General features: G+C 42.9%; 2 protein-coding genes across 14 annotated transcripts; both read left to right on the top strand.

Annotated features, from left to right (window-relative positions):
• The first annotated feature begins 15,473 nt into the window (after nt 1-15,473).
• On the top strand, nt 15,474-36,939 carry FAM221A (family with sequence similarity 221 member A). Its single transcript, XM_038393199.2, is given in 9 exon segments — nt 15,474-15,611; nt 19,760-19,821; nt 19,824-19,874; nt 19,877-19,931; nt 20,611-20,801; nt 24,934-25,140; nt 27,319-27,432; nt 28,152-28,240; nt 36,682-36,939. Coding segments are annotated over 9 exon segments (897 nt in total). The 5' UTR covers nt 15,474-15,546; the 3' UTR covers nt 36,745-36,939.
• Nucleotides 36,940-39,081: 2,142 nt separating this feature from the next.
• STK31 (serine/threonine kinase 31) lies at nt 39,082-121,970 on the top strand. Of its 13 annotated transcripts, none has more exons than XM_038391311.2 (24): nt 39,082-39,188; nt 41,057-41,095; nt 41,175-41,227; nt 43,041-43,139; nt 43,945-44,019; nt 47,129-47,287; nt 48,798-49,156; nt 52,071-52,266; nt 56,327-56,442; nt 57,634-57,793; nt 70,955-71,077; nt 77,404-77,583; nt 82,267-82,383; nt 83,496-83,615; nt 84,070-84,201; nt 93,596-93,697; nt 98,463-98,576; nt 99,404-99,529; nt 100,575-100,700; nt 100,975-101,061; nt 101,789-101,938; nt 103,533-103,658; nt 115,745-115,813; nt 120,151-121,969. In XM_038391311.2, exons 2-24 carry the CDS (start codon nt 41,068-41,070, stop codon nt 120,376-120,378), a joined length of 3,045 nt encoding a protein of 1,014 aa, XP_038247239.1. In that variant the 5' UTR covers nt 39,082-39,188; nt 41,057-41,067; the 3' UTR covers nt 120,379-121,969. The 13 variants fall into 13 exon arrangements, with proteins under 13 accessions (XP_038247239.1, XP_043365108.1, XP_038247240.1 ...); XM_038391312.2 differs by lacking the exon at nt 39,082-39,188 and adding an exon at nt 39,476-39,574; XM_043509170.1 differs by lacking the exon at nt 39,082-39,188 and adding an exon at nt 39,489-39,574 and having other exon boundaries at nt 98,463-98,543; nt 120,151-121,968.
• The last annotated feature ends 22,209 nt before the right edge of the window (nt 121,971-144,179 follow it).

The following is a 144,179-nucleotide window of genomic DNA, read 5'->3' as shown; positions in this document are numbered from 1 at the left end:
TATTTGGTGGCCCCTAGTTCTTGTGTTATGAAAAGGAGTAAATAACACTTCCTAATTTACTTTTTCCATGCCAGTCATGATTTTATAGACCTCTATCGTATCCCCCCCTTAGTCGTCTCTATTCCAACCTGAAAAGTCCCAATCTCATTAATCTCTCCTAATACGGCAGCTGTTCCATACCCCTAAAAATTTTTGTTGCCCTCTTCTGAACCTTTTGCAAGTCCAATATATCTTTTTTGAGATGGGGCACCCACGTCTGGACGCAGTATTCAAGATATGGGTGTACCATGGATTTATATAGAGGCAATGTGATATTTTCTGTCTTATTATCTATCCCTTAATGATTCCAAATGTTCTGTTCCCTTTTTTGACTGCCGCTGCACATTAAGTGGATGTTTTCAGAGAATTATCCACAATGACTCCGTCTGTTTCTTGAATGGTAACAGCTAATTTAGACCCCATCATTTTATATGTATAGTTGGAATTATGTTTTCCAATGTGCATTACTTTTCATTTACCAACATTGAATTTCATTTGCCATTTTGTTGCCCAGTCACCCAGTTTTGAGAGATCCTTTGTAGTTCTTCGCAGTCTGCCTGGGACTTAACCATCTTGAGTAGTTTTGTATCCTCTGCAAATTTTGCCACCTCACTGTTTACCCCTTTTTCCAGATCATTTATGAATATACTAAATAGGACTGGGCCCAGTACAGACCCCTGGGGACACTACTTACCTCATTCCATTCTGAAAACTGACCATTTATTCCTACCCTTTGTTTCCTATCTTTTAACCAGTTACCAATCCATGAGAGGACCTTCCCTCTTATCCCATGACAGCTTACTTTGCTTAAGAGCCTTTGGTGAGGGACCTTTGTCAAAGGCTTTCTGAAAATCTAAATATACTTATATATATATATAAAATCTCCATCCATCCACTGGATCCCCTTTGTCTACATGCTTGTTGAGCCCCTCAAAGAATTCTATTAGATTGGTGAGATATGATTTCCTTTTACAAAAACCATGTTGACTATTCCCCAACAAATTATGTTCATTTATGGGTCTGACAATTTTGTTCTTTACTATAGTTTCAACCAGTTTGCCTGGTACTGAAGTCAGGCTTACTGTCCTGTAATTGCCAGGGTTTCCTCTGGAGCCCTTTTTAAAGATTGGCATCACATTAGCTATCCTCCAGTCATTTGGTACAGATGACAGTTAGTAGTCCTGCAATTTCACATTTGAGTTCTTTCAGAAATCTTGGGTGAATACTATCTGGTCCTGGTTACTTATTACTGTTTTTAGTTTATCAGTTTGTTCCAAAACCACCTCTAATGACAGCTTGATCTGGGACAGTTCCTCAGATTTCTCATCTAAAAAGAATGGTTCAGGTTTGGGAATCTCCCTCACATCCTCAGCTGTGAAGACTCAGGCAAAGAATTCATTTAGTTTCTCTGCAATAGCCTTATCCTCCTTTAAGTGCTCCTTTATCATCTTGATTGTTCAGTGGCCCCACTGGTTGTTAGCAGGCTTCCTGCTTCTGATGTACTTAAAAAATGTGTTTGCTATTATTTTTTGAGACTTTGACAAGAAGCAGTCATTTAAGGTGCCAAGAAACTTTATCTCTGCATACCTTCATAAGGTAATAGGTACCCAGTCAATATGGGGATAGTTGAAATCCCACATTATTATTGAGTTTTTTATTGTAATAGCCTCTCTAATCTTCTTGAGCATTTCAGTCACTATCACCATCCTGGTCACGTGGTCTGTAATATATCCCTATGGTTATATTCTTATTATTCAAGCATGGAATTACTATCCATAGAGATTCTATGGTGCTGTGTGGTTCATTTAAGATTTTTACTTCATTTGATTCTACGCTTTCTTTCACATATAGTGCCACTCCCCCACCAGCATGACCTGTTCTGTCCTTCCCATATATTTTTGTACCCTAGTATTACTGTCTCCCATTGATTATCCTCATTCCACCAAGTTTCTGTGATGCCTATTATATCAATATCCTCATTTAATACGAGGCACTCTAATTCACCCATCTTATTGTTTAGACATCTAGCCCTGGTATATAAGCACTTTAAAAACTGTTTAGCTGCCTGCCATTACATGATGTAATTGAATGGGACTTTTTTTCATTTGACTGTTTCTCCTCAGATCCTACCTGTATTTTATCATCTTCCATCCTCTCCTCCTTTATTAGGACATAGAGAATCTCAGTGTGTAGATCCTCCCCTAAGGGATTTCTGAACCATGTGCTCCCCTGCACCTGTCAGCTTTTCCCCAGCCCTTAGTTTAAAAACTGCTCTATGACCTTTTTAATTATAAGTGCCAGCAATCTGGTTCCATTTTGGTTTAGGTGGAGCCCATCCTTCCTGTATAGGCTCCCCCTTTCCAAAAGTTTCCCCAGTTCCTAATAAATCTAAACCCCTCCTCCCTACACCATCATCTCATCCATGCATTGAGGTTCTGCTTGTCTAACTGGGCCCTAAGCATGGAACTGGACGCATTTCAGAAAATGCTACCATGAGGTCCTGAACTTAAATCTCTTACCTAGCAGCCTAAATTTGGCTTCCAGGACCTCTCCCCTATATCATTGGTACCTACATGTACCATGACCACTGGCTCCTCCCCCGCACTACACATAAGCCTATCTAGATGTCTCGAGAAATCTGCAATCTTCGCACAGCATAGGCAAGTCACCATGCAGTTCTCCCGGTCATCGCAAACCCATCTATTTATGTTTCTAATGATCAAATCGCCCATAACTAATACTTGTCTCTTTCTAACAACTGGAGTTCCCTCCCCTGGAGAGGTATCCTCAGTGTGACAGGATACCACAACATCATCTGGAAGTAGAGTCTCAACTATGGGATCACTTCCCTCTGCTCCAGTTGGATATTCTCCTTCTCTGAGATTTTTATCCTCCTCAACAGCACTGAGGTTGTCAGACTGGGGGTGGGACCATTCCAGTGTCCTGCAAAGTCTCATCTATGTACCTCTTTGTCTTTCTTAACTCCTCCAGCTCAGTCACCCTGCTTACAAAGCCCGTACACTGTCTCTGAGGGCTAGGAGTTCTTTGCACTAAATGCACACGTCACAGCAGCACCGGGCGATGCTCTGGAACTACTCCCTATGAAGCCAGTCAGGACTCTGGGGGCACCTCCTCTCTGTGAGCATGCTGTCTCTAGGGCAAGAAGCTTCTAGAACTTTGGCTTTCCTGGTGCTGACCTCGGAGCATTCAGCATCCCCTTTTCACACCGTGCACTTCACACAGCGAGTCTGCACGGCAGGGCTCCTGGGGAAGCCAGAGGGCCCTGCACCCCAGCTCCACAGTCAGACATGACTCTCAGCCAACCAGTAAAACAGAAGGTTTATTAGACGCCAGGAACATCGTCTAAAACAGAGCTTGTAGGTACAGAGAACAGGACCCCTCAGTCAGGTCTGTCTTGCGGGGCAGGGAGCCCAGAGCCCCCTCTTGGCATCCCTCCATTTCCCCAGCCAGCTCTAAACTGAAACTTCCCGCCCCTCCTCTGGCCTTTGTCTCTTTCCTGGGCCAGGAGGCCACCTGGTCTTTGTTCTCCAACACCTTCTGTTGGCACCTTTGCAGAGAAAGGGCCCAGGCCATCAGTTGCCAGGAGACAGAGTGTCGGCCATTCTCTGTGCAGACCGCATCACACTGGCACTCTAGGGCTCTGCAACAATCACACTTCCTTATCCCGCCACCTAGATACTTAAAAAATGCCCAGGGGAAATGGAGGCACCCACACAGTATTCAGAGAAAATATTAAGAACATTCCCACTTTGTCGCATCTCTCCCCCCTTTGAGACCGAACTGAGCGGGGTCACTTTAGCCGGTGACTGGGGGAAGTTCGAACCCACCAACGTTCCCATGGATGCCCCAGCATCTTTCCCATTCCTTGGTGGGAGTTACACCAGGCCCTTCCAGTTTCACTCCCTCCCGTAGGTTGGGTGTGCTTGATGGCACTTGGCGGCCACATGTGGGAAGGTTTATGCAGCCTGTGCCCTTTTGCCACCCTAAAACCCCTGGGGTTCAAACTGGGATCAGGTCTTCTCCCAGCGCTCCAGTCTGGAGGGCTGTGATTCAGGCTCTCTTGGTTAAGAGCCCCCATCTTGACCATGGCCACCCTCTGACCAGGTGTCTCTGTCACCGCAACTCGGCATCAGCCATGTTGGGGCAGAACGGTCAGTATACACAGTAAAGGGCCGCCCAAATAGATATGGCTGCAGCTTTTTAAGATCCTGCACCATGGCCAGGCATTTCTTCTCTATGACAGCATAGTTCTGCTCCTGTGGCAGCCGCTTCTTGCTCAGGTACCTGGTGGGGTCTCTCCCTGCCTTAGCATTGGCTTGCATCAGCACCGCGCCCAGCCCTGCGTCTGAGGCATCGATGAATACTGTAAAGGGCTTGGCAAAGTCTGGGTTTACCAGATTTACCGGGCCCTGGATTAAAGCCTCTTTCAGTGTACAGAGAGCCCTCTAGCACTGCTTGGGCCAGATCACCTCGTCTGGCTTACCCTTCTTACATAGCACAGTGATGGGGGCAGCTAGGGAGCTCAAGAGGGGTACAAACCTCCAGTAGTACCCCACCATCCCGATAAAGGCCTGGACCTGTTTCTTGGTCTGGGGAACAGGCCAATCTCTGATTGTCTCCACTTTGGCCAGCTCTGGGCTTGGGTGGCCGCTCCCCACCTTGTGGCCCAGGTACGACTTCTCTGCCATCCCCACCTTACACTTTTCAGCTTTTGCCATCAGTCCTGCCTCCCTGGGGCAGCCCAGCACTCTTTTCACCTGGAACACATGTTCCTCCCAAGTCTGGCTAAAAACACAGATGTCATCAATGGACGCCAGGGCCAAGTTCTCCATCCCTCTCACTAACCAATCCATCTGATGCTGGGAGGTGGCCGATGCCTCCTTGAGGTCAAAAGGCAGAACCAGGAACTCAGAGAGCCCCCAAGGGGTGGTCAAGGCAGATTTCAACTTGGCATCTGGGTCCAAAGACACCTGCCAGTCGCCTTTGGGGAGATCCGTAGTAGAGAGGTAATGAGCCCCCCCCCCCCCCCAGCTTATATAGAATCTTACCAGGCCTAGGGTAGGCATCAGACACAGTGATGGCATTAAGCTTCCGATAGTCCCCACAGAATCGGATCGACTTGTCTTTCTTGGGGACCAACTGCACGGGTGAGGCCCATGGGCTGTTGAACGACTGGATCACCTCTAAAGCCTCTCTCTCCAGGTTCAGGGCTGTTTTCCCAGTGACTCTGAATGGGGAACACCTGATGGGAGGATTGGCTCCCATCTCAGGGAAGATATCCACCAGAACATCTTCCCCCTTCTCCTCCCAATTGTCCCTTCCCAGGTCCAGGGGTCCCCTCACTCTCCTCCCATATAGCAGCTCGAAAGGGAAGAACCTGTGGATTCCTGGGGCATCTCCCTGTACTGCAGATGGTGCAGGTACTTGTCCCAGTCCTGCGGATGCTGATTCATAAAAGTCCTCAGCATCATCCTCAGGGTCCCATAAAGTCTTTCCACCAGCCCGTTGGACTGAGGGTGATATGCAGAAGTCCAGGTGGGCCAGACCCCACATTTCTCCCACAAGCCCTGGAGCAGGGCTGACATGACATTGGACCCCTGGTTTGTAAGGACTTCACTGGGGACTCCCTCTCTGCTGAAGATGGTCAGCAGTGTGTCTGCCACGGTGTCTGCCTCGGTGGAGGACAGAGCCACCACCTCTGAGTAGCGGGTGGCGAAATCCATCACCACCAGGATGTATTTCTTCCCCAACCGGGTCACCTTGCTGAGGGGCCCCACTATATCCATAGCCACCTTCTGGAAAGGTTCCTCTATGATGGGCAGGGGTCTCAAGAGAGCTTTACTCTTATCCCAGGACTTCCCCACCCTCTGACAGGGGTCACAGGACCTGCAGTACTGCTGGACTGCATCACAGACTCCGGGCCAGTAAAAGTTCTGTTGCAGCTGCTGCCTGGGGTGCTGGATCCCCTGGTGTCCTGAGAGAGGGACAATGTGGGCCAGGTACAGTAGCCTGCGGCGATACTTCTGGGGCACCACCAGCTGCCTCCTGATCCCCCACAGTTTTACTTCCCCTTGCAGAGCCCTTTCCCAGTACAGGAATCCCTTCTCCACAGGAATCTTTCCCTGCAGCCTTCCCCCATGGGGTTTGCAACGCTGTGGCCAGCAAGTTCCCTCAGCTTCTCCAAGGAAGGATCCTTCTGCAGCTCAGTCTGGAATTCAGCTGCTGGGGGAGGGAGTGGGACCTGTACTCTCTTGCTGGCTGGGCCTGGGGTCACAGCCCCGCTGAGCCCTGACCCTGGTAGCTCCCTCCCTGCCATGGGATCACTTCCCAGCAGCACCTCTGGACAAGGCAAACCTGGTTGGCAGCTGACCTGCCCTGCCTGTGTGTCCTCCCACTCAGCTGGGGTCTCAGCCCCCACCATGCGCAGACCTCCCCTGGCTGTCCCAATGAGGGCAGGCAGTGAGCTCGCTACTTTGGTCACAGCATCAGAGCCAGCTTGAACCCCTGCTCTGGTGTGCAGGGGGGCGGGGAGCATCTCTCCATCCCACTCGGCCCCAGGGGGCTGGTTACATGCAGGCAGGTAGTATCCTGAGCCTAGCAGCTCCTCCCCCTGCCAGCCAGGTCATTTGCATTTTCACTGACCATTTCCGTCTTAGCCAATTGCTTCCCTGGATTCGAATTCAAATCCTCGGCTGTTACAGGAGCAGGGCCTGGATCCTGTCCCAAAGTCACACAGTCATCCCCCAACTGGACCTCAGCCGATACCCTGGAGAACCCCAACTACCAGCCAGCTCGACCCCTCCTGTGTCTGCAGAGGGATCCGGGCCATAGGCAGGGTGAGGAGCTTCATCCCTGGGACCTTAACCCATGTCACACAGCCCCTCAGCATCTGGTGAGGCTGCATCACCTGGGGCCTGACAACATTTCTCTCTGTCCCAGGATCTCACCACCCCAAGAATGTCTCCCCATTGACCACCACCTTCTGCTCCCACTGGCGGTCTGAGGGGCCTGAGCCCAGGAGAATCCATGCAGACACATAGGCCGGGGCCAGGAGTGGAAGCTTGTCCACCACACCACCCATCTGGCTGACAGAGTCTATGGCCTTGGGAACCAGTAAGGGAGCTAGATACCAGGGCTTTTCCGCAGGGTCACCCTGGTTCAAATCGCCAGCCTGCTCAAAGGCAGTGAGGTGGGCATCCACATCCCCCTGCTCCTTAACCAGGGACAGCAATTTAGTATCCAGGTTCCCCGCAGAGCTTACACCCCAGGGTCTATCCCTACTCACCCCTGGGAAGTCCCCTATGCCTCTCCGCTCCACCACCACTAGTTCATGCTGTTGCTCCTGCAGCTCTTTCTCAGGCTCTCGCTGTCTCTCACGATCCTCTCACTCCTTCGGACTCAGCTCCAATCCCATCTGTCTCCGATCCCCTGATGGGGAACCCGATCATGAAGACCCCTGTCTGGTCGGGGACAGGAGTCTTGGGGATGCCTGGCTATTGCTCCAGCTGCTCCCAGATCCTCTTGTAGCCGCATCTGAGTCAGGAATCTGCTCCTTAGAGCGATCATCGTCCTCCAGCTGCACGAATAACTGTGCTTTGGTGAACTTTCCAATGCGTAACCCTCTCTTTTTGCACAGGTTTACAATGCCTTTCTTAAGGAGATGGTGATAGGCCATCACTTTCCTGTTCCCAAGTTGTTGTGGACTCGCAGGCCTGTGTGCTCTCAGCTCCCCACAGTTTCTAGGAAGAACCTCTAGTGTGCCAACCCTTCTCCAGGTCACCACCTCTCTCCCAGGGTCAAGCCACAGACTCCTCCGCCCGACACTGCTCACCGCAGTCCACAGTGGGACCCCATTACTGCAACAGTCCTTCTTGCTGGTCACACACTCCCAGGGATTAAGTGTAGCTCCTTCACCCCCTGAAATTGCCCCTCTCTGAGCCTTCAGCATGCCTGGTCCTCGTTAATCCCTCTTCCTTTTACTGCTCCCCAGTCACTTACTGCAGGAAGCGCCATTCACGGGGTGCAGTACATCCCACCACTGCCACCAGCTGTCACAGACTCACCAGGCGATGCTCTGGAACTACTCCATACGAAGCCAGTCAGGACTCTGGGGGCGCCTCCTCTCTGTGAGCATACTCTCTCCAGGGCAAGAAGCTTACACAACTTCAGCTTTCCTGGGGCTGACCTCGGAGCATTCAGCATCCCCGTTTCACACTGTGCACTTCACACAGCAAATCCGCATGGCAGGGCTCCTGGGGAAGCCAGAGGGCCCTGCACCCGAGCTCCGGAGTCAGACGAGACTCTCAGCCAGCCAGTGAAACAGAAGGTTTATTAGACGACAGGAATATGGTCTAAAACAGAGCTTGTAGTTACAGAGACCAGGACCCTTCAGTCAGGTCCGTCTTGGGGCGCAGGGAGCCCAGAGCCCCCTCTGGGCATCCCTCCATTTCCCCAGCCAGCTCCAAACTGAAACCCTCCCGCCCCTCCTCTGGCCTTTGTCTCTTTCTCAGGCCAAGAGGCCATCTGATTTCTTTGTTCTCCAGCACCTTCAGTTGGCACCTTTGCAGAGGAGGGGCCCAGGCCATCAGTTGCCAGGAGACAGGGTGTCAGCCAATCTCTGTGCAGACCGCATCACACTGGCACTCTAGGGCTCTGCAACAATCACACACCCTAGATAATTAAGAAATGCTTAGGGGAAACAGAGGCATCCACACAGTATTCAGAGAAAACATTAAGAACATTCCCACTTCAGCACAGCATACATAGGGCAGGTAATCATACATGCTGTATTGGGTGCAATAAACTGGGTAGCCCCACTCTGTTGCTGGACTTCTGCCTGCATTCTCTTTTTACTCCTGTTTGGTTCCTTTGTTGTTGTTTTGTTTTTAACGGGATGTTTTTTAGCTTAAGTTTAAAGAAGTTTAGGGAATGTGAAGTGTATGTAGCCACCCACCCCACACTCCCCATGTAAACTCCCTTGCAAAACTCCCGTTAACCACTCCTGTTCACTGGATCCTTGGGGCCAGGTGTGGCCAACCTGTGTCTGAGAAGGAGCCAGAATTTGCCAAAAAGTAAATCTAGCAGAACATCAGTCTCCTGGGCATCCAGTCATGGGCTTTAGCACTACTTTCTCCCAATTTAATTGGCTCATTATTTCTTGGGTACAATCTTCTTTTTTCTACAGCTGTTGTTTGCCAGAATCTTTCAGTAAGGGAAAGTTAACAGAGAAAAATATATTAGTTCACCCTGAAAGTACTTGCTAATGGAGAAAACTATGATTTTTTTTAATAAATGAGAGGCTTAAATTCTATTGCATAACCAAAAAACCCCCCAAAATCAGAATACTCCATTCTACAAGATGGAGATGACTGAATAAATGAGGTCATTAATAAATGAAGTCATTTCAACTGCTCTTTAAATAAGCAGATATGACCTTAGTGCAGTTTTCAGTCTGCATCTTTAGGTGCCTAAATACCTTTGAAAAATCTGGCCCTGTGTCCTTCATCAGTCTCATGCTTTTCCTCCTGGGTTGTATTCATTTTCTGCTTTATCAACTTCCAGTCGGTTTCTCATCTTTGAACTAGTTCAAATTAAGAAAATATTGTTTCTGAACCAAGGAGAAAGTCTGGGATATACACTAAAGCTATACACTATAGCTAAATTGAAACTAAAAGCTTTGGGCAAGAACTTTTCCACACAACAGAACTAAGAAAGTACTTACATTTGCAAAAATGTAAATACCATAATTTGCTCCATTGTACAGACTGAAAATATAGATACTTAATGTAGTACATGATATTGTGACATTTATAAAACTTGAGTTGACCTCAAAAGTTAAACATGTTTTCTCCCTGACCTATGCAGAAAGGCTAAAAGAAATTGGGCTTGTTTAATTCTGAGAAGAGTGGGTGGAACCTGAAACTAGTCTTCAGATATATTAAGGGCTGTTAGTAAGAGGATGTTCTATGTCCACTGAAGGGAGGACAAGAAGTAATCTGCTTACTCTGCAACAAGGGAGATATAGGTTTATATTTTAGGAAAAACTTTCTAACTATCACAATAGTGAAGTACTGGAATAGGCTTTCAGAGTTCCAGGGGAGGTTGTGAAATTCCTGATGCTGGAAGTTTTAAGAACATGTTGGGTTCTCAGAACATTTTTGCATTTTTTGTCTCAAAATGCAGCCACCAACCCTTGCTGGTGGCAGCTCTGAAAATTTTTCCAAGCCCAAACCTTGCTGGCCAGGGCTGAAGCCCAAAGCCCATTGAGCACATACATTGGCCCCATGTGTCTGGAGAGGCACTGCAGAGAGCCACCACGAGGCTGCATTGTGCAGTGTGCTGATCCGCTGCTGGCGGTTCCAGCAAACAAGGCAGCCAGGAGCAACAGCTGGGTGCTGCAGGGAGGGACTGCTGCTTTTCCCCTCCCCCCATTTCTGCCCAGGAGGCTGATGTGGCCACAGAAAAATCTTCTGGTGGCCACAGTTGAGAAATGCTGGGATTGACAAACACCTGTCAGCAATAGTCTAGGTATACTTGGTTCTGCCTCAGCCCTGGGGGATGGACTTGATGTCCTTTCCTGCCCTACATTTTTATGATTCTGTGAAGCAGGGGATGCTGACTATTGAAAAGACTACACACAAAGCAAGCACACCGTAAAAAGTATTTTTCCCCTTGAAACTTGATTATAGTAATCTTAGGGTTATTTGTAAGTGCACTCAAAAATAAAATAACTTCACACAGAACTATGCAGTTTTGTAGCCATGGTGGTCCCAGGATATTAGAGAGACAACAATCATAAGTATTAGGATGACTCCCAAGTATGCCAACCTGTTCATGGGCCACCTTGAAGAAGAATTTCTGGACAAATGCACCATGAAACTAACGGAATACCTGAGATACATCAATGATATTTTCATCCTCTAGTCTAGACAGATGACCTAAATTCCCTCATAGATTTCCACTACAACTTCAACCGCCACTATCACCCATCTATTAAACTTTCTCTGGAACATTCCCACAACAGCATCAACTTCCTGGACACCATGATCAGCTTCAACAATGGAACCCTACAGACAATTATATACAAGAAATCCATGTATCATCACACCTACCTTCTTGATCCAGTAACCACCCCAAACACACCAAGAAATCTGTTCTCTACAGCCAGGGACACACGATACCATAGAATATACTCCAAGGAGAAGGTCTGGGATATACACCTTAACACACTCAAAACCACCTTCACCAAACAAGGACACTCCACCAGAGAAGTAAATCACACCATGGAATGGGCTACCCAAATACCTCAAAAGAATCTTCTTCAGCACAGAAATAAAACCACCTCCTAACATATGCCCCTAGTTGTCACCTACCACTCCACACTGGAATCCATATGGGGCATTATCAAACTACAACCCATGCTCACTTGGGACACCATCCTGAAATAAATCTTTCATGAGCCCTTACTTTTGGCCTTCAAACAACCCCCCCAGTTTCTCCAAGCTCATCATCAGAAGCAAGCTGCCCACTGACCAGGACGCACCAACTCAAAGTGGCACCAGACCCTGTCAGAAAAACAGATGCAAAACCCGCAGATGTAACTCCATTGCTACAATGGTCAACATCCCCCACAACGCATCTTTCAAAATCCATGGGTCCTACACGTGCCTATCACAACATGTGGGGTACCTCATCCAGTGCACTAAATGCCCCAGTAGCAACTATGTGGGTGAAACAAGACCATCACTACACTCTCAAATGAACTCACACAGAATAATGATAAAAGACAAAACCACCACATCATCTTTATATCTGACCTATTAGTCCCCATCCTCAAAGGAAACCTGCACAATACTTTCAACAGACAAGTCTGGAAGCTTAAATTCATAACTTTGCTAGACACTAAAAATCATGGACTGAAACATGACCCTGGATTTATGGTTTATTACAATAATCTGCAACCCACTAACAATTCTCCCTCCTCCAGCTGCTTTTCTCCCCTCTTTACTTTCCTCCCTATGACTGCAGAGGCATTTATGGAACACTTCACCTTGAATAGTCTCTTGAAATATGTGTTAACTCCTTAACCTAAACAATCTGTTCCATCTTGTAGTTAGCTGTGAGACTCTGAGTTGGTTTCTCAAACCTGAAGAAGAGCTCTGTGTAAGCTCGAAAGCTTGTCCCTCTTAAAAACAGAAGTTTTTATATTCCTCACCAACTTCATTTCACATAGAAATGACATTTAAGTTGATGGTACTGGGTCTCTTTAATACACATTGTGACCTGTCATAAGCAAAAAAGGAGAAAAAAGCCTTATCTCTTGGTTAGAGTAGCACTAATAACACCTACAGTTATTCAACAAAGTTAGAAACCATGGCTCTTCTCCTCCAACCCTTAATCAATAAAAAAGCCCTACTGACTTTAATAGGACTGTTTGCACTGTGAATGTCAGCTGCAATTTTATATTGTTTCTTTCCCTGGCACACAGCAGGGCAGGCACCGTGGATTCCAGTTCAGATTCACAGCTCATGAAATACTGGAGGATCAGCTGCACAGAGCAGCTGCATGGCAGACCATTGCTTTTCGGCTCGGCCCATTAAAATTCGCTCCTGGCTCTCTTTCCTATTTTATAATTTTAATTTATAGTCCCTCTCCACGCCCTGTGTTCTTGTTTTTCAGCATCTGAGGATTGGAGCACCTCTCGGAAACAAGTCCTCTTTGCCCCTTCTTGGTCACTTCCTTATCTAATGGAGGTGCTCTGCCAGTGTATAGATGTTCCCCTGAGGCAGGGTGGATAAAAATCAATGATTTTTTTAAAAAAAATTAAAAAATCAGATTTTTTTTAAATTTAAATTGGATTTTTTGATAAAATGCTTTTTGAGGGAAAAAAAAACAACCTATCTAAAGATAGATTTAATTAAGATACATTAGAGCTCAAAGATATCTCATCATGAAATAGGGATTATACATTTTAATTCTATAGTATCAGACAATATATTCATGTAATGTTTAAGGAAAGTTTTGTAAACGAGTTCCAATAGTTCATGGATTAGGGACCCAATCTTATGGGGTTCCACAGGCTTCTGTATAGATTATTATTTAGGTTAATCTTTCTATCTACCCAATGGGACTCAGTGCTCAGCCTAGAACAGTGGTCTCCAAAGTAGGGGGAGTGCAAGACCATCCCTGGGGGTGCACGGCAGGAGGAGCACCGCTGAAGGAGTGTTGCCGGCATGGTGGCAGCAGCGCTCCTGGACCTTTGATTCTTTGGTGGCACACCGGCGGCAGCTCAGCTCTCCCCACTCCTTCTTCGGTGTCATGCCAGCGGCAGCTCTTCTTCTTTTTTTTTTTTTTTTGTGCTTCCCTAGAGTTGGCCCTGGGGGTGCGCAATCCAAAAAGTTTGGAGACCCCTGGTCTAGAAGATACCATCAGAGATGCTTAGTTTTGCAGTTCTCAAATTGTGGATTTGTGTCTCCAGAGGTAACATGGTTGTTAACAAAGGCCACATCTGCAGAAGCACAAGAAACAACAAACAGAAGCATGATTGTTAGTGCACTGCCTGCATCAAATCATTATAGTGAAATACATCTCTTTCTACAGCTCCCCCTTGGCAAGCACACAGCTTGGCAAACACCCTAAACATGGTGAGTTTGGCCCAGGGACGGGGATGGGCTCAAGATGAGGCAAAAGGTCTAGGTGATTTTTTTAATGGGATCACTGCAATCAACTAGGGACAAAATTGTAAATTCTGCCACCATTTTCCATGGGCAGGGGTCATTGAAGACAATATCTCACTCCTGAGGGTAGCCAAGGATGCAAGGGTGCATCTCCTGCATGCAGGCAGTTTCAGACCCAGTCCCTATGCTGCTTGCTTATGTGCTGTTTTGGTCCCTGCACAAGTGATTGCCGATTGGCACAGGAAAGTTTCCTACAATGGGGAAAGGAAAAAAGTAGCTCTGCCAAGGAACCTTTGGCAGAGGATTAGCAAGTACCTTCAGGAAAGCTTTCTAGAGATCTCTCTGGGGGAGTCCCATGAAATCTCAGTGTGTACTAACACACTGTTCCATCGCACTGCATACTTGCACAGGGGAATGACAAGCACATGCAAACACAACAAGTCTTGTACATTTCTATCCCTTAACCCACTTCTAGCATATAACAAAGCAAAGGACAGTTCTATTTCATATAACCCAGCAGGATCAATTCAAAAAGATCACTTACCTCCTCTCTGCATCATACACAACAGAGACAGACTGACTTGAACCTGGTCAAGAAGGGGTCCTGGCTTGCCATGGTATTCAATGACTCTGTTGCCTGTCCCATCTTGTCCTCCAACTCAACCTCCTTGTCCACCACTTTGTCCTTGGGGTTGAGTCTGCTCTCTCCCCTTCCCTCCCAAAGTATCCACAGAGCTCTTCGCAGTGGAGATGGGATCGCTGCCAAGGATGGTGTCCAGCTCCTTATAGAAGCAGCAGGTCTTCAGCACAGCACCAGAGCAACAGTTTGACTCCCTTGCCTTCTGGTATGCCTACCTCTGCTGCTTTATCTTTGTATAGCACTGATGCATGTCCCGTTTGTAGCCCTTATCCAACAGGCCATGAGAAATCTGCCCATAAGTATCCAAGTTCCTACTGGAGTGGAGCTGGGACTGCACAGCTTCCTCTCCCCACAGAGCCAGCAGATCCAACAATTCAGGTGTGCTCCAAGCAGGAGAGCATTCGCTGCATGGTTGGCTGGGAAGATGTGATGTGAGCTGTCCACAGGGAGCAAACAGAAAGTGGAATTTCAAAAATTCCTGGGCCTTTAAAGGAGGGAGGGGCAGAAGCCTGTGTACCTGGGTGCAGGGGAGTGGAGTTCAGAGGGGTTAGGATGGACACCTCCTAGAGACCAATTACAGGGACATAACCAAGTGCAGTGTCTACCCCTGACGCTTCGTCAATGTAACTTTGCTGCAAAAAGCTCTACCCCGCTGACGAAGGTGGCTCTGTTCTGTCGGCATAGCCGGGGGGTTCCATGGGCGGGAGGAGCGTTTCCGTGTGTACACCTCCACCGTTTCCTTTGTCGACAAAACTCTGTAAGGTAGCTAAGCCCCTAGCGCGGACCTGGCCGTACACCAGCATAAAGGCAATGAAAGCCTTGCCGACACCAGAAGCCTCTTGCTGGCAAAGCTACACAGCCCTGTGGCTACATCACCAGCCCCCCCGACCCCGGCGATTCCTCTCCCCCGCAGACAGACCAGGGGGATAAACTGTCCCCGAGGGGGGGGGGGCACCGGCCGCGCTGGGGGGAGACTGCGGGGGCGGGGCGGGAAGCTCTGGGAGGCGCAGTTGGCCAGTCCCCGCTGGAAACCCGTTGAGCCGGCGCCAGCCGCGCGAAGGGCGGGGGTAACCGCTCGTCTCCCGCCGGAGCCGCCTCCCCCCTGGCCTGGGAGGGCGGCGCTTCCGCGCGGGCAGCCGGCGCTGCGAGGGGCCTGGGCGGCCGGCGCGGATGGAGCGGCTGCGGGTGCAGGCCGGCGGCGCGCGGCGGCGGAACGAGTACCTGGAGTACCGGAGGTGAGGGGCCGCCTGCACGGGACCGCACTGAGTGTCCGAGGGCTGCGGATAATGTTAAGGCCCTGACTGGTGCGTCACGGTCTCCCCCGGCCGCGGGGTCGGGCCCCGGGTCACCGCACTCTCCGGTCCTGGGGCTGGGGGCGCAGGGTGCCTGCGGTGTAGTTCGCAGGCTCTTTCTCCTGCCCGTCTAGACTGTTAGACGCGCTCTGCCAGTGCATAGCGAGAGGTTCCCCTGAAGGCAGGGGGGATAAAAATCAATGATTACAAAAAACAAAACAAAACAGATTTATTTTATTTAAATTGGATTTTTTGATAAAATGCTTTTTGAGGGGAAAAAAAAAACAACCTATCTAAAGATTAATGTATCTTAATTAAATCTGAGCTCAAAGATATCTCATCATGAAATAGGGATTATACATTTTAATTCTATAGTATCAGACAATATATTCATGTAATGTTTAAGGAAAGTTTTGTAAACGAGTTCCAATAGTTCATGGATTAGGGACCAATCTTATGGGGTTCCACGGGCTTCTGTAGAGATTCTTATTTAGGTTAATCTTTCTATCTACCCACTGGGACCCAGTGCGCAGTCTAGAACAGCGGTTCTCCAAAGTGGAGTGTGCGCACCCCAGGGCCTTTAATTCTTCGGAGGCACGCCAGTGGCAGCTCGGTTCTCCCGCTCGTCTTCGGCGACATGCCAGCAGCAGCTCTTTTTTTTTTTTTGATTCCCTAGAGCTGGCCCTGGGATGCTGTGCCTCCAAAAAGTTTGGAGACCACTGATCTAGAAGATACCATCAGAAATGCTTAGTTTTGCTGTTCTCAAACTGTGGATTCGTGTCTCCAAAGGTAACATGCTTGTTAACAAAGGCCACATCTGCAGAACCTGATGCCACATGGCAAAATTATACCAGTATATGTTATCTGACAAGGTTCTCTGCTCATGCAAATCTGTCCCCATCCAAATATCGTTAGGAACCTGGAATCTTTTTTTGTTTTGTTTTTTGAGACACGGGAAGAACGCTTTTTTCCTCCATGGAAACACCAAGCAACAAAGCTTCTTGCTTAGTAACGGGAAGGAGTGCTTTAAAATAAAAATATTATTTAATACTCCACCTGAGGTTATAATCCTGGTGTTATCTACCTTTTGCTGGTTTCAGAGTAGCAGCCGTGTTAGTCTGTATTCGCAAAAAGAAAAGGAGTACTGGTGGCACCTTAGAGACTAACAAATTTATTAGAGCATAAGCTTTCGTGAGCGATAGGTCACTTAGTGTAGCTAAGCTTAGCTACTAGTACTTAGCTGTAGCTCACGAAAGCTTATGCTCTAATAAATTTGTTAGTCTCTAAGGTGCCACCAGTACTCCTTTTCTTTCTACCTTTTGCTGGTAGACTTCTTTCTTTTCTTGTTGTGCGATATGCTACGGCTGATTTTTAAGTGATCATTGATTGAAATTCTGGATAGGAGAGCTCACAAAATTTAGGGTTCACCAGGACTCTAGAATGTTTTAATGAGTTCTGTGGATACATCAGAACACTTCAGAACTTTAAAAAAATGTTTCTTTTTCAAAGGCAGGAGGAGAGAAATCTTCCAACTACCCCCTGCAATGCCTTTATCTCTGGTATTATGGCTCTATTAATATTTGTCTCTTTGAGCTTTGTCTGTGAATATTTTGACATGCAAGTACCTTTCCTGTTGACATGTATAAACTCATCTTTTAGATATATCTCAGTTGAAATATGAAAGTTGAAATTACCTTTCTGTTCCCCATGCCCAGGCATGCTTGTATGCTTACCATCTGCCCATGAGTAAACTTTTGTGAAATAGTTTGGGAGGACACTAAGCCAGTTCTACTATTTTTTTCAGGAAATACAAGTTGACACACATTTTATTTTGACAATTATAAAATGTCCCATTTGTAAGGATCTCTAGGTGCATCTTATTAAAATAATAACTTCAAAAAAACCCCCCAAAAGTGAATTAGCTCCTATTTTACTTCACCTACATGATGCAATACCTTGCACACTACTTGTAGCTTAAGAAAACATTCAGTAAAATATGAAAGATGCAGGTAATCATACTTTTTATCCATATATGTTCAAAATGCTTTAAAAAGGAGGGTAAATTTCAATAAATTGTTATATCAGGTGTTGATGAAATATATTAGTGCACATTACTTTGATATTGTACGTTACTGATATATTGTGAATTTGCATTTGTATAGCCACACTGTAGCTTACTGAAAAACAGGCCCATGTTATATCTATTTGTAGAAAATCTTAACACATGCAACTTATAATACTACTATAAATTTTATAGCATTTTATAGCATTATATCATTGATCTTTAAATATTCAGGGTAAATAGGCCAAATCCCCTGAGATGGGATATTAGATGGATGGGATCTGAGTTACTATAGAAAATTCTTTCCTGGGTATCTGGCTGGTGAATCTTGCCCATATGCTCAGGGTTTAGCTGATTGCCATATTTGGGGTCGGGAAGGAATTTTCCTCAGGGCAGATTGGAGAGGCCCTGGAGGTTTTTCGCCTTCCTCTGTAGCATGGGGCATGGTTGACTTGAGGGAGGCTTCTCTGCTCCTTGAAGTCTTTGAACCATGATTTAAGGACTTCAATAGCTCAGACATGGGTGAGGTTTTCATAGGAGTGGGGGTGGGTGAGATTCTGTGGCCTGCGCTGTGCAGGAGGTCGGACTAGATGATCAGAATGGTCCCTTCTGACCTTAGTATCTATGAATCTATGAATTAATTAAGTTTAACAACTCCATGAGGCAGGTAAGTATTATTCCTGTTTTACAAATGAGGAAACCGAAGGCCTTTTAGGGCTTGTCCTCACTGCAGAGTTAACTAGAATTATAACTTGAGTGTTGCCCCTTGAGTCCTGTCCCACATACACAAATCTCAAGCATAGTTAATTCAAGCTAGCTGGCCTGTTGGGATGTAGGTTACTGCTCTGGTTAGCATGGCTCATGAGCTGCTTATAGCAGTAATTCTCAACTGGGATTTGGGGACCCCTGGGGGTACATCAACTCATCTTGATATTTGCCTAGTTTTACAACAGGCTGCATAAAAGCACTGTCAAAGTCAGTACAAACCTAAAATTTAATATAGTCAAAATGAGAAAGTAAGCAATTTTTCAGCCATAGTATGCTGTGACACTTTTCCTATTTTATGTCTGATTTTGTACGCAAGTAGTTTTTAAGTGAGGTGAAACTTGCGGTACGCAAGGGCAATCAAGACTTCTGAAGGGGGTACAGTAATTTGGAAATGTTGAAACCTACTGGCTTACACAATCACTTTGCGCTGCTAATATACCAGTCCAATACAACCTGAGTGTTATTTCATGGTGTGGCAGCTCTGATTCAAGCTGGGTTAACTTCAGAAGAGTTAACTCAAGAATAGATAACTCTGGAGTAAAGACTAGCCATACAGCAGTGGCCCCTGAACTTTTTAGGGTCATGCCCCCCTTACCTCTGTCTGCACCTGCCCCCAAGCCAGTGCCAGGAGTGGGGTCAAAGCTCCTGGGGCAGGTGGGGGGACATGGATAGGGGTAAGGGAGCAAGACTTAGAGTGGGTCTGGGGTTGGGAGCAGGGCCAAGGCCAGGGCGAGGAACAAAGTTGTGGCCAGGCGCCCAGGCTGGGATGGAGCCGCAGCTGAGCTGCAGTGAGACTGCGGCTGAGGCCAGGGTTAGGGCCAGAACAGAGTTGGGAGCGGGGACTGGGTAGCGCTTCCTCTCCACTCCTTCTGGGGGCTGGCCTGGGCATCACCACACCCCATCAAACATTCCACCATACCCCCCTAGGGGGTCGTGCCCCACAGTTTGGGGACCTCTGCTAAAGAGAGATGACGTGGCTTGTTAGTGATCATGCAGGAAGTTTGAGTCAGAGCTAGGAAGACCCCAAAACTTCTGACTTGCAGTCCGTTTTCTTCAACGTAAAAAGGAATTTGGTAGCTTGCCTCTCCACTCCATCCTTCCCTAACCCTTCTTGAGACTATTATGGAAGATAAAATAATGTTCAGTGTTGTTTACTGGTGCATCATTATATGTTTTCAGAATTGCAATCTACCTTTGCCTCCCTTGATTTTACTGAAAGTTAAATGTAATTAAAATATTATGAAACAATTATATGTTGCAGAATTGTAGGTGATGACGATAGAGGGAAACTCTTTAGCCCTGAGCAATATGAAGAATACAAAGAAAAATGCTACCACTACGATTACAGAACAGATTGTATGTGAGCTGGAGATCACCCACGGGATGGACTGTAAACTTGTGGGCCCGGAGACGCTCTGTTTTTGTACCCATAGGTGAGGGTTTTTGTTTTTTTTTTCTTGCTGCTGAACTTTATTTTTACTTAGAAAATGTAAAATGTTTATAAAATGCACTGTCATAGCAGTAGTTAACTTGAGAATCTGGGGTGTAAAGATTGATGTAATTTAAGGAAGCATTTTTGAGACAAAAATAAATCATTCCATTGTGATCTATAAAGCAGTTTATGCTTGGAACTGTGAGTCTACCAGCGATTGAAGTAGTCAGAGATAAATTCAAGAGTTTAGAGCTTTGAATCTACTGCTATATTTATACTTATTGTGTGACTCTATGACCATATGTTTCCATCACCACATACTGCTTTGAAAATATATACTTGAAATGGTGCCAAATCAAATTTAAAGGTCTGCCATATTTTTTCACTAGAGTATGGCTCAAAAAGCACTTGAAACCCCACACAGCAATGAAAACTACCTTTTGTGAGAATGAGCACATTTTTTGTTTGTAGAAGAACTAAATTTATCTCTGCATTAAACTTGAAATTATAAAATCCTTAAAGAAATTTTTAATGGTAAATGCTGAATGATTTTGAGCTATAATTGTTTGCAGTGTTGTTGCAGCCATGTTGGTACCTCAGTGACCTGGTCTCTTTGAACTATAAAGGGTATTGTTATAGCCCATATGCATATGTACTAACTTTTTTTTTTCTGTTTTTAGGTATAAACAACACAAAACAGATTATGAAGAGATTCCAAAAAATCGTCTTATTTGTGTACCCTGTCAAGTGAGCTGTTGCCAGTGCAGATCCTATCACTATGTCCCTCTTAATGGCACTCAGCCCATTCGTTGTAGATGCAAGCACTTTGCTGATCAGCACAGTGCAGCACCTGGATTTTCCTGTAACTCCTGTAAGTTAGTTTCCTATAAATACACATGCAGTATTCGTTACTACTAATTTAAGAAGCATAGGCTTTAAATACAGGTATATTTTCTAAACTTAGCAGGAAATAGCACTTCATGCCCATGCAAGATTATTGGTAACACTAATTTAATATACTAATGGTTAAATTCTGGTATCACTCAGTTCAGTTGAAGTTTTGCTATTGACTTTAGTGGGACTAGGACTAATTCCTAAAACAGGAATTAGTATCAACAGTTAAACTATGTACTCAAGTATCAGAGAGGTAGCCATGTTAGTCTCTAGCCACAAAAACAAGGAGTCCAGTGGCACCTTAAAGACTAACATTTATTAAGGCATAAGCTTTCATGAGTAAAAAAACCCCACTTCTTCAGATTCAACTATGTACTGATTTTCTGTCTTTTAGATCTCTTCAAATGATATATGATGGATATTTTTAGCTAGATTTCTAGATTTAGTAATTACTTGCATGAAGTATGTGAAATAATTTGTAGAGGAAGGATCTCAAACTAGTTTTGCTTGCAGAATGGGGAATAATATCTAACAGAATAATATACAACATTGATATAGCAGCCTTTCAAGAATTAACTCTAAATCATGTGTAGCAAATTTGTTTAAGTGTAACTGGATTGTTTCATACTGAAACTACAAACGAATAATATTTTTGAATGACAGGTCATATTATGCTTAATAAATTTTCTAATGCTTCAAGTATATGACAGTTAAGAGGCCTGATTGCGTTTGAAAATTCTGTAGAAGACATCAGGCATGACTCCTCTCTGAAAATTGTACCTTTTTATTATACTGGTGTTAGTTTACACCAACCTTGGCTCTCAGTCTTGTTTGCCTTGTGACTAGAATATCTGGAACCCTAGCTTTTGTTTTTATACAAATCAGGTACTTCCTTTGTTTAAGCAATAAAAAAACCATCCTGGTTGCAAGCAATGGCTGTGGTCGGTGAGGAACAGGATCAACACAGGAATAGTATTATTGGATTTTTTGTTTTCTGTAGGAGTATATATCTGCTGGGTTTATCCTATATACTCTTATAACCTGTAGTATATATGTGTATAGCAATATAGAGAAGTGATTTCTGTGCTCCCAAAGATGGGACTAAGTAATCAGAGTGCTCTTGATTCAATCATAAAGAAGTAACTGAGGTAGTAGTTTTGCAGATATTTCATTCTGTGGTCTACTTTGTAATAGAGACTCTTTGTAGCCTCTCTCCTGTTCCCAGCTTTACAGTCCCCATTTCTTGCATCACAAGTGTTCCATTTTGTAGAGCACTAAGAAGAATTTTGGGAGTCTTGAATCACAGTTTGAGAACCACGCTGGAGGTCCAAAACGTAGCTGTGTTCTAATAAAATTTGTGGATGACAAAGTTTGGAGATACTGCCAAAACAGGGAAGGACTGGAATATCACACAAGAAAATCTGGAGGACCTTAAAAATTGGAATAGAAATGGGATGAAATTTAATAGTTCAAGGTCATGCGTTTAAGGATTAATAAAATTTTTGCTAGAACCTGTGGATGAATCTTGAAAGGAACGGAGGAGGAGAAAGACCTAGGTGTGTTGATGACAGGATGACTGAGCTGCTAATGTGATACAGTGTGAAAAAGGCTAAATGCAATCCTAGGATGCATCAGGTGAAGTATTTCCAGTAGAGATAGGGAAGGTTATTACCATTATACAAGGCACTGGTGAGACATTCATCTGGAATAGTGTGTGCAGTTCTGGTCTCCATGTTTAAGAAAGATAAATTCAAACTGGAACAGGTGCAGAGAAGGGTTACTATAATGATCAAAGGAATGGAAAACTATCTTATGAGAGGAGACTCAAGAGTTTGGCTTGTTTACCTTAACCAATGAAGCCTGAAGGGAGGTGCATGTTGTGTGTTCTCTCTCTCTCACACACACACACACACACACACACCCCCAAGAGATGAAATGGAGTTATTTAAGTTAAGCACCAATGTTGAAACAAGAACAAATGGATATAAACTAGCCATAAATAGGTTTAGGTTTGAAATTAGATGAAGGTTTCTAACCATTAGAGGAGTCAAGGTCTGGCACAGCCTTCCAAGGGCAGCAGTGGGGCAAAACACTTAACTAATTTTAGTTTATGGAGGGGATGGTATAATGAGGCTGCCTAAAATGGCATGAGACCCATCAGTAACTGCTAGTACAAATATTCCTAATGGCTAGAGTTGGGCATCAGAGTGGGAGGCTGAGTTGCTACAGACACTTTTTTCTTAGGTGGCTGGGGGGGTCTTGCTGACATGCTCAGCATCCAACTGTGCCAATGGGGGGGGGGGCTAGGAAAAAATTTCACCCCAGGGGTTTACTTTTTTCTACAGTATGGGCACAGGACACTTGCAGGTTTAAAGTAGAGTAAATGGTGGATTCTCTCTAATTGGAAGCCTTTAAATCATGATTTGAAGACTTCAGTATCTCAGCCAGAGGTTATAGGTCTACTACACGAGTGGGTGAATGAGGTTCTGTGGCCTGCAGTGTGCAGGAGGTCAGACTAGGTGACAATGGTCTCTTCTGGCTTTAAAGTCTATGCCTGTAAATAACTTTCCCAAGGTCACACAGAGTTCATGGTAGATCTGGGAAGTGAACCCAGGTTGCTAGAATCCCAGACTTGTGGGCTGATCAGTTGGACCATTCTGTACCCTTATTTAGGTACATGAATCCTTCTTGGCTGGGCATATGTTGGGCTGCTGCTGCTTCTGGGTGTAACTGTGCTCATTCTACAGAACAGCTAGAACCAATTGGAAAGGGAGGTGAAAAAGTCAGAACTATTGCTGCTATTCAGTGGCATAGCCTGGTGGAGAAAACCAGAGGAGCGGAGATAAAAAAGGTTCCACCCACTAATACTTACCCAGTGGTGCTCGGGGTCTTCCGCGGCGGGTCCTTCACTCGCTCCGGGTCTTTGGCAGCATTTTGATGGTGGGGTCCTTCGGTGCCGCCGAAGACCCGGAGCGAGTGAAGGACTCGATACTGAAAGACCTGGATCGCCACCAGGTGAGTAAAAATTAAAGGTGCCAAAAAAATTAAAAAAAGGTACCACTTCTGCTCAGTGGGAGTGCGGCCATTGCCCGCTCCCCCACTAGCTATGCTACTGCTGCCATCTGGGGGAGCATAACAGTGGATCTCACTCACTAGTTGTTACCTTAGCTCAGGGGTGTGCAACTTTGACTTGAGGGCCACATCGGGGTATGGAAATTGTGTGGTGGGCTATGAATGCTCATGCAATTGCAGGTTGGGGTGCAGGGGAGGTGAAGGCTCCAGCTGTGGGAGGGGGTACAGGTTCCAGGGTGGGAGCTGGGGTAGGGGCCCAGGAGAAGATCAGGGTGCAGGATCTGGGTAGCGCTTACCTCAAGCAGCTCCTGGAAGCAGCAGCATGTCCCCCCTCTGGGTCTGGCTCCTATGCAGAGGCGCAGCCAGGTGGGTCTGCGACCTGCCCCATCTGCAGGCGCTGCCTCTGCAGCTCTCAGAAGCAGCAGCATGTCCCCTCTCTGGCTCGTACAGAGAGGCACGGCCCCAGCCAGGCAGCTCTGTGTTCTGCCCTGTCCGCAGGCACCCATTCCAGCCAGTGGGAGCTGCAGAGCCAGTGCTTGGGGCAGGGGTAGTGTGTGGAGCCCCCTAGCTGCTCCTACATAGGAGCTGGAGGGGGGGCGGGGACAACATGCCATTGCTTCCAGGAGCAACGTGGAGATATGGCACAAGCAGGGCAAGCCCCTGATCCTGCTCCCTGGTAAGAGATCGAGGGCTGGATTAAAAGGTCTGATGGTCTGGATGCAGCTTGCAGGCTGTAGTTTGCCCACCCCTGCCTTAGCTGAAGCTGCTTCCACCTTGTTTAAATTGTTGGACAAATTGTGGGAGCACATGCACAATCCTTGATTTGCCTGGGACTGATTTCAGGAATATAACTCAGATTCCCATGATTTAAGCACATGTTCACCTTTTTCTTGTAGAGCATCCAAATGGGAAGTGTAGTTGGGTACTTATGCATGGAAGGAAATCAGCAGTGCTTGGGAAAGCAACAATTTAGGGAAAACTAGTGTGGAGAGAATAAATGAATAGACTCCATATCTCATTCAATACTTTTTATTTAGGTTCCAAATGTTCAGGATTTCACAGCTGCTTTACCTGTGGGTGTGGTCAACCAACATATGCTCATGAAACGGTTGTGGAAACTAAACAAGAGCGCTTAGCCCAAGGAAAACCTGTAGGGCAGGATGTTCCTTATGCTGCAATGGGAGGATTAACTGGCTTTAGTTCACTGGCTGAAGGCTACAGGAGACTGGATGACAGCGGAGTAGGTAAGTGCAGGAGACTTGAGATAATTTTTGATCCTTTGTCTACTTAATTTTCATATTGAAAGTCTTGAAATATTAAAGTTTCAGGGCAAGTTAGACCTTCCCATAGGATGGGGACTCCCAATTAAAACTACTAAAAAAAATCATCATCATAAAGGTCAGAAGACATCATCTTCTGACTTCTTGTAGAAAAGAAGCTATAGAAATTAGAAGATGACATAGTTGGCATCATGGAGACTTGGTGGAATAATATGCATGACTGGAATATTGGTATAGAAGGATACAGCTTGCTCAGAAAGGATGGCATGGAAAAAAGGGAGGAGGTATTGCCTTATACAGGGCCAGCTCCAGGCACCAGCATTCCAAGCAGGTGCCTGGGGCAGCAGTCTTAAAGGGGCAGCAGTCCATGCATCGTTAGGGCTGCATGGGTTTTTTTGCCACCGCGGCAATTTGGCGTCAGCTTGTATCTTCAGTCCATGGTGGCAATTCGGCGGCAGCTCCCTTCTTCTGGCAGCAATTTGGCATGCTGCTTGGGGCGGCAAAAACTGTACAGCCAGCCCTGGCCTCATATTAAAAACGTATACAGTTGGACTGAGGTTGAGATAGAAATAAGAAACAGACTTGTTAAAAGTCTTTGGGTAAGGACAAAAAGGGATAAACAACAAAAGGTGATGTCGTGGTAGGGGTCTACTACCGATCACCAAACCAGGAAGAGGTGGATGAGGCTTTTTTAAACTAACAAAACCATCCAAAGCATAGGACATGGTGGTGATAGGGGACTTCAGCTACCCAGATGTGTTGGGAAAACACAGGAGGGCATAGATTATCCAACAAGTTCTTGTGTATTGGAAACAATTTTTTATTTCAGAAAGTGGAGAAAACTACTATGGGGGAGGCTGTTCTAGATTTGATTTTGACAAATAGGAACTGGTTGAGAATTTGAAAGTGGAAGGCAACTTGGGTAAAAGTGATCATGAAATGGTAGAGTTCATGATTCTAAGGAATGGTAGGAGGGAGAATAGCACAATAAAGACCATGGAGTTCAAGAAGGCAGACTTTAGGAAACTCAGGGACTTGGTAGGTAAAATCCCATGGGAAGCAAATCTAAGGGGAAAAACAATTGACGACTGTTGGCAGTTTTTCAAAGAGACATTATTAAGGGCACAAGAACAAACTATCCCACTGTGTAGCAAAGAGTCAGTATGGCAAGAGACCACTCTGGCTTAACCAGGAGATCTTCAATGATAAAAAAATCCTGCAAAAAGTGGAAATTTTATTTAAAGACAGTCCCCATCCCGCATGGGTGATCTAATTCTTTGTTCTTTAGATAAGATTTTGCATTTGGCCATACTGAAATGCATGTTATTTGAATGAGCCCAGTTTACCAAATGATTCAGATCACTCTGCGTAACTGACTTCTTATCACTGTTTACCATTCCACCAATTTGTGTCATCTGCAAACTTTACTAGCTATGATTTTATATTTTTTTCCAGTTCACTTGTACAGATGTTGAACAACATTGGGCTAAGAATAGATGCCCATTAGAAACACTCCCATTCATTGATGATTCCCCATTAACAGTTACATGTTGGGGTATCTTTGTTTTCTCTTATTATTCATTTTAAGTTTGCAGCTTGACTCGTACAGATAAATGATTTTTTTCCCTCCCATTGTAAGGCACAATTCATAGTGGAATTTCAAGCTGATTTGTATACTGAGTATTAATTGTAGACTTGTAACAAAAATTGGGCATATGTAGAACTGGGTTATCATCTTACACCCCTGGTTCTTGGAGAACTTCTACATTCAAACTACATTACAGGGGAGTAAAGAGAATTAGGAGTCTTTATTTTGAAATACTGTTGGTATTTAATTATATTTTAAAGTCTGGGTCTGGTCTCCATGATCTTTCTGCAATGTAGTTACTGTATAGTACAGTCACAGCAACAGGAAGAGAAGAGCTCAGTCATTTAATTTCTTTTCAAGCCATACTTTAGAACAAAATAGGTGTGGTAAAAGAACCAGTGTTCTGGATGATAGATAATGTACAATTTTTTCATGCTGTTTACTAAGTATCAGCATTATTTCTTTTAACTGGTAGGTATGTTTGGTTTCCCTCATGTATGATTAAGTCTTCTTGTGAAGCTAATTTTCCCCCCTCCCCATATGTTTTCTATTAGGGGCACCCTCTGCTGAATTTCTAGAGTCACCTAAGAGTGGTATGGACCATCCATTTCTTAAAACATTCCAAGGCCCATCCAGTTCTGCACAAGCCAGCTCACAATTAACAAGTGGTAATGAAATGAACTGACCATGCTTTTTTTTTTTTTTTTAAATTGTGGTGTATTAACGTCAGATTGCCTTTATACTGAGTACACTGTATAATGTTGACTTTGATGGTAAGGAAAGCTTAAAGGTGTACATTAGAGTTCAAAACTAAAGCAAATATTTAAGATGATTTCTAAGAGGGGTGTATAATTAATATACAAACTTTTCTGTAATCAAGATTTTCAAAACAAGGTTTTCTTCATTGTTTTAGAGAATCTGTTTCTATAAAATTATAGCAGTAAACTAAATTAGTTTAATAACTAGATTTTCTTGCTTTTGATGCCCTCCCCTGCACCTGTTTCCTTTAATAATGGAATCCTCTATTCATTGGAGTACTGTCTCTCCATTTTTGTTTCCAGTAAGAGAACACACTATGTGTTTACTCACTGTAATACTGGGCTATGGCTTTCTCTCTATGTCAACATAGCTGTAAGGTCACTTCTGTCCCATGGCTAATAAGATGGTAATCACAATGTAGCTCCTCTGAGGCCTCTCAGAGACTACCGGTCTTTTCATTCCAGACCTAGTTAACAGTGCTGCTTACTTGGCTGAAGGTATTGCTTTTAAGTAAAATAGGGCACTTCTCCCTTGTGCAGACAAATTTTCGTTTGAAAATTTTTCCAAATATAAAGCATATTGAAACAAACAAGTATTTTTAATAGACATTTGTTTTGGGTTTTTTCAGGTGGCTCTAGTGCAGCAAAGCAAGTTTCTAATTTAAGGAGTTCTGAAGAAGATGACATGACTTACTTTGAAAAACAGTACCAGGAACGGGCAAGTCATTGTATTTAGGTTTAATACAAACATGTTCCTTAAAAATAAAGGGGCTCAATTTAAGGTGGATAAACTTAAAATTGAACTTGCCTACAATGGTGCACATTGCTTTAACTGCTATTCTGATCCTGAAAAATGTATCAGCATTTCAAAATGAGGGTTACAACTTAAAGAATGAGGAGTATTAGTGGTACCTTAGAGACTAACAAATTTGGGCATAAACTTTCGTGGGCTAAAACTCACTTCATCAGATGCATGGAGTGGAAAATACAGTAGAAAGACATAAAACACACACACACACCCACCCCCCAACATGAAAAGATTGCCATACCAACTCTAACGAAACAAGTCAGTTAATGCCCCTCTGACATGTACATTGGCCAAACCGGACAGTCTCTACGCAGAAGCATCAATGGACACAAATCAGACATCAAGAATTACAACACTTCAACCTCCCTGGACACTCAGTTACAGACCTAAAAGTTGCAATTTAACCAAAAACCTTCAAAACCAGACTCCAAACAAGAAACTGCAGAACTGGAATTAATTTGCAAACTGGACACCATTAAATTAGGCTTGAATAAAGACTAATGACCCATCCACTCCCAATCTAAAAAACTATTTCCGCATGCTATTTTTCCCCCCTACTGTTACTCACACCTTCTTGTCAACTCTTTGAAATGGGCCGTCCTGATTATCACTACAAAAGTTTCTTCCTACTGATAATAGCCCACCTTAATTGATCTCTCTCATATATCTACTGTATTTTCCACTCCATGCCTCTGATGAAGTGGGTTTTAGTCCACAAAAGCTTATGCCCAAATACATTTGTTAGTCTGAAGTGCCACTAGTACCCTTGTTCTTTTTCCTGATACAGACTAAACACAGCTACCACTCTGAAACTGGTTACAACATAGTGACCTAATAGCTTAGGTCCATAGGCCAATCATATCTGGAACGGTTCAGTGACCTTCTCACAGAGATCAGGCAGATTTTTAATTAAAAAAAACAAAAAACAAAAAACCCAAACAAAAAAAAACACCTTAACTTGCTTTGGCCAGAGGAAAGCCAAAGTATAACGACACCAAAATACCAAACAATCACAGAAACAAAAATATCAGTAATGATTTTGGACAACTAGGAGAAACTGTAAAAACAAAATAAACCCACAAACCTCCTTCGGATACCCAGGAAAGCATGGACCGCTACTCTCAGGCAAAAAACTGCTTAATGCCTCTAATATAGTCATTCAGATTCTGGTTTAACTCAGTTTAAACTAACTCCACCATCTTAGCCGGAAGTAAAGTCTACCCATTTACCCATTCCTCTATAAAGTAATACTCCACTTAACTAGTTTTGATAAAGCCTAATGTTATGCTTGTTTCCTGCATCAGGTAGTGTTTGTTTCTGTGAGAACTGGTCTTTGAAACCAAATCTTTTCTTGAAAAAATTACAAAAATAAAGAAATGTGCTACAGATTTTGCCAATGTAATAGTTGATAGATATAGCATTACTACGAAGTCTCAAGACATTTTCAAGTATTTTTCTTTTCCTTGGTGAAGAGGTAAGAATTTCAGATATTTGATCCAATCCTGCAAAGACTGAGGCATTTGCTTTTTCTCGAGCATATGAATAGTCCCACAACAGGACTACTTACCCGTGTGCATAATTTTAAGCATGTATGTCAAAGAAGTGAGTAAGGCCCTGACCCTGCAACCAATCTTCCCAATGGGGACCTAGCACCAGTGGCGGCAGCAGTGTCCATCTCTAGCTGGCCCCACACACAACCAGCACCCGCAGAGGAGTACCTTTTGTCACTTACTACTTTTCAGAAAAGTACCTTTAATTTTCAAAAGTTTAAAGTGGGGCTGTGACTCCTCTGCCAGTCCCTCCCTCAGCTCAGGAACCATCCCCAGGAATGAGGCAGCCTAAGGGCTTTGTTCTTTTAAAAGGAAGGAGACCCAGCCCTGCTCCTCTAGATACCTCTCCACTTGCTGGCAGGCTACTTCTCAGCTCTTACTCAGACAAGACTAAAAGGCAAGTGCTATTTCTCACCCTTTACATCTCCCTCCCAAAGCAGGTAAGAGCAACAGGGGTGTCATGATGACAGTTTATTTCAAGGAAATGGATGTCTGATGCCATTGACACTTCCTCTTGCTGGACTCAGCCCTATTATTGTCATTTATTACAGTTTCCATTCCTGTTATACCACCATGCTTCCAGCATACTCATCACTGTTCCAGGGAAACACTGCTCTGCCCCTTCCTAGGACTCAGGCAAGTTACAGATCCAAAATGTATCCAACAGAGCTGTCTTTCCTATGGCAACTGGTGAACCAGACAACTGTTGCTTCACTTGGAACATCCCATGGCAACATTTACTTCATTACCTATCACAGTTCAAATTGGGAGGACCGGTCCAAGAAAACAGGAAAGCAAAAAGAAGCTAGATGCCAGACATAACACCTGTATGCTGCACAGGTCCACTACATAGTCCACAGGTCAAACAGACAGCACAAGGCATCACAAACTGAAGCCGATGTTGATCAATGCAAGACCTACTGTAACACACAATACACGACCACATCAGTGTTGAGGTTCCTGATATAGCCTGCATCACCAAGACCTGGCTGGATGACAGAGCAAGTTCTGTAGTAGCCAACCGCATTCTCCCAGGGTACTTGGTACGCCTCTGACCTAGAAACGACAAAGCCAGTTGGTACTCCATTTTCTTTGAAACGTCAAATGCAAGAGAGGCGCCTCAGATAAGAACTTCATTTGACAGTCAAAACCAGAGCAAAGCGCACACATGCTTATATGTATGTGTATGTGTATACACACACACACACACACACACACACAGATTGATTTTATGCTTCTTTACAGATCACCACGGAAGAGGATTCATGAGGAGCTCACTCTTATACGGTTGGCAATGGTGATAAAATACCCCAGTTGTCCTGGGATTTCTATTTGATACGAACAAGACCGCAGATACAACTCCCACAAAACCTATCTCCCAGGACTTTCACAGATCATGTCTGGCCCTTTTGTTTTGAGTTTTTAAACCAAAACATTCCTGGGTTTTTAAAAGCAATTATTTTTTCCCCACCCAAATATTGGAAGGGCCAAAATCTCTGGAAGGTGAGATGGTAGCTCAGTAACCTGTGCAGCCCTGGTTTCTGAGCCACCATCTCTTTTTCCAGAGTGGGGGTGGGGATGGATCAGAAGTACTGGAATGACTTGAGCACAGATGCGTACTGCTGTCAATTGCACGCCTATCACATACATATTACCTGTTCTACCAATAGAATGGATGTTTATAGCATTCAAAGCAAATAAGTTAGTAAACTACTTTTCATGCCAAATTAGTCAAAAAGGAAAAATTGTATTTGACTGTTTCAAAACATGGCTGTTTGGAAGTTAAAAAACAAAAACAGGAAAGAGGAGAGTGAAATTTACACAGAAAACTGCAAAGTTCATTTTTTGCACTGATTTTTCACTCCTTTTTATTTTTTGTAACAAACATTGATAAATTTCCAGGAATTTAAACAAAAACAGAAAATGCAGGACCTTACCCACATAGCTGAGTACACCAACAAATTCCAAAGCCTGCTAAAGGAGAACAGCACCCCGCCATGGGTGAGGAATCAAGGACCTGGTGGATCATTCTACACTGGCCTCTGCCATTGACATGTTTGCCCCCAAATAACTCCTTCTCCCCATTCCCACACAGATTATCTTGATTTTCCGACACCCTGTGCTGGATGAAGGGAGGGTAGAAATACAAAGACTGATTCCGACAGGATGAACAAATTCCTCAAGCCTATACTAAGGCTGTATTTCAAGCCATCAGCTTTCTTTGAGGCTGCCAATCCCACCTCAAGGATAGCCAGAGTGGTAAATTCCTTCAATCCTGAATGCCTACAACCTGTATGAGAGCCAAGAACACCAAGCACCACAAAAAGCTATCCTACTTCACTAAAACAATCACACACATTCAGGAAGTCTTCTCAAACAGCACGGATCTGCTCTGCCTGCACTCCCAAGACCAACTGCATTCTCAGAATTCAGTACATTGTCTCATCGAGAAGTTTTGGACACCCTAAAGGAGTCCTGATCCAAGACTAGTTCATGATTCTTTCACAAGCCAGGAAGGGCATAGGTCAGATTCACAACTAGTGCCATTCCTGAGTGAAATAGCCAATGCTTTGGTCATGCTGTTTAGAGTGGTTCACATCTGAGTGCTAGTCTCAGGCAGACAAACTGATAAAAGCGGGCAGATATCCCAAACTAGAGGTATGTATTATATTAGATTTTACCAACCCAGTAACAAATGTGAACTTCTGGATCACTAAGTCTTACTATGGAGTCACAGACCATCCCCTTGGGCTCGCCAATCTATCTTGCCACCCAGGCAAGCTGGATTTAGTGATAAATGGTCACTTACAACCAGAAATCATAAAACATTTAGGTTGCGACCAGTCACTTACCTCAGATCAATTTGTACCTTAGATCTCACACCAAGACAATGCTGGTAGCCAATCCCATAGTAAGTTAACAGAGGATTTATTAACTAGGAAAAAGAAATGAGATAATTTACAGGTTAAAGCAGGTTAAATGAGTTCAGCCTATAGTTCCATGTCAACTACCTTTATTTCCCTCTTGCAGCATTCCAACTCATGGGATGAAGCCTTCTGCATGTACTGCCCCATCCACCCATGGAGAAATTAAAGCTTTTGTCCTACAATGGCTCACAACTTTGATAGCCCTCCTGGATGAGCTGGGGGAGCCATTCTTCCCTTTCCAGTTCACAAGTTTTGGAGCAGGCATTTTTAACTTCTATTTTATCTTGTAGCATGGTCATACAGACATTAAAATTGTAATGTTAATGCATGCAGCAACTTAGTCTTTTTATAGCACCTAAACACATCCTTACCAAGTCTAACACTTATTTAGAACAATATTAACATATAGGTGAGCTGGTTTGGTTCCAGCTATGAATTTCACAGTATTCAGCTGACATCTACAGACACTGCAAGAGTTGGCACTTGGTTTACCAGCATCACAGCCTCATTCAGAGAAGGAATCTTCTCTTCCTCCTTCAAACACAGAATAGTCTGACTAACATTGAAGAAACCCGTGCTGGCTAACTCAGTACTAGCCAACTATCACAGTGTGTCAAACCTCCATTCCTGAGCAAACTCAGAGAACTAGTAAAGGGCCCAACTACAAATTCATCTAACAGAAGCTAACACTAAACCTGGCACAATCTGGATTCAGGCCAGGACACAACTGAAACTGCATTAGTAGCACTGATAGATGATCTCTTGCTGTCAGTGATAGAAAACAGACATCCATTCCAGCATTCAACACGGTTGACTATGAGGTACTGCTGTCTCACCTAAGAGAAACAGGAGTCCAGGGCAATGCACTAAAATGGTTTGGGTTCCACAAGGATCAGTTCTCTCTTGACCTTTTTCCAACATCTCATGCAACCACTAGGTGAACTGGCCAGATGACATGGACTCAAGTGCCAGCAATATGCAGGTGACACACAGCTCAACATATCCTTCATCACATGCAACCACACCACTCCCTCAAGAAGGTCTAGTGGTTAGACGAGATCAGTTATAGCGTTTCCCAAACTTGGGACACCGCTCGTTCAGGGAAAGCCCCTGGTGGGCCAGGCTGGTTGTTTACCTGCCGCATTCACAGGTTTGGCCGATCCCTGCTCCCTTTGGCTGCGGTTCACCGCTGCAGACCAATGGGGCTGCAGGAAGGGCAGCCAAAACGTCCCTCGGTCCGTGCCACTTCCCACAGCCCCCATTGGCCTGCGGCAGCGAACCACAGCCAGTGGAAGCAGGGATCGGCCAAACTTATGGACACAGCAGGTAAACAAACCGGCCCGGCTCGCCAGGGGCATTCCCTGAACAAGCAGCGTCCCAAGTTTGGGAAACACCGAGTTAATAGATGAAGAACAGCTGGCTGAAGCCAAGCAAAACAGAGATGCTTGTGGGCAGAGGGAAGTATTCTGAGGTGTTTGCAGCTACTATGCCATGTCTTTTGACTGAAGGTTCATAGCCACAATTAGTCAATTCTGTCTATAGTCTAGGAGTACTCTTGGATTCTTTGCCAACACCGAGCCCTCATCACAACAGTCACCACATGTAACACTTTCAGCTGTGTCTGGTTGTGTCATGGGGTCCACTCACTGCATGTGGCACCTCCTGCTGGCAGCTCCAGGGATTGGTTCTTGCCAGGCACTGCTCTCTTCTACTCTCTGGCCCATCTTGCTCTCAGAGCTGCAGCTTCCTGTTCATGGCCAGACCTCTAAGGTCCTCCCCTTCCAGAGAAATCAAAGACCTTCCAGACCAGCTGTCTGTCTGGCATCTCCAATGCCCTCTGCCACTTCCCAGTGGCTGGAAGGGGAGCCCAGGCCCACTCTCTACTCTAGATGCCAGCCCAGAGACCCTATAACAGTGGCTCTCAACCTTTCCAGACTACTGTAACCCTTTCAGGTGGCTTTTGTCTTGCATACCCCTGAGTTTCACCTCACTTAAAACTACTTGCTTACAAAAATTAGACCTAAAAAGACAAATGTGTCCCAGCACACTATTACTGAAAATTGCTTACTTTCTTATTTATACATAAATTAATTGAAATATAAACATTACTTACATTTCAATGTATAGTATATAAAGCAGTATAAACAAGATATTGTCTGTATGAAATTTTAGTTTGTACTGACTTCACTAGGGCTTTTTTTTTTGTAGCCTGCTGTAAAACTAGGCAAATATCTAGATGAGTTCCTCCTCGCAGGAAGACCTCTGTATATCTTCCCCCAGCTGAGAACCATTGCCCTATAACAAGCAGCCAAGGTCTGTATGGTCCAACTCCTTGCTGCTATTTCCATGGACTTTTTCCTACTTATCAGGTTTCCCCCTTTTTCTTGGTTGCCAGCCCATGCACCTTCCTTTCCCCCCCCCGGGAGTGACTATAGACTACTTCCTTGAAGCCTCCTGTTGCTTATAGCTTCTGGGCTTTATATAGGCTCCTCCTGTTCCTGCCCAGCTGAGCCCATTTCCAATTAATGACCAGCTCCCTGTCTCCTTCTCCAGGTGCAGCCTGGGCAGTAAATTGGTCTGCTTAGCCACTTTAACTCCTCCAGGTCTTGTGTGGGTTGGATCCCCAACACAGGTTGTTTAGGAGAATCTTTCCCATCCCAGTGGAGGAAGACTTGGCTGGACTACAGTAATGTAATATACCTGAACATGAAACCTTCGCACTTAGAAAACTCCCAACTAGAACAAAATGCTGCAGCTAGTCTCCTCAGCAACACAGGCTACTGTGAGCATATCACACTTGTCCATTGCTCTCTACACTGGCTTCCCATAGAATTTTGAGTTGAGTTCAAGGTCTCAGTTCTTATCTTCAAAGCGCTCCATGACCTCAGCCCAGGATACCTAAAAAACTGTCAAATGTTCTAGGATGAAGACAATGGTAGACAATTTCACTTCTCTGGCACAATGGAACTTTCAACAATAAGAGTAAAGCTCATCTATGCGGGAGACATAACTTTCTTCAGAAGTGGTCTGAGTCTGGAATGAACTCCGCCAGGGGCTAAAGACCATCACAAATCTCATCACTTTCCATTCCAATTGCAAGGTGTATTTCTTTGACCTTGTCTTGCCTAATGTAAACACATAGTAACAGGTGTATTTATTTAACAAATATTAAAAGAACCCTACCAAAACAAGATACTTCACTTCAAGAATACAATACAATTACAAAAGGGACACAGGTTAAATATGTTGCTTTAAATCTCCCCAACCCCTCTTTGATATCTTTCCCCCCTCTCTCTCAAGGCAGTGCAGTGAACACTTGTACATCAAAGATCCACACACCTTCTCAATACAGTTATTCAAAATAATGTTTAATGTACCCATGCATCACACTCCAGTGAGTGCTGTAGACCAATTACTGGCTTCCAAAGCTATGGTATGTACATGCAAAATTGAAGGAGTTGCCATATTGAAATTGCAGTGGGATGAATATAAATCCACAGTAAAAAATGGTAGTCAGGTACATATTTTGGCAAATCAAGCATGCAATAGTGAAGGGAAAATCAATTGGGAGGAAGAATGATCTTGTGGTTAAAGCACCAACCAAGAACTCAGGAGACCTGCCTAGACTTCCCTTGTGACCTTGAGTATGCTAGTTAGTCTTTTGGTCTGTGTTCCACATCTGTAAAATGGTGTTAATAGAATTTCTTTTCATCTAATGCGTGTGAGGATAAACTTATATTTGTGAGGTATTGTGGTGTTGGGGGCCAGGTAAGTACCTAGATTTCTATTATAAAGTAGTAGCTTAATTAGTACTGCATGGTTGATTTGTTGACACACTATTGCTTGGACCATTGCTGTTTTTCTTTTATTGCAGCTGAAAAAGGAGAAGGCTGCTAAACAGAAAGTTAAAGGTCTACCGCTGTCAAAGAATCCATGAAGATTAATGAAACAAAGGAGTTTTTGTAATACAGAATCGTTTATCATTATATTTAAGTGTATTTCATGGTGTTTATTGCACACACGTATTTTCTAGTTTCTCAATATTAACACTGCTATATTAAAGTATTGATTAAATTCATTTAAAAATACTTGGTGATTCTGGTTCTTTCAAATAAAATTGTTACTTTTTATCAAAGTAGCTTGACATACTATCTAAGCTCTCAAATATTGCTGCATGGATCTCGCCTTTGAGTCATATGTAGTAGAAAATGATGATTTTTAGAGACTTCTAGAATTTTTCATTTAGGCTTTGATCCAGCAAACACACACTTAAGTGTTTTGCTGAATCAGAGCCTTAGGACATCAGGTAAAATATACATTACACACCACATCATGTCATCAGACTTCCATTACATACTTGCTTCTTTATATGTGGACTTAGAGTTATTCTTGTTCAGTTTTCAAATTAATTCCAATTCAGCAGTCTCTCGCTGGAGTCTGTTTTTGAAGTTTTTTTGTTCAAGAATTGTGACTTTTAGGTCTGTAATCGAGTGACCAGAGAGGTTGAAGTGTTCTCCGACTGGTTTTTGAATGTTATAATTCTTGATGTCTGATTTGTGTCCATTCATTCTTTTACGTAGAGACTGTCCAGTTTGGCCAATGTACATGGCAGAGGGGCATTGCTGGCACATGATGGCATATATCACATTGGTAGATGCGCAGGTGAACGAGCCTCTGATAGTGTGGCTGATGTGATTAGGCCCTATGATGGTATCCCCTGAATAGATATGTGGACAGAGTTGGCAACGGGCTTTGTTGCAAGGATAGGTTAGTGGTTCTGTTGTGTGGTGTGTGGTTGCTGGTGAGTATTTGCTTCAGGTTGGGGGGTGTCTGTAAGCAAGGACTGGCCTGTCTCCCAAGATCTGTGAGAGTGATAGGTCGTCCTTCAGGATAGGTTGTAGATCCTTGATGATGCGTTGGAGAGGTTTTAGTTGGGGGCTGAAGGTGATGGCTAGTGACGTTCTGTTATTTTCTTTGTTGGGCCTGTCCTGTAGTAGGCGACTTCTGGGTACTCTTCTGGCTCTGTCAATCTATTTCTTCACTTCAGCAGGTGGGTATTGTAGTTGTAGGAATGCATGATAGAGATCTTGTAGGTGTTTGTCTCTGTCTGAGGGGTTGGAGCAAATGCGGTTATATCGTAGAGCTTGGCTGTAGACAATGGATCGAGTGGTATGATCTGGATGAAAGCTAGAGGCATGTAGGTAGGAATAGCGGTCAGTAGGTTTCCGATATAGGGTGGTGTTTATGTGACCATCGCTTATTAGCACCGTAGTGTCCAGGAAGTGGATCTCTTGTGTGGACTGGTCCAGGCTGAGGTTGATGGTGGGATGGAAATTGTTGAAATCCTGTTGGAATTCCTCAAGGGCTTCTTTTCCATGGGTCCAGATGATGAAGATGTCATCAGTGTAGCGCAAGTAGAGTAGGGGCATTAGGGGACGAGAGCTGAGGAAGCGTTGTTCTAAGTCAGCCATAAAAATGTTGGCATACTGTGGGGCCATGCGGGTACCCATTGCAGTGCCGCTGATTTGAAGGTTACATTGTCCCCAAATGTGAAATAGTTATGGGTGAGGACAAAGTCACAAAGTTCAGCCACCAGGTTAGCCGTGACAGTATCGGGGATACTGTTCCTGATTATCCGGGGTTCTTTTCCTGTATGCAATCAGGATGAGACATGTTAAGATAGTGATGAGTTTCTGAGGTGTGAGTCTTAATATTTTTCTTTTAAAAGAAAAGATTAATTGTATGAGAACATACCGGTGGTGGGAACTTTTAACAGGGTAGTTGCAGTTAATATTTATGTTACGGCAGTGCTCTCTTGGGCTGGGTGCTGTACAAAGAGAGAAAAGAAAAAGCCTGTTGTCCCCCGAAGAGGAGATAACCTTTCTGTCTACTAGTAGCGGTTGTTCTTCTGGTCCAGAAAAAAAAAAGGCTCTATTTTTCACAGAAACATCCACAACATAAACATGGCAATTACATTTGATCTCTTGTGATCGTGAGCATAAGGCAGGGTGTCTGCCACGGTGCCTTCTGTGTCACACCCAGGGTTAAGTATTAGGGTTGCCAATTTTGGTTGGAAGTTTTCCTGGACGTCTCATCACCACATAATCTTTGCTTGAAGATTTAATTATGCACACTTCAATTCCTGGAGACGCCAGGACAATGTCAGAGGGTTGGCTACCCTACATTAAGCACGGCTGTAACACCACGTTGAAGCGAAGACTTTCAAACCGGAAGAAGCATCTTCTGTAAGGGATACGCCAGGGAAGGGCTCAGAAGACAGACCCAGGCGCCTGCCGAAGGGTGGGCGAGGGAGCGGGTGCTGGGAAGTGACACTGCAGGAGGGAGACTTGGAAGGGAGGCTGCCAGGCGCTGGCGAACCAGGTGGGCCGAAGCCGTGGCCATGCGGGGCAGCCGTGTGGGGCAGGAGATACCACCCGGCATGGCCTCGTGCCGGGGTGGGGGGGGGGTGCGAAGCCCGTTGTTGGTGTGGGCGGGGAAGAGGATTTTTTCAAAATCCAACTATTTGCTCTGTTTCTGAACTAAATCCCTGTGCTGACAGGGGCGCGAAGCCGCCCCCTGGTCTCCACCCCTCGCCCCTGCTAGCGCAGCGCCCGCGGAGGCAGAGGCGCCGAGCCGCTGAGGGCAGCGAGCCGAGCGCCCCGCCCGCCTCGCGGCCGCACGAGGCCTCTCAACCTCTCCCCCCCGGCGCGCGCGCCGCTTGACGCGTCTCGTGAGAGCGGGCACCGGCGTGGCGTGGGCGGGTTTCCGTGCGTATGCGCAGGGCGGGAAGCGGCGCGGTCCCTCGCTGGGTCGTTAGGGTAGGCGGGCGCGCGGGCGCGCGTCTCCCGGCCCTGCTGCCTCTGGAGGCCTAAGCTGCACGCACGCGCGCGCGGGGAGGGGGGCTCGCTGCACGGGCAGCACGCGCTGCGGGTAACCTTCCCCCGTCCCCGCATCCGAGACGTGCAGCCACGGGCTGGCTCCTCGGTGTCGGGAGCGGTGCAGCGCTCCTGGGGTTAATCCTGGCCGCTGTCGCCGGGGAACGGGTGCAATATGTGCTGGGGCCGGGGTTTTGTAAGACCATGGCACGCTTCCTCCCGTTGGCCTGCGCCACTGGGGTTGGTGTGAAGGGCAGCAGCGGGGGCGGCATGTGTTCTGGGAGCCAGGCCCCCGGCAAGAGGCCACGGATTTCCAGGATCCACTCCCACTAAATGCTCACAGCAGCCTGGGGTTCAGTGCTTAAAAACCAGGCTGCAAGGGCCCTTTCCAGTAAGGCCAGCTAGAGGAATTCCATGTAAAAACCAGTTGGTTTCAAATCACGGTAAACTGCATTGCTGTAAACCGTGCTAGGTCAGCTTGGAGCTTGTACTGGTGGAGCTGCCATAGTCAGATGAAGGCCCAACTGGAAAAAGTTGAAATGCGGATTAATGATCAGACACTTGTATGTATTTTCTGGAAGTTGGCAGTTGAGTCAGTGGTTTAGGACTATTAAGATGAACAGACAATTCTTTATTGATGGGATCTCTTGATGACCATTAGACTTTTTCCATGCTACAGTTGTACCTATACTAGCAACAGTTTAGGTAAAGCAGGATTGTCTCTTGGGGAAGCTGGTATTTTGCCATCTAGATCAGAAGTACCGTACAAAGCTGTTGTTTCCATAGGGCCCTGCTTAAAATATGCTCCCTTTACACACAGTTGTAGATTTGATGGTAACATTTAGATGCTGTTAGGTTTCAGAGTAGCAGCCGTGTTAGTCTGTATTCGCAAAAAGAAAAGGAGGACTTGTGGCACCTTAGAGACTAACAAATTTATTTGAGCATAAGCTTTCGTGAGCTACAGCTCACTTCATCGGATGCATGCTATTAGGCGATCCTAAACCGTATTCATACAATTCTAATCGGAAAAATCGTCCAGGTTATTAAATACAGTTCTTAGAACAAAGCCCTCTGCTCTCCCATATATATTGGGGGAGGGGAGGAGAATGGCACCGCTATTAGTTTTGATGTCTTTAGGAAAAATGTCCTCTCCTTCCATTGTTGGTTCTGATCACACTATTTAGGGGACAGATTCTATTTCCAGATCTACAATGTAATTAAATTGCATTTAAAGCCTGAAAAGAGACTGGAAAATGTCATTGTGTGGCTCCATGCATGTCTCCATGAATTCCATATTGATTTTACTAGTAAAGTGGTTATTTGTTCCTGAATTTCTACTATTAAGTCAACTCTAGATGTTTTGTATTGTTTCAGGATTTGTCGTAATGGATGAAGACACAGGATACAATAAAGGTACTGAAGGAAAATAGATTGTTTCCTTTGTTAACAACTGAAATTCAGAATTGATTTAAAATATTTTTTCCCCTCCCAGTTGGAGATGTGGTTGGTTGTCATGTTGAAGATGCTGTGACATTTTGGGCGCAGGTGATGTAAAAAAAACTTATTCTTGAATTAGCTATTCTAGTAAGGTGTGTGTTCTTGTCATTTTTGTTTCACACAAAAATGACAGGGATGTACTTACACAAAATTTGAAATGCCTGATGGATATATGAATGGGACTTGGGGTAAAAAAGAAACTCCTTAGGCTCCAAAGTTGAACATCCAACAAAGTGGTTAAAATATTCCATCCAGCTGTTCAGTTGCTTAATACTGACATAAACAGGAGTCACATATTGCCTTCTGAATTGGATTAGAAAACTACTGACCATCAGCCAACTCAGATTTTGCATGGACTTACTCTATTCAATGTACAGTAGGTCCTACATAAAAGCTTGAATATTAGAACTATCAATGTTGGATCAGGAATAGTAAGGAAAGTTGACCTTGGGACCTTTAAACTTTTAACATGACTAACTTTAACATTCTGAGAAAACAAAAATAATGGAAAAATCTATTGTGACTCTCAAGTTAGAATGGGAACAGCACACCAGGTTGGAGGTTTCTGTAACTTTTTTGTGGCTTTTAATGAGAACTTGGTCTGTGTTGCTCATCCTCGGGTACATAACTTTAAAGAATGGACATGCTATCTTTTGGGGGTATAAGTAATGCGTGTGTTTTGTCAGGTGTGTGGTGTTACAAGTAACACTTAAGATTGTCTTGTTTTTTACTTTGTGAATTTGACAGGACTTTGTTTATAGTTGGTTTCACTTTCCTGTATATAGCCAATATCCCTAATTCTTTATGTGGGCACACAGTGTCAGGAAAAGCAACACTTAAAATAGAGTAAATGATTGTAAAATCCAAAACTGGTAGGGGGACTCAGTGGCAGATACACTACCTGAAACTGCTTTTAACTTTTTTTTTTTTAATTCACTAGATATCATGTTGATGGTGTCCTTTTTAATTACAGTATTCTTAATTACTTGGAAGTCTTTTCAAGTATTGGCTTAACTGTATGTGTACTCACAGACTCATTATGATACATGAGTTTATTTAAACTACTTATAAATTTATGCATTGACTGTTTTCTTCTAAGGAGATCATTAGAGCTATCACTAGTAATAATTTCCTTCTTTAGAATTTGAATTTATTCATTCTGCACTTAATCCTAGAATTTTTCTAGTGTTCTCCTACTTTTTTTTAGTGGATAAGCAAAAGTCATTTTTATTACACTAATTTTTTCTTTCCCTCTCCACACTCTGGATTGTCTATAATTTGAACTTAAAATAAAATATAATAGATGTCTCATCATCTGTAGTTGATACAGGTTTTTACAACTTGATAGACCAAAATACAATTAAAAGGACTTGTTCACATCAGTCAAACCAAACAATTATTCCTACAAGTAGGAAAACAAGATATAAAAAAGTTGTTGCCTTTTCCCATAATGTTGGAAGAGGAGTGCTACATACATAGTCTCAAAAACACATGAATGCTCACATTATATGAGTTTTTAAATCACATTTTTGCAAGGTCTTACGACTGTCATTTTCACAAAATCTCTCTCAAAAAAAGTTAAGCTGTTAAAGTAAATATTTTTTTCAGACCAGTTTTCTGCTAGAATGACATCTCACCATTGTATGTTCCCTAACCCCTTAAAGTCGCTTTCCAGTGTTGGAAATAAATTGCAAACAAGCTTGTATATACAGTTCAAAATTTAGAAGGTGAAACTTGTCAGGGCAGTGCAGTGGTGTCAGGATTAGTAGATGTTTTGACTTATTTATTGGCTTTTGCAACAGATGTTTAAAGGCTTTCAAATGATAGCTAACACTTTTTACTCTCCCCTCCTACTTCTTAGAACATCAGTAGAAATAATGACATCTTGAAATTAAGTCGTGCACTGGCTGAAGTTTGTCCTCAGGCCAACTCAGTTTTTGGCAATCCTGATTTTACTAAGGTAAAGGAGTGTGTGTGTGTGTGTGTGTGTCTGTGTGTCTGTGTGTGAAATTTTTTTAATTTTTTTTTACACATGTAAAAATCTTTGTTCTACACAACTGATTTCTTAGATTTTTTTTTTTAATTCTTTTTAGTAATATGACTTTTTTTATTCTCTCAACTAAAAGATAAAGCCCAGATATTCAGGGGGAAAAAAAAAATGCAAAATAGAGTAATGGTGAAAATTTTCTAGGGTGTGTGTGTACGTATATGTTTATATACGTACATAAAAAAAAATTTATGCTACTTAAGTTTACCTATAACTTGCTTCATAGAAGACTACGTCATCTCCTGAACTGCATATGTGTGAGGGTAAATTAGATTTTTCTTATGATCACCTTTTTGATTTTATTAAAAAAATAAAATCCAGAAATCTCTAGGATATTGTGGTTGGCATTTACCTTCTTCATATCTATTATTGTTGTTGTTTATTATTTATTTAGTATTGTCTGTAAAACTGTGTAGCATGGCACATAGCAAAAGCTCTATGAATCCAATACATAACATGTTTTGCAGCATGATAAAACATTTCTTCAAAGTATCGTATTGTGTAACAAGATGTATTGAAGATTATATATTTTTAAGCATTCAGCGTATGCTAGCATAGGAGACAGGATACTGAGTTAGGTGAACTGCCACTCTGTTTCAATACTGTGCAAATATCCAGATTGCAAACTTTTGAAAAATAAATGTTGTAATGGACTGTGGTATATAATTTTGAGGTGCACTTATGCTTACAGAATGCCACTTTCTCTTCTGATTTACAGATCTACGGTGGATGTTTTTCTGAAGATAAATGCTGGTATAGATGCAAAATACAGCAAGTGATCAGTGATGAAAAGGCAGGAAATACACTTAAGGATATTATTGTTCTTTACTGCTGAATCACTTTTAAAAGCAAATATATGGAAACAAAAAATGATATACTTCTGAGGCTTATCGTTGCCTAAAAAAAATCTAAATCTATGGTTACTTGCCTGGGGCATACGTTAAAGCAGGGGTGGGCAAACTACGGCCCGTGGGCTGCATCTGGCCCGTCAGACCTTTTAATCTGGTCCTCGAGCTCCCGTCAGGGAGTGGGATCAGGGGGTTGCTCTGCTCTGCGCAGCTCCTGGAAGCAACAGCATGTCCCACCTCCGGCTCCTACATGTAGGGACAGCCAGAGGGCTCCGCACGCTGCTGCCACTCCAAGCGCCAGCTCTGCAGCTCCCATTGGCTGGGAACCGTGGCCAATGGGAGCTGCAGTGGTGGCGACTGTAGAGGGGGCAGCACGCAAAGTCGCCTGGCTGTGCCTCCGTGTAGGAGCCGGAGGCGGGACATGCCACTGCTTCCAGGAGCTGCTTGAGGTAAACAGTGCCTGGAGCCTGCACCCCTGATCCCCTCCCATGCCCCAACCTCATGCCCCAGCACTGATCCTGCTCCTGCCCTCTGAACCCCTCAGTCTCAGCCTGGAGCACCCTCCTTTACCCCAAACCTCCCAGCCCCACCCCAGAGCCCGCACCCCCAGCCGGAGCCCTCACCCCTCTGGCCCAGACTTGATGCTGTTCCCTCCAGCCAAACCCCTCAATCCCAGTATGGGGCACCCTCCTGCACCCCAAGCCCCTCATCCCCAGCTCCAGCCCAGAGCACCCAAATCCCTGCCCCAGTCCGGAGCCCCCTTCCACACTCTGAATTCCTTGTTTCTGGCTCTACCCAAGAGCCCGCACCCTCAGCCGGTGCCCTCACCCCCTCGCGCACTGCAACTCCCAATTTCGTGAGCATTCATGCCCCGCCATACAGTTTCCATACCCAGATGTGACCCTCAGGCCAAAAAGTTTGCCCACCTGTGTGTTAAAGTGATAAGTTCTTTTGGAAGCTTTAAGGTGATGGGAAGATTGGTACAGTTTGTGTATACCTTTGAAGTCATACACGCACACTTGCCAGGGTATCAAGCAGCACCATTTCACTTCAAAATTTATGAGAAGAGAAAATGGGAGTTGGGATCTGACTGATAACATTCACTGAAATAATATTAGAGCTGATACTGATGGCTTTCAGGTGCCCTTTTTTTTTAAGCTCCCAGGCTAGTGGTGTTTGGTAATTTTGATATCCAAACATAAGAGATTTATTACCCTCACTTGAAATGGTGATGTCCACATGATTTGGGAGCTTCCTGTAATTTCACCTCTGCACTCGAAGACAGTCTGATTTCACAACTTTTCCTATGTCATTTCATAGCCAGATTTAAAACTGGAAAAATTATCAGTGAAAAGCTGTTTTTTTTCTTAAAAATAAAGTTAGAGTGAGGTGCTAAATTTGGGATTTTTCCCTAACTCAGTGTTTTTCAAAGTTTGACTTGCGACCCAGTACTGGGTTGCGGCATGTAAGGCACTGGGTCGCTCTGCTCAGTACCGCTGACTGGGATGTTAAAGTCCCGTTGGCGGTGCTGCCCAGCTAAGACAGGCTAGTGCCTACCTCTTCCGACACCGTGCTGCGTCCTGGAAGCGGCCAGCAGCGGGTCTGGCTTCCAGGCGGGGGCCACGGGGCTCCGAGTGCTACCCCCACGCCGAGGCTTGCGTGCCTCTGCCTAGAAGCCAGCCTGCTGCTGGCCACTTCAGGGTCATAGTGCAGTTCACGGCACCAGGACAGGTGGGAAGCCTGCCTCTGCACCCAGGCTGTGCTGCTGACCGGGAGCTGCCGGAGGTAACCTGTGCCCCAATCCCCTGCTCCAGCACTGAGACCCCCCAAACCTGGAACACCTTCCCGCACCCCAAACCCTCATCCTTGACCCCACCCCAGAGCCTTCACCCCCAGCCCAGAGCCCCCCCCAAATTCAGAGCCTGTCCTGCATCCCAGACTCCAAATGTAATATGAGTACATATACCAATACATATATTTACTTCCCAAAAACTCAAGCTGCTAGCAAGCCAACTTTAATTATTAGAAGAAAACTAAAACTGAATGTGGTTTTTCATTTAAAAAACATTGGTACATGAGCTGTTGAATTAACATAAGAAATTGTAAAAACACCATACAACTTGCTTAACCTTTGAAATGTCCTGCTTTCAGACCTACTTTTAATCATCAAATATATCTCCTTGGAAATACCGCAAAAACTGTAGCCTGCACTGTGAGACTCGAATGGGCTGAAGTGGACTCATGAAACAATGAATGGATATTTATAAAGATTGTTAAGAATTTTTTTAAATTGTTTACATACTTAGTAAATATTTAGCTGTTTATGCAAAGTATTAGAATAAAACTGCCAAAGATTTCCTTTGAGAACCCATTGTAATTTCAGACACACTTACTGCCTTTTGTATCTCCATCTTACTGTTTTTTTTGTTTTGTTTTGTTTTTTTAATATCTGATACCATTTTTTTTCTTCATATATTGAAACTGTAAGATACTTCTTAGTTGTTTGTCAAGGTCTTTTGACATCTGTCAATTGGGAGCTTGTTGCACTGAAATTGATAGTTTTGTACTTGAGGAGAGATGGCAGTTGCTTCCTCTAAATGACATCATTGTTCCCAGCTTAAGGTAAGGGGTGCTAATGATTATTCTGTATAGAGAATAGATTTACCCTGGAAGAGTTGAGGATAATAAATGTTCAGGATTTTTAAACAGAAAATGGAAGAGCTTTGACCTTGAAAATGCATTATGCTCACCATAAAAATGGCACAGTAACTTAGGACAACAAATTTTATAGTTGTAAATCAAGATTTTATTTTAATTTTCAGTTTTGATGGGAAAGTTTGAGCTGTGACTTCTCCTACCTAGTAGGTTTGCTTCTATAAGGACATAGCTATCTTTTCTGTATATTGCCCTTGATCAGATGTAGAACTCCCTTTAGGACTCACACACTAGCATCACAAGTGATGTATAGTCCTCTAAGTACTGTATACTTTAATACATACTACTTAGTAGACTTGTAGCAGCTATGCTTATTTATATTTTATATTATCGCCACAGTGTCAAGTATTATACATTGATTATGGAAATTCTGAGATTCTAAATCGATCAGAAATAGTTGAGATTCCAAAGAACTTGCAGTTTCCCAGCATTGCTAAAAAGTATAGACTCTGGGGACTACAGATTCCTCCTGACCAAGATTTAAATCAATTTGACCAGGTAAGTGATAGACTTCTAAATGAGTGGATGATGAACTGTGTAACAAATAAAACCAACTATCTACAAATTTTCATGCTTAGGAATCCATAAAAGATGAATGGTGAGAATGTCTTTACTCATCAAGCTGAGATATAAAACATGGGGGATATCTGTAAGATAGTCACATCTCTCACTGTTAATGAATTTTAAAAGCCAGAATGGCCATCTTAAAAAAATCCGTGAAGATGCTATCTAGCCAGTAGTAGATGAAGGATGGTCTTAGGAGCTCTAGGTTCTGTTCCTGGCTCTGTCACAAACTCTCTGACCTTGACTAAGTGATATGGCTCTCTCTCTGTTTCAGTGTCTATCTTTAACAGAAAATAATACTTCCCTAAATCAACAGGGAAGTATTCCCTGTTGGAATGGATCATAAATCCATTGATGTTTGTGAGTTGCTCAGGAATGATGATGATGAGTGCCACAGAAAATATTTTAATAAATTAAATTCAGAGGAAAGAATGCTGGGTTGATGGATGGAAATACCTGCCCTCTTGCCATCAGTGAGTGTGAATTTGCTTCCTCTTTGGCACTTCTGCATTCAACTGGTGGCTTAGAGGAGAATCTGGAGATCGTTGTTAATCTTATAGTTGGAGGTAGTAACAATGCCTCTAGTAAAGGCTGCCTAACAAATTCCATTGTAATCCACTGTTTCCAATTACTTATAACTGTGCCAAACTTTAACTTTTAGGGCTAAATTTTTCCATATCTGCTTCTGCCTCAGGCTGAACTTGTTTTCCCCCCCCTTCCCTCCTCCAAAAAAAATCAGCAAAAACAGCTTATTCAAAGAAATGGCTGAGTTAAGGGTAGTTTTTTCTCTTAAGTTGTTTTCAGCCACTTTTTGAAGGGCTGTACCACATTCCATTCCTCTCAACCTTCAAAGCTGCCAGTGTCTGACACTAGCAATCAAACTATCATTTCTAGTTTGATTGGCATTTCCTAACTTTTGAATGCTTGATTTTTCAGTCTTGACATTTCAATTTTGATATTCACAATGTAGATTTTTATATGTAATAATGTAATTACATTTGCATTCCATTTCCAGTGGTGGATATGTAGCTGATCATGCATTTTTATATAATTTGCTCTGTAGTAGTGAGGACTTATTTAAATGGGACATATTTAGTGCTGTGGTTAAGCTTTAGCCATTTCATTTAAGTGACTATGACCAATGTGGATGAAATGTTGATGGGGGAAGGAGTTAGAGGAATGGCACAAATCACATTATTATTTCTAATAAAATCTTTTCCTGTATTACTGAAAGGTTAACCTTTTTATAATGCTGTTCAATATTTGGCCTGGGATTTTCAAAGTGGCCTAATGTAGTTTGGTGCCCAACTTCCATTGAAAGTCTAACTCCTCTAGGCTCCACTGAAGTCTTTAACAGTCTTGCTGATGGAAAGTTAGTTGAATTAAGCAAAAATAAACTATTCACTATGAGCAGTTTTATAACTTCTGTACGTTTATTTTACAGGGGAGAAAGTTCTTATGCAGTTTAATTTTTGAAAAAGAAATAAAAATGCGACACAAAGCCACATACCAGGATGGTACCATTGTTGCCCAGGCAGAGTATGGAAAAGTGGATATTGGGGAAGAGGTGGCTAAGAAGGGGTTTGCTGAAAAATGCAAATCCTCTATAAATGCTAACAATTGCGAAGAGAAAAAAATAGATGTCGCTCAGTACAAACCCTGGAATGCAAAAGTTTCAGCTCCAGCATGGGAGAACAGACCCAACCCTTCAATATCCAACCGACTGAAAGGGCGTTCTGGTGACCAGATAGGTACCAATATGAGGAATGAAAATCATACTGGGAACCATATCCCTTTTGCGAAGTAAGACAGCGTGGAGTCTAATAGTGAATGTGTCACTGTTTTGATATAGACTCATTAGTGAGCAGTGTGTATGTAGGAGAGGAAAGTGGGGAAAAAGCAAAAAGTGAGCAACTAAAGACAATAAATTTCAGCCCTTGCTAAGTGGAAGTTTTGTCTCCTAAAAGCTCCCTTTACTAAAGAGAATATTTTGGAATTTTTTTGTGGATTATATGTCCAATGGTTAGTTAAGGGATAACTTTTATTATTTTATATTGCACAAAACAATAAATCGCTGCAGAGATTAAGCCATTTATATGCCTTGTCTTTGCTTAATCCCAAAAACCATATGTTCTGCATATACTAGAAAGCAAGAGATATTACTGCCATCATACAACAAACTATAATTGGTACAAAAATATTATTAGTTTTAAAAATGCTGCACTTCTTTTGGGCTTTCTAGCAACATTATGAGTTATAAAGATAGCCTGTTCTAAATGATTAATAAATTGGAGTTTGCATTCAAAGGGCTGGCTTTTTGAAACTGGGCTGTTTTTTATGTACACATGGTGTCTCTTTCTCCCACTGTATATTACTGCTGCCGTGAATTGCAAGGGAGATTTATGAATGACCTGTGGGCGTGGGTACAAAACTGACCCTGCAAAAAAAGGAAGCTTGGTATGAAAATCAGGCCAAAAGTCTTTACACAATTCCCAAGAGAGGTCTGTACAGAATCAGATTGGGAAACAGAAATTTTTTGGCATCCAATAGAACCAAATATAGAAGGCATGGTAAATTGTTTTCTTCCATCTCCTAATTCACTCCTCTTTCGTGTCTTCATTTTCTTTCCTTCTTTACTTTTATGTATTTTAAAAAAAAGAAAGACTCCATCCTTCTTGAGAAAGTGCTTAGTGTAGGAAAGTGCACAGTGTAGGAAACTCCAACCCCTTTAAGGGCTTTCAAGTTGGTCATCCAGAGTCACTGGACACATTTCAGATCTTTGCCTGATGCTGTTAATTATTGTTTTTTTTTTCTCTAGCTGAAACTTGTCTGTCTTATTAAAGTTTCTGCTCTGTGACTCATTTCATTTGAGCTTTTATTCTCTTCAGTGTTATTACTCTTATCTTTACTATTTTATTAATCTTCACACTTGTGTAGCAGAGAGAGAGAGGTCATGCTGTGAGAGCACAGCTAATTCTCTATATATTAACTATCTGAAGAATGTCCGTCCCTTCTTCCCCCTTCCTCCCTGCTCTTGGAAGAGCTTGGGGCCTGGCTGTTAAGAAACATTGATGAAAGTTGGGATGGTGGTTCCAAGGTAAGGAAGAAGATGATGTGGGAAGGTTTAGTTGAGGATTGAAGTTGCAAGGCATAGGTCCCTGCCACAGTTTTGCAAAAGAGACAACACAGTTATACATTATATAAATATGCACTCACACATGTTGTTTTCAGCTTATGATAGAGCATATTGGTTACTTGCGCTGGAGCTTACCTGATTCAGTCAGCCCATGTAAATTTACCTGAATATTAAAAAAAAATTCACTGTCCAAAAATAGAGTATAAAAGTATATCTTTTGTCTGTTGGGGAAGGGAGTACAAGAGCTATACTCAGATGAAATAAAGCCAAATTTATAACTGGAAGTAAGTATGTGTCTGTACCTCTTGTGCTTACATTGACAAGAGGTGGTGGTGTTGGTCATAAATCTTTAAAAAGACACTTGTGGGTAACTAGAGTTTCCAGGGCTACAATTTGCTGAAGAAGGGGAATGTGGGTGGGAAAGGTGCTGTTCAGCGACCGGAAACGTTAGGCAGCAGAATAAGCTAACGTCTTCTAAAAATATATATATTTGAATTTCACTGGCTGTTCATATTTTCTTGATCTCCTCTGTCTATTTAGGAATTTTATAGAGAGCCCATCACTGAAGCATCTAAGGGCATGACTTCCCCCATGTTATGTGTTGCAAGATCACATTCTGGAACACCAGGATGTTTGTGCACATTGATGTTTGTTGGGACCATAATTTGGAATGCAGCTCAGTTAGCTTGATAGTAAACTGCCTCATCCCTGAATTGCTTTGAAGTAGCCAAGACTGTTCCCTGAATTTTAGAGAAGCTCAGGGTCTGGTAAACAATTCATTCTTTCTTCCTTCCTGCTGCAGCAGCATTGTCCTCCATAATGTCCAGACTGGCCTAGGGAAATGGGCACCTCCAGGTAGAAAGGAGATCCTAGCTTTCTACTTCCACCCATTCCCATGGCTGTTTTTAATAATACTCTGCATATCCTAACCTTTATTTAGTGAGGTCTTGTGTACATATGCCCATGAAGGAAACTCAGGTACAAATCGGTTGTGGCATACCCAAGATCACAAAGGTAGTTTATGGCTGAGGTGGGAACAGAACTGAGATCTTTGATCTCTGATAAACTGTTTCAAATCACTGTTCTTAGATATGGGGATAATATTTCTTGCCCATCTTTGTAGAGGTTTACACATGACCACTAACTGTAAAGTGCTTGGATCCATTTTATAGACAGAAAATCTGAGTTACAGTAGGTTTAGACTTCCCAGTGCAGCATGTGATGTACTGAGTCTTTTGTTTTTTGGGAGGGCAGGGGGAAGAGAGTGGAATTTGATTTAAAATCTTTTACTGAAAATACTTGAATGTAGAAGAAGGTTTGTCCCAAGCAAGTGAAACCAAATAAAGCAGTGTGCGTGTGCCTTTTTTCATTGATGTATACAAATCTGTTTGAAGATCAGCGTGGGAAGGTCACACTTCTAAAGAGATGTGGCATAATTTAATCATGTATAATTGCTTATACAATAGATTTCTATTCTTGATCTGTATGACTAAGGTGTTCTTGACAGTCATGATTAAAGAATTGCCGTACCATTATAAAATAAGCATCTTGATTCTGTTAATATTCATTTATTTTTAATAGGGAAAAATTGATGGCTTGTGACTTTATTATGGGGTCAAACATCAGTTTGGCAAAAATAAAACAGGATCAGAAACTGATTGAAGAAAATGAAAAGCTCAAAAAGGAGAGAGAGATTCTCCAAGAGGAGAATCACATTCTCCTCCACAATTATAAAGAACTAGAATCAACGATTGCACAGCTGAACCATCAAGTGCAGGTACGTGAAAAAGCAAGGGAGATTCTCCTGGTGCCCTTTTGATCCTCGCCATCAAGATTGCTTTAGATTGGTAACTTCATAATCTTGCTGTAGTAAGGTACTTACTCACCTCTAATAGACTCATCTGATTAATTTCTATGGAAATCTGTCTTACACAATAGACTGAATCTTGCTTCTGGCATATAGACTGAAACTTTTTTCGTACAGAGGAGAGGTCACATTGGCTTTGAAAACATCAGATTACGTTGAATCATCCACAACTTGTTGAGTCACATAACTGGATGAAATAGATTGCTTCCCTAACTGTGGTGCCAAATAAAACACACGTGTGTGTGTGATACTCCATAGTAAAAGATATTTGTTCTAATTGAGAAACATAGTACTTAGTACCAGATTTACTGATTGATTTTTAAAATGGATAAGTGGAATATGGTGTGAAAGAAAATGCTTGACCCAAATTATCAAAATGAGAGTGTCTCTCCTATGTTAAATGTATCTTGTGTTAGTTCAGGTTTGAATAACATGAGATATGTACATTTCAGAACTGTTGAAAGAGCAGGTTACCTTTGATCTGATTCCTTGAGGTTGGCAGTTGGGGTGGATGGATGTCTCCATCCCATTCTTCCAGAGATGTGCATTTGTGGAGGGCAATCTTCCACTGTGAATACAGGTTTTAGGATATTGGTAGAGTAACTGGCACACAGGCGCCTGTCTCCTCTCCCGTTCCTGCTGGACAGCAGATCAAACTGAAGCAGACAGGGAGGAGAACTCAGGACTGGAAGTGCCAGTGAGAGGGAGCAGGAATGTTCTGACCCAGCTTTGCTGCCCAGTATCACTGCCATATCCTGTGGTGAATTGCCTCTCTTTAGGAGGGCAGCTTTTCTTGCCTTATCTCTCCTTGACTGATCAGTATGCAAAAGTCGTCACCAGTGCTTCTGTCCTCTGAAGATACTATCAGATCTTTGACAGGTTTTAGAGTGGTAGCCGTGTTAGTCGGTATCGGCAAAAACAATGAGGAGTCCTTGTGGCACTTTTAGAAACTAACAAATTTATTTGGGCATAAGCTTTCATGGGCTAAAACTCAAAGTGGGTTTTAGCCCATGAAAGCTTATGCCCAAATAAATTAGTTCGTCGCTAAGGTGCCACAAGTAGTACTCGTTTTTATCAGGTCTTCGTAACTCCAGATAAGTTGGAGTAACATTGGCATGTCTACACTGCAGTTAAAAACCCACGATGCCAGTTGACTCTGGCTCAGGATAAGGGGTTGTTTAACTGTGGTGTAGATGTTTGCTCCAAGCCCAATGTCTACACCAAAATTAAACAGCCTCTTAGCCTGAGTCATGGAAGCCTGAGTCAGCTAGCATGGGCCAGCTGGAAGTGTCTAATTGCAGTGTACACATACCCCTTAACAAACAAGGTGGCAGCCAGTGGCTCGTAAGTGAAGTTGTTTGAATGCCTGGAGTACAGATGAGCCCTTTTAAAGGAGATAGAATCTCTGCCTTCTGAGAGTTCTGTTGGCTTTCTCCTCATTTCCTAAGCTGAAAGGTTGAGTGTCTTTTTGTGTTAATCATGTATAGAATCATAGACTATCAGGGTTGGAAGGGACCTCAGGAGGTCATCTAGTCCAACCCCCTGCTCAAAGCAGGACCAATCCCCAACTAAATCATCCCAGCCAGGGCTTTGTCAAGCCTGACCTTAAAAACTTCTAAGGAAGGAGATTCCATCACCTCCCTAGGTAACGCATTCTAGTGTTTCACCACCCTCCTAGTGAAAAAGTTTTTCGTAATATCCAACCTAAACCTCCCCCACTGCAACTTGAGACCATTACTCCTCTTTCTGTCATCTGGTACCACTGAGACCAGTCTAGATCCATCCTCTTTGGAATCCTCTTTCAGGTAGTTGAAAGCAGCTATCAAATCCCCCCTCATTCGTCTCTTCTGCAGACTAAACAATCCCAGTTCCTTCAGCCTCTCTTCATAAGTCATGTGTTCCAGCCCCCTAATCATTTTTGTTGCCCTCCACTGTATGTTTTCCAATTTTTTCACTTTCTGCTTGTAGTGTGGGGCCCAAAGCTCGACACAGTACTCCAGATGAGGCCTCACCAATGTCGAATAGAAGGGAACAATCACGTCCTTTGATCTGCTGGCAGTGCCCCTACTTATACATCCCAAAATGCCATTGGCCTTCTTGGCAACAAGGGCACACTGTTGACTCATATCCAGCTTCTCATCCATGGTAACCCCTAGGTCCTCTTCTGCAGAACTGCTGCCTAGTCATTCGGTCCTTAGTCTGTAGTGGTGCCTGGGATTCTTCCATCCTAAGTGCAGGACTCTGCACTTGTCCTTGTTGAACCTCATCAGATTTCTTTTGGCCCAATCCTCTAATTTGTCTAAGTCCCTCTGTATCCTATCCCTATCCTCCAGCGTATCTACCTCTCTTCCCAGTTTAGTGTCATCTGCAAACTTGCTGAAGGTGCAGTCCATGCCATCCTGCAGATCATTAATGATGATATTGAACAAAACCAGCCCCAAGACCAACCCTTCGGGCACTCCACTTGATACTGGCTGCCAACTAGAATGGAGCCATTGATCGCTACCTGTTGAGCCTGACAATCTAGCCAGCTTTCTATCAACCTTTATAGTCCATTCATCCAGCCCATACTACTTTAAGTTGCTGGCAAGAATACTGTGGGAGACCGTGTCAAAAGCTTTGCTAAAGTCAAGGAATAACACGTCCACTGCTTTCCCCTCATCCACAGAGCCAGTTATCTCGTCATAGAAGGCAATTAGATTAGTCAGGCATGACTTGCCCTTTGTGAATCCACGCTGACTGTTCCTGATCACTTCTCCTCTAAGTTCTTCAGAATTGATTCCTTGAGGACATAACCATGTTTAAATTAAAAGGTTGTGACATAGTACTTAAAAGACAAGTCTTCCCTTCCCATGGCTGCATGCTGGGTGGAGCAATTTAGATAATTGATTTTAAAAAATCCTCTTGATTTATATCAGTTTGAGGCTTTCTAAAATTAATTGGAAAATTATTATTATTGCAACTTTAGATTAAAATTTAATATGAACTCAACTATATATGCTGTTTGTTCTAAATGGCACTCCTAGTAGGGTTTCTTATTTAAGTTTTACAAAACTGGTGTAGACCCCTCCCCCCCCAAAAAAGCTGAAACTAAAGGACCTGATCCTGCTAATAGTTAAGCAGGTATATAATTTACTTACAGATGTTCCTGTTGATGACATTTTAATGAACATAAGTATTTGCAGCATCCAGGGCTAAATTGCTTTTATTAAAAACTGTACTTAGCCTTTGACCCTTCAAAACAAAATTTCTGTGTTCACAATAAGCTTCTAAATAACTTTTCTTGGTTAACTCTTTAAATACACATACACCAAAGTTTTCAAAAATAGGCTAAAATTAGGTGCCAAAACATGGATTTAGAAGCCTGAGTGGGATTTTTAATGATTTATATGCACAAGTTCAGTTAACTGCTAACTGCAAACCCTAATCAAGGAGTGTAGCCTGGTATGAGTTTTTTTTCATCTTCATTGATTTGTGGAAGCTCAGTATATTGGAAGAGTGATATTGATTGCAAATATAGCACAGGGTATTTGCTTATCAATTGGTGTTTGCATTTGTGGTGTTCTGACAGTAAATGTTAATGGGGTCCTGGACTTGTTGTTTTTTTCAGCATCGATGAGCATTTTAAGTGTAATATTTCTTAGTGGGAGGAAAATCTCAATAAAATCTGAAATTCCGTTAGGAAACGGAAGAAGTACAAAGCATTCCCTTCAACAATTTAAAACTAAAAGGGGAAGAAAGTAAAGAACTAGCAATATTTAAATAAAAAAATTTAATTTTTTAAAATCATGATTTTCATCCACCGTGGTTGCACGACCATATATAGCCATTTTGTCTGTGCTGGGCACGGACGTGTCTGTATTTCATTTCTAGTTAAAAATTCCAATAATACTGTGTTTTAGTAATCTAGGCTAATGATTTAACCATTATTTGTGTCCTTTGTCCCCCCACCAAAAAATCAATAATGCAGGAAGAAAAGGAAGCATCTAAGGAAACTCTTAAATATTTGGGGGAAACTCTGCATACCTATATAGGAACTAAACTGAGAAGTCTGGCTGCCCAGGTTGAGGTACTGAAAGAAGTTAGGTATGTATACGGTTTTTAACTGTACCAAATTACCACTGCTGTATTTTTTCTTTTAAAATGAGTGCATGCTGATTGTTCCCTCATTCAGTTTTAATTTTTGTAGTCATCATTTTATTTTGCTATTTTCCTTTTAACAAAGCTAACATGAAAAGGCGTAGAGAAGTCTTTTGGACTTGCTACTACAATCCTTAACTGAAATCTGCAGCTTTTGTGTCCAGCTGTCAAGTTGGTAGACTAATTCCTGCCTTCCAATGTTAGTTGGATAGATCTGAAGATTTTAGTTAAGATCTTTGTATTTCTTTCTTACTATCCTAGCAAACAGCTTGAAATTCCTATTCAGTGTCCTCAGGCAGGTAGTTTCTGATTAAAGTTGTTAAAAAGTGTGAACACAGTGAAATACTTTCACTGCTGATCATTGGCTAGCCATTCAAATTACACACCCCCTATCTGGGATGGGCTTTTAGAGCGCATGCTGCTATTGTTGTTCAAACTAGCTAGATCAAAGCTAACTCAGGTATGGCTGTGTGTGCTGTGGTCACACCTTTGATTGCAATGTAGACATAAGTCTTTCCTGTGGTTCCCTCTCTGTGCTGCTTTGTTTTGTGTTGCCTTTTTGTTGTGTGTAGGTTGCAGAGTGAAACAAAATGAAGCAGTACAGGGCAGCTATGGAAAAGGGCTGTGTTGGGAGAAGTCTAGGATAGAAGTGACCATCAATTCTAGTGAGAAGGAAGTCGCTATAGTGTGTTTAAGAGATAAAATGGATGAGCTTCTCAAAGAGAGAGGTGCCTAGGGTAGAGAATAAATCTAAGAAAAATGAATAGACAAAATATAAAGGGAGGGAATGAGAAAGCTCAGAGCAAGAGAGAAAACGCAAGTGTAGCCTCTTATACTATTGAATATTCATATATACCTGTTACTTCCTGCAATATTGTGTTACTGGCTGGCAGATGTCATACCGTTTCATTATCTTCTTTTTTGAGATGGGAGTGGGTAAGAATACCTGCAGGGACAAGTGAAAGTTCTGCTGACTCACTGTTACTGGATATGAAATTCGATTAATGTGGCAGGATTTAAAAAACAATTATGTGCACCACTATTGAGTAATGTTGTTCTAATATTGTTTCAAGCTATGAAGAAAAGTGTTTTCCAGCTAAATATTCTTGTTTAATTCTTTCTCTTCTCACCACCCAGGCGTACAAATGTGAATGTTCATTTTGGAGATGACCTCTTCAGAGCTGTAAAGGAGGTTACTGAAAGGTGTCTGATTGCTCCGTCTTCCTTGGGAAAGTTGGAGAAGATTTGGGCAGAATATAACTTGGCTCAAGAGATGATTCAGTTGTGCAAAAATGTGGTGGGTTGGATGTTTTTTCCTCAGAGCGGTAATTTATAGGCTGTTGATATTTATTAGTCTTATAAAGTGAACTCTGGTATCACAAATAGAGAATGGAAAAATCTACCTTGCCTCAGGAAACTGCAGTATTTTCCAGGAATGATAAATTTGGATTGTTTGCTTCATTTTAAAGAAGATTAAACTTTTGACACTCCTGACTTAAATGAGGCTTTTGGAGCATTCAGAGCCATCAGGTGAGGGTTATTGGTATGCTCCTCGCTCAGAAGGCGAGGAGATGTGGTATGGGTTTTAACCAGGCTGCAGCTTTATTAGTCAAATTACATCCAACGTTCCCATTGGGGAACAGTCCAGTGCAGTGACTTGCACCCCATTGATCTTTTGCCTTTTGTTTGGGCTCCCACTACAGAGGGAGCCAATCATCAAACTAAGAAGTTCTCTGTGCGTCTCCACTTGCCCTCTCACATGTCCCCTTTGGTGGATGAGGTGAGAGGGGACCTTGGCAACCCCCTCTCCCCAGCCAACATTGCTTTCAAGCACATTGATGGGGCAGTCCCCCTGGGGTAGTATCCCAGCCCCTGGTTTGTACTTGCCCCCTGGGAGTTAGACACATGTCCCATCTCCTAAGGAGATGCCGTTGGGAGGCTGCTATGTTACCTTTTTGGATCTGGAGCCTAAATCAGCAAGTTCCTGCACTGGGTACCTGCCAAAAGTTGCAGCAAGTGAATGTGTCTCCAATAGATCTAAACTTTGCCCTCCGGGACAGGGAGAATCCCAGCCCTCTGGTTACCCAAAACTCAACCCCTAGATTTCATTGTGAGGAAGATGAGAAAACCTCACCAACCTTGGCCAGTTTGTGGTATATAGAAACATTCCTTCCCAGCTCCAAAGTGGTGACTACCACAGCAACCTAGATAAGGGAGGGAATGTTGGTTGACTGCTGGAAGCCGGCAAACAGAAGTGGCCTTGAGCATGGGGATCCTATCATGGCTGGAAATCTTGTGCCAAATCCCGTGAGACTTTAAGCCCACCCTGGAAGTTCTGAGGGGGCTGGCAGTCTTATGGGATCCACTCCCTGCTGTTTGCCCTCTCTTGTTGTGTTAGCCATCAAAACAAACCCCTTCCTAGGCTCAGGGCTCTTTTGTGTTGTAATAGGAAACTAGTTTCAACTTTAATGTTGGAGATTGTGTCTCTCTGTCACGCCCCACAAGTGATCTTTGAGACAGTATGCTAAATATAGGAGAGCTCTATGTTTCTTCTCTGTAGTAGGGAGAAAACAAAAGTGTTAATGATACAGATATGGGTGTGGTGGTCTAGTGTAGGAGAGAGCATGCCACCCAGCATAGCCATTGGCAGCCTCTTTACGTCAGTTAACTTGATTGGAGCCGGCCCGAGTCAGGGAAGGTTCTAGTTATGTGCTTTACTGGTGATTGATGGGCAGGGCAGGTCTCAGCCAGTGGGAAAGGGGGATCCCCTCTCCATGTCCCCCATGTATGGCTCCAGCATTGGGAGAAATCAAAGAGAGGAGTGGTTGAAACCAGTGTCCTGTGGGTCCTTGGGACCAGCAAGAGAAATCAATGGTGCGTTTTGGGGACAAAGATGAGGGGATTATACTTCCGCTAGCTGGTGGCTGCTTCTACCTCAGGTACTTCTCCAAAGCTACCCCGGAGAACCGGGGAAAGTAACCGTTATCCATACAGCATCCCTCTCCCTTCCAATGTGCGCGCACACATGCTGTTTTCCCTTGATTGCGCTCCCAAGTGGCGGCTTCTTTAGGCTTCCCTTACAGGCTTCCCTCTTTGGTGCTGGCTTTGGTGCTGGCTTGTGCTGCTGCATGTGCTGTAATGTTTACCTGCCTCATAATTCTGCTATAGAGGCTAAAATAATGTTTGCAAGGAGTCTTGAGTTTTTTTTTCTATGGAGGATGCTGTAATATAACTTTATCCATTGATCTCAAAGGACTTTGCAGAGCAAGGTAAGAGTATCGTAAGTGCAAAGTAACTTTTGTTGTTAATATATTTATCCCTTTCTGTATAACTTTTCTACCTGGGAGTGTCACTAAGACCGAGTTCAGTAGTTCTGCAGATAAAGTGGACCCTCAGGATTCATCATTGCTAGAAAAGATAATTTTATTTTATGAAATGTGAGACCAGTAGACAATGTGTCATGAATTTTCTCCTAAATTTAAGAAAAAATATTTGAAGTAAGTCTGTTTACTTCCCAAGCGCTGCAGAATTATACTGATGCATTAACTCATGAAATGGACTAGAAAATTACTGTAAATAGAAGAGAAACAAGTCCCTTTTCCTCACCATTCGTGAGCAATATTAAAACTAAACAATAGTAAAAAATAAACTTTTTAAATTTTCAGCTTTTAATGATCCAATAGGTTAATTGTAAACAACGTAGAGATTTGTTTTTAAAAATAGTATTTAACTTTGCTCTGCATGGGTAACACACATTACGAACACATACCTTAACAGTAAAACAAATGAGCTTGTTATAATTTGTTTACAGAGAGGTGGTCAGTAATGAAGAGAAATAGGTTGGTTGCCAGGGCTTTGATATTCAAAGTTGTTTAAGAGTAGCAGCAGAGAACAAAGAGAAAGGAGGAGCTTACAGGCCTAGAGCAGTCTTAAGGATTCATTTAAATGACTTGTCCTTGGGAACATCCTTCATCCCAGATGAAGCAACAGTAGTTGAAATTTTTTTGAGATACATGGGTTAATCAAATTTGAGCAGCAGAAGACAAATAAAACAAAGATCCAGGCTAAGAGTGAAACCAGCACTTGAGTGATCTGCAGAATTCATTTTAAGATCTCCCTCTCTCACCACCCCTGATTTGTTACAATTCATTTATGGAAAAATCACTTAGGGGAAAATAAGCTGAGCAAATGCTAGAAGTGACCTGATACGTGAAGAGGATCTCTCTAGTCTCAACATGTTCGTTCTCTGTGAGATAATTGGATAAGTTTGGAATCGTCTGCAACCAGCCTGTAGTTTTCTGTGAAGAGATTTTGTAATAGTCTGTTACAGCACACAGAATTGTTACATGATAAACATCATGAAGGGAAAATCTCTTCACATGGCAAATTTTTGTTAATCCCGATTTGTTCTAATTGGTGGGACATAGCATTGGGGTTCCACTCCCTGCTTGTTGTGGATGGCTAACAGTATGACAGATGCTACACACCAGTAGAAAAGTTTCTTTTTACAAAACTATACTTTGGGTCATGTTTGACCTGATGTGTCTCCAATTACATAGAATCTAGCTATCATTTTGTTTGGAATCTTGTTTGAGCGCTCTGACTGTGCAGTGAAGAGAACAAGAGTTGCTGCGGCAGGGTTACAAGTAGCATGAAGAGGAAAAGTTGATTAGACAGGTAATACTGCCAGGGGACAGGCAGGCCTGAGAGGAGCAGAGGACATACAAATGGGAAAGTGTGTTCAGGCTTAGAGCAGCCTGAAGAATTAATTTAGACACCAATTCCTCAGGTGAAGTGGCAGTAGCTAGAGGCAGAAAATTTTGCAGCTCCAGTGGGATTTGTAGCAAGTACCTCTGAAGTCTTTGGGAAGTGTAGAAGAAAAAATTTGAGTTGTAGTGACTCAATACCAAAACCACCTTTCTTAAATAAAAAAAATTTCTTGTTTTTAACAAAAGCTGTCCTGTTTTTAAAGGACATAGTGGTATTAAGACTTTTTCTAATGAATTACCTAAATTTAAAATCCAAGTGTAAGTGGAATAACACACTCCATAGAGTGTTAGTTAATAAGCACATCTATTGGGTTGATGAAAATACAAGGCATGCACCTCAAAGGTTGATTGTTATAGACATAGTCATCATTACATACATCTAAATAATGTTGCTCTAAATGTTGATTTTAATCTACAGTTGAACAGATCTCAAAGTTTGAGAAATATTTGTCTTCAAAATTCTCTGATGGTTTTAATTCCTTATGCAGTTTGAAATGAAGTACATAAAAACCCAGTGAGCCCAAATAGGCAATGGACATAAAATTTGTTGATTATGGCTACTTGCTCATTCTGTCCATTTAACTCATTAAAACAATTTTTATTAGCTCCTTCATGCTATGCACTAGCCTTAGGAACATTATTGATATTTCCTCAATTCTTCCTTCTCGACCCTCTCTTCTATGTTGGTACTTTATCGTGTCACATCTCTAATTAGTTTGTAAGATCTTTGAGGCAAGGATCTTTTCTTTTTTTTGGCAGGCACATAACATAGTAAATAACACATGAACAAGTAAACCCAATAATAAGTAAACCCAGGACTGGTTGCATGAGTTATATAATGCTAGATGCAGGGCGAATGATATAATATGATCTTAATTTTCAGCATCTTTACTTCCCCCAGTTTTCTTAGACTGGCTTAACTAGATACTTCCAATTTTTGTGTGTACAGCCTGCAATGGGTGGCTTTTGAGCCTGTATAGTAACTGTAAGGTAAAGCAGACCTGATATGGAATGAGATGTATCTAGGTGCAATTTGGCAAGTTCTTGACCCTGTTTTTTATCCAGACTGGGTTTATGTACACTGTGAAGATCTTCCCTTTCCTAGTGGGCCTTGAGAGTTATATCTCTGCCTTAGTGCTCCATGTGGAAAGTCTCTAATTTTGGTGTTTTTTGCCTCTGGCACAAGTGAACAGGCACAAGTGACCAATTAAATGGTAGACATTTTGGGGATACTAACACTGTTGATCTTGAGCCATTTGTTGGTTTCCCAGGCTTACTCAATATGTTGGGGGAGTGGATATAAACCCCCCTCTCCCCTCCGCACCATAGTAACATTTAACTTTTAAAAATAGGAGCTACACAAGAATGAGGATGGTAGTTAAATGGCATATTAAAAAGAACAATCACAAGGGTAACATGCCTGCAAGCAGCATGAGGACTACTTAAAAACACCATAATAGAGGCTCAGAGTAAATATACATCCCAACATCAAAAAAGACAGGAGAACCAAAAAGAATGGCTAACCAGTAGAGCGATGGAGGTTGTTAGAGACAAAAAAGGAATCCTTTAAAATTTGGAAGTCTAATTCTAATGAGGAAAATACAAAGGAAAATACAAATACAAACTCTGGTAAGCAAAACTTAAAAGTGTAATAAGGCAGGCCAAGAAACAATTTGAGAAGCAACTTGCTAAAGATGCAAAAACTAACAGTACATTTTGTTTTTAAGTACAGCAGACCCAGTAAGCCTGCCAAACAGGTAATGGGGCCATAAGACAACAAAGGTGTTAAAGGAGCACTCAGGAACATGAGGCCACTGCAGAGATGCTAAATGAATTTTTTTAATCCCTCTTCACTGCAGAAGATATGAGAGAGAGATCCACATCAGAGCTGTTCTTTTTGGGCAACAGTTCTGAAGTACTCTCCCAAATTAATGTGTCACTAGGAGAGATTTTGAAACAAATTGATTAACTTAATGGTAATAAGTCACCAGGACCGGAGGCATTCACTCAAGAGTTCTGAAGGAACTGTGTGCACATGAAATTGCAGAACTACTAACTCTAGTATGTAACCTATCACGAAAATCAGCTTATATACTAGATCAGTGCTTCTCAAGCTATCTGATGTGGGGGACCGGCAATTTTTTTTTCCAATGTGCGCGCAGACTGGCAGCCCCGACCGGCAGTGGTCCGTGGACCGGCAGTGGTCCGCAGACCATCACTTTTAGTAGCACTGTACTAGATGACTGGAAGGTAGCTAATGTAATGCCAATTTCTAAAAAGGGCTCTAGAGGAGGTCCTGGCAATTACAAGCCAGTGAACGTAATTTCAGTACTGGGCAAATTGGTAGAAACTATGATAAAGAACAGAATTAGCAGATACACAAACACAATTTGTTAGGGAAAAGTCATCATGGCTTTTGGAAAGGAAAGTCATGCCTCACTAGCCTCACCACGCTAGTGTGTATGTAGTTAGTGTATGTAGTTAATGAAAATAGATAGTTCTTGTTATTTGAGGGACCCCTTCACCCCAGGGGCCGGGCATATCCCAGTCTCCAGGCTTTAAACCTTGTGCCTCCTGTGGCAAACCTATTCCCATGAGTGACTCACATTCCAGCTGCTTGAAGTGCTTGGGGGAAACTCGTGTGAAGGACAAGTGCCGTCATGACTTCAGACTCTACACTTAAAAAGACAGAGACATTAGTCTGAAGACGATCCTCATGGAAGCCGCTCTTAGAGTTGAGCTGCTCCAATTCAGTGCCGAGCACTTTGGCATGGGTGCGAAGTGCCCCTTGTCACCGAGCTCTTTCCGGCACTGTTCAGTTGGGTACCAAGGAAGAAGCACACAAAGCAGCACACTGACAAGGCACTTGTCAGTGCAGAAGAAAGACAAGCAGGGAAAAAGCAGCACAATGAGACCTGTGTTGGGTCGCTCTTCCACTCCTGGGCCTACGATGGCACTCTCAACTCTGCCTAGAGTGTTGAGTCTGGTGCAGGATCCTCTACTGATACCTGGAAGCCACTGTGGCACCAGCGGTCTGATTGTTTCATTGATGCTGGAGGCTTTCCAAGTTGCGAGGGACCTACTTTCTCTTCCAGTCCCCCTGAACTCTGTTGGGACACCCTCCAGCTCTGATATCCAGAAGTAGGAAGGAACAAGGGGTGTTGGGCTCCTTCCTGGCACCCACTAGAAGCAAGCCGACCCTGATCCAGGGTCCCAACCATCTCCAGTCTGCCATCGGTCCACAGCACAGTGGCAGAATTTGTACCGCTCTGCCATGGTCTTGGAGAGAGGACTCTTCTTCTGAATTTGAAGGGGAACCGTATGTGCAACGTAAGGCTCAGCACCGGTATCCAGCCTATGCACCACCAGACTTCAATACCGGTCCCCCCTCCACCGGCAGTGGCCTTACTGGAACCCCTGGGGGTTTCCCCTCACATTATTCCTACTCGGTGGCTTCTGAGAAGTGAAGTAAGCTCCTGATCACTTAGCACCAGACCCCGACTCCAGTACTGATGTTCAGGAGATGGCTCAGGTGGACATCGTTGAGGCTGAGGAAGAAAAAGGAGCCTCTCCTCCTTTGCAAGCCACCTCATTTTCTCCAGGTGAGTTTGTCAGTGGGACCCAGTAGCCTGCTTCTGCAGGATGATTTCAGGGCCCACCAGGACCTTTTGAAGTGGGTAGCTATGAATTTGGGTCTGGAAATTAAGTAGCTTAAAGAGACATCACTCAGCCTTATTGATATCTTGGCTGCAGCAGCTCCCTCCAAGGTGGCCTTACCCATCAATGAGGCTGTGATGGGACTGGTCAAGGCTCTGTGGCAAATTCCTTCTTCTCTGCCTCCCAACCTCAGAGGGCAGAGAAGAAATATTATGCCCCAGTGAGTGGATTTGAATGTTTGTACTCTCATCCTTCCCCCCCCCCCCCCCCGCATGCCTGATTGTATTTGCAGCAAATGAAAAGGATAGGTAGGGCCAATCAAGCACTACCACTAAACAAAAAGACACCAAGAAACTGGACATTTTCAGGAGAAGGGTTTTTCGACAGGTAGCCTTCAACTATGTATCTCTAACCAGCAAGCTTTTCTGGGGAGATATAATCTGTGGGACTCCCTGGTGATATTTAAAGATTCTCTGCCTCAAGATTCAAGGAAGGAGTTCGCTGCCCTCTTGGAAGACAGTAAAAATGTGGCCAGGACTCTCTCCAGGTGGCTCTGGATGCAGGCGACTTGTCAACCAGGTCAATGGCCTCTGCTGTCACCAAGACCATAAGGTCTTGTTCATGACTGCAGTCCTCGGGGCTTCCTCATGAAGTCCAACAGCCCATCCAGGACCTCCCCTTCAAAAGCTCCTCTGTATTCTTGGGGCAGACGGACACAAGATTTCAGGGCCCGAAGGACTCAAGGGCCGCCCTATGATCCTTAAGCTTTATTCTCCATCAACTTCCAGGAAGCACTTCAGGTCCCAGCAGCCTCTTCATTTCTTGGTGCCTGCCAAAGAAAAGGGAGAGGTTAAAAGCGGTGCCAACCACTCCCATCCACCTCAACCTCACAACTGGGGGTCTAGGAGGTACTCTGGTGGGCCCACGCAGGCCTTTTGAAGGCGCACCTGGGGGCGATATACCAGTCACCATTTCAGATCCCTTCCCCATCCCTCTTCAGGGACCTTTCTTAGGAGGTGCAATCTTTCTTTCTTGTCCAGGAGGTGCAATCCCTCCTATGAATGGAGACTGTGGAGGAGGTTCCACAAGAGGAAAGGGGTTTTACTTCCAATATTTACTAATCCCAAAGGCCAAAGGGGGCCTCTGTCCTATTCTGGACCTGCGTTTCCTCAAGAAATATCTCAAGAAACTGAGATTCCACGTAGTCTCTCTGACCTCCATCATTCCCTCCCTGGATCCAGGAGACTGGTATACTTCCCTCGACTTAAAGGACGCATGCTTTTACATTTCTCTCTTCTGTAGCCACAGAAGATTTCACAGGTTTGTTGTGGGTTAGTGGCACTATCAATTCACTGCTCTTCCCTTTGGCCTATTGGTGGCCTCCCAGGTCCTCACGAAGTGTAAGACAGTGGTAGTAGCAGCCTTCCTCAAACGGTGAGGCATCCAGGTCTGCTCGTACCTTGAGGCTCGATGACTGGCTGATCAAGTGTTGGTCACAGACTCGCATTCGGAACAGCATCAACACGGTCCAAGCAACCTTCCGAGTGCTGGGCCTGCTGATGAACTAACAAAAGTCAACTCTTGTTCTGGCTCAGAGAATAGATATTATTAGGATGGTTTGATGGGTTGGATCACAGAAACCTCCTGGGAGCTGCCACCTGATGTTCCAAGACTACTTCTGCCCCTGCTTTTCTGCCCAGACAGCTTAGGACTTCAGTGCCCTGCCTGGTTCAAACCCAGACCCTAGTCTGAGCCATGTCCCCTAACAGCTGTAGGTTTAACTGAAAGCGGCTTGCAGAAGTGTGCCTGTCTTTAACATTCAGATGTTCAACTCCCAATGGGGTCCAAACCCTAAATAAATCTATTTTACCCTGTATAAAGCTTATACAGGGTAAACTCATAAATTGTTTGCCTTCTATAACACTGGTGGAGAGAGATGCACAGCTGTTCCCCCCACCCCAAGTATTAATACATACTCTGGGTTAATTTATAAGTAGAAAGTGATTTTATTAAATATAGAAAGTAGGATTTAAGAGGTTCCAAGTAGTAACAGACAGAAAAAGGTGAATTACCAAGCAAAATAAAATAAAACATGCCAGTCTAAGTCTAGTACAGTAATAAAAACTGAATACAGATAAAATCTCACCCTTAGATATGTTTCAATAAGTTTCTTTCACAGACTGGAGCTGGACACCTTCCTAATCTGGGCACAATCTTTCCCCCTGGTACAGCCCTAGTTCCAGCTCAGGTGGTAGCTAGGGAATTCCTCATGATGGCTGCCCACCTTATTCTGTTCCACCCACTTATATATCTTTTGCATAAGGCGGGAATCCTTTGTCCCTCTGGGTTCCCACCCCTCCTTCTCAGTGGAAAAGCAGCAGGTTAAAGATGGATTCCAGTTCAGGTGACATGATGACATTCGCTGTGAGACCCCCTAGCCTTCATTCCTCCCAGCCTGACTCACGGGAAGGCCTGCCTGCAAACAGAGCCATCCACAGTCAATTGTCCTGGTTGATGGGAGCCATCAAGATTCCAAAACAACAATATTGGCCCACACTTTGCATAACTACAATAGGCCCTCAGAGTTATATTTCATATTTCTAGTTTCAGATACAAGAGTGATACATTTATACAAATAAGATGACCACACTCAGTAGGTTATAAGCTTTGTAATGATACCTTACAAGAGACCTTTGCATGAAGCATATTTTAGTTGCATTATATTCACACACTCTCTCTCTCTCTCTCTCTCTCTCTATATATATATATAGTGCGTCACAGTGGTGCTTGACTCGACCCAAGCCAGGGCCTTCCTGCCAGAGGCCTGATTCCGGACGATGTTGGACCTGATATCCGATGCAATGGTCCATCTAATTAAGACAGCTCAGGTTTGCCTCAAGCTACTGGGGTACATGGCGGCATGTACTTACGTGGTTCAACATGGAAGACTGTGCCTCAGGCCTCTCCAGATGTTGCTAGCATCAGTATATTCCTTGAGCAGATATCACTTGGACTCTGTGCTCATGGTTCCTCCCCTAGTCCTCGCTTCCCTGGAATGGTGGAAAGACCCAAGATTAGTAATGATGGGGGGTGCCCTTTGTTACCCCTTGACCATCGGTAGCTTTAATCTCTGATGCTTAGCTTGTCAAGTGTTCCTTCCCCAGATCTCAGGCGAGGCAGTACAAATCCTGATAGACAGTACCGCGGCCATTTCTATATCAATAAGGAGGGAGGTGCCCAGTCTTCAGCCCTATGTCAGGAGGCCATCTATGGGACTTCTGCACAAAGCACTCCATTCATCTCAAGGTGTCACATCTCCCGGGAGCCCAGAATGTAGAGGCAGATCACCTCAGCAGATCCTTTTCCTCTTGACATGAGTGGTCCCTTCATCTGGAGGTCACCAAGTTCATTTTCTGTGGGGGACCTGTGTGCTACCAGAGAGAATAGGAAATGCCATCAGTTTTGCTTGGTACATGGGCACAGCCCATGCTCCCCCTGACGCTTTCCTGCTCCCATGGAAGCAGATCTCCTATTGTACATCTTTCCTCCAATCCTTTGGGTCCACAAAGTCCTCCTAAAAGTCAAACGAGACAAGGCAAGAGTTACTCTGATGGTCCCGGCGTGGCAATGCCAACACTAGTTAGACACATTCTTGGACCTGTCAGTAGCAGCTCTACTCTATCCAGGGCTGGCTCCAGGCACCAGCGCAGCAAGCAGGTGCTTGGGGTAGCCAACGGAAAGGGGCGGCACATCTGACTCTTCGGCGGCAATTTGGCGGCGGGTCCCTCGGTCCCACTCGGAGAAGCAGCAGTGGTAGAGCTGCCGCCGAAGTGCTGCTGATCGTGGGTTTTTTGTTTGTTTGTTTGTTTTTTGGCGCTTGGGGCGGCAGAAACGCTGGAGCCGGTCCTGACTCTATCTCCCATTCTGTCCAAACCTAGTCTCAAAGACTACAGCCGGTTGCTTCACCCAAACCTTGCCTTCTTGCACCTAATTGTATGGATGGATGCTGCATGGCTGAACCCAGAAGAACAGACTTACTTGGAACAGGTCCAGCAGATCTTGCTAGGTAGTAGAAAGCTGTCCACAAGGGCTTCCTACCTGACTAATTGGAAACTCTTCTTGACATGGGCGTCTCTCAAGCTGTCTCTCTGTCTCAGTCTTTCCTTCAGTCTGTTGGACTATTTGCTCCTCTTAAGATGCGAGGGCCAAGCCCTCCTACTTATCAAAGTGCACTTAGCAGCCATCTCAGCCTTCCACCCACTGGTGAACAGTAGATTACTGTTCTCCCATGAGATGACAGTGTGGTTTCTCCAGGGACTGGAGAGGCTCTCTTTTCTCAGATCCATGAGCCAATATCCCCCCCGGGACTTAAACCTGGTTTTGTTGAGACTCATGGGTCCCTCCTTTGAGCTGCTAGCATCATGTCCCCTGCTGGTTCTCTCTTGGAAGGTCACGTTGGTGGCGATCACCTCGGCCAGAAGTGTCTCTGAAATCAAGGCCCTGACATCAGAACTGCCTTACACAATATTCTTCAAGGACAAGGTCCAACTGTGCCCCCACTTGGCCTTCTTGAGAAACGTGGTGTCACTATTCCATAACAGTCTGGCCATTTTTCTACCAGTCTTCTTCCTGAAGCCTCACAAGAACTCTGAGGAACAACAACGTCACTCACTAGACGTTAGGCGTGCCCTCACCTTTTATATTGAGAGGACTAAACCCTTCTGCAAATCAACACAGCTCTTAGTCGCCATAGCGAAAAGGATGAGGGGGTTCCATGTGATCTTGTCCTGAATAACTGCAGGTGTTTGGGCCTGCTACATGCAAGCGAATGTCCCGCCTCCATCCATCTTAAACACTCACTCCACAAGAGCCCAGGCTTCGTCAATGGCGTTCCTCGCACAGGTCCCAATCCAGGACATCTGCAGGGCCACAACTTGGTCATCTGTGCATACCTTCGCATTTCATTATGCCATCACCCAGCAGGCCCAGAATGATGCCAGTTTTGGGAGAGCAGTGTTGCTATCAGCATGTCCATGAACTCTGAGCCCACCTTCTGGGGTACTGTTTGAGAGTCATCTAACATGGAATGAACATGAGCAAGCACTTGAAGAAGAAAACATGGTTACTTACCTTTTTGTAACTGATGTTCTTCAAGATGTGTTGCTCATGTCCATACCACAACCAACCCTCCTACTCTTATGTCGGAGTTAACGGCAAGAAGGAACTGAGAAGGTGAGTGGCTGGCAGCACCCTTTATACTGACGCATGCTCATGTGGCTCCAGAGGGCACTAGAGCTGGCGTGATGGATACCACTGAGGGAAAACTCTCTGGCAATAGTGCATGTGGCATGCACACACCGGACATGGGCAACACATCTTGAAGAACAACAGTTGTGGAAAGGTTAGTAACCGTTTTTTTCTTCTCACTCTACTAGAAAGGTAGGTCAGAGAAAACCGAGGTAAAACTGTGGAATTGCAATATTCTATGTTCCACAGTCACAAGACAGTTTCTAAATATTCCTATGTTGTAAATTTTTTGGAGCAAGGACTGACATAGTAAATGTGTGTACTACGTCTAGTCAAATGGAACCCTTAATCATTGAAAGGGATCTCTCAGTACCACTGTAATATAAATAATCCAAAAGAAAACTTGTACATGTTAGATGTTTGCAATAGCAATCAAAATCCACCAGGTATGAACTCAATCATACGGAAATCAACCACTTCATTTGTACTCTACTAGCTTGTATTGTAGGCATGCTTAGGTGTGATGGATACAGCATTTCCAGCGGTGGATATAACAGGAATGCTGATCCCCTGGAATAGTGTCTAAAGCCTGTAATTTCATGTGTCACTCATTCCTGTTCTAATGTGATGCATTGTAACCTAATTAGTTAAGCTTACCTTTTATAAACAGGAAGCAATTTTACTTCATAAGGAATCTGAAGGAAAATATCTTGATATCATTTCTTGTTATGTTGTGCTTGCAAGGAGTTTAGATGTGATCTCTGACTGCTGTTTCTTCTACATAGAATGAAAGTGATGTCTTAATTCTCAAGAGAAATGAAGTGCAACAGAATTTGTACTCTGCAGTGGAAGAATTCATTCTGGAAGTAGATGAACTACCTCTCTCTGAGCGTTCAACTATTTTGGAGGTTGGAAAGAAACTTCTTACTACTATTATTAAACACCTCTAATCTGCTCTTCAATTTTTTTGAAGTTCAGCGTGTTAGAATTGGAGGTTTCAACAGCAATAAATTGAGCTTAGTGTGTTACATGGCTAGGCAGAACAACTTTTTCTACACCTTTCTGCCAAATTATTTCTATAGTTTGATTTACTCAGTAAGCACAGCAACTTGCAATACACTTTTTAAAAGTTCTAGTCATTTTTGTTCAAAATATGTAATTAGTCATATACTTTTATAGTGTATATGCTGAGGTTCCCTGTAGTGTTGTTTTTTTTTCCCATATGGAAAATGGGGAAGGTAGTGAGAAATTACTTAAAATATACAGACACATTTTAAAATATTCAAAAACAGTTCAGCACTGAAAAATGGTATCAAGCCTGTATTCCTGTTTGTGGAGTTCTTTCATTTGAAGACAAAAGAATGTGAAAACTAAGAATTGCTATAATCCAAAATCATTAAACACTTTTCATCTCTGTATTAAGCCTCAGCCTTTAACAGTTTACTGTTCTGACCCTTAAACCATTAGGAAATGACCTATTGCTGATTGATTGTAAGCAGTGTGTCCCTGTAACCCTAGGAACTCTTCATTTGGTGTTGAAAAGGGTTTACATGCTTTGGTGTTGAAAAGGGTTTAAGCAGAGCAAACCAGTATTCAGCACATTCACAGAAACGCAGCGAAACTTGGTTTCAGTCATGCTGTCTCACTCACGCTTTCTGTAACAATTTTGTCTGATCTCTGTTAGCAGCTAGAATGTTCTCAACACCATTTGAAGGCTGTTCTTGAGAAAGTGGTTAGCAATGGGTTGTCTTTTCTGGGGCAGACAAACCCTAATGTGTGTGCCGCTTTTCACATCACGTGTGAATGAATGTCAATCAAGAAGAAATAAGTTGTGATAATCAAGCTCAGTTCCCCTGTAACACATGATGGCTTCGAAACCTGGCCTGTGAAAGTGAGTGCTAGTATTGTACATTAGCTCATGGTCACCTAGGGCATGTCTGCAATACTTTTTTTTTTTCTCTATTTTTTCCTTTTTTACTCTGTTGTGATACACACACTTGAAAATGTGACTAAGTTTTACGTTTGCAAAAAATCCTTTTATAACCAAAATTTCAGTATGTTTGAGGGATTTTTAATGAAGAAGCTTTATTGTAGTGAATAACGACAAGCAAATATACATTCTTCTTCATTAAGCTGTACCACTCAAGATCATAGTAACAATGAGTCATCTGAGTACATGCAAACAAATGAGAACCCAAACATCAGCCAACCTGTTCAAGTCTGGCACGGATCTGATTAATGTGTCAATAAAAATTAGCATTATTGAAAACATTTGAATTGGAAGTGTTTTTAAATAGCGCATTCAGAAGTACAGTTAGATTATATCTAAAAATACTTGTTTTTCTGATTCTGCTGCTCTACTGGAGAACTGGATGTTTTTAATTCACGAGAAAATGAAGTCGTATAAATAGATTATCAGGTCTGGCGTCATTGGAAAGAATGAAATGTCTTGATCTAATAGTTTCAAATTAGAATAAAACTGATTTTTTTCCTAGCTGCATTACAAGATTGTGCTTCTTTAGCTCCACTAGGTGGTAGTCTTTAAACATTTTTTAGATGCTGCACCAGAATAGAATTGCAGCAAGATTTTTTCAGATAATAGTGTCTTGAATGTTGAGTGCATTCAGACCTTCTCCTATTAGTTGTGTTCAACAAAATAAGCTTTTTTCTTATTCTTTAAGATAACTCTGCTGACAGAGTCAACTCGTATTTGAAAATGGAGGGCGAAAGACTAAAATAATACTTCCAAATGCTAACACTGCCTTGGTTATAGACTAGTCTAAAATATAGTAGCTTGGGTTTTCAGTTACTGTGTTTACTCAGTAAGAGCAATTATGAAGAAATAGGATTCAATTTACAGGATTTTAACAGGAAAGTTTTCCTTGATAGCCTGATTCCTCATACAGATTATTTCTTCTAACTAGTTTTTCAATGTGACTAGTTCCAGACGTATTTATTACAGGTTTGGGAATAATATTGCAATGAAACTATTTCAGTTCAGAAGGTATGTTGTTACACAGACCTGTTTTCAGGTGCTAAGTAGCGCTCTGAAATTAATTTTCTTTTCCAGATGAAATGTCTGTTTTGTTTCTGTCTGCTCTCAACCCAGAGGTTTCTTCTCCAATCTCTTCACCAGCCCCCATGCACAAAATAAATTGTGGTAAATTCTTGTCCAGCTGTTCTTGAGAAAGTGTAAGAAAGTTTTCATCAGGCAGAAATTCTTCAGATGACTTTTGTGTATTCAGATAATTCAAATGGCTGCTATAAACTTGTCATAGATCTACCCCTTAGTTAAGAAAAGCATATTTTGCATATTTGAAGAGGTTTAGAATGAAGTAGTAGAAAACCATCTATTATGCTTGCATGAATCTTATTCACTACTATCACAGTGGTCAGGCACACTTTTAAATAACAAAATAAATTCAGTGTCCCAAACTGTAGCAGTGTTGCATGTTTTAATGTTGGGAAGTTTATTTACAGTCCCTACCACAACTAGAAATCTGCTATGCTGCACATTTACAGTATAAGATCTAATTGTAAAAATATAATCCTATACAATGCTAGGTACATGTAATGAGGCTATTCTAGTTGTTGGAATAAGTATTTTCTGTCTCTTGTATATCTAAATTCTCAGCCATCCTGTGCATAATTTTTTTTTTTGAATTACAGTACTATATGTTGTATCTTGTGCATTCAACAAAGATTTACATCTGGTACATTAACCTTGTAAGTTATGTTGTAGTAATGTTAGTATATATTATTGTTTCCAAAAATCATTGGGGAAATGGACATGATCAACCAATCAGAATTGTGTGATCTACACCTGCAAGAAGGTAAGGAGTCAAAAAAGACTGTTATTCAGGGAAGGGTACCCAACTAGTCTCCTTCCTCTTCAGTCTTTTTTTTTTACCTCCTGAATGTATAGGTGATGCTTCAACCTTCTGATCTATGAAGGACAGTTAAGAGACAACTATTTTATGAAAGATGATTGGAGGGGATAGTTTGCCTATAGCTAAATCCAGGTCTGAGGCACTGGCTGAGACTCCCCCTAGGAATAATCTTCTTCCCATGCTGCTGCCTCTTTCCATTCACCAGTGGCATGGAATACCTCTGCTGTGTTTGGGTAAGGCCTCTAATGTTGCCATCCCGTGTGTGTGTGGGGCAGGGAGGGGGAGGAAGCCCAGGCTTCGCCTCTGCCTGTCCTCAGCTATCAATGGTGCGATGGGAGAACTTTAGCTATAGGCTCCTCTGTTCTCTATAGCTTCTGGTGATCTTGGGCTCCTTTCCACCCCCACCTCATGTAGCAGCTTATTCCTAAGAGGGAGGTCTGGATCAGGTACATAATGCCTCTACCCTGGTTTCTCTCTAGCCTGCTCTGTCAGCAGCGAGGGTAGGGGTACCAAACTTTTCCTGTCACACTCTCCTCTTACCAGTAATGGAATCTGGCTGCATCCCCCCTCCATTACTGCACAGTTGGCTCAGCAGAGGAATTTGGGTGAAACTGGGCCTGGGGGAGCAACTGGGGCTAGAGGTGGAGCTAGCCTGGGGGTGGAGAGGGAATGAGGGCAGAACTGTGGCTGGGAGCAGAGTGGAGCTGTGGCTGGGGGTGGAGCTGGTCTGGGCACCTTGGCCTTGAAAGTTCCTCCATGCCTCCTAAGGGGGCATGGCACACAGTTTGGTGACCACTGAGCTAGGGGAACCTCTTAGTGGCTTCTGCCACTTGGAAACGTATAATGGCAGGCAGCTGCCTAAGTTCTCTGCTACAGCAGGAAGCCTTATATAGGTTGCCCTTCCCTGTGGTTCCTGTTGTGCCATTGGGCTCTTTGTTGTGATAGCCTTCGGTTCTGCCAAGGGTACCCGACCCCTTTATTGAGCAGGTGCAGAGCCAGCCTCTTCTGGCTTCATACAGATCCATGCATTTCTTCATCCACAGTGGGTTCTTTGCCTGCTTTCTCCATTGTTTGCATCCACGGCAATGTGGGGGGAGGTTGGTATGACTGTAGTCGGTTTATATTGTATGGGACGGATCATCAGTCAGCCAAGGGAATCTCCTTCAGCATACAACAACTTTCTGAGTTCAGTGCTTCATCTCTCTTTCCTCAGTCCCAGTTTTAAGATTCCTATCTGTGCTCCCTCATCAGTTTCCCCTTTCCTGCCCTCTTGATGCTCCAGTCCCTCTTGCTCCCTGATTCTTGTATAGAGACCCTGTTGGCCTGCCTCTTTGAATCCTAGAAGAGGACAGCTTGCTGAAGAGAGTTGGGGTGGTAGTGTGAAGTACTATGCCTCAGATCAAGCAGAAGCTCTTATTGCTAGGATATTAGCATCTTTGGAGGAAAACAGCCATCTCTAAGAGATGCTGTACAGTTCCCCATAGTGTTCCCCTTTTGCAAGGTTGTCACTGTTGGTGCGTCTTACTTCTCCCCAAGTGGCCAATAAGTGTTTCTCTGACCTTAAGGTCAAAGTAGTGGGAGTCACCTCTAAATCTGCTCTGCCTACTTTCTAACCACACCGGTGATGCTATTCATCCATAGAGAATCTGGGCCAGATTTGCAGTTGCTCTCCTTGCTGTCCTGGTTGCCATCATTTAGCATTGATCACTCGAGTGCTGCAGTCTGGTCTCAGCAACTGGGTCACAGAGCTGACTGTCAGGGCCACAAAAGTGATCAAGTGGTCATTGGAAGACTCCAGGCAAGTGACATAATTCTTGTGTAATGTCATTTTTGGTAGTGCCCACTTGGCCGTCAGCTCTGATGGTGTCTCCAAGCTTAGCTGCAGGCAAGTTTAGCTCTGGGACTAGAAGGATGACCTACCTGCAGAAATGAAGCTTGCTGCCAGATTCTTTTTAAAAGAGCTGAACTCTTTGGAGAAGGCCTTGGTAAAATAACCTGAGCATTTTGAGGCCTAAGAAAACCCATTGTCTCAGTTTCCAAAACACCCTGCATCAAGCAAGCCGTTCTGCCTCATTCTCTCATGGTTATATTATGTCCTTTTGATGCAGGGAACAATCTAGACAAGTAAAATCAGCAGTTCATCACCTTTAGAGCTCATGGTAGGAGCTCGCAAGCTGATGGGAAGGTGTTAGCACAAAAAATACTGTCAGCCATTCAAATCCCCTTTTTTGTGGAGAACTTTATCTTTTGGTCACAGAAAATCAAATGCCATCATCAAAAAGCACAAATATTCCCCAGCATGGAACTTCTTATCTAGGTGCACAACCCTAGGTTCAGAAAATAGATTTTTGCCAGGATGTATTAGCAGAGAATTGACCTAGCATTTTCTTCAATTTATTTGGCAGATCTTTTTTCTTTAAAAGTGTGGGTTTGCTCCCTAAGCTTTGGCCTGAAAACCACCTCTTTCATGCTGACTTAGTTTCCCCCCCCCCAAGTTCCATATATGGAGGGAAACGCCACGTTTCAAATATTTATGTTGTATTTAGATTGAACTAGAAGTTTCAGGATTGGAAAAGCCCTGTTTATTAGGGTCTTGAAAATGCACAGGGGTAGGTGCTTCAGATACTGCAGTTTCTGTGTGGGATTGTTCTCTTAGATTATGACCAAAAGAGCTCAGGAGAGATTTGAGTAGAGACCTGTGTTTCCTGGCATCAGTTTAGAACGTCAGAGCTGCTATGTAGTTGACACATTTCACAACCTACTTGTTCACTGCATTTAGATGGCTCTGTAGGGAGCAATCTAAGGTGAGGTCCTTTTTTCTTAGTACTATTGGTCACATCCAGTTCTTGGTCACAGGGAAGAAGAGATTTGAGAAAGGGAAAATTACTTTATTGTAGTCTCTTCTCTTTCCTGCCCCCTACCCCCCACCTTCTGAATCCTGCTTTCCTCTTGACTGTCTTTTGTATGCTGTTAGATATGTCTGAAAGTGCTTGATTGGAAAGGCAGGAGCCTGGTTATGTAGATGCCACCATGATTCACAGACTTTTTGACATCTTACCTCTGGCAGGTGAGAGACATAGCACAGCCAGTCCTGAGAGGAAAGGAGACTACACACTTAGCAGTAAATAATAGTGTAATTTGCGACTTGAATAGGATGTGGGTCTAGATTTTTTCAGAAGTGAAAAGTGCTGTAGTGAGTCAGCACACAAGCTTAATTCTTTCATTTGTGATCATACTTTAAATGTCTTTCAACTGCCTATTTATAGGACATCCATTAAGTTCTTTTCTGTTTGCATACCTGTGTGTTTTTTTTGTTTTTTGTTTTTGTTGCTTATCCTGTACAGGAACTGTCTGCTTCTCTGGAGGCAGTATATGGTCAAGCTAGTGAAGCAGATGATTCTGAGGAGGCATTTCAGCAGTTTTTTGAGTGGAAGCAAACTAAACTGGAAGAATTCAGTCGTGTCAGAAGTGGTACAAATGCTTCCCTACAGATTCTTGCAACATGGTTCAGTGACATGATAAAGGTAGAACAACCTTTACTTCTGTCCTGTAATGTATGTGGAAAAGACACAGTTCTGCATGCAGACAGTAATCTTGTGCAATAGATGTTTGTGCCTGATAGGCTGGCATTACGGGAGAGCTAAATACAAGTTTCCATAGTTGTACTTACGAAGAGTGCGACTTGCTGCCAGTGTTTCAGTGCAAAGAGGACAGCACTCAGTGAGGACCAGATTACTATTTTAGCTCAGTACCTAATACATATTGGAGTCAGCTGGTACAAAATACAAATGCATGCTCTTGGGTTAGAGGACATGTTTCGTGGTTCAGTTAAGTTTATTCCTGATCTGACCTAATATAAGCATATCATGAGGGGAGAAAGAACTGCTCAGTGCATTAAAATAATCTGTTCAGACTTTTCTGATGATTAAACAAAAACATCCTCATTGCTCCTTTCATACTACTTTTGAACTAAAGACTTGAGGGTAGATTAAAGGAATGTAATCAAACATTGGTGCTGAAATATTCTGAGGAGAGAGAAACAAAAACAAGGATTACCAAATGAACAGGCTGTTTCTGATTTTAAAATGCTCTAGGTACAGATTACCTTTTTCTTGCCTTGAATGTTATATGGAGGAATTAATTCAAATTGGAAGATTGTTTAGTATTCTATTTTTACGTAGTATTGTTCCTGAGCTGATATGCTGTTTTAATGCTATCTTATAGCTTCTTACAACAGTGCTTAGTCTATATCCAGCTGTTTCCTCACAGTACATTGGGGTAGGGTTGAGTTACCTCCCCTTCCTTCTCCACCCCCCAAAGAAATAGGAGAATCCTTTTTAGAACTTTGCCAGATCAGAATATTGACACTTGCACCGCTGATACAAGATGATGTGCTTTAAGTGCATACCAGAAATAGAGAGCTATTTTGTTTTATTGGCAGTCAGTTTTATTTTCCTTGTTGAATTGTGGTAGTGGGTGCTGTAGAGGTTTAGAAGATGCTCCTGAATGGTGCTGTTGCAACATTTTCTTTTAAGCTCTATGGGAACTAGTCAATAATATTGTGGAGCAGCCTTTTGGATATATCTACACAGCCATTAAACGCCCGTGGCTGGCCCGGCTTGCAGGACTCAGGCTGTAAAATTGCTGAGTAGACATTCAGGCTTGAACTGGAGCCTGAGTTCTGGACCCCATGAGAGAAAAGGGTGCCAGAGCTTGGGCTCCAGCTTGAGTCCAAACATGTACATCACAATTATACGGCCCTGCAGCCTGAGCCTTATGAGCCAGAGTCAGCTGACTCTGGTCAGCTGTGAGTGTTTAATTGCTGTGTAGACATACTCGGTTAGTCTGGGAGGTGTCAGGCAGTGGCTGCCTGAAGACAACTGCTTCTTAGGAGCAGTTGGACAATGGTTTGGGGCCAGGGAGAAGTAAGACTAAGATAATAAAAATGACCTGAACTTCCAAGGATGATTTAAAAGTGAAAAACGCAGTCCGCTTGGATGAGGAAGGAGAATATTATGAAGGTGAGCCATTTATTAACCGTTAATAGTTTCAGCCACTTAGGCCTGCTCCACACTACAGTATTTTATTATGCCTAAGTACTGCTGTGAACAGTTGGGTTACCTGACATGGTGAATGCTTTTTTGGTAGTCAGTATAGATTGGAGTGGGCTGCGTTCAGCATGATATCAGTTAACATAATTATTCACAACTGTGTTGAGTTGCAGTTCAAGTGTACCAGACCTTAGAAACACAGTTACAGTTAAAGCAGTTTTAGTTACGTGACTGATATTATGTATGATCCAAAATAGCAATATTACCAAGGGGTATTTTTGTGACTGGTGTAACTGCACAAGCTGATGCATTCATTCAAATCTAAACTCTGAAAATAGTCCAGGGAGTTGGGGAATTTCCAGATTTATGCAGCTGTGGTTTTGGATGGGGGAGGGAGCTTTCGGCCCCTAGACCTTTCATCAGCTTCAGTTGTGATTCTAAGATTTCTCCATTGCAACTGGCTGGACATTACAGTTCCTGTTTTTGTGAAAAAAGGGTGACTATACTGGACAGAGAAACTATTTTAGTTTTTTTTTTGTTTTTGTTTTTGTTTTGTTTTGTTTTTTAAGTTCCTTCAAATGTTTACTATTTTCACTGCAAATCCATTCTCAACATGAATCCCTGTCTGTTTCCATGAAACCTACAATGAAAACGGCAGTCCACAGCAGAGACATTGTGGCTATCATTTTCGGAGGTTGGGTGGTCATTTTCAAATGTACTACTCCCAACTTTTTGAGCCAGTGTGTTCTTCAGGCCTGCATTGTTACATACCTACTATAATTTTAGCTTTTTATTTTGTGAAGTTCTTAAAATTAAAGCAATAACACATTTTCAAGATCTGCAGTTATACTGAATATATACTGTTATGAGACAGTTGATTGAATGAATCTGAATAGGCAAGTATGCAGTATAGCTCTGTATATCTGGTGCATATGCTGTGTATTAATTACAGAGATCAGATTCCCATGTTAGTGTGGTTGCTGCTGCTAATTTAATACTCTTACATGCACAATGAGAGAGAAAGCTATTTATCTAAAATATTTGGGCATTGCAGTTAACATTTGGTGTAGCCACAGGCTAATCTTGCTCCATTGATTTATTCTCTGCTGTATGGCACCCTAAACTTTGTGCACAGGGGAAAGTTAAATTGTTTTCTTCGCAGGAAAAGCGTGTGCTTCATGTTGTGCACATTTAGGAGTTCATATAGCACAACAAACCAATCACTTGTATGCTCCTTTACTGTGATCTCTGAAACAGCCTTCGGTGTAGGAAGTACAGAATTCCTCTTATTTCGGAATAACACCTCGAGAGCTCCTTTACCTCAGGGCTCACTAGAACCTTTTAATTTTGGGAGTATGCAGCTCTTTTCATTCCCCCCACAGCCCGATCCACCAGCTGTTAAAATGTAACATGGACCCCAAAATACATTTGTGCACTGTCGACTTCTTATTTTTCATTAAAATGGTTCAGCTGCTTAGTTCACCTCACTTAAAAACTACCTGCTTACAAAATCAGACATAAAAATATAAAAGTGTCACAGCGCACTATTACTGAAATTGCCTACTTTCTTATTTTGTCTGTATTAAATTTTAGTTGGTACTGTCTTCGCTAGTGCTTTTTATGTTTCCTGTTAAAACTAGGCAAATATCTAAATGAGTTGATGTACTCCCTGGAAGATCTCTGTGTTCCCCCATGGGTATGTTTACTTCTGGTTGAGAACCACTGGGCTAATTTGTTAGTGAAAACATTTTAATCCTGTGGTGATAGTACATGGAAAAAGCTGCGCTAAACACAGTTTCACCACACTGAGTTCAGTAACCAAGCAAGCTCTGATTACAGCCTTTGTTTCTGTATGAAAGGTCTGGGTAATAGAATACATCAGCTATCCATGTGTCCATTTCACTTACAGTTAAGCACTATGCAAGAGCAAGGTGTGCATTCCTGGGCTATTAGTACAAAACTTGTGTTGAAGCATGAGGCAGAAACAAGCATCTCTGACCACTTTGCACCAAAGGTTCTGAAGTGCTTTTTGCTGTTGGAGCATTTAAAAAAAAAAAATCTTACAGCAACTTAGAGCAATTAACAGCTTCAGAAATATTTCTTTATCTCTCTCTCTGTTCCCTGCAAATATATCTCCACTATCCTTTTTTCACATGTTGCAAAAATTGCTTAATTTAGCTTTAATGTTGCTTTATCTCTTTTTTTGGATTTTTACAGCGGGAGAAGCCAACTAACAGCTGTTTAAGCATTACTAGATGTTGTCAAAAGGTTTCTCAATAATGAAACCTAAAAGTGCCTGTGTAGAAACATGAAGATGGGGAGGGGAATGGGTTTAACTGAAGACATCTCCTTTATTTTTCTCTGGAAAGATTATTAAAAACACAAAATGAAAGGCTCTGTCAGAGAAACTAAAGGGTTGTTTAACCCAGTGGTTTTCCAGACTACTGTACCCCTTTCAGGAGACTGATTTGCCTTTTGTACCCCCAAGTTTCACCTCACTTAAAAACTATTTGCTTACAAAATCAGACATAAAAATACAAAAGTGTCACAGCACACTAGCACTGAAATATTACTTACTTCCTCATTTTTACCATATAATTATAAAGTAAATTTTGACCCTCAGGTGGAGAAAATCTGATATAGTATCTAGGGCAGTAAAAATAAATATTCTGTATGAAATTTTAGTTTGTACTGACTACACTTGCATACCCCTGGTTGAGAACCACTGGATTAACCTACCAGTTTTGTCTTTGGTCATTTTCTGTTTCATTGTGTGAGTGAGAAAATATGTTGTTTTCAACATCAGAAACTCAACAGGTGATGGATTTGTGATTCCTCTGCCACTTACATTAGTTTTAGTTTTTAATTTAGATAAAATCAGGATGAGGTTTGAAAAAAATAACTGGAGGGAGGCAGGATTCAGTTTGCATTTCTTTTCTAGTGATGAGGCACAGTCTATGCTGTACGTTCTCTAGGAGTTGTATCAGCTGCAAGTCTCAATCATCCAATAAGAACCTGGCATTAGACTCTGGTGGCCTGATTTCCAGAAGCGCTTGGCATTTGTGCCAAAGCCCTGTTTTAATAGGAAGTACTAATTCTTTGCTGGTATTGTGCATTAACTTGTAATTATAGCATTCAGTTCTCTTTCCCCTCAAGTTTTTTGACCTGGTATCAGAAGTATCTTTGAAGTCAGAAGAAGTGGTTGGCAATGTGGATGAAGTTCTTGAGAAGGTTGAGTCAGATATCTGCAAAGAGCTGGAGATTTCTCTAGTTGTAAGTTCTTATAATCTCTATTTGTGCATACTTCTGAATGTTTTACACAACTCTGATCCCAGTTACAACTTTTAATTTATGTATGGATTGCTATTAATCACTGCAACTTAGACAGTGTCTTTTTCACAGAAATGAGGTGGAGAGGGTGTATTAAGTGTTATATAGGTTGTCCTCTGGTGATATAAGTGCCAGCATTGTACAGTAGCCTGAGCATAGGAGTGGGAACTAGGAATTCCTGAGTTGTAATCTCAGCTCTGTTACTAGCTTGCTGCATTGCCTTGTGCAAATCAGTACCCCATCTGTATAATGGGAATAATACTTCAGAGTGTTGTTGTGAAGTTTAATGTATGAGTGCTCTGAAAATGTTAAGGGCGTAAACTATTGTAGTAATTTAGATAATTTAGCCTGTTTCCATGCTAGCTCTTACTACAGTATATTCTCCAGTGCTTTGTCCAGTCTTACATGGTTTCCACCACCTCTCCTTAAAGACTTACTCCATTCTGCTCTGATTAGGAAATGTTTTCTGATGTTCAGCCTAGTTTTATTGCTTCAGTTATTTATCTTTCATGATAAAGAGGATTGCCCCATTCTCTTGATTTTGATAATTCTTCTCTGAACTCCTTGCACTGTCTCAACAGTACAAGTCCCTGCTGTACCAAAGAGAAACAGCCAGGAACAGAAATTGAATCAGTCTCTTGATAACATAATGCTACTAGAACATCAGTTCAGTCAACACTTATTTTGACTGCAGTCTGCAACGGAGCAGGTGACTTGCTTTTTAGAGGTGAAGATGATGGACATCTTGACATTTAGTATCCATAAAAACTAAGCTGTTAAGCTTTTTTATACAGTACAAAATATAACATGACAAAAATGAAGCTTTTGTATGGAAATGCCAATCAGTCTTTATTTTACTGCAACTCTTTGGTGAACTCGTAAGACTTGTGAACTTTCCATTTCCAGTCTCCTCAAGAAAAGAGAAAAATCTGACATTAGAGCCATTCCATTAACATTGGTATTTTCAGTAGAATTTTATATCTTAGATGTTGACGCTTACAAATTGAGAATAACTGGAAGCCTTTTATCTACTTCTTATGTGTAATTCAACCCAGGCGCAAGATGAGGCAGATAAGGAAATAATCTTAAATGCTTACAATAAAGTTATATGGAAGATCCGTCAGGAGCAACATCTAATCACTGTAGTACAGAGCAAGTATTCAACCAGTGTTGAGGTCAGTTTATCCCTTTGCCTGCTTGTCTGTCACACTGTTCAATATTTTCTGAACTCATTTATTTTTTAGGATGTTCTTTAACTTTTATTTTTATATTGAAGATTATGTGTGTCTGGTTCTGGTAGTAATTTGCTTTTTATTTTGGAAATAAGAACTGCTGGTCTCCTTCACTTAAAATTTAGAAATACTTTTTATAAATAAGTAACTTAACATTTGAGTCTACAAACTCTTTTTAAAAATTCATGAAGTATAACTTTAAGGAGACTGTTAGTAGATGACTTTTTCCTGAAAGATGATTTTAAGATTGTACTTGTAAAGAAGCCTGTTCCTATAGGCAAGTAGTAACCTGTCCTACAAAAACTAAATTAAATAGTAGGCTTCAGCCAGTCTTTTCTAAATGTATTAGGACATGTATGTAAATACATTCACTAACTATTTTGTTCTTTAAACTTAGTTTAAAAAACAGATTGCAGAATGGTTGAATAAAAGCCCCAACATTGACAATTTATTCTCAATTAAGAAGACTTTGAAAAATGTAAAGGCACGACTCAGATGGAAGTTGGTTGAAAAGAGCAACTTGGAAGAAGTATGGAAATGTTCCTGTTTTTTTTTTTTTTTTTTCTGAAACATATTATAGAGACATTAAATTACTTATTCCAGCCAAGTGGTAACCAGTGGTTATAGTTTGCTAGATTGGAGAAGTTTCCTTTAAGTTCTGACTAAACAGGCATTTATTTGAAAACCAATTTTAAGTTAAGTAGTTTTGACTCAAAAAGCTGTGGAGCTTTTCAAATGTATTCCATAGTCTGGGCCTGGATAGCTTTGAAGTCAGCTCTTTTTGGGAAGTGGGAGCGTTTTGTGTAGTGACCCAGTCATATTTCATGTCATATTAAGCAAGAATATCGATCTTACTTTCCAGTGTTCACTGTGTGATCCCTTTCACCTTACTTGGTTTCTCAGATTCCATTTTTGTTCACCTCCCTGTGGGTTAGACTTTGATGTTCTTTGATCACTTCATGTTTTTGTATGAATATTTTGTGTCTCCCCTATTTAAGTGTTTAAGTATTTAAGTATTTAACCATCCCTGGGTGGCACCACTATTTATCTTTCTCCATTCTGAAAACTGACCACTTATTCCTACCCTTTGTCTGCTGTGTTCCAGTTTTTAAAGAATGCCTTTTGTCTCTAACCTTTTATTTTACTTTTACTGCAGAGTTCCAAAGGGATCTCATAAAACTGGCTGACTTGGAAACAAAATGACAAATATAATTCAATGCTGATAAATGCAAAGTAATGCACATTGGAAAACATAATCCCAACTATACATGGAAAATGATGGGATCTAAATTAGCTGTTACCACTCAAGAAAGAGATCTTAAAATCATTATGGATAGTTCTCTGAAAACATCTGTTCAATGTGCAGTGGCAGTCAAAAAAGCTAACAATGTTAAGAACCTTTAGGAAATGGATAGATGATAAGACAGAAAACATCATAATGCCACTATATAAATCCATGGTATGCCCAAACATTGAATACTGCATGCAGTTCTGGTCGCCCCATCTCAAAATAAGATATATTAGAATTGGAAAAGGGACAGAGAACGGCAACAAAAAAGATGGGCTATGGAACAACTTCCTTATGAGGAGAGATTAAGAAGAATATTCATGTTGGAAAAGAGATGACTAAGGGGGCATGTAATAGAGGTCTATAAAATCATCAATGTTATGGAGAAAGTGAATAAGAGAGTTATTTACCCTTCCACGTAACACAAGAACCAGGGGTCACCCTATGAAATTAATAGGCAGCAGGTTTAAAACAAACAAAAGGAAGTACTTCTTCACAAAATGCACAGTCAACCTGTGGAACTCGTTGCCAGTGGATATTGTGAAGACCAAAGTATAACTGGGTTCAAAAAAGAATTAGATAAGTTCATGGAGGATAGATCCATCAATGGCTATTATTCAAGAATGTCAAGGATGCAACCCCATGCTCTAGGTGTCCCTAAGCCTCTGACTGCCAGAAGCTGGGAGTGGATGATGGGATGGATCCCTCAATAATTGCCTTGTGTTCATTTCCTCTGAAGCATCTGGAATTGACCACTGTTGGAAGACAGGATAGTGGGCTACATGGATCATTGGTGTGACCCAGTATGGCCATTCTTATGTTCTTATCTAAAAGAACAAGAACTCTAGATATTTGTGTCTTACTACTTCCAAGAGTGTATTTTCAGAAGACATCATCCTTACCTCCAGAGTTTACAGTCTTGAGTTTTAGATGTAGCAGAGGTGAGAGTGACACATCAAAAAGTAATTGGGTAGGTCGGATGATAGTTACAGTAATGCCATTGTGCATATATTCAGTTTATGCATATGCACATTTTGATTTTTTTTTCCAAACCACACATGCCTCAGTGATTGTGAGCACTGTAGAGTCGAGCATTCAAGAGAGATTTAAAATGAGAGAGGCTAATGGACCAGAGAAGGAAAATGATTTCATATATAGGGAATGGCATACTCCCCTCCCCCACCAAGTGATGCTTATGGGAGAAACAGGTGAATGGGCTATGAAGACTAGCGTCATTGGTAGAGAAAGGTGGAGCAATTACACTATAAGAGACAGAAGATTTGGTAATTGGAAGGGAAGAGTAATGTACGGCCTTGAAAAGGAGGACAAAAGTTTTTTAGAACTTTAGTCGTGCAAATACCTGGGGCAGTTCAGACTTTTCCACGAGGCTCTAAGGTTTTGTCTACATTCCTTGCACCGTCTCACCAGATTCTCTTCTGTCTACTGTGCAGACAGAGGAGCGATTCAGCACTCCCACCTTATCTATCACAGTCCAGCATTTAAAGGTGATTTTGAGATCACTGTCTTCTTTATTGAGGCAAAATTTCAGGGCCTTATTTCTCTGAATAGCATCACCTGCCATGCACCTTTCTTCTGTTAATTCTCCCTTCTTCCATCATGGCAGAGCTGGTCAAAGGAATCGAGCTGAAGGGCAACCTGGTCCTCTGTCTGCAAGAAGATATTCTATAGAGCCACAGAAGAGAAGTTTTGAGGTGATTGCTCCCAGCCCAGAGCCCTCCCTGAGTCAGGAGGAAAAGGCTCTTTATAGACAGCTTGTTGAGGCTTCTGTGTCTCACAACACCAGCCAAAACTCTCCCAGAAACACCTCCACTGCTTGGTCCTACTCAGCTCTTGGGAGTCTGGAGATATCAGTGTTGTCACTGATTAAGAGTTCTTCAAGGGTAAGGCACTAAGTCGCCCCTCGTCCAGTCTCCCTCAAAGGGAGAAAAAAATCTAGTTTTGCATCTCAGTTTTTTAATGGGTTAATTGAGTCATCAGTCCAGGGATCCATCATCCTTTCAGACAGTTGTTTTTCCCAAAAGGAGGATTTGGGCTCTCTTAGGGGCATTCCTCTCCACTTCCTCCCTAGTTCTGTATTACATGATGAGGCACAACTGGGCTCAAAACAAATTCTTGCCCAGGCTAAGAGTTCAAAGAGAACACTAGGCTAGGAGAGACTGATCCTCTGGGGATTCTCGCTCTGCAAAATACATTAGAAATCCCAAAAAAGGCTTAAAATAACACAGGAAAAAAGCACAGCAGGTCTTCAGCTCCTTGGGGGACCCTGAAGTAGGGGAACTGTTAGTTTTGGATCATGACAACACCGAGGAACAGATGTGCTTGAAAATTGGTATGAAGGTTGGTGGGCACTACTGATATCTAGCCGTAAGATGGAAGCTGCCCTTAGAAGAGAATTAGAAATGTTAGCATAGCCCTTTGAGTCTCACTGGTCATCCGTGTGCTCTGTGCAGCCTCAGTATCCTGATGGGATGCCCTTAAAGAGCTTTGGCCTCCCCATCCCCAAAAACCATGTTGGTACTAGATAAAATATCCCTGATGATGTGTTCATGGAGGATGGAGGCATCAGTTCTGTGAGGCTGGCAGCAAGAGTTATGAGAACAAACTGAGTAGCCAGGTGCCAACTCCTACCAGTCCAAAAAATCATTATGTCTGCATCTGAGCGCCGACCTCCATCCAGCATGCAGGCCGTCAGGCAGGATCATCCTACTTCTTAGACTCCTGGTTCAAGCAGTAGCACAGAAAACTACAACCAAATTTGAGCGCTCTTGTGACCCCATGTGCCAGGTTGCAATATCATTCACTCAGATATGGTCTGGCTGCCTCTCCATTATGCCAGCAGGGAAGGGGCTCCTCTGATACACAACCCAGATCTGGTCAGAGGCCAGTGGGGGAGGGGTGAGGACGCCCTCTTGTTGTGTGCCTTTGCCTAGTTCTGATTCTCAAAAGGTGGGGGCTCGGCCCCCTGTTTAAATAGGGGGGCATTGCCCCCCTGTGGTCTCCAGCACCCAGGGGTTCAAGTTGTCCCATGCTGGAAGGTGTATAAGTGAAAAAGTATCCGTGTTGTATTCTGGAGCTTCAGGCTCCTGCACATCCTTTCTTTTCCACTCTTTCCAGACAGTGACAAGCACCCTCAAGGAAATTTCACACCTTCTAGAATTATTTGCGACAGAGGCTGTTCCTCAGAGCAAAAAAGTCAAGGGCTCTAATCTCTTTTCTTCACAGAAGGAAAAAGAACTGACTGAGACCAGGCGCAGTTAGACTTTAAGAGGCTGAGTGGATTGGAGGAGAAGACTGAATACAGGATGCAGACTTTCACTTTCCTTTTGCTACACTCTCCCAAGGAGAGCTGACAATGGACCTGGCACAAGCTTATCTGCATAGTCGTGGAAGGCCCTGGTACCCGCATTTCCTTCAGGATGCTTATAAAAATAGCCACTGTCAGTACAAAGTGTTACCATGTGGTCTGTCCTCCACACACACACAATGTTCACAAATCTACTGATAGAGTGTCCTGTCTAAGGAGTCTAGAGAGTCAGATGCATCTTTTCAAAAACTAAATACTCACCTTGTACAATCTTGCAAGAAGCAACCTAACCAGACCTGCATGCTGTAGGGACATTTGTCTGTGTCAAACTTAAAGATGAGCTCTCTGACTCCCTTTCAGAGAACCATCTGTCAAGCTTGATTCAGAGATAGCATGCACGTAGCACAGGAAAGGGTTGAGAAGATTCAGGCACTGATCTCCTGGGTGTTGAGGAATATCATGTGTATTCATCCATACCAGCTCCTAGGATTTCCAATCTCTTTGCGGTAGGGGTTATTCCATGGGTAAAGCTGCACTAGAAAGGTTCAAGGATTGATTTTAAGGGCCTGTAACAATTTTCAACAGGAGATGGAAAGGAATGTGGGGATACCATATAGTGATCAGGTCCCTAAGTTGGTGGAAACAGCAAATCCATGTGATGGTAGCATCCTTCCTGCACAATCCAGAATCCAAAATTGTTACCGTGGATATTGATGTTGCAGGTTGCTGACACACCATGGGGCACAGGGAAAGTCATCAAGGTCAGAGAGGCTCCCGAGAAACTAGTTCCTAGAGATCAGTGAGATGCTGATTCTTTGAGACTTCCAGGACCGTCTGAAGGAGGACCATACACTGGCTCAGTTAAACAACTCAATGACTATGACATACATAAAATGGCAAGGGAGCACAAGAAGGTCAAGTCTAAACACTGTAGTAACACACAGACTTCTCTGAGCAGAATGTCTCCATTAGAGAGATTCACATAAAAGTGATGCTGAACACACAGGCAGACAACCTCTGTAGTCAACAGATGAACCACTCAAATGGTCACTGAACCAAGAAGTTTTCCAGCTGATACTCAAGTAGTTGGGGTACCTTCCTCCCGTTTACCTATTTATATCTAATCCAAGCACAAGAGCGAGTCTCATCTGTGGTGAAGGAGGTACAAGATCACCGGGGACAGATGCTTTGGCTAATCTCATTTCTCTTTCCTTCTAATTTTTCCTTACAGAGTACTACGTCCCACATGTTTTGGAGGGGAGGGTAAGATCCAGAATGGACAATTGTTAATGTATTGCCTTTCTCTTATTGCCCTCTCCCCCCAAATTTGTCCCACTGAAGATAAGGCCTTCAAGTATCCTTTGTGATGGCCTCTTCTGTGTATGTCAGTAATATAATGGAATAAAGCTTTACCATGAAGTTTATATTTAATCTGTTCATAAGAATTTAGTGTTTCCACTCAACACTGGGAAATAGTCATCTAGAGAGAGTATGCAGAGTTGTTCATCCCAGGATATTAGAGAGGCAAGGTGGGTGAGATAATATCTTGTATTTGACCAATGTCTGTTGGTGAGAGAGACAGACTTTTGAGCTACAAAGAACTCTTCCTCAGGTGTCAGAGGAAGTGCTCTGTGTAGCTCAAAAACTTCTCTCTCTCACCACAGACATTGGTCCAATAAAAGATATTACCTCACCCACATCATCTGGAGAGATGGCAGAAGTGGTTTAGCTAAGCACAGGCACCTCAAGAATAAGACTTCCTCTCTAGCCTTGGTTATTTGCAGGAAGGTAGGTGCAGCTCATATATTTTTGAATATGAGATCAGTAGAAGAAAGGAAGATTTGTTACCAGATTATTTCTGTTTGTTTTAGTAGAGGCTAATGGAAAAATTCAAAGGTTGATGTAGTTTAATTGGGGTAGGAATATACTTTCAGTTGTCACGTTTTGGGTGGACTGGATGGTGATATATACGGGGTGATATGTAACAGTTGAGATGAGAGATGGTTAAGGTATGGTTTTCGCTGTCAGGATATCAAGGACAGGTCGGATTTTCTAAATTTATAGAAGTACTAGCAAGTTTTGGGAGAATGAGAGAGGAGACCAAACTGATTTAAAATTAGAGTTGGTCAGAAAATGCAGTTTAGTCAAAACCAAAAGGTTTCTTGAAATTGTGTAGATTTCACTGAAATTTTGTGTGATGGATTTTTTTTTCCTGCAATGTCAAAACATCCTGTTACTGTACTTTTCGAACTAAACATTTTGATTAGGGCTGTCGATTAATCACAGTTAACTCACGCAATTATCTAAAAAAATTAACTGTGATTAAAAAAATTAATTGTGATTAATCACACTGTTAAACAATAGAATATCAATTGAAATGTATTAAATATTTTTGGATGTTTTTCTACATTTTCAAATATATTGATTTCTATTAAAACATAGACTACCAAGTGTACAGTGCTCACTTAATATAATTTTTTTATTACAAATAATCACTGTAAAATGCACTGTAAAAATGATAAACAAAATAAATAGTATTTTCCAATTCACCTCACACAAGTACTGTAGTGCAATCTCTTTATCATGAAAATGTAACTTACTGTTGTAGATTTTTTGTTACAAAACTGCACTCAAAAACAAAACAATGTAAAATTTTAGAGCCTACAAGTCCACTCAGTCCTACTTCTTGTTCAGCCTATTGCTAAGACAAACAAGTTTGTTTACATTTATGGGAGATACTGCTGACTGCTTCTTATTTACAGTGTCGCTTGAAATTGAGAACAGGTGTTTGCATGGCACTTTTGAAGTCAGTGTTGCAAGGTATTTACGTGCCAGATATGCTAAACAGTCGTATGTCCCTTCATATTTCGGCCACCATTCCAGGGGACATGCTTCCGTGGTGGTGGTGGTCTTCTTTTTTTTTTTTTTTTTTAAGTGCGTTAATTACATTTGTGACTGAACTCCTTGGGGAAGAACTATATGTCTCCTGTTCTGTTTTACCCACATTCTGCCATATATTTCGTGTTATAGCAGTCTCGGATGATGACGCAGCACATGTTTGTTTTAAGAACTTTCACAGCAGATTTGACAAAATGCAAAGAAGGTACCGATGTGAGATTTCTAAGGATAGCTACAGCATTCAACCCAAGGTTTAAGAATCTGAAGTGCCTTCCAAAATCTGAGAGGAACGAGGTGTGGAGCATGCTTTCATATGTCTTAAAAGAGCAACACTCCGATGCGGAAACTACAGAACCTGAACCACCAAAAAAAAAAAATCAACCTTCTGCTGGTGGCATCTGACACAGATGAGGACAATGAACATGCGTCGGTCATCTCTGCTTTGGATTGTTATTGAGCAGAACCCGTCATCGGCATGGATGCATGTCTTCTGGAATGGTGGTTGTAGCATGAAGGGACATATGAATCTTTAGCACATCTGGCACATAAATACCTTGCGATGCCGGCTACAACAGTGCTATGCGAACATCTGTTCTCACTTTCAGGTGACATTGTAAACAAGAAGCGGGCAGCATTATCTCCTGCAAATTGTAACCAAACTTGTTTTGTCTGAGCGATTGGCTGACATAGGACTGAGTAGACTTGTAGGTTCTAAAGTTTTACGTTTTTTTTAAAATTTTTGATGCAGTTTTTTGGTACATAATTCTACATTTGTAAGTTCAACTTTCATGATAAAGAGATTGCACTACAGTACTTGTATTAGGTGAATTGAAAAATACTATTTCTTTTGATTTTTACAGTGCAAATATTTCTAATAAAATAAATATAAAGTGAGAACTGTACAGTTGGTATTCTGTCTTGTAATTGAAATCAATATATTTGAAAATGTAGAAAACATCCAAATATATGTAAATAAATGGTATTCTATTATTGTTTAATAGCATAGTTAATCACGCGATTAATTTTTTTAATCACTTGACAGCCCTAGTAGTAACAAAAGTGATATTTAAATCATCATATTTTAGATCCAGAGGTAATACTACATTGAGATTAACTGGAACAACTCCCTTATCAGAACTATGTACTAAAACTGCATCAGTTTACAATCTGTTCACATTCTGAAGATGGCGTTGGCAAATATAACACCTAAGGGCCTTACTGTTTAACAGTGTGATTAATCGCGATTAATTTGAATAACCATGCAATTAATTGTGATTAATTTGAATAATCGTGTGATTAATTGCTATTAATTTTTATAATCGCTTGACAACCCTAATTTTGATTTGTCTTTTTGAAATGACTTTTTGTTTCTATTTTTTTGTTTTATATTCTGCATTATAATATAAATTTTTAAAAAGTCAAAGTGAATATGTAACATGTTTTCTTTCACAAAGTATTTTGAAATTTTCAAGTTTTGTTCCAAATTGGAACGTAAACAGATTTTGAAATCTCAAACTCCTCTGTGAAATGGAATTTGCATTTCTTTCCCCAGGTTTATTTAAAACATTTCATATTCCAGTTCATTCACAGGGCCTAATCTCCTGTTGCCAGATAGGCAAGTGTTTGCGTTCCTACTGAGCAAGTACCACCTAGCTTGATAAGTTCACGCTTAGCCGTGTAGATACACAAATGTTGATTTGCGTATTTGCATCCATCTGTGTGGTTTTCAATATTAAAGAAAAGTTTCAATGTTTGTGTGTCCCTCACATGTCCTTTCTAGGCCAGTGTGCCTGCTCTGGGTCTGAAAATTGGACCCAAAAGTTCCAGTAATGTATCTGATAGAGAATGGTTTAAAAAAAATTATAGGAATCATATGAAAAAAAACCAAGTTCCTCAGCGAGAGAGAGAGAGAGAGAGACGGATCTCCAATCTGTGCACTGAAGTGAACACACACCCTCCAGTCTGATTTTTCATCTCTCTTCCTAGGTTCTGCAAGTTTATTTCTAAAATGAAGTCAATGGCCAGGAATTTTCAGATAAGATCTAAATCTGGTGTAGCATCTTGTCTAGTCATTCAAACCCCTAATTTTATTGTAACAATAATTTAGGCTACCCAGCTGGGTGAACTGAATGCCCTTTCTAACCATTAGATTTTATTGGTGTCCAGAGGATTTCAAAACAGGAGAATGAAGAAAATTACAGCAAATAGATAATTTAGAAAACAAAAAAAGAAGTCTGATGATGTCAGTAACTTTCCTTCATCCTAGAATACTTTTGAGAATAAACTGCATTCTCAAATTATAATGTGATATGGAAGCTACTTTTTAGGTCTTATGTACTAGGTTACATAATATAGTATGATAAATTTCTTGAGAGACATATACAATGGTAATTTTATTGTTTCTGCATGCAGTCTGATGATTACAGTGAGTATGAAATAACAAAAATAAAAGAAGAAATCACTGGACTGAGAAACAGTCTCATTCAGGAAATATACAAAGAACAAGAAGAATATGTAAGTATCAGTTATATAAGTAGCTTAAACTATGTAGTTTATATGAGCTGCATTTACATATACATTTGTAAATAAATAAATTTGTTATAAAATTTGTTATATAAATACATTTGTTAGTTTCTTTGTTAGCCACAAGGACTCCTCGTTGTTTTTGCTGATACAGACTAAAATGGCTACCACTCTGAAACCTATTTATATTTCAGTTGCTTTATTATATACATTCATTCTCATTAAAATCTAAAGGATGAATGTTACAGTACTGAATGGAAAGACTAAAGACACACTCATATTCAGTAAAGCCTCTGAAACGAAATAGTACTCTCTGAGGTGGAGGGAGATAATCATCAGTTTTCCTCTTTTTACCTGATACAGCTTTTTTCTAAATGAATGGTAGACAAAAATCTGGAAGTGTGAAGTCCAGTCCCCTCACCAGAGCAATAGGAAGATGATCAGGCAGCACAGTGGCTGAATTCAGAGTAGCAGCCGTGTTAGTATGTATCCACAAAAAGAAAAGGAGTACTTGTGGCACCTTAGAGACTCACAAATTTATTTGAGCATAAGCTTTCGTGAGCTTCAGCTCACTTCATCGGAGGCACGAAAGCTTATGCTCAAATAAATTTGTGAGTCTCTAAGGTGCCACAAGTACTCCTTTTCTTTTTACAGTGGCTGAAGAAGGCCTTTATCTGTGTGATATAGGGGATAGGATGAGGACAGTGAAGAGGGAGGTTCTTCCTCCAAGTTGAAGGCAAGACTGACACCAGTGATCTCCCACTTCCTAAATACTCTGTGTGGAGGGAGGAATCCAGAATCCATGGCCACTCCTCTTTAGAAGTAGGAAGGGGGAGGGCAGGAACAGGACCTCTGTAATGCAGTGCTGAGCATGAGTAACAGTAACTCCTAAATGTTACAGGTTTGGGGTGGCTGGAGGTGGCAAGAGCTGTGGCCTGTTTCTCCAACTCTAAGGTTTGGCCACTAGGCTTCTGATTTCCCCTGCTTGCTCCTGCTGAGGTTGGGCTGCCTCTGGTGGTGGTACTGGGGTTCTTTGAGTGCTTGTTAATGTCCATTCCAATCAGGTGTGTACACGTGCATGTTGGCCGGAAGATTTTTCCTCTAGCAGTGTCCATCGGGTCAGCCTGGGCACCCTCTAGAGTGGCGCCTTCATGGCGCCTAATATAGAGCCCTGCCGACCCACCACTCCCTCAGTTCCTTCTTACCACCAGTGATGGTGGCTGGAACTTCCCATAGCTCTTGCTCAGCAAGTTCACTCTCTATCCGGTTGTATATAGTTAGTTGTTAGTGTTAGAGTTATTAGAGTTTTTAGTATAGTGTTTGTTGTGCGTGTCCTTGCCTCCCACTCCAGTTCGAGGAACCATGGTATGCTGTGGTCCCTGGGTTTCAAAATGTGGCCTTTGCCAAGTGCATGCTGAAGAGTGACCCACATTCACTGTGTCTACTGTGCCTGGGGGAGATCAATCAGAAAGATCGCTGTAAGATCTGCTGCAAGTTCTGTCCGAGAACTCTTAAAGAAAGGGAACAGCGGCTCAAGGTAATCCTTATGGCGGCAGTTCTACGCCCCCAGTCCAACCTGGGCTAGGAGACCTGGCCCCCTGCTATGTCCTTGTCGCGGAGCGCCCCGGCGCCGTTGGCGAGCTCAGCGCCAAGAAAGGACTCTTCCCGAGACCCTCGGCACCATCACTGCTCTGCTCCCACTTGCCTGCGGCTCAAAAGAAGAAAAAGCCAGATGATTGTACTCCGGCGAAGCCACGAGATGTGCGACCCCAGGTGGGCTGCCACTCAGGATCTCCTTTTGGGCCCGTGTCAACTCCTGCCCAGGTGTGACAGTTGAGTCTGGCCCCGCCTCAATCACTGGTGCCTACACAGCACCTGCAGCTCCTTTCCACGCCAGAAGTGTACCAGGCTGCTCGGGACCTCCTCCATCTGATGGCACCGTTCTCGCCTGCCAGGGAGGAACCCTCAGTGTCAGCAGACCCGTGTCCTCGGGTGCATTTGAAGGGGAAGCCGGCTATAATGTTGAGATGCTTCCCCTCACCATGTCCCTCGGCGCCCACCTGCTCCGACAGAGAGCCTACCTGCTCCCTGAGCTTTCAGCGTTCGAGGCACCAAAGATTGGCTCCTCTGTGGTCTTCAGTGTCTGAGACCTTGGAGTCAGAGTCCAACTCCTATTGCTCTGGTAGGAGCAGAAATCATAGGTTGAGGTTTGGTAGAGACGGAGGAGAGCCCCAGGCGTGGCCTCTGCAGTGGCAGAACCTGCCTCAGTGGCTCTTCTGGACCCCCTTGTCTTTTCACCAGGGCCAGGGAGGAACCCAGGTCCACGCTCAGTAACATCTTCTGTGGCCTCCGCCACCTTCGGCTGCGCATCTGCCCTCGGCGCCTATGGTCCCAATGCATCTGCCTCCGTCTCTGTCATCGACTCCAGCATGGTGCTCAGCTCCGACCTTGGCACCGCCTTTCACAGCGTCGACGCACCCGTCTCCCACACCTGCACCATTGTCAATATTGTCCTTGATGCAGGCACCTTTGGCCCCAGTGCCAGTGTCGGCACCGGGCCCACTACTTCCGGTGGCTTCTGTAAGTGAGCCGATGCAGCTTCCTCCCATAGGACTGATGCCGATGCCTGTTCCAACGCCTGTAGCCCCAGCACCATTAGTGGCAGAATCGCAGCCCGGGCTCCATAGAGGATGCATTCCTCCTCCATTGGGGAGGGGTTCTTCTGTATGCCTTCCCGCCGATATCACTTGTCCACAAGGTTCTGCTCGCAATCTACAGAGATCGTGCTCGGGTTATACTGATAGCACCGGCCTGGCCATGTCGGCGTTGGAACACATCTCTCTTGGACATGTCTGTGGGAGCCCCAGTTACCTTGCTGCTCTTCCCAGTCTTTCTCACACAGGATCACGGACATTTCCAACACCCAAACCTGCAGTTGCTCCACCTCATGGCACGGAAACTCCATGGTTGAATCCGTCGGAGCTTTCCTGTTCAGACCAGGTTAGACAGGTCCTCCTTGGCAGTAGAAAACCCTCGATGAGGGCCACATACCTTGCCAAGTGGAAGAGATTTTCAGTCTGGTCGGCGCAGCGTGATGCTCCCCCAATGCGAGTTTCAGTGCTGCACATTCTGGACTATCTTCTACACCTGAAACAGGAGGGTCTCTTGTTGCCTTCTGTAAGAGTTCGCTTGGCTGCTATCTTGGCTTTCCACCCGGGTCTACAGGGCTGCTCGGTTTTTGCTAACCCCCTGGTCAGCCGCTTCCTGAAGGTGCTCAACAGGTTGTACCCACATGTGCACCAATCGCTTCCTGCCTGGGACCTCAACTTGGCCCTCTCTAGGTTTTAGCAACATGCTCCCTGCTCTACCTCTCTTACAGGGTCACATTCCTGGTGGCGATAACCTCGGCCAGGAGGGTGTCTGAGCTCATGGCCCTAACTTCAGAGCTTCCCTACACCGTATTTTTTAAGGACAAGGTTCAGCTCAGGCCCTATCCTGCTTTCTTCCTGAAGGTTGTGTCGCAGTTCCACTTCAACCAGGACATTTTCCTCCCGGTTTTCTACCCTAAACCTCATTCAAGCAGCAGGGAGCAGAGACTCCAGACACTGGACATCCGCAGAGCACTGCCTTTTACATCAAGAGAACGAAACTGTTCAGGAAGTCAGTGCAGCTCTTTGCGCCAGTGGCGGACAGGCTGAAAGGTCACAGTTTCAGCCAAGTGCATTTCATCATGGATTGTGGCCTGTATCAGCGAGTGCTACAATCGAATGGGTTCCTGCACCTCCAATCACAGTGCACTCTACCAGGGCACAGGCTTTATCGATGGTGTTTCTGGCTTAAGTTCCCACCCAGGAAATCTGCAGAGCAGCGACGTGGTCATCCATACACGCTTTCTCCGCGCACTATGCAATCACGCGGCAGTCCCGAGACGATGCGGTCTTCGGAAGAGCAGTACTCCAATCAGTGGACAGCTCAGATCCCATCTCCTGAATTTGGCTTGGGAGTTACCTGATTGGAAGGGACACGAACAAGCACTTGAAGAATAAAAAATGGTTACTCCTCGTAACTGTTGTTCTTTGAGATGTGGTGTTCATGTCCATTCCAATACCCACCCTCCTACCCCTCTGTCGGAGTAGCTGGCAAGAAGGAACTGAAGGGGTGCTGGGTCAGCTGGGCTCTATATTGGTGTCATGAAGGTGCAACTCCAGGGGTCACCCAGGCCAACCCGACGGATGCTGCTGGGGAAAAATCTTCCGGCCAACGTGTACGTGCACACGCAGACGCCTGATTGAAATGGACATGAACAACACATCTCGAACAAAAGTTACGAGAAGTGAGTAACTGTTTTTCCCCCCCTCTTTGTCCTTTGAACTACCTTCAGGTTGGGGAAGGAGAGGAGAGTAAGTCCAGCTGCCTTCCCCTTGCTACTTTGATGAGGAAGCTCAGTTTATGGCAGGGGTGGATCATATTTTTCTAAGGGATGGGGGCATCCAGAAGTCCCTAAAATTATCACACAAGCCCTGTCTTTAAAAATACATCCAATTGGGCTGTTATAGTACTGATGCTGTGAAAAAGTGAAAGCCAGTTGCATTCTGAGTGATGTGACTGCAAGAGGGTTGATTCCGCTCTTCATATTTTCAGAAATTGATGTTTTTTGGGCATACAGTCTAAACTTCAATTAATGTATTTTTTGGTATATGCTTGTATGTACTGCATGTGGAGGCGGTCGGCATTGATGAATGTATCCCTAATTCAGGAGAGGCTTACTTGCCTGGTACAGAAATGGTTCCCTGAGCTGCCACTCCTTCACCCGGAAGCAGGAATTCTGAAGTATATGGTAAGAAGGGAAGCAGGAATTCTGAAGTATATGGTAAGAAGCCCCTGCTGTGTTTCTAAGGGCAGGGAACTGGGAGTATGTATTTGAGAGTAAGGGAAGTAGCTTCATTAAATATGCCTTAAAGCAAGAGCTGCCAAAGATTCTAGTAAGTGATGAAGTCTTTAAGGGCAGTAGTCCGATTACAAATTAAACAACTGAACATATCGTCCTGGGCCAAATGAAAACTTTAAACAGTAAGTGAGAGATTTTATTATTCACATCCCAGAGAGACTTCTCTCTCACACACACTTGCAATGTCACCCACTCATGCCAGTAACTAGAAACTAAATTCAAATATGGTGTTCAGACTTGAGTAGAATTACACATTCAGCTTTACTGGTCATGTTATGGTTTAATTCACCAACAGTAACACCTAAATGCTGGCCCAGTGTGAAATGCTGAGACTGGTTGTGTCTAGGGCAGGGTGAAGGGAGGAGAAAACAAAAGCAGTGTGTTACACATGTCAGGAGCTCAGGTTTTTAATGTCTATGAAGTAGATGGCCAGTCAGTGGCTCATGTAAATGACACTGACAGATTAAATCCAAATTATGTGTATTGAAGGAACAAAGGTCACATTAACACATTTAACACAGGGGAGGAAAAAATCACCAAATGGAATCTTCCTTTTTATTTTAAAAAAGAGTACTTAGGTTTAAATTAAGTTTGGCCTTCCTTATATTATGGTCAGTGTCCTGCGTTATCCGTGGTGGTAGATAAATATTAAGCATTCAGCAATGCCAAGATTGTTTAAATATATGCAGTGTCTGGATTATTAAGATAATTAGTGGCATTTTGGTTGTGTTTGCATGTGTGTGCTCCAGAACTCTGGTGGACTTCTGACAGTCAGCTTAGAACGGGACCTCCTCGATGCTGAACCCCTGAAGAAATTGAGCACGAAGCACCCATTAGTGTGTTCAGAAGTTCAAGAACAGAAGGTTCTTTTAAAGGTAATTTTCTGTCACTGACTTTCAGTTCTTAGCTGTATGTGGAGCTCTTGGTAACTTAAAGAGTATATTGATCTGCTTGTACTCAGTAACTGCTTCTTTACTACTTTCAATAGTATCCTTGTAAATGCTAATTAATTCGGGCTAGGCTCTTGGATCACTACCAAAGCAGTGTTAGTTTTTTATTGTCTCCATCTCTCTTCTCCTCTTTCGCTTCTCGGAGCAGTTGCAAGCGTGTCCCTTCCTTTTGCTGACTGCTATTCCTGCGAGTCAGTGGGCCCTACTCTTACTGGCTATCACTCCCTGTTCTTGGTGCATTCAGTCTCCATATTACTCATACTAACACGTTCCCTACTGATTCCCAGGTGTCTCCTCTGCTTTCCACTGCCACACTTCCCCCTCCTATCCACCAGTGTTCGGGAGATCAAGAAGTAATGAAGTTAATGGTGGAACAGTGTAAACCAGTGGTGGGCAAACTGTGGCCCATGGGCTGCTCACAGCCCCTGAGGGTAATCCGCTCTTGGGCCTTGAGACAGTTTGTTTACATTGACCGTCTGCATGCCCGGCCCCTCCACAGCTCCCAGTTGCCACGGTTCACCACCATTCCCAGCCACTGGGAGCTGAGGGAAGCGGCGCGGGCCTCAGGGATGTGCTGGCTGCTCTTCCCACAGCTCCCATTGTCTGGGAACGGCAAACCGCAGCCATGCCTGTGGATGGTCAGTGTAAACAAATTGTCTCGTGGCTTGCCAGCGGATTATGCTGATGGGCCTCTGGTTGCCCACCACTGGTGTAAACACTGCTTGTTAACTTGGCTATGATACTGTTCGCACAATGGGAACACTGGACCTATATTGCTAGTCCAACAATTTAAATGTTCACAAAGAAAATTTGGGACTGATCTCTCAGATCCCAGGCTGAGTATTATAATACAATGTAACAGGAGGTCACTCAATAGAATTTGTCGTGTAATTGTTCTAAAAAATAAAATATAGTAATTCCACATTAACAACATTAATTTAGGAATCATCTGAAAATTCTTTGTTTTCAGGGCTATTCTGTAGATGTGAACACAGAGGCAAAAGTGATAGAAAGAACAGCCAAATATCACAGAGCTTGGAGTGAATTTAAGGAGAAATCTGGATTATTACAGTTAATGTTCCTTTTTTTGTGCAAGGTGAGTTCCAGATTGACATCCTTGTTTTATTGCTATTTTTCATCTAGAAGATTCATTATTTGTTGTTAAAGCTTTTTGTTTTTTAACCAAAGCTTTGCATAGAAAAACTTCCATGCAAAATTTACATAAACAATCAAATAAAATGAATTTGGTTTAGTGAGGATTTAATATGTGCTGTATGTGTAATAAAGTTGACTTTGCAGTAAGTAGATATTTTAACTGAAATCCCCTTCTTTATCAGTCTATTGACCTTGAGTTTTTTTTGTTTTTTAAGTCTGATCCTTTGGTATATCTGATGGTCCCATATTACCCAGGAGCAAGTCTAGGAACACTTCAAGCTAGTACACCTTTAACTTCAGAAGTAAGTAATCGGGTAATTTATTCAAAATCTCAGCAAAGTTTTTCAACAAATATTTAAACCAACTTGATCCTCTCATCTTATTTCACCTTTTTCTTTGCTGGCCAGTGATATGGCAACATAACTTGCATTCATGGTGAGCACTGTTGAGAAAACCCTGCAAAGGAATAGGCCAGTTTGTGTTTTTATGAATACCTCAATTTAGTGTCCAGTTACTGGGGCTGGGATTTTCAAAGGACCCTGGAGGAGGGGACCTAACTCACGCTCCTTTGAATATTCCAGGCTTTGTTGTTGTTGCTATCCTTTAAAAAATATTGGCAAACAAATTCTAATCATGATTACTGTTGTCTGAGTTTTCATCTTGTCATTTTCTTTCTTACCTTTCCTTTCCCAAAATGACTTTCAACTGTAAACAAGCCATTTGGCCACATAGCCTTCTTTTTAAATAAGTGGTCATAAGTTTTTTGTGAATGGCTTTTTCTCTTGCATTGCTTGTCACGACAGAGCCAGTAATGAATCAGTATATCCAAATGGGTATTTACATTGTGTTTTCAAAATGATTAATCCAGGTGTGACTGGGTTCTTTTTTGACTGGCTCTGCAACTCTTCAGAATCTTACTAAGTGTTGTGTAGTTTCCCATTCAGAATACTTGCAATGGTTCTGCACTGGAAGCATGCTGAGTTTTTTCGCTTGGCTCCTTCAGTTTCTAAAATTTCTTATTTTCATCAGGAAATATTGAAAGTGATGGAAGGAGTGGCTCGTGGTCTGCATACGCTGCACAAAGCTAATATAGTTCATGGATCTCTGCATACAAATAATGTGTTTGCTCTGAATCGAAAACAAGGAATTGTTGGAGATTTTGACTTCACCAAATCAGTGGTAATTTTTTTTTTCAAATATATTCAAAGTTTTCCTTAATCTCACTCAGAATTCTTCTTTATGAGTTATAGTGTGAATGCCTTTGCTATTTTTTTGGTACCCCTTATTGTGACAATTTAAAGGTAGGTTTTATTGACAAATTCTTCATTTGCCAGTGTATTTTGCATACTACTTCAAATGTGAAAGCATGGTGTATGGAATGATTCTGAATAATTCCAATATAGTGTTATAAATACTGGTAGAATAAGTTTCTGTAGGCACTATAACCTGAAAAATTATGATCTTTACTGAGTATGGCCCTAGTTCAGCAAAGCAGTTAAAAAGAGCATGGGTATTGTTGTATTGGGTCAGCCTTGTCCAGGTCTAGGTTTGTCTAGTCCAGTATCCAGTCTCCAACAGTGGCAGTTAAATTCTCTGAAGATTGTGTCTGCACTGAGTATGTTCCATCCATGGGCTGCAGTTACTCCTCCTGGCACTCATGGAGTCTTGTTGCGCTGGGCACAAGAACTGAGAGCAGGAATTGTCTCTGCTGTGCTATAGTTAATCCTGGAGTCCAGGCTGAGGAGGAGGAGACTGCAGCTGACTCGGATGTGGACCTGAGACAGAAAAAGCAGGAAGCCTGACAGAACTGAGACTAGAACCTAGTTCTTCTGAGTCCCAGTCCAGTGCTTTACTGCAAGGCCCACCTTCCTTCTCTGGGCTGAGAAGGAATTCTGCCCATCTAGAGTTACGTACAATAAGGCAGCCAGCTGGATATCTTTACATACCTCTTCAAATTTCTGCAGATTACATTTTTGATAAGTGGGTCCTGTATGTTGTAGTCTGTTAATCTGCTTTGTGGTTACCTATCCTTTGTTCTGGAGTTGTATGTTTCTATCAAAGTTATGTCTATTAGAGCATAAGCTTTCGTGAGCTACAGCTCACTTCATTGGATGCATTTGGTGGAAAAAAATTTTTTTTTTCCACCAAATGCATCTGATGAAGTGAGCTGTAGCTCACGAAAGCTTATGCTCTAATAAATTTGTTAGTCTCTAAGGTGCCACAAGTACTCCTTTTCTTTTTGCGAATACAGACTAACACGGCTGCTACTCTGAAAAGTTATGTCTTTGTCTAGAATGTCTTAGAGAAACAATGGAGAACAATAGCTTTTCGAATTTCCTTTATTTCAACCTTAACATCGCAGTCTGTGTTTCTCATGGTACTGGAGTATCTTTTCATATGTAGTTTAGCTCACGAAAGCTTATGCTCAAATAAATTTGTTAGTCTCTAAGGTGCCATGAGTACTCCTTTTCTTTTTGCGGATACAGACTAACACGGCTGCTACTCTGAAACCTGGTATTAGAATTGTTATTTTTCATGACGTGTGAGCAAGAATCAGCTAGTCCTGTGTTTTAAGAGTGATACTTCATTGCCTTTATTCCCCCTCTGCTTCATTTTTCGTAGTAGGAGGCCTTTACAATCCCGTTTGGGCCATCATTGAAGGAAGAAATGTAAGGCAAAGGTGTTCCTGTGAGATCATGGGGAATGGGAAGGAATGTTCATTTTACTGTACTGCTTGGCTTAAAATTGCTGATTGTAATGTTGTCCCTTCTAGGATCAACGTGCCTCTGCAAACTCTATGGTAGTGGGTAACTTGAATTTAATTTCCCCTGAATTAAGAATGGGACACCTGGCATCTCCATCCTCTGACATGTATGCCTATGGCTGCCTTCTATTCTGGGTATGTTATTGTGCATGAAAATGACATTTTGTTAATATAATGAAAATATAGTAGGCATTATAAATAGCAAGAAATGTTATGTCCCTCTTCTATTTTAACCTGTCCTATTGTAATGAATGCTCATATTTTAAATTGAGTGCTGTGAGAGAGGGAATGGGAATTAGGTCTGTAAGCTGAAGAATGCATTTTTCAATACAGTTTACAGTGTGGCTTGTCTCCCTAAACAGCAGCACTTAACAAAATGAGGCTTTTGTTCTGTATACTGCATCTTGTCAGTACTATTATATTTGTTATCCTTTCTGTGTAAGCTGCTTTCTCTAGCTTCATCTGCAAGTCAGTAGATAGTTGCCATCCCTCCTGTGATCTGAATAAAGAATGGGATTGTCAGGTGCTGTTTTTTCTGCAGTATCACTTGGATTTCCATCCCACCTGTGGTATCAAGTCAAGGAAGAGAAAATGCCCCATTTTCATTTAGTTACTGGGTTATGTTAGGTAATATGCTCTGCAGTAACTCAAGCTGCCCTCATCCACCCTGGTTTTCTTTTGCTTTACTTCTGTGCTCCCTTGCTTAGGGTTCTGAGGATTCTAAGGACATAAATGTGGCAGTTTGTGCAAAATTCTAATTTAGAGAGGCTCCATCATAAGGGTCAGTATTATGAATATAGGAATTCGGAGGAATGTCCAGGAAGCAGGGGTAGAGAACACAGTGTAGCTCCGCCCAGCAGTCCACCCAGAAGCTCTCTAGTTTGTTTTTAATAAAAATTTTATTCCTGTCTCTTTCACTGATTTGCTGTTTAATGAGAACCCCAAGATTATTGCATGATGTCAGAAGTGCCATGTGAAAAGGAGACTAATAATTTTGAGGTTTACTCCTGTGTTTGAAACAGAAAGGGGAACACCTGGAGCAGCAAACAGAGAAGAATAAAGGTTATTGTATGTATTTTATGAGCACTTCAACTAGCTTAAGAAGGGAAGAAAGCCAAAACTGGATGTATTGCAACCTCCATCCAGTCTGCAGTTGACAGGCAATGCTTCAAAGAACTGAAAAAAATTCCGACAGTTTTGCTTAAGCAGCTGCAGAGGCCAAAAATTATGACGTGAAATCATCCTTTTTTAAAGGTTGTTGGTGAGGATGCTTTGGATATTTGTAACAATGTTAAGTTCTTTGAGGGCTTGTTCACGTCCATTCCACATTAGGTGTGCACGCGCTGTGTGCACAAGCGTCAGAAACTTTTTCTCTTAGCGGCTCCCTGTGGGGCCCCCCGAGTGGCGTCACTGCACCGTGCATATATACCCCGCTGGCCCGACCCCCTCCAGTTCCTTCTTACCGTCTGTGGCGGCTGGAACAACCTCTCTCTCTCTCTCTCTCAGAAGAGCAGTCCCTTAGCCTTCAGAGTAGCTGTTATCAGTTAGTTAACATACCTTTATTGTGGACGCTTAAGTGATTAGAGGCTTCCAGCACCCGCCCCGGGTCACGCTTGCAGGTTCCAGCACCCGCCCCGGGCCGCGGTGCATGCCACAGGCCCACAGCTTCAAGGCTTGCGCCACGTGCCGCAAACCTATGCCAGTTAGTGACCCCCACAACTCATGTCTATGTTGCCTGGGGGATGGACATCAAACTGAACGGTGTAGGATTTGCAACGTGTTTAAGCCAAGAACAAGGAAAGAGACAGATTTTCATTTAAAGCAGTTGTTGATGGAGGCTGCATTGCAGCCACTGGGCCCGGAGCGCCTGATGCCGGCTCCAGCTTCCTCGGTGCATAGTGCCCCCGGAGCCGTTGAGAGACCTGTCACTGGCTAAGCACCGTAAACTGTTGGCCCCAGAGCGCCAGGCTAGGCCCCGGCACCGCTCGTCCTCCCCGGTGCAGCCCCCGGCGCAGCTGAAAGGAAGGCGCGGTCATTCCCTGCACAGGAGGCCAGCGCCTCCCAAGGCCCCGAGCGCCGATCAGAGCGGGAAGGCTGTGGTACCGGCGCTGACACAGGCGGTCCCGGCAGCACAAGCCCCACCGAGCCCAGACCTAAGTGAGCTCAGTGTGGACGATGAGCTCGAGGGCTTAACAGATCAGCCCTCCACGCCTGGCACCTTTGAGGCTGCAAAGGACCATCGAGCCATATGGGGAGAACCCTCTGGCACCCATGCTTCGAGTGCCGTCGAGGGGTAAGCTGGCAATGGTGTGCCGCTCAAGGACACCGTTCCGACACCGCTCCCAGACTTGGTCCTGGTTGAGCTCCGACTCTGCAGACTCAAAGTTGCCAGCGGCCCAGAAGGAGGTTGCAGCACCGGGAGTGGGTCGGTGCGAGGAAGCACCAGAAAGGGCACACCGCTCTCTGGCACCACCCAGAGACCATCACCGGGAGGAGATGAGACAGCCCTCACCAGAGGACTCCTGCAGATGGTCCCAGTCCAGGGAACGCCGGCACTGGTCCCGGTCTCGGGGATACCAGTACTGTTCCCGCTCAGCCAGGAGCCACTTGTTCTGCTGGCGCAGATCGTTGATATTGCCGTGGCCTTTGTGATCGGTGTCGCCGCAGTCTGGCACTGACTCCGGCTGCTATAGCTACCCACACCTGGTCCCAGACAGCAGGGACCCTCAGGTGGGCTGGCAACCCCAATGGGGGCCACCAGGCCATTGGCCCTTCTGGACCCTCTAGGCCTATCAGGAGTGCCAAGGGTCCCTGTCCAGGGAAAGTTACTTGGTGCAGTGGTCCTGGTCGCCGCACCGATGCCAGATGGTGCCGGAGGCTACAGTATCCAGGCCTCCAGCATCCCCAAGGATAAACCGGAGAGACCGGCACCGAGTCCGGTGCTGTCCTATGGATGCCCAAGCCGGAGGCCCCTCCCATGGGAGGAGGGAAGCAGGAGGACCAACCAGAGGGGATCGAGCAGAAGCTCATCTCCTCGTCATCCCTGGATGAGGTGGTGGCGGGTACAGAGGTGTCTGGCCCTCCACCGTTAGACCATAGAGCCCCCCAGGAGTTGCTACGCATGGTCGCCCAGAACTTGGGGTTGCAGGCCGAGGAGATGGTTGAGCAGGAGGACCCCATCATGGACATTTTAAGCCCCGAAGGTCCATCCAGAATAGCGCTCCCACTCATATTAAGACCATTCAGTCCAACTATAAGACCATATGGCAGATCCCGGCCTCCAGTGCTCCAACGGCCAAAGGAGTGGAGCGTAAATACTTTGCCCCATCTAAGGGCTATAAGTTCCTGTTCTGCCACCTGAGACCATGCTCCCTAGTGGTCTCAGCAGTAAACGAAAGGGAGCGCCATGGACAGCAGGCCATGGCCCCAAGGCCAAGGAGGCGAAACGCCTGGACCTTTTTGGCAGAAAGGTGTATTCATCTGGGGACCTTCAGTTGAGGATTGCGAACCACCAGGCCATTCTCAACAGGCACAATTTCAACTCCTGGGTGGCAGTGGGGAAGTTTAAGGACAACCACAAGGCTCCCAACAGGAGTTCATGGCCCTGGTGGACGAGGGCAAGGCAGTAGCCAAGACCTCTCTCCAGGCCTCCCTGGATTTGGCAGACGTTGCGGCTAGAACAATCGCGTCAAGGGTGGTCATGAAGCAATCGGCGTGGCTCCAGGAGTAAGGCCTGCCACCCGAGCTCCAGAATACACTCCAGGACCTCCCCTTCGAAAGGTCCGGACTCTTCTCAGACCAGACAGACACGAGGCTGCACAGCCTTGAGGACTTGTGAGCTACGCTTAAGTCGCTGAGTATGCACACCCTGGCAACCCAGAGGAAGCCCTTTAAGCTGCAGGCTCCCCCTCAACGCCAGTACCTGCCTTGCCATAGGCATGAGCCTTACCGTAGGTGAGGCAGGGATAACGGGCGACAGCGCAACAACAACAGTAACAATAATGCGCCGGGCCAGAACCAAAGCCAGCACAAACCCCAGCCGGGCACTAAGCCAGGCTTTTGAAGGCGCACTCGAGAACAGCGTACCAGACCAGTCACCGGATCCGTGATCTTTGTTTATTGAACTACCTGTCCTGTTTCTCCTGAGTGTGGTCCACCATTACGTCAGACCGTTGGATCTTGCACATGGTGGAGAACGGTACTCGCTGCAGTTCGCCTCCCTCCCACCCCCCTTCCCTGTCCCTCTTCAGGGACCCCTCTCACAAGCATCTCCTAGAGAAGGAAGTCCGCTTGCTGCTAGAGGCAGTGCCGCACAGCCTAAGGGGGAAGGGGTTCTACTCCCGGTACTTCCTCATCCCAAGGCCAAAGGGGGTCTTCGCCCCATCCTAGACCTGCGTGTGCTCAACAAATTCCTGGTCAAGACCCTGTTCCGCATGGTCTCTCTGAGCACCATCATCCCTTCCTTGCATCCAGGGGACTGGTACGCTGTGCTCGACATGAAGGACGTGTACTTCCATATCGCCATCCACCCAGCTCATCAGCGGTTCCTATGCTTCACTGTGGGCCAAGTACATTACCAGTTTGTGATTCTCCCGTTAGGTCTAGCCACGGCCCCATGGGTGTTCACGAAGTGCGTGGTGGTGGCGGCGGCCTTCTTATGGAGGCAGAGAATCTGAGTGAACCCATACCGTGACGACTGGCTCCTGGTGGGCCGATCCGAGGCGGAAGCGCGGGGCCATGTGGAGGTGGGCCTGAAATTGTTCCACGAGCTCGGGCACCTGGTCAACGTCCCCAAGTCCATGCTCGTACCCACGCAGAAAGTGGAATTCATAGGGGCGGTCCTGGACAACAGGGCAAGCCTTCCAGTATCCCGATTCCAGGCTATCCAGGAAGCGGTGGCCTCCCTGCGCCAGTTTCCAATGACAACGGCCAGGTGCTGCCTGCGGCTGCTGGACCACATGGCAGCATGCACGCACGTGGTCAGGCATGCCAGACTGAGACTCAGGACTCTGCAGGTGTGGCTCGCTCGGGTATACCGCCCAGGCAGGGACCCCCTGGACTTGGTAGTGACAGCCCCAAGGGATGTGCTGGACTCCCTGCTGTGGTGGCAGTCCCAGCCTGTGGTTTGCCAAGGCATCTCCTTTGCCGCCCCACAACCGGACCTGACGCTGGTGATGGACGCTTCAGGCCATGGATGGGGGGCTCACCTGGGGGACCTCATGATGCAGGGGTTGTGGTCCGGAGCAGAGCGATCACTCTATATCAATGTGAAGGAGCTCAGGTGGTTCGTTTCGTCTGCCAGACCTTTCACGCCACTCTGAGTGGTCACAGCATGACAGTCCTGACAGACAACACTACTGCCATGTTTTGTATAAACAAACAGGGCGGGGCACGCTGTCTCCTCTGCTCTCCTCCTCTGGGATCTTTGCATAACCCATGCAATTCACCTCAAGGCATCCTATCTCCCGGGGCTATGGAACGAGCTGGCGGACTCTCTCAGCAGATCGTACCGCATGCATGAGTGGACGCTCAGGGCGGATGTCGTGCTTTCACTCTTCCGCAGGTGGGGGTTTACCCGGGTAGACCTCTTTGCCACCAGGGCCAACGTCCAGTGCCCACGGTTCTGCTCGTTCCAGGGCCGCAGCCCAGGCTCGCTCACGGACACATTTGCGATCCCGTGGAGAGGGGGCTTGATGTATGCCTTCCCACTGCTCCCCTTGGTACACAAGGTCCTAGTCAAGGTGTGCAGGAACAGGCTGGTGGTGATCCTCATTGCCCCAGTCTGGGCCCGCGAGCACTGGTACACATTGCTCCTAGAGCTGTTGGTGGAGGCCCCCGTAGTCCTGCTCCTACACTGGTACCTCATTTCGCAGGATGGCGGGCGGCTTCTCCACCCCAATCTACAGTCACTGCACCTGACGGCGTGGAGGCTTTGTGGCTAAATGCCCTAGAGAGCCAGTGCTCCCTTCCCATGCAGCAGATTCTGCTTGGCAGTAGAAAGCCCTCTACCAGGGCGACCTATACGGCCAAGTGGAAAAGGTTCTTGTGTTGGTATGAACCCCGACAGGTGCAGCCGTGCCAGGCCCCAGTGCAGGCCATCCTGGAGTACCTCCTGTACCTCAAGCAGCAAGGGTAACCCCGTCCTCACTCAGAGTACACCTGGCAGCCATCTCTGCCTTCCATCTGGGGTTCTCGGTGTTTTCCCACCCAATGGTGGGACAGTTCCTTAAAGGGTTGGAGAGGTTGTTTCTATACTCCCGCCCCCCAGTCCCTCCATGGAACCTTAACTTGGTCCTCTCTAAACTCATGGGATCCCCTTTCGAGCCCCTTGCTTCCTGTTCTCTCCTCCACCTTTCCTGAAAGATGGCATTTCTGGTTGCCATTACCTCGGCCAGAAGGGTGTCCAAACTGTGGGCCCTCACTTCTGAGCCACCGTATACAGTATTTCACAAGGACAAGGTGCATCTCCGGCCACACCCCAAGTTCCTCCCTAAGGTGGTCTCCCAATTCCATTTGAGCCAGGACATTTGTCTGCCAGTGTACTTCCCGAAACACCCTATGGACCTGAGTCACTGCAGCTTGCATACCCTGGATGTGCGTCGAGCGCTAGTGTTCTATTTGGAGCGCACCAAGCCCTTTCGCAAATCCGCGCAGCTGTTTGTGGCTGTAGCCGAGAGAATGAAAGGCCTCCCAGTGTCAGCGCAGTGGATTTCGTCTTGGATTACAAGCTGCATCTGGGCATGCTATGAGCTCACAGGTGTTCCGGCCCTGGCGGTCATGGCCCACTCGACCAGGGTGCAAGTGATTTCCACGGCGTTCCTGGCACAGGTCCCGATCCAGGAGATCTGCAGAGCAGCCACCTCATCCTCGGTGCACACCTTCATGACCCACTATGCGGTCAACCAGCAGGCCAGAGAGGACGCGGAGGTTGGCAGAGCGGTCCTCCGAGCAGTTGTGCCGTGACTCCTACCCTCCTCTAGAGGTAAGCTTGTGATCCACCTAATGTGAACAAGCACTCGAAGAAGAAAAAACGATTACTTACTTTCTCGTAACTGTTGTTCTTCGAGGTGTGGTGTTCACATCCATTCCACCACCTTCCCTCCCGGGAAGAAATGCTATAGAAGATTGTTGCAGGTCATTTAGGAATTGAGAAGTGTAATTGTTTACAGCGAGTATGAGAGAGGTGATGTGTTGGCTGTGGATCAATCACAACATTACTAATGCGGTAGGAAACTGCTTTTCATGCTTGAAATATAAGTCATGCCAACAGGCAGAGTCACTAAGACCTCAACCAGTTTCACAAAGAGCTTATGAGAAGGTAGGCCTTGACTTATTTAGCAGGCAATCAAAGGATTATTTAATAGTCACAGATTATTATTCTCTGTATCCAGAAATTTGCACACTGCACAGTACTAATATTAAGTCCCTGATAACTGCCATGAAGGGACTCTTCTCCAGACATGGAATTTCAAATGAAGTCTTTATCTATAATGGGATGCAGTTTTCCAGTGCAGATTTTAGGCTATTTGCCATGGATTAGGATTTTCATCATAAAACATCATGTCCATATTACCTCCAGTCGAATGGACTTGTGGGAAGGTAGGTATGGATGGTAAAGAACTTTACAAGAAAGACTTTTAACAATGGGCGTGATTTGTATAAAGCTTTATTGGTTTACCAAAGTACACCTCTGAAGATGGCTCTTTTCCTGCTCAGCTGTTATTGGGAAGAATGATCAGATCTAATTTAACAAGCACTGATATCTTGCTGAAATCTCATAACAGTGAAACCACATGGAAGATTAAAAAAGAAGAGGAAGCAGAAATGTTATTTTGACAAAAGGACCCATGATGTCCTATCTCTTAACCTAAGTGATAGCGTGCCTGAGGAATCATACTTGTAATACTTGGGCCAAAGGGGTACCATTAAATAACAGCTGCATCCAAGGCCTTACATAGTCCAGAAAGACCAAGGGGACACATTTCAGTATAATTAAAGGAAGCTAAAAGTAATCCCAGAAAGTTACAAAACATGGACAGCAGATGTGGACTCTGGCATTTCCCAAACCTACTGATTGCCAGTTTCTACTTTATCTGTTGATGATAAACAATCAGCAAGAGAACAAATCAGACTCTAATGAAAGGCTGATGCAGAGAAGATCAGAGAGGCAGATTTTAAAGTCCTAAAAGACTTATGGAGACTTGATAACCTGCGAAAAAGGGGTATTTGAGGAAAGTGATTGGTAAAGACTCACTCTAGAGTGATGTGCTGATAACCTCCCCTAGGTAGTTGGGTTTATGGAAATGTACTAGATGGCTTATTTAATATATGTGTTGTTAGATAGTTGGTGTGTGTGTGTGTGTTTATATATATATATAATATACATAAAGCCATATACATAATATATACACGTATATAAAGCTAATTTTTAAAGGGGGAAGATCTTGAGATATGTTTGTGCAAGGCTCCCTCATAAGGGTCAGTTTTATGAATATAGGAATTTGGAGGCATGCCCTGGAAGCAGCATGGAGAACACAGCGTAGCTCTGCTCAGCAGTCCACCACAGAAGCTCTCTACTTTGTCTTTAATGAAACCTTTATTTCTTCTGTCTCATTCACTGGTTTGTTGTTTAATGAACCCCAAGATTATTGCAGCAATGGTCAGGTATTTAATATGGAAAATGACATTAAACAGCTGAGGGTTAATGTCAACCATCCACGTTCCCAAGCTATGATTTTAGTAGGAACGTTCCTGACATCTCATAACTGCCTCACCAGGAGCCAGTTACAACTGGCGGTAAATAACTGGGCATTCCTGACAACACTCAGCAGATTAATGAGGTACCACTCTATCAGCTGCAGTGTGATAGGTTTGATAATAGCTTCTATGCCAGAGCTTCATAGAGGACTTAATTATAGACTTCACTTTGGTAACTAACCCTGGACATGTTGCATGGATGCTTGCAATGAGGAGATTTTAACTCCCTGTGCTGAGCAGGTAAAAGATTAATACAAAGCTGTTAGTGGTTAGTTAGACTGTTAGACTTGTTAGACTGGTTAGTTAATGTCACTTTTCAGTATGTTTTCTTCTTGATTTTATTTAGGAAATGATAGGTAAAAATGAAGCAGTCTCTGTGTTTGTAAATGGGAGATTTCTAGTAAAATAAGAAATTCTTAAATCCAAAACTAACAAATGTTTAATCACCATGACAGCAGTTAGTTGTAATCTATTAATGTGATAGGGCTCATGTATGTTTTCAGAAGTTTAAAGTCACATTAAAAGGTGATTGAAAAAATAGTTTTCATTGTATAGGAGGGCTGGGGGCACTTGGCATAATAAATAGGTTAAAGTATATGTATTTCTGCATATAATACAGGGAGTAATGTGAATTTTGTATACAAAACACACCTTTCTTAGAAGAAATGAAAAGAATGCAACACAAGCTTTAGGCCAAAACAGGTTCAATCCTAAATTCATCACTGACTAAGCAGGTGGTGCCCCTATTTCTCAGTATTGTGGAAAGAGGGTCATTGATGGAGTTAAGAATGGAGGGGTAACATCTACTGTGCCTTTATCCAGCATGGACTGCTAAGCAGTGCCAGTGGCCACTGGAATGTTGTTTAAGTACAATTTGGTACTGGCGATGTTTCTTCCTGGTGAATTGTAAATTCTGTGTCCCTGGTCTGCATAACTAATGGGAGTGTGTATAGGGGAGGGAAATCGCCTGGTACTTTTCACAAGAAAAGAAACCCTAATCACTTTAATATGTTGTTCATAGCTATAGGAAAAATCAGCTAGGGAGTTCCTAGTGGGTGCGGGAATTAGTGGTGGTTGGCAGGGTGAAGCAAAAAGGTGTGTGTGTTTGTGCATGCTGAGGAGTGGCAGATAGATTGTAACATGGTTAACAGTTGCAGCTGTACCATTGACCCTGGAAAGAGGCAGGAAAAAGTGGCTGAAAAGTGGAGGAGAAGCAAAGGTGAATAAAGAGGTGCAGAATTGGCTGGTGAAGGCTGGCTCTGCCTAAAGAAAGGTTTGTAATATGATGTGACAATAGCAGCCCTCTGAAATCTCATCAGTTCCGTAGGTACAGCTATCTGTTTCTTGCCCAAATTCCAGGTTGATTAATACACATTTAATCATACCATTGCCCCTTGTAATTCAAATTGGTATGGTAGTGTCACTATAACTCACTGGATCACAGCTGAGAATACCACATTCAGGACAGACTTCTGAGAAATAGGGCAGACTCATCCCAAACTGATGGTTATTCTATCATTAGATTATACCAAACTGTGATAAATGAAGGGGTCGTGGGTTAGCTCCCTTTTATGGACACCCAGCCAGCCAGTTAGATATAAAGTCTCTCTTGGTGGCTGTTCTCTGCTTGCTTTACCTGTAAAGGGTTAATAAAGTCCCCCAGGCAAAGGAAAGGGAGTGGACACTTGACCAAAAAAGCCAATGGGAAGGCTAGAACTTTTTAAAATGGGGGGGGGGGACCTTCCCCTTTGTCTCTGTTGTGGTTCTCCGGGAAAGAGGGGAACAGGGAGCAGTTATGCTATGAGAAGCTTGAAGCCAGGTATGATCATAGATCATTAGATGATACCTAGAACTACTTATTTGGAACCCCCAAATGTGTAAGTAGATCAGGAATGTTTAGAAAGACGCAATTAGGTTTATTTCTGTTTATTTCTTATGGCTAGTGGACTCCTCTGTGCTAACCCCAGATGCTTTTGTTTGATTCTTTAAGATGAACCTATTTTGGGTACTTAATTTTTGGAATTGCTCTTTTAAAATCTATCAAAAGCCTGAGTTCCAGATGTATTTTCTTTCTTTTTAAGAACAGGATTGGATTTTTGGTGTCCTAAGAGGTTTCTGCATATGTTGTTTAATTAGCTGGTGGCAACAGCTAATTTCCTTTGTTTTCTTTCTCAGCTCTTTCCCAGAGGGGTGTGTGTGAAAGGGCTTGAGGGTACCCCACAGGAAGGAATTCCAAAGTGTGCCTTCCTGGGTTCCAAAAAAAGGGGTTTTGCATTTGGGTGGTGGCAGTATTTACCAAGCCAAGGTCAGAAAAAAGCTGTAACCTTGGGAGTTTAATACAAGCCTGGAGTGGCAAATATTAATTTTTAAAAATCCTTGCGGGCCCCCACCTTCTGCACTCGAAGTGCCAGAGTGGGGAATCAGCCGTGACACAAGCCAATAACAAAAGTGAACTTCTGTATCACCACACTGGTTAACAAGAGGTTAAAAACGCATACTACATAGGCATTCCAGCCCTTGGCTCACCACCCAGATGCTGGACTTCATGATGAGTGGTTATTAAAAAACAGTTTTATCAGATATAGGGCCTTTCCAATTCCAAGGGATTAGCTACATAGCCAAGTCAACATATAACTCAGATCTTACTCAATAATTACGCTGATACCAATCCTTTAGTAGCTAAAAACTAAAGGTTTAATAATATAAAAAGAGGGAAAAGAAGAGAGTTATTGAATAGTTAAAGGATCATAGACGTACAAGTGATTTTCGGTGTTCATAGATCAGGATCACAGCAGTAACGGAATAAACTACTGGCTTGCAGAAGTCTCTCTTTAAGCAGATTGGGGGTCATCAGTCCTTGTTTAAAGTTTCCTTGTTAGAAATCCAGTCCAGAGAAATGAAGCAGGAAATGAAGACGAAATGAAGATCTTTCAGGGGTCTTTAGAAGGCAGTCATGACAAGAATCTTTTTGCTCTTATGGGAAGGATATATGTGTGACTGAGGGGTGGCAGACAGGGCTAATCATCTTAGAATATACTAGTAAGGCTTCTTGTAGTAGTACATATAAAACCAGATCCATGACTCTGGAGTTTGAATCTCATTTTTAAAAGGCTCTGCTCACTTTCCTTGGAGCCTCTGATGGCTTTATCTACTTTTGATACTAAAAGTAAAATTTCTAGTGGTTATTATATCTTTACAGATAATGTAGGTGGCTTGGAAGACCCCATGTGGGTTTTCCAGTACTATGAGTCTGTACGTAAGATTTTTAGAGACTTTTAATTCCAAAGCTAGTATTCCCACTTTATTTGGAAAAAAAGATCTCCTTGACCAGTGTTTACTCCTCTGTAAAACTAGAGGTGAGATATTAGCGTAGCATGTTTTAGAGATGAAACTCTAAATTTTTTTCTCTGAACAATACACAGTCAAATTTGAATATATGCAGGGATTGTATTTTTAACTTGCAGCTGTTTGCTGGAGACCAAGAATTTAAAATGAAGGAAAATGGAACCCCTGAAGTGGATGGACTTAATATGGTATGTGAACTTCCTTATTTGGCAGCTGAGTGAAACATACAGAATATAGGCCAGTGCTGTTTAGCTGGTTTTATTAAATGTTTGATTAAAATGCCATGTTTATAAAATGTTTAATTGACAATTTGGCTGTAAGAATTCTCAATAGCATACACAAATGGAATCATTATTGAAAAGGTGGAAGAGGCTGAAGTTCTCTTCATATTTGACCCTGTTCTCCACGAGAAGTGAAACACTTGCCTCATATATGTTAATCTAATAAAGCTAGTTGACATACATACAGGTTTAGGGCAAAATTTTCAAATGTGGATGCCTTAAATTATGCACTTAAATAAGGATCTGATTTTTTCAGAGGTGCTGAATACCTGCATTTGAAAATGTTGGCCTTAGTGCTTCCTGACTGCTCTAAGAAGTATGTTCTCATGTTAATGCTGAAGGATTACCCCATACTTCTAATGGAAATTGCCTAATCTTTTAAAAATGTTTATTGCTATTACAAAAATTTATTCTGTGCCCTTCACCATGTAATTTAGGTGTCACTATCAAACACACACTAATTTAAATCAATATTAAATTAATATTTTATTAATATTATCCATAAACAGGAATTCAGCTATTTTATTGGTAATGTCTATTTTAACAAACCGTTACTATCTGTTTGAAAAACTGCAAACCAGAATTGAAGAGCCTGGCCCTATTCCATTTAAGACTTCATTGATCTCCTTCCTTCTGTCCCTCTGTTTCCGCTCTTTCCTATACATTTGTTTCCCCATATACTTGTTTTTACCTTCAGCAACCTCCCAGCAAAGTACTGTGCCTAATTCACAATAGCCTGTTTGCTGTTGTCACAGCTTTAGTAAAAGTAAAAAAAAAAAATAAAATAAAAAAGTTTCATGCTGTATTTATATAATGATTACATGTACAAAAGTGACTGTCATCTAGCAATACAGCGTTTATTACAGTTGTGAAACATTAACTGTGGAATAATAATAAAAACTTCACTTTGGATGAGAAGCCATCTTTTAAACTAACAAGTTTAGCGTATCATGTGTGAAAGCTGTGTAGATTTATTACAAGTTAAAGCGATTAGGCTGTTGTGAAAACAATATTGTAAGACAAAAACAGAACTGATTACTTCACATGAAAATATCAGTTCTGACTGCCCAAGGATTTAAAAAGCAAAACAAAACCCAAAGTTTACCTAGAACCATTTGCCCAGTGTATATTTCAGCACATTGTTTTGCTAGAGGAGACAGTCTCTTTGAGATGGGAGTTTGCTGAAACACCTAATACCAAATGTCAGGAAGGCTAACGTAGCAGGATAAAGAAATCTGTCTGCAGTTCAACACGTAGCAGGCATGATTATCCACTATCATGCACCTTGCATAATCACTTGCATCTGTGAAAAACGCTACCACAGATATGAGTGGAGAATTCTGATTCTGTATCAGGTTGCACTCACTTTGCACAGATATACATGACTATCCAGAGTGCAAGGCAGTGGAGAATCATCCCAGCCCCTCTAAAACCTGTAACATCGTTTAATCCTTAAATACTGAAAAAAATTAACTTCTCTCTTGCTACTTAAGGCATACAGAAAAACGTAAATTTTTCAGGAAAACAGAAATAACAAAATCCTCAAGAGATCAACAGTAACATCATCTGGGTCAACAGTAGCTGTCATATGATATCTGCTGTAATAAAACACTAATTTTATCAAATGTACTCTGAATTATGTGCATCGAGACTCAAATGGGTGATTCCAGCTTGCCAAACTTTGTTTGTTTTTCCTCTGATCCAATAGTTTAAAAACATTTGGAGATGTGAAGAAATGCTTTTTCTACCCAAAACCAATTAAGAATCCTTGTTGGGAATAGTAATGTATATTTCCTTTTATAGTTTTTAGTTGTTAGAGAGCAAGATTTCCTTTCATCAGTGAATAAATTAGAATGCACCAGGCAATATGGTTCCAATCGGTATATTATCATTGGTAGTTTGAGATTCATCCCTTCATCCCGTGTTTTTGTACATGAGGCATCTGAGTCCAGGGGGAAAGCCATCCATGCTGCTCTTGGATTACAAGAATTTCAGTAAGAAAACTTCAAGTGCTTGCTCATGTCTATTCTAATGAAGGTGTGTGCACACCGTGCACCGCTGCTGGAAAGTTTTCCCCTGTGGTATCAGTTGGGTCGGCTCTGCCACCTCCTGGAGTTGCGCTTTCATAGTGCTGGTATGTAATGTCCTGTCGAGTTGCTGCCCCCTGAGTTTCTTCTTACCGCTCATGAAGTTCTCAGGAACTTCTGCTCATCCTTGCAGTCCCACAAGTACTCTCCTCAGTTGATTTTGTCTTTTTTTCCTGTATGTAGTTAGTTATAGTAACTAGAATTTACAATTTAGTGTTACTTAGTAGTTATTAGATTAGAACCCCGGTAAATGTGGTTACCCTGGTACCGGGACATGCCTCGGTCCCTGGAGTTTAAACGATGTGTGTCTTACCATAAGCCCATGCCCATTACTGATCCCCCTTCTAGCTGCCCTAAGTGCTTGGGGAAGGCCCACCTACGGGACTGCTGTAGGATTTGTAAAGGGTTCAACCCTGTATCTTAAAGACCAGAGACTTAAATTCCTCATTATGGAAGCAGTTCTCCACCCCTCAGAGCTGAGCCAAGCCATCTTGGCACTGAGCACCTCTACTTTGGTGACAAGTGCACTGGCTTCTCTGAGAGACAGGTAGTGCAGCTTGGCCTCACCAGCACCAGTTCAAGAGGTTTTTTTAGGGAGCGGAAAACCATCCCCTTGGGTCACATACCTGGCGAAGTGGAAAAGGTTCTCAATCTGGCCAGAAAAGGGTCTCGCTCATGCAATCATCAGTACTATGTATTCTGGACTACTTGCTACACCTGAAGCAGCAAGGGCTACCAATGTCTTCAATTAGAGTCTACCTAGCAGCAATCTCGGCTTTTCACCCATGGGAGAGCAGGTTCATCTTTGCAAACTCACTCTGGTAGTTGCTTTCTCAAGGGGCTGGATAGGCTGTTACCCACAGGTGACAGCTGATCCTGCCCTGGGACCTTAACCTGATGCTGTCAAGACTCAAGGATCCCCCATTGGAGCCCTTGGCAACATACTGTGGTGGCCATCACCTAGGCCAGAAGGGTTTTGGAAATCAGTGCTCTTAAGTCAGATCCTCCATACATGGTCATCTTCAAGGATAAGGTCCAAATGCGCCCTCACCTAGCCTTTCTCCCAAAGGTGGTGTTGCAATTCCACAACAATCAGGACATTTTTTTCCCCAGTCTTCTACCCAAAGCCGCATGCTAACAGCCAGAAAGGCTCCATTCATTGGATGTCAGGTGGGCACTTTCCTTTTACATTGAAAGGACTAAATAATTCAGGAAACTACTCAGTTTTTCATGGCGATGGCAGACAGGATGAAAGGTCTCCCAGTCTCAACCCAGAGAATTTCATTGTGGATCGCTTCTTGTATCTGCGTGTGCTGTGACCTGCTGAAAGTCCCTGCTCTGATCCTGATGGCACATTCCACAAGGGCCCAAGCGTCTTCAGGTGTATTTGTGGCACAGGTTCCCATCCAAGATATCTGTGGAGCAACAATGTGGTCTTTAGTCTGCACCTTTGCTACTTACTGTGCCATCACTCAGCAAGCCAGAGACGATAACTTCCTCAAACCTAGGACTCTGTTCTATTCCTCAGCAACTTTTAATGTGTTAAGCTTTTGGACTGTAGAGTCCAAATAGTCTAAGGTATAAATGAAGGGCTGATGATAAATTTAGCCGCTGTTGGTTTACTTTCCATTTTTTCTTTATCTGTCAGAGTTGGGACTAACAAGTGGAAAAGTAAATCTTGAACATGATAAAAATTACAGTAACTAAAATGAATGTAGTGGAGGACACAAGACAGTTTTAATTGGCCTTCTAATTGCCCTACTGGTATTCAGTATTTCCCCAATGATGGCAAATAAAAACAGTAGAAATCATCCATTTATAATGGCTGTGGGAACTGGCACTGTGGGCCATGACATGTTACTGAAGAAATTGCCCGAGTGTGAGATTCACGAGCGTTAAAAGGTTAACAGTGCTTGTTTTTGTCAAGTTGTTAACAAGTACCATCTCTGTTTAATGTGTTCAATATTGGAATTATATTAGGTTAGCACTGTTTTTTGCATGTGTAATATCTCTGGGCTCTAAGTACTTGGAAGAAGCATTGAGGAAATATTTGATTTGTTAATGGGCATTTATGGAGTTGGAAGCCTGTGTGTTTCTCCTGCTAAGTAACTCTCTTCACTCGCTTTCCCCTCCCTCTTCCCTTTTGTTTTCTCTTAGGATAATAAGGTTAAATCTCTACTCTTGAATCTGATCTGCAGTAACAGAATGACGGCTGAGCAGGTGCTGAATGATAACTGTTTCTTGTTCCCGGATGTGATCCCAGCTCCACCGCAGAATGAACCTGGTGAAGAACTTGAATGTGAAAAGACAGAGGAAAAAGGCGAGGACATCATCAGTTCTGACAACAAGACAGATGACAATGAGGAGATAGACCCTTCTCAGTAGGCCAGAGGACTCGCCAGCCATTTGCTTCAGTTATTTTTATTTTGTTTGAGTTCTAAAAAAATAAATAAATAAAAAACTTGCATGGGATCTGAAAGTAGTTGTCCTACGCTCAAATATTCAAAATATAAAAGGGTTTGGTAAGCCTAACCATTTTTGTGTAATTACAGTGTGGTCCCTTCGTTGGGATTTCTTTTAAAAAGGTATGTTTCTGAATAACTCTTTGAATAACTGTTTGAAGTTAAGAGCATGATGATGCTGATTGAGGCAGTAGCAAGGAGAAATGCTCTAAAGTTTGTCAACGCTTTGCTTTTTCACTTTGACCATTCTGAGGACCTTTCGAGGAGATGTTATCTACTGGTGGTAGAGCTGTTAGCCAGATACCATGAGATGAGACTGTGAAATCATGACTCCTTTTCATGCCCGCTATCCTCTCCCTTTTTCTCCTGCTCTGCTCCCTTCCAAGATGTTCCTGTTAAAATAGATGACTGCTGCTCTTACTGAGTGGCCAGTGATGTTTTGTCAGATAGCCAAGCAGATATTAGAACAGGAGCTGCCTCCAAGACAAAAACCATCTGTGGAGCCTTGACAGTTGATCAGCAGAATGTACTAAGTGGAGAGAGCTATCAAACCTATTTTCTCGCCCCAGAGTCCAAGCAAGGTATGTTTGAGCTCCTCTGATTGAGTTGGCAAAAGGCCGAGGATATTGTGTCTGTCTCATCTTTGCAGTGCTGCCACCATGCCACCTCGTTGGCAAATAAAATACTATGCCTTGTATTCTGCTTGTCTGTTTTATAAAAGGGGAGGAAGGGGGAGCGTGGGCATGTTTTTTATAGGAAATCATTTAGTATCTTTCAGGTTTTGATGCATGACAAATATAAATAAGATTTCTGAATGTTTGTCTAAATGTATTTTGAAGACTGCAGATTCTCACCATTGTGGGAGGGGAGGGTTGTTTGAATGGACAAAAGAATAAAAACTCAATTTTATGCAAAATTTGGAACAAGTCTATTTATAATTACTGGAGTGCAAGAAGTCACTCCTGACTTGCATGTTTATTGAAGCCACTGCTGAGTCACTCTTTCATTCAGTAGCGTATTTGGAGACTGACATGGGAAGGAGGGAGCAGCAATGGAAAAGAAGAAGGGCAAAAGACATAATTCCTGTAAGAATATATCTGGCCACAGGGTGTTGCTCTTGACTGGTGATACTGCTCTTGGACAGCGTTTTAGCCAGAGACTAGTGTGTGTAGGGGAACTTTTAACAGAATTGCTGTAATTGGCCATTACTGTTTGAAGAACATTCAGTGTTGTGTTTTTGTTTTGGGGAAAGACTCGGAAGTTTCAGGTACAGTGATACGGTAAATACTAGACTTAAGATGCAGACTTGGAACTGCTTCTGTAACGTTAAAGAATGTTTTGCTGGAGGTGGTATTTCAGCTTTAATTGATATTTGACTTTGACTTTGTTTTGTTATAGAATATTTGATTAAAATGTCTTATTTTTCTGATTAGAGGACACTGATTTTCAGATATTTGTATCTATAATAAAAATCAGTGATAGCAAAATCTTTGTAAAGTGGTTTTGGTTTTAAAATTGTGTAGGGTTGACAAATTAATTTTGATTACAAAAAAGTCACAGATGCATAGTATATTAAAATGTGTATTATCATTAGAGTAAAACAACAAAATATACAACATTTTAACAACAGTACTTTCATATTGTTGAATAAAGCTTTTATTAATTCAGGGGATGTTTTAAATAAATGCAGCAGTAAGCATCATCTAGAGAGCTAACTTAATATTGGGGTTTTACTTTAGATACTGCATTTAGGGTTCAGGTTGGGGAGGTATAATATACACAACTCACTCCAACATGCTTTCTTGTGCCCTAGAATCTAAACTGTAATCTTATTATTGCTTACACTATGGTTCACCTAGAAGCCCCAATCATGAAGAAGGACCCCGTTGTGTGAGGTGCTGTACAAACATGAACCAAATGATGGTCTATGCCTCAAAGAACTTACAATCTAAAGCTTGCATCTTGAATAAAAAATTTGTTAGGCCTTGTGGTTGTGAAGAAAACCTTCAAAATATGAACCAAATGTGACCAATGTATTGGTGATGGAGTTTGGAGCTAGCCTGAAACAAAGATCTGAAAAAAGGGAATCTGTTCCTGTTCGTTTTAATGAAAGTTAGCATCAGTGCCTAATGATGATTTAAATGTCATTAACTAGTTCACTGATTAACAAAGCATGCAAGAGAGTAGAGGCAGGATGGTATTATCAATCTACTGTGCATAACATCTCATTCTGGCACCATGATGAGTGGTACTTGTAAGAATACCACGACTTATTGTGGAAGCTGTTGTTGGGTCTGCATCACAGTGAGGAAGAAGCTAATGATGTGGAGTCCGAGTATATTCTAAATGTGACTTGTTTTATTTAAACACATATACCAATCCTGGAACAGCGGTAGCTACAAACAACATGCTGGTAATATTTTCTTTCAGAAATCTCATCCCGTCACCAATGCCCTGTTCTCAGAAAAGTTCTGCGTCAACAATTGACTTCCGTGATACCTAGGCAGAGAGCAAAGTCTTCTGCTGCTTGCTCAGTTCCCTCTACAGAGAACCTTGCATAACAAAAAGTAATACATAGCATGTCTTCCCAAAAATGAACATTTGCTTGCACATTAAGAAGAACTTGGTAGACTGTGTAACAGCAGCACCTGATGACACCTGCCTTAACATTTTTACCCGATCAAGAAAGAGCTATGCCTAATAAGCTCACCAGTGTGCATAATCATATTAGAACTTTTTGTACAATCTAGTGAGAGTGGCATCCCATTTGTGCCATCTTGGCTAAATGGAACTTAGTTTATGGGAGAGTATTATTGCTCTTTTTTTCTCCTTTTGTTTTCTTCTTTTTTTGGGGGGGTGGAGGGCAGTTTAATTCCTGACTTTATTTTCTATGTGAAATCACAGGTTCTGGAGCTCATGATAGCAACTTCCAGAATAAAGTACCTGTCTGCTAATCCCCAGTGACCACTCAGCAATAGAATCAGATCTGAAATAGAACCAGAACAGAATCTTGTTAGCAATTCATTTGAAAAAAGAAATTCAGATGCAATCTCAGATAGCTGGAATATTGTATCCTCCTACCTGTCATTTGAGTATGAAGTTACTCTGATGTTTTCGGGTTTTAGTATGATTATTCAGGTATCCAGATTCACGGTAAGGACATAGACATTAACTATATTAAGGAAAGAAATGTAATATATATGGGGAAAAAATTATACCAAGTGAGTTGCACAGTCAACTTCTAATTGAATTGCTATACTATGTATAACGCACTATAACATACTAAGAATCTGAGTAAGATGTATTTTAAAAAAATGAAGCCCATAAGTAGATACTTGTGCATTATCATCTAGTGTTTAGAGCACTGGACTGGAACAAAGGAGAATGGCTTCTATGCCCAGCGCAGTTTGTGGTCTGCTGAGTGATTTTGGGAAATCGCTTCACTTCATCTCTTTGTGCCTTGGTTTCCCCATCTGTAAAATGGAGATAATGATACTGCTTTCCCTTGTAAAGTTCTTTGAGATCTATGGAGAAAAAGCGCTATATAAGAACCAGACAGTGGTGGTATTATTGTTTGTTGTTACATATCTTTTCTTCATAGTCCATACAATTTAACTGATATAGAATTAAAAAGTCACTTTCACAAGATCTTGTTTTACTCATTTTTACTGTTTTCTTAGGGAGCTGGAGATTCAGGTCTTCCCATTTTTTTTCGTCCTTGTAATAAATGTGTGTATATCTTTAGTTAAAGAATTTGAGTATTGTCAAAGCTATTTGAAAAGGTTTTCTTATCCTAAAAATATTTAAATTCAAACAATCAAAATGGTTGTGTTTGCTATGTCCCAGAACTGACACGCCAAGAGATGAAGACAGAATATGGGTTCTCTTACAGTATCTTGCCATGGTATGTCTGACACTATGAATTATTTGGTGAGTATATACCTGTAGAGTGATACTGATATATTGCTAGAGACAGGAGAAGGGTACATGGCAATTCTGGGGGATTACTACTTGACTTGTAGCTAGGGCGCTACCAAATTCATGGCCATGAAAAACGCATCACGGATCGTGAGATCTGGTCTCCCCCCGTGAAATCTGTTCTTTTGTGTGCTTTTACCCCATACTATACAGATTTCATGGGGGAGACCAGTGTTTCTCAAATTGGGACTCCTGACCCAAAAGGGAGTTGCACGGGGGGGTAACAAGGTTATTTTAGGAGTGTTGCAGTATTGCCACCTTTCTGCGCTGCCTTCAGAGCTGGGCGGCTGGAGATTGGTGGTGGTTGGCTGGGCGCCCAGCTCTGAAGGCAACACCCTGCCAGGAGCAGTGCAGAAGTAAGGGTGGCAATACCAGACATGTCATCCTTCCTTCTGTGTTGCTACTGGTGGCAGCTCTGCCTTCAGAACTGGACTCCCAGCTAGCGGCTGCTGCTCTCCAGCAGCCCACCTTTAAAGGCAGTGCCACCGCCAGCAGCAGCAGAAAAGTAATGGTAGCAATAACACAACTCCCCCTACAATACCTTTCAACCCCCCACAACTCCTTTTTGGGTCAGGACCCCTACAATTACAACACTGAAATTTCAGATTTAAGTAGCTGAAATCATGAAATTTATTATATTTAAAATCCTATGACTCTGAAATTGACCAAAATGGATTGTGAATGTGGTAGGGCCCTAGTTATAGCTATAACATTGGTTCTCACACACAGTCAGGAAGTGTAAGCCAGATATATATCTCCAGTTTCTCTCTTTTTCTGGGTGTTGCACTCATCTTTGGGAAGGTGGACAGAGGAATATTATGTGGAGGAGTTTAGAAACAGTTCTTGTGTGTGGAGGCAAATTGACGTTCACTTCATACTAGTCTGTCCCAGACTCCTGGTTCAAGATATCTGTAAATTCTGGTTGCATTCATTTGTAAGGTCAGTGATACAGGATGCTTCAGTACATTCAAGTATTGTTTTGTTTTTCTGTTTACAAAGTGATTCTGTAGCTGTTCTCTTTGGTTTGCTCATGATCAAATATCTGAAATGGAAAAACTGAAAGAAATTCTGTAGCTAAACCATTTTTCCTTTGTAGTTAAATACGTAAAACTACAACATCATCTGAGAAGAATTAAAACCTGTTATTGCTGCGTTCAATTTGTAGAAAAGGAGGAGAAACTATGGGATTGTTTTGCTGGAACAGATTGCTTTACAATGCTTTGATCCAAGTGTCATGAAGGAAACATGATGAATTTCCCCAAATACATGCCTGCCAATTTATAGATATCCAGAGTTGCATGAGATGGCTATTTATGCAAGCCTCTCTGAAAGTGCTTATATTTGCAAACAAATCTTTTCTTTTATAACTTATTTCAAATTAAAAGTCAACAGTTCTGTAGGAGACTCAGTCTGTGTTTCATAATGCATGTGGCCTCTCAGTGATTAATATGAAGAAACTAGTGGCAAAGGTAGCTCTTTAGGCTGCAGTGAATGTGTGGTAGACATGGCTTCCAGAAGTTTGGCCACTGGTCGAGTCATGAGGAGGGACTCCTAGCTGCAATAGTCAGTCAAATCTCTTTAATGAGGAAACGGACAAGTCTCTGCACTCACTAAAAGACTCAAGATTGACTCTGCATTCCCTGGGGATTTCTCTGACCTCAAGATAAAACACCAGAGGCAGCCCTATAAACCAAGGCCATCCCCTTCTTATGCACCTTAGTACCAGCGCACAGCTGAGCCGCCACACAAATGTAAGAAAATTCAGCCTTGCTTCTGAGTCCTCTTTACTCTCAAGCCTCTACTCTCACACAACCACTAGACAAGAGCCACTTTTGATATGGTGGAGACCCATGTACCACCACTGATGCCAACCATCTCGTGCCCTGTTACCTTTGGGGGCAGTCTTGCATTCTTTGGCTACAGCTGGAACAACATCACTATGGACACTGGGTTCTGGAGATAATCCACCAAGGATACTCCATAGAGTTTATCCTCTTCCCACCTCACAAACCCCCTTCCTGGTCCCCTTTGGGAACCACTCTCATGAGGTAATTCTTCAATGGGAAGCAGAATCCTTCTTACAAGAGTGCATCCCACCTCATTACCATGGGAGAGAATTCTACTCCCCATATTTCCTAGTTCCCCAAAAAAGCAGGGGGTGGAGACCTATCCTGGACCTTTGGCAACTCAACATCTCTAATTGAAAACTGAATTTCCAGATGATTATGCTGGCATGTGTAATCCCCTCTCTTCAAGAAGGGATGTGGTTCATGGCTCTTGCTATGAAGGACTCGTATTTCTATGTGGATATTCACCCATCATATAGGAAGTTCCTGTGTTTTATGGTAGGCCAGGAACCCATCCAGTTTCAAGTCCTTCCCTTTGGGCTGGTTACAGCACCCAGACTATTTACAAAGGTTTTCTCCTTGGTAATATGGTATTCCCATACCTGCATGATTGGCTCCTGGGAGGCTGATCTTGTCAGGAGATCAGGTCAGCAGCAAGGTTTCTCATACAACCTTTAACTGCATTAGGTATTTGCATAAATGAAGAAAAGTCCATTTTGTTACACAATCAATAAACTGTGTAGGGTGAAGGTTGGACTTGACTTCTGTGAGAGCATCTTCTCCTCATGCACTGAGCACCCTGATGTCACACATCACTCGCAGACCAAGAACCACAGTGCATAAGTGCCTCTCACTGTTAGGCCACGTGGCCATGTGCACCTGCATAACTCTTTTTGCCAGAATCCACTTATGGTGCCTGCAGGCTTGCCTCCATTTGACCTATCAAACAAACAAGTATCATATCAGCTCCAGGGTGGTCATTCCTATCAAAGTTGTCAACTTATAACTTAGTGGCTCAATCAGGAAAGGTCATAGTGGGAGTTCCCTTCACCCCTTGTACCCTCAGGGCCATCATTGTGACGGGTGCCTTCCTTCTGGGGTTGGGTGCTCATCTGGACAATCACACTGCTCAGGATACTTGGACCCCCGCAAGATGCCAGACTACATATAAACTTACTGCAACTGAGGATGGTCCACCTTGTGTGCAAGGCCTTCCTTTGTCTGATACGTTTGTTCCATATTCACATGATGTCAGACAATATGACCACAATGGTCTATGTAAGCATACAGGGAGGAGCAAGCTCTCATCCTCTCTTCCAGGAAGCTGTTAGACTTTGGAACTGGTGCATCAGAAACCACATTGCTACACAAGTCGGATATCTTCCTGGTATGGACAACTCCCTGGCAGACGAGTTAAGCGGAAGCTTCTTGATAGACCACAAGTGGGAGATTCACAACACATTTGTGAGCGAGATATTTACACAGTGGGGTACTCTGCTATGGGATCTCTTTGCATCCCAAATGAAAAGAGAGCTTCCTCTATCTTGCTCCAGGGGAGCCATGGGTTATGACTCCCAAGATGATGCTCTGCTGATGTCTTGGATGAACAGCCCAAGATGTGCCTTTCCTCCCATTCCTGTTTCCACAGGTCGCAGGGAAGATGTGTCATGACAGAGTCAACACCATTCTCCTAGCTTCCCCCAGCCCAGACAGTTTTGGTTCATGCAGTTTTTAGCAATGTCTGCCCATCCACCAATCAGGATCTGCCTGTTCTCAGATCTCCTAGCCCAAGATTGGGGGGACCAAGCATCCCAATCTGGGTTTACACCATCTCATGGCCTGTTTTTTGGTTGGGCATCAGAAATAGAATATGTTCAGCCCCTGTTCAGGTAATCCTTAAGCAGAATAGAAAAAGAAACTACTAGAACCTTCTATCCAGCCAAACGTTTAGCAGCAAAACGTGAAACGTTCAGTGAAAGGGAGCCATCTTTACTCACCCAGCCACAGTACAATTTATGAAAGGCCTGATGGGACCTTCCCACCAGTGCTTAATCCTACCCCTTAATGGGACCTTAACCTTATCCTGTCCAAGCTCACTAGTCTGCCTTTTGAACCCATGGCAATTTGTACCATGGCCCATCTGGCCATGAAGGTGGTGGTGTTAGTAGCTATCACCTCAGCTTGGAGGGCAGCAAGCTCAGAGTCATCATGGCAGACTCTCCTTATACAGTGTTTCACAAAGAAAAGGTTTCTCTTCGACTACTCTCCAGATTTCTCCCCAAGATTATTTCCGAGTTCTACATCAATCAAGTGATACGCTTCAAACTGTATTTTTCCGCTAACCGCACACTTCTTCTGAAGACGAGAGACTTCCTCGACATCCAGCATGCCCTGACATTCTATCTGCAAAGAACCAAACCCATTAGGAATCAGAGTGGTCACATGGGCAAGCCATAGTCTCCCAGAGAATTTCTAAGTGGGTTTCGGAATGCATATTAGAGTGCTACAAGCTAGCAAACATGCCTCACTCTGGGAGTGTCGCATCTCACTCCATGCAAGTACAACCTGCCTCCATGGCATCCCTATCAGACTTTCCACTGCAGGACATCTATACAGTAGTCTCTGGAGTTCGAGCCACACATTCATGCTGTTCAGTTCCCTTGTTCATGCCATGGCTGCAGATAAAGTGGTGGAGTTGGCAAGCATCTTTGCTGCCAGCTTCCTTGCATCTGTCTCTAGTCTGAACACTGCTTGCCAGTCACCCATATGTAGAATACACATAGGGACCAGCACTTGAAGAAGTAGTGGAGGTTACTTACTGTAATTGGAGGTTTTTTAGATATGTGATCTCTGTATTCCACTACACACCCTCCATCCCCTCTGCTTTGGATCCTGTTGGATTTGTGGTAAGAAGAGAAATTGGAGAGGTGTCAGCCTGTGCTGCCTTTGATATCCTCAGTTGGGAGCATGTGGAGAGCTACTGCACATGTGACGCTGCAACAGACGCTGCTTGAAGAACTTCTGGACTTGGGCACATGGCAAACTTGCGTACCCATGTGTGGAATACAGGTAGGGACCATACATCTCAAAGAACTTCCAGTTACAGTAAGTAACCTCCACCTCTCTCTCTCTCTCTCTCTCTCTCTCTCTCTCTCATTTTAAAGCACTGTGTATTTACAGAATTCTGTTATCCAAACCACCATGGCATTACTCACATTGAAATGTTAAGTGAAATATCTATTTTTTTCACTTGGGATCCCAATAAAATATGGGAAGATTGGCATTACTTGTGTGTGAGAATATAGAAATTAGATGCAACTCTTGGGCTCCTGGCAAGTTGCTAATGCAGTCCTTGGTGCAATAGTTGTGATACCATTGGTCTTTCCTTCACCCTATTATGTTTCAGTATTTCATTCTATACGTTGTCCTATCAGATGTCCTTGTTCGTAGACCAAAATGAGTGGTGCTGTCCATCACTTTGAGCTGCCTCTATTTGCTTAGCTTGTCTCCATATCTCAGGAATGCAGCTACTGAATACTGTAGTGAAGAAGTTAAATGTACAAATGATCAGTGGATTTCTGATTCATTGTTTAGATGGCTGTCTGGCCTAGTTGGTAAATAGTAGACTGAGTTCAGGAGAGCCGGGCTTTCGGCATGGGATGGATATGCACTATGTGTAGTGCTATGCACTTGTTATGACATACCTCATAGTATAGAAGCCACTAATCTTAAAATAAAAATGGGGGTTGTAAAGTTCAAACCTCTGTTTATAGTTTCTTTACCCAGTGCTTGGGAGAGCGATGCCGTGTGGCACCAGAGGAGACTCTGGATACCTGTACACAAAAGTTGGGTTTGAAATACCTTTCATTCCTTCCTAGTACAGTATTGCCATTTTTATAAAAGTTCCCCTAAAAAGGGAGGTATATCTTTTGATAGTGAGATTGGGAAATATGCACTGAAACATATTTTTAAGCAACTCATAACAGAGGCTTTCAATGCACAGCCAAATGTTGCTCTCTGAAAGTGTGATTATCTTATGATGACCATTCATTTCCCAGGAGTTATCCTTTTTCCCTTCACAAGAACTCTGTGGTGAGAATCTGCATTTTATTGCTGCCAGAAGAGCTAAACTGCTGAACTCAACAAATTATTGGAAATGTAAAACATTTTCTAGTCAAAAAGCATCGGCAGACCTATCTGTTCTGTTAGTACCTTGAAGTCTTTATAACTACTCTGAGGTACAGTTCAAAGTTAATCTTTTGACAGTTTTATTTGCTATTTTGTTGAACATCATGATTCATTTTTATCTTTTAGGAGTTCCATTTATGGCTGTCATTTAATTGGTGGTAACTACAAATTATACTAGCAGCAAAGGAACGCATAAAAGATGCAAATAGTGTAATTTGGAACATGGTAATCTTAGTAGTGTGAGTCATGGATTGCATCATCCACTGCAGTTAATATGATTTTATGATTCATAAGTTTGTTCATTTCTTTTTAGTGTGTCATCAGATAAATAGCTCAACTACAGAATGGTAAAACTGTATTGTGTGCAGCTCTGTTGGCAAGAGAGAATTTGGTTCTCACCTGCTCCTTTGTGTATTCAGTAAATCTGTCCAGCTTTCATATAGTCACTCTGTAAACTCTTCGAAAATAGCATTTTCCAGGGACAGCAAGGCATTTTCATTTAAAATAACTTTCTTTCCAGAGCATGAAGTGACTGATCTCTTTAATTAAATTTTGAAATATCTTGTTAAAATTTTTAGACTTTTTTGTTTTTACACTTGCTCCAATGGGTTATTACTAGTGATTAGCATGGCAGCATCATGTAAAACAAGTCAGTGGAGATATAAGCTTGGAGCAGCCCACATTTGCTTTAATGCTAAGTCTGCACTGAGAAAAATGTTCAGATGGACCCTTGAATAGCTGCTGCTAATATCTTAAATTTTAAGTAAATAAAATATTCTGTCTCACTCTGTTGGTTCACACTTGTCCTAAGATTTTCAAAAGTGACTAGCAACTAGATTTTTAAGGCAACTTGAGATGCCAAGTACCTGTTCTCTGACAATCAGGCTCCCTTTAGGGTGTCTCAAATTAGAAAGTTAGACACCCAAAAATGGAGCCAACCAAAATCACTTGATCCTTTGGAAAGTTATGACCTCTGTTTTTAATTGTAAAAGTGAAAACTACATTCAGGAGAAGCATCTGCCATGGGCTGCACCCTGTTTTTTTCTGGAGCCCAGGATGGAGTGGGTAGGGAAGTAAGGTAAACTTTATGGGGGCAGACATGGTAAGTCTATAGTGTGTGTATATTTCTGGCAGGTTTATAAAGTCATTATATTTCCTTTCTGTTAAGCTTCTAAGCTTATGCTAATATAAATCTGTTATATAAGCTTAATGCCTTGGAGGATTAGCTGTAGGCACTGGCAGACACCTTGATAGCTAAAAGTAACAATGTAATCATAGAGTGCCAGCAAAAAGTAACTTTACACTGAAACCAACCTAGTTTTATAAAATACAGCCAGGACCATCTCCTATCATGTGTTTAGTGACATTTAGTGTAGCTCAGATGGTACCCTTTATACGTGTACATTATGAATTCATATTCTGTTAATAGGATTTATTTTTACAATTTTAATTTCATACAACTTTTTTCCTCCATTCCAGCGATATTGTATGAATTTGTGATTGAACTATGCAATTAGAATGACTTCTGTGTTAACTGTAAAATGGTCCACAAAATGCCAGCTACTCTGGCCAAGACCTTTTTGCCTTTCACTCATTTCAATAAATAAAAACCTAGCACTGCAGCTCGCTCTCATTTGTGCAAGTTTTGTCTGTCAGAGATGTATGCAAAACCATGTATTTGAATAATTACCCCAGTAACCTTTTAGCTAGGTAAGCCATTGTTCCTTAATTTAATCCAAAATTCTTTGTTTGTTTTAGAATGTGGATTTCACCCATAATCTTCTAGGTGCTTTTCAAACACATCAGGAGAGATGGTCGCAGCCCTGAAAAGCCTAAGCTAAGTCTAGCTTCTTACTCTTCTTCTTAGCAACTGAATGTTTGTTTGACTGGTGTTGTCTCAAAGGCAGACTGACATTTGCCCAGATCTGATCTCTCTGAATGTTACATCCTGCCCGAAGGATGACTTTAGTAAAGACACTGAATAAGACTGAACAATTGATGTATTTGTAAATCAGTTGTACAGCATTTTAATTTACTTTACAGAGGTCTGTTTTCTTGAGTTATCAAATGACTGGCTACAAGTAATAACTGTCTTCTGTGGCCAGAACTTTATGGATATTTGATTAGTAATATATTGTGCCCTGTTTTGATGCAGTGCCTAAAATACCCAGTGTTACCTCATGGAAATCTTTTACGGAAACGTTCTATTTATAGGTTTCAGAGTAGCAGCCGTGTTAGTCTGTATTCGCAAAAAGAAAAGGAGTACTTGTGGCACCTTAGAGACTAACAAATTTATTAGAGCATAAGCTTTCGTGAGCTACAGCTCACTTCATCGGATGCATCTGATGAAGTGAGCTGTAGCTCACGAAAGCTTATGCGCTAATAAATTTGTTAGTCTCTAAGGTGCCACAAGTACTCCTTTTCTTTTTGGTTCTATTTATAGACCATTCTGCCTGCATATCAAATCTCCCGTGGGGGAGAATTGTCAAAAATCCCACCATTTTGCAATGACTAGTCACTGGGGCGGGGGTGCACCTGAATCACTATTGCACTGTCCAACAATATGATCATAGAACAAAAAAGATGGTGAAGAGGCATCAAAGCAGAGACTAAGCTCTGTCCCAAGAGAGAAACTGTTAAAATATTTATTGTTTTTATTCCCTTTCTTTACTACAAAGTATATTTTATATGAAAAGATCTTTTTTTCCTTAGGTCATCAGCCTCTGCTGTTGATCTCCCCTTCCCCCCCATCTTGATATAACTAGCTTGTTTGGCACAGCATAACTATCTGCCACAGAGATGGTTATAAGAAAAGGAGTACTTGTGGCACCTTAGAGACTAACAAATTTATTAGAGCATAAGCTTTCGTGAGCTACAGCTCACTTCATCGGATGCATTTGGTGGAAAAAACAGAGGAGAGATTTATATACACACACACAGAGAACATGAAACAATGGGTTTATCATACACACTGTAAGGAGAGTGATCACTTAAGATAAGCCATCACCAACAGTAGGGGGGGAAGGAGGAAAACCTTTCATGGTGACAAGCAGGTAGGCTAATTCCAGCAGTTAACAAGAATATCAGAGGAACAGTGGGGGGTGGGGTGGGAGGGAGAAATACCATGGGGAAATAGTTTTACTTTGTGTAATGACTCATCCATTCCCAGTCTCTATTCAAGCCTAAGTTAATTGTATCCAGTTTGCAAATTAATTCCAATTCAGCAGTCTCTCGTTGGAGTCTGTTTTTGAAGCTTTTTTGTTGAAGTATAGCCACTCTTAGGTCTGTGATCGAGTGACCAGAGAGATTGAAGTGTTCTCCAACTGGTTTTTGAATGTTATAATTCTTGACGTCTGATTTGTGTCCATTCATTCTTTTACGTAGAGACTGTCCAGTTTGGCCAATGTACATGGCAGAGGGGCATTGCTGGCACATGATGGCATATATCACATTGGTAGATGCGCAGGTGAACGAGCCTCTGATAGTGTGGCTGATGTGATTAGGCCCTATGATGGTATCCCCTGAATAGATATGTGGACAGAGTTGGCAACGGGCTTTGTTGCAAGGATAGGTTCCTGGGTTAGTGGTTCTGTTGTGTGGTGTGTGGTTGCTGGTGAGTATTTGCTTCAGATTGGGGGGCTGTCTGTAAGCAAGGAGTGGTCTGTCTCCCAAGATCTGAGAGAGCGATGGCTCGTCCTTCAGGATAGGTTGTAGATCCTTGATGATGCGTTGGAGAGGTTTTAGTTGGGGGCTGAAGGTGACGGCTAGTGGCGTTCTGTTGTTTTCTTTGTTGGGCCTGTCCTGTAGTAGGTGACTTCTGGGTACTCTTCTGGCTCTGTCAATCTGTTTCTTCACTTCAGCAGGTGAGTATTGTAGTTGTAGGAATGCATGATAGAGATCTTGTAGGTGTTTGTCTCTGTCTGAGGGGTTGGAGCAAATGCGGTTATATCGCAGCGCTTGGCTGTAGACAATGGATCGAGTGGTATGATCTGGATGAAAGCTAGAGGCATGTAGGTAGGAATAGCGGTCAGTAGGTTTCCGATATAGGGTGGTGTTTATGTGACCATCGCTTATTAGCACCGTAGTGTCCAGGAAGTGGATCTCTTGTGTGGACTGGTCCAGGCTGAGGTTGATGGTGGGATGGAAATTGTTGAAATCATGGTGGAATTCCTCAAGAGCTTCTTTTCCATGGGTCCAGATGATGAAGATGTCATCAATGTAGCGCAATAGAGTAGGGGCATTAGGGGACGAGAGCTGAGGAAGCGTTGTTCTAAGTCAGCCATAAAAATGTTGGCATACTGTGGGGCCATGCGGGTACCCATCGCAGTGCCACTGATTTGAAGGTATACATTGTCACCAAATGTGAAATAGTTATGGGTCAGGACAAAGTCACAAAGTTCTGCCACCAGGTTAGCCGTGACAGTATCGGGGATACTGTTCCTGACGGCTTGTAGTCCATCTTTGTGTGGAATGTTGGTGTAGAGGGCTTCTACATCCATAGTGGCTAGGATGGTGTTTTTAGGAAGATCACCAATGGACTGTAGTTTCCTCAGGAAATCGGTGGTGTCTCGAAGATAGCTGGGAGTGCTGGTAACGAAGGGCCTGAGGAGGGAGTCTACATAGCCAGACAATCCTGCTGTCAGGGTGCCAATGCCTGAGATGATGGGGCGTCCAGGATTTCCAGGTTTATGGATCTTGGGTAGCAGATAGAATACCCCAGGTCGGGGCTCCAGGGGTGTGTCTGTGCGGATTTGTTCTTGTGCTTTTTCAGGGAGTTTCTTGAGCAAATGCTGTAGTTTCTTTTGGTAACTCTCAGTGGGATCAGAGGGTAATGGCTTGTAGAAAGTGGTGTTGGAGAGCTGCCTAGTAGCCTCTTGTTCATACTCCGACCTATTCATGATGACGACAGCACCTCCTTTGTCAGCCTTTTTGATTATGATGTCAGAGTTGTTTCTGAGGCTGTGGATGGCACTGTGTTCTGCATGGCTGAGGTTATGGGGTAAGCGATGCTGCTTTTCCACAATTTCAGCTCGTGCACGTCGGCGGAAGCAGTCTATGTAGAAATCCAGGCTGCTGTTTCGACCTTCAGGAGGAGTCCACCCAGAATCCTTCTTTTTGTAGTGTTGGCAGGAAGGTCTCTGTGGGTTAATATGTTGCTCAGAGGTGTGTTGGAAATATTCCTTGAGTCTGAGACGTCGAAAATAGGATTCTAGGTCACCACAGAACTGTATCATGTTCGTGGGGGTGGAGGGGCAAAAGGAGAGGCCCCGAGATAGCCCAGCGGAAGAATCTGTCCTATCTCGGGGCTTCTCCTTTTGCCCCTCCACCCCCACGAACATGATACAGTTCTGTGGTGACCTAGAATCCTATTTTCGACGTCTCAGACTCAAGGAATATTTCCAACACACCTCTGAGCAACATATTAACCCACAGAGACCTTCCTGCCAACACTACAAAAAGAAGGATTCTGGGTGGACTCCTCCTGAAGGTCGAAACAGCAGCCTGGATTTCTACATAGACTGCTTCCGCCGACGTGCACGAGCTGAAATTGTGGAAAAGCAGCATCGCTTACCCCATAACCTCAGCCATGCAGAACACAGTGCCATCCACAGCCTCAGAAACAACTCTGACATCATAATCAAAAAGGCTGACAAAGGAGGTGCTGTCGTCATCATGAATAGGTCGGAGTATGAACAAGAGGCTACTAGGCAGCTCTCCAACACCACTTTCTACAAGCCATTGCCCTCTGATCCCACTGAGAGTTACCAAAAGAAACTACAGCATTTGCTCAAGAAACTCCCTGAAAAAGCACAAGAACAAATCCGCACAGACACACCCCTGGAGCCCCGACCTGGGGTATTCTATCTGCTACCCAAGATCCATAAACCTGGAAATCCTGGACGCCCCATCATCTCAGGCATTGGCACCCTGACAGCAGGATTGTCTGGCTATGTAGACTCCCTCCTCAGGCCCTTCGTTACCAGCACTCCCAGCTATCTTCGAGACACCACCGATTTCCTGAGGAAACTACAGTCCATTGGTGATCTTCCTAAAAACACCATCCTAGCCACTATGGATGTAGAAGCCCTCTACACCAACATTCCACACAAAGATGGACTACAAGCCGTCAGGAACAGTATCCCCGATACTGTCACGGCTAACCTGGTGGCAGAACTTTGTGACTTTGTCCTGACCCATAACTATTTCACATTTGGTGACAATGTATACCTTCAAATCAGTGGCACTGCGATGGGTACCCGCATGGCCCCACAGTATGCCAACATTTTTATGGCTGACTTAGAACAACGCTTCCTCAGCTCTCGTCCCCTAATGCCCCTACTCTATTGCGCTACATTGATGACATCTTCATCATCTGGACCCATGGAAAAGAAGCTCTTGAGGAATTCCACCATGATTTCAACAATTTCCATCCCACCATCAACCTCAGCCTGGACCAGTCCACACAAGAGATCCACTTCCTGGACACTACGGTGCTAATAAGCGATGGTCACATAAACACCACCCTATATCGGAAACCTACTGACCGCTATTCCTACCTACATGCCTCTAGCTTTCATCCAGATCATACCACTCGATCCATTGTCTACAGCCAAGCGCTGCGATATAACCGCATTTGCTCCAACCCCTCAGACAGAGACAAACACCTACAAGATCTCTATCATGCATTCCTACAACTACAATACCCACCTGCTGAAGTGAAGAAACAGATTGACAGAGCCAGAAGAGTACCCAGAAGTCACCTACTACAGGACAGGCCCAACAAAGAAAACAACAGAACGCCACTAGCCATCACCTTCAGCCCCCAACTAAAACCTCTCCAACGCATCATCAAGGATCTACAACCTATCCTGAAGGACGAGCCATCGCTCTCTCAGATCTTGGGAGACAGACCAGTCCTTGCTTACAGACAGCCCCCCAATCTGAAGCAAATACTCACCAGCAACCACACACCACACAACAGAACCACTAACCCAGGAACCTATCCTTGCAACAAAGCCCGTTGCCAACTCTGTCCACATATCTATTCAGGGGATACCATCATAGGGCCTAATCACATCAGCCACACTATCAGAGGCTCGTTCACCTGCGCATCTACCAATGTGATATATGCCATCATGTGCCAGCAATGCCCCTCTGCCATGTACATTGGCCAAACTGGACAGTCTCTACGTAAAAGAATGAATGGACACAAATCAGACGTCAAGAATTATGACATTCAAAAACCAGTTGGAGAACACTTCAATCTCTCTGGTCACTCGATCACAGACCTAAGAGTGGCTATACTTCAACAAAAAAGCTTCAAAAACAGACTCCAAGGAGAGACTGCTGAATTGGAATTAATTTGCAAACTGGATACAATTAACTTAGGCTTGAATAGAGACTGGGAATGGATGAGTCATTACACAAAGTAAAACTATTTCCCCATGGTATTTCTCCCTCCCACCCCACCCCCCACTGTTCCTCTGATATTCTTGTTAACTGCTGGAATTAGCCTACCTGCTTGTCACCATGAAAGGTTTTCCTCCTTCCCCCCCCACTGTTGGTGATGGCTTATCTTAAGTGATCACTCTCCTTACAGTGTGTATGATAAACCCATTGTTTCATGTTCTCTGTGTGTGTGTATATAAATCTCTCCTCTGTTTTTTCCACCAAATGCATCCGATGAAGTGAGCTGTAGCTCACGAAAGCTTATGCTCTAATAAATTTGTTAGTCTCTAAGGTGCCACAAGTACTCCTTTTCTTATAACCATCTCTGTGGCAGATAGTTATGCTGTGCCAAACAAGCTAGTTATATCAAGATGGGGGGGAAGGGGAGATCAACAGCAGAGGCTGATGACCTAAGGAAAAAAAGATCTTTTCATATAAAATATACTTTGTAGTAAAGAAAGGGAATAAAAACAATAAATATTTTAACAGTTTCTCTCTTGGGACAGAGCTTAGTCTCTGCTTTGATGCCTCTTCACCATCTTTTTTGTTCTATGATCATATTGTTGGACAGTGCAATAGTGATTCAGGTGCACCCCCGCCCCAGTGACTAGTCATTGCAAAATGGTGGGATTTTTGACAATTCTCCCCACGGGAGATTTGATATGCAGGCAGAATGGTCTATAAATAGAACCAAAAAGAAAAGGAGTACTTGTGGCACCTTAGAGACTAACAAATTTATTAGCGCATAAGCTTTCGTGAGCTACAGCTCACTTCATCAGATGCATCCGATGAAGTGAGCTGTAGCTCACGAAAGCTTATGCTCTAATAAATTTGTTAGTCTCTAAGGTGCCACAAGTACTCCTTTTCTTTTTGCGAATACAGACTAACACGGCTGCTACTCTGAAACCAGAGATGGTTATGATGCTCTAGTCACAATTGACTTCAGGTGGGAAATGAACAGCAGGACATCGACTACAGATGGGGGAATGAACAGCAGGAGAGAAACTTCTGAGAAACCTTCATCCTATTTTTCATTCAACTGTTCCTAGTAGCCACATAAAAATAAAAAACAACACAAACAGAATATGTTCTAGGAACAGAATGATTTCTAAATGGAGTGATTTGCCAAGAGTTCCAGAAGAGGTCAATTATAATGTATTTTGAACTATTATCTCTGGCCTGACTCAGTGCTATTAGTTTTTCATTTTCAGGAGGTCTAAAAATCAAAGCTTGAAAGACTCAAGGGTGGGAGCAGGGGTGGGGAACTGTTAAACAAAGAAAAGATAGAAGGAAAGGCCCTGTTTGTTCAGTGATTTTCAAATATCTTAGTGTTGTAAATAGTAACTGAAAATGGTTCCTTCTCACACACATGGGTTAATGGGAACCTTAAGCACTGCTGTAGTCACTACTTTTACCTAGTCTGTGCAAAATGTAGCTGCTGTGATTTTTGCAGTTCACTGATTTGAGTAGAAGTTTTCCAGAGTTTCAATAGGGCATATGCCATGGGGCCTTTTAGTGACTCAGATTTTAGGTTAATCCCATTTGGATGCTCTAATTCCCACACATCACGTCCTTTCAGCATGTGCAGTGTTCTTCTTCCTTCCCATTAAGGCCTTGATTCAGCAAAGCACTTAAGTATGCACATAAAAGCCTTGTGGAACAGAGATGGATGTAAACGTGGTTTAGGTGTTTCGCTGAATCAGGGCCTATGCCGTACTTTTCCATGTCATGTGCTCACAGCTGGGCAACACAAGCCCTGTGACTGGAAGGTCTGACACAGCCTTTAAGCTGAACTCCAGCCCTATGCTAGGTAGTACTCACATTTTTTCAGAGACCAATAATGTCTCCTGTATTATGAACTCAGCCCATTCTCCCATGCATTTCAACTACCTTTTCCTTTACACAAAATTTACTGTAAATTGCCCCCAAAATGCTGAATCTTATGTGTATGGAACTCTACACACTGCATCCCCATTTCTTTTATTTAGACTTTCCGCACCAATCTTGTACTTTTGTGCTTTACACAGTGGAATAATTTTCAGTACAGAAATTTTATCCTTAATGTGTTGTTCAAACTTCCATGCAAATCCCCCAACTCAACCCTCTCCTCACATCCGCCAGCTTATTCCCTCCCCTCAGACCCATGAGAAAAGGGTAGTTTTGTGGTGTACCTGGAGGGCTAACACATTCTGGCTCTGGAGAACAAGATAGGAAAAGGATTTCCAAAATCAAGGGGCTTTCCTGGAGAACTCATTGCAGTAGTCAACACTCCTGCTGGGTTGCAGTTGTGATTGTATCACACTTGTAGAGAGACTGCTTTTCTGGTCTTTAGGCTTTATACTAGCAGGTTAAAATGAGTCCCTTGATTTGCCCTGGGACTCCTATTGTTAGCCAGGGCAGATAGATGGTGGAGCACCAGTGTAACTTGCTTTCTGTGTGATGTAGTCCTTAATATGTGGGGAAACTCATTCCATACTAGATCAGTTTCCAAGTTCTCTCTGTGTGTAGCCTCACATGGAGCATGTACCTCTGACTCGTACATAAACCTGTTGAACTAAAATGGGTACATTTTAATAGTGTGGGGGCAGGTATTTTTGGATGTTTGGTTGGTTTGTGAGGGCATTTTCAGCTCAAGAGGATTTTGGACTGGAGTGTAGCATGGATGTTGTATTGCTGACCCAAAGTGAAATACAATATGGGCAGAGCATGTGCTCTTTCCCATCAAACCTAGTGCTTTTTATGGCTCTTTTGATCACTTCCAAATTTTATACACTTTGCTATCACATATAAGCAATGAATAAACTGAGAGTTGTCATCACAACTCATCAAACTGAGAGTTGGAGAAGGTTAAAATTCACTACCTCCAATAAATAGGAAAAATGTAGTCCTGGGACAGCATCCAAACACACATGCTAGCAGCAGCTCTTGTGGATTTGGTATCGTTCTGCTGCTTATCTAGTGGTGTTAGATGTGGATTAAAAGTGAGACAGCATTCTTGTAATTTTTCTTGCCGCCTTTGCAAAAAGCTTGGTAACTAAGTGAAGCATTGAAAAGGAGATGGAAAATTCACATGCTGTTAATAGAAAACAGCATGGGATAAGTTTGTATGCTTGGAGGGAAAGGGGGTTTAAGGCTGGAAAGGCTCCTTCTTTAAACTTGTTACTGCAGATCTACCAATAAATGCCTGTTAAAATACCATATTGAAATAGAATAATCTTGATGAAAGCACAGAGAGGAAATTTTGCATTAGTGCAGTGAGCTGCTCATCCAACATGATGTCTGTTTTGTGAATACACCCTTTTCTCTGTAACATTCTTCATAGAACAGACTGTCATAACAAGGAAGATGTGTTCTTGCAAGGCACTTCATACAGCGTCATTCTTTATTATTATTATTATTATTTATTATTTATTATTCAGAAAAGGTACATTTGATCTTATTTGAGAACATTATTATGCTGAAAAATGCTTTTGAAATCTAAAGTAAGATCTTTGAGTTGGAGTGAGGACTGTGTGTATTCCCCTTAGCCAACTGAGGGCCATGGTGATAAAGATCTGGGGTGCTAATTAAATTCATTTTAAAAATCCTTTTTGGGGGTGTATTGTATGTTATCAGCCAGGAGGTTCTGGTGTAGTGGTACAAGAGTACTGTTAATCTACTAAAATCTTTTTTTATGTTGATATCAATGTCTACGTTCCTAGGTACATGCAAGTATTTTATTGATACTGGAATTATTTATAGGGGCAGGATACATTCCATAGCTGCACATCTTCCTTTACAGATCTTTGCAAAACCTGATGTTTCAGTTAGTATTCAGTTCCAAACTAGTCATTTGAATTGATTGTATGGGGTTTCGCTTACCTACAGTATTTGGACAACTGTTCTGATATTGCTCTAACTTCATCTAAGCTTAGGAAGCTGGTTTAAAAATTCTGGATTCTAATGAAACATACTTATTATGTAGATGGAAAGTAACAAACCCAGATTTTAAAATTACGTTATTTTTGCTGCATTTCTCAAATGAACTTGTAATAATCTTATCTACATACAACCACAGGCATTTGCTGCTGCTTGGTAATGAAATTTCTGCTCAAATTAAACAAAATACTATTTGTGTGGTTTCCAAGGATTTGGAGACTGTAACTATCACCTGTATATGAATCCCTTTTGATATGGCTTCAACAAAGTAATAAGTGAAGTAGATTGAATCTGGATTAATTTTTTCTGCAGTAACCCATTTAATGTGTGAATAGGTTTAATTATACCAAACCTAGGAGCTTGCAGAAATGCATCAGGAATCAAAGGAAAACTGGAAATGTTAAATTGCCACTCTGTTTCCACAGTTTACTCCTCTTCATGGAAACTTAATTCAATGGAGCAATTTGACAATAGGATTGCATTAATGTGCCCTTTGACTTGAAGCAGTTGGCACGGGAAGAGATTTTTACTGTGGACCAATAGCAATCACTCCATAGCTATAGTTGCAATGAATTTCCATTTAGAAGCCCAATTTTTTGCTCCACACCTTAAAGTTCACAAAATAGTTATTAGCCTCACAATGGTAGCTTACATCTGTGGCTGAGGTAGATTTGCAAAAAAAAAAAAAAAAAATTCTGCCAAATTTGAAGTGAATTAGCCACAAAATTCCTGAGCATTGATGCTCTAATACCAGCTGTCAGACAAAAGCTATGAAGGTCTAACTTTTTTTGCTCCTTACCTATAGTTGATATCCAGAGGCCAGGACTGAAGCTTAGTTGATGAGTGTCAAATTATGATAATTATTCTCAATTAGGGTTGGTTGTTTGTTTTTAGTATTGTTAGGGAACATTGGCACTGGCAAGCTAAGTCTAACGCATCAAAAAACTTCTGGAGGCTTATTACACTCTTTTGAATGAGGTAATCTCCTTTACTTGCAGAGAACATCCTCACAGTATAACGGACCACTTGGGAAGCTTGTCAAGGGCAATAGGGGGAACTCTTCTTTCAGTACATTTATGCAGGGCTGCCGTGTCTCCCACTACTCGGGAGTGGGAGAGACCCTACTATCCTTCTGAGGTTCATGTAAAAGATTTATCTACCCCCTTCTGGGAACCCTTGCCTCCTGCAGACCTGAAGAGGAGAGGGCCACTTGATCTCTTTCCTCCCACCTCCAAGCTCAGTTCCCCAGCCCTCTCTGCTGACATCCTGAGATCCCGGGTATTAACAGAAGCAGGACTCCTCTCTGACAGACTTTAGGAGCCTCATTGTGTGGAGAAGGTAGGGAAGAGCTAATGCCCATGGGCAGGAGCACCCCTGGAAATTTTTTGGTGGTACACCCAACTGAACATAACAGAGAGGCTGCCAGGCCAAATTTCAGTGAATGGCATTACCAGATACTTGTCAACATTTTTGTTTTTTTTGTTTTTTGTTGTTGTTTTTTTTTAAACCAGTGATCAAGCTTTCAATTTTGGAAAAAGTTTGTCACAATTAAAAAAGGTGCATTTTAATTTTTTTTCCATGAAAATATACTAAAGGAATAATTTAGGTGATTTCCAGATTTCTTAGAAATCTTGGAAATGCTTACAAAGCTGGAATAAAGAGTGAAAATTGAGTTATGCCTCTCAAGTAATTTAAACAAACTACATAATTTCTCATTCTACTCCAGGTATGTCAGATCATGTTAAAAAAAATTTTAAGAAATATTTAAGTAAACAAAAAATATTTTAAGTAAACAATTAGCTAATGTAAATAATTGTCACCTTTGATAACTAAAATGGTTCAAAAGGAGGTTTCTTGCTGATATTTTTGTCAATCCTTTTCTAAACTATTTTTCTGTCTCTTGCTTTGTCTGGTCTGCTTTAAAGATTATCAGTAAAAAAAAAATAATAATTAGAAACTCCAGGGAAGCATGCAGAGTCTACATTTCTTGCAGACTAACCAGTGAGAACATAGGTTGTGGCTAAAATGTGGTCAAGCAATTGCAAGTTACAGCTAAGGGACCATTTTCCTCAGATCCGTAGGCTTCCCCTTTGCTCTGCTACCTATCACTTGGATGCCTATAGTGTATCCCATTTCTATATTATCTGAGAATCTCAGTCTTTAATTTAGTTATCCTTAAAACACCCAAATGAGAGAGGGAAGTACAATTATCCCCTCTGAGGCCCAGAGAGACTAGATAATTTGTCCAAGGTGACACAGGAATTAAACCTGCATCTCTCCCGAGTCTAAGGCTAATGCTCTAACCCCTCAATATTGGTCCTGTTACTGGACCTGACCACCCCTG

The sequence above is a fragment of the Dermochelys coriacea genome, chromosome 2 (genome assembly GCF_009764565.3).
Source record: "Dermochelys coriacea isolate rDerCor1 chromosome 2, rDerCor1.pri.v4, whole genome shotgun sequence".
Taxonomy (NCBI): Eukaryota; Metazoa; Chordata; order Testudines; family Dermochelyidae; genus Dermochelys; species Dermochelys coriacea.
This window is presented reverse-complemented; position numbering and strand designations above follow the sequence as displayed.

What these genes read in the sequence shown, in the direction of transcription:
- STK31 (XM_038391311.2), top strand. Translation starts at nt 41,068, where the DNA reads ATGGATGAAGACACAGGATACAATAAAG. An exon ending in TGTTCCTTTTTTTGTGCAAG is followed by an intron (nt 100,701 to 100,974) that starts GTGAGTTCCAGA and finishes TTGTTTTTTAAG; the next exon opens with TCTGATCCTTTGGTATATCT. An exon ending in GTACACCTTTAACTTCAGAA is followed by an intron (nt 101,062 to 101,788) that starts GTAAGTAATCGG and finishes TATTTTCATCAG; the next exon opens with GAAATATTGAAAGTGATGGA.